We start from the raw sequence: 144,179 nt of genomic DNA on the forward strand, positions 1-144,179 counted from the left end.
CCTTCTAGAAATCCTTTGCATTTGATTTCTCTAAGAGAACGTAGTTACTGTCAAACATGCCGTATCCCCCAGTTATCTGTTGAACACAGTGTACTCAAGCTTTGCAGTCTGTTTTTAAGTGTCCCCAGAAGCATTTTACCAACACATATCTCCTCCTGTCATCCACCTCTTCTCAAAAGACCTATGTTCTGACCAGGTTGTCGATCCATTTTGTCTGTAGTAGCTCTGGTAGACGATTAGGAAAAGTGTATCTTTAAAGCGATTTCGATTGTCAGTGCAAAGGCAATTTCATTTAGACAGCTAGTAAAGGTGATCAACCAGACTTTATTATGGTAGAACAGGAGAGATTCATGGATAAGCACTGCCTTGAATGTCCCATCATTGTATTTAGATGCAATAAGTTTATCTTTGAAAATACAAACCCTCTTTTGCACAATGGCAAATAGTGAACTAAAGTATATGAAGTATTTGTACAATATTTTAAAAAAAATTCTTAAAAATTTTACCTATATGGTAGAATTTTTAAAAACGAAAAAAAAATCAAAATTATCAGCTAAATGGACTATCTGGATAGTTGAAGTGTAAGTGTCTTCAAGTTTGAGTCTAACAATTAAATTTTTTAAAATAAAATGTTTAAAGTGTTTTTAAGGTATATTTTATAAATATGTACAAAATGTAGGTCTATTTGATGCCTTATTCACTCAGGTAAACTTTATACTGCATATCTAATGAGATATGCCATCATCTCTAAAAATGATAACCCACCTAGATTAAAAACAAAAACCCTTAAAAGATTATCCACTGTATGAAAACAAAAAGAGAACCATTACAACTTAATGGAAAAAATTTATTTGTAAAAGTTTGTTTTTGAATCTGATTCTAATGTGTACTGACTCATGTATTTCAGTAATTACACAAAAGACCTAAAGGAAAAATTTAACAGTACTCTAGCAAGGTAAAGAATAAAAACCCCTCCTTTTTTTCTTATCTTCTATTTTGACAAGAAGGAACATATCACAGAATCCTGTCCACAAAAATGGCTATAGTACTGTGCTTTGAAAATAACCTGGCTGCATATAATTCTTAATACATCACGTGATGCTGTTGTCCTTAAGACTTTCAGCAGTACCTATAGGTTCCAATCTGGCACTTCAGGTAATAAAACAATGATGACCAAAAAATGCTTTAAGAGTAAAAAGTAAAAAATGCATCAGATCTTCTGAGATTTTCTGAAACAGATTGTCAGATCAAAGTCTTTAGCTTTTAAAAAAAGAGAAAAAAAATCTGAAAAGAGTGCCATCCTATTAAGAATTACACTCAAATGGTCTATAAAATGGATTTGGCTGACGATTCTTTCACAAACTCATTTAAATACAAAACTTTACATTTTTAGAAAGAATGAGTATTTGCAAGGATCTTTTTTACTCCATTATCCTCTGATCTACTAGTCTATTATGTGTTGCATTCTTGTCTAACTCAGATTTTGAAAAGTTTAATACCATTTTCTCTTTGATTAAATACCAGTTCCTTAGCTGTGTAAGTTTAAAAGATAATCTGCTTTAAATTCTCAAAATTAGTACCAAAAACTGTTTACGGCTTATTCTAATCTCTAACATTTACAAAACTTACACTCCACTCAAAAAAACGAATAAAACTTTTTCAAATGGTGCATACAAGGCACGAGAGCTTCCTAGTATATTTACTGAAGCCGAACATTTTGGCATCAACAAACACGCCACTTTAGTTTGTTTACCTTAAACTCAATTTCCAAACAGCACACCATTTAGTTCATATTGAACTAAATTTCTAAAAGTATATGATTTCTTTTAATGATTTGCATAATTTAATCTTAAGTATTTGAAGAACTATAAAGTTTAGTTGTCATACTTTTGATGAGGGGACACAAATAATATAGATATCAATGGAGGATTAATCTAGTGGCCCATTAAGAATTCTTAAAAATTCAATATTTTTGCAATGTTCAAGAGAACAAATAACCTAAAAAAATTGAGATTTTTTTTTTTTAAAAAGACTGGCAAAAGAACATCATAAACCAATCTCGTAATTGTTTTTATAGATTTTCCCCCAATTTAAGAAGGTCAGACGAGATGAAAAATAAATTTTGGGTGTAATAGTAGTGTATTAGTTGTGACAAAAATTTGGATGTAATAGTAATGTATTAGTTGTGACAAATATTGGCTAGCTAGTTGCTTATTAGTGAGCTCAGGCTTCAATGATCATACTTCTTTTCCAGCAGTGAACAAAGGCTAGAATTAAAGTCTGGCAAAAATGGTGGTAATCTTCAAGGCCACTTAAAATTTGCAATGAATTCATAGTCATTATAGCTCACTCAGTCTGGGGCTGGATTCACAACAGAGGGAAGGAACAAGACTGATATGCTACCTCCACCTCACAGGTAACTAATAAAGCTGTCATTATACTGTAATTTGAAATCTTTTAAATTTCAGTATCTTAATAGGCTCAATTTTCTGAATCAGAAAATCAGATGATTAATGGGCTTTTTATGTGTATACACTGTACTACCCAAATATTTGGTTGAAAATTAGCCCATGAATTTATTCCAAGTTTTTATGATAGAAGATATTTTTGCCCTTGATGCATAAACTTTAATTACTTCTAATATTTAACAAGAATTCGTGTTAGTTGAAACAATCTGTATATTGGATTTAAAAAGGTGTTATGTTTTAAGCAACGGCTTGGAGAGAACTAACCAATTCATATTCTGCATAGCCAGCCAAAGGGAAATGGGAACAACAGGCTAATGGTGCCTTCCTGTGGGAAGCCTCTTCCATCCACCTACAGCATTGATACCTTGAAATGAAACAGAAATCATGAAACTATTGTGTGAACTATAAAAAACAAAAAACTAACCAATTCATTCAATGTTTGTTGAATAGCATTCTTTGTTCAAAATTAAAATGTTTTCTAGGCTAGAAAGATCAGATATGCTCTTGAATACAGACCTCTACACCAGTGCTTCTCAGACTATAATGTGCATATTACAAGACCAGAGGATTTTGTGAAAATGCAGATTCTGATTCAGTAGTTCTAGGGTAAGGTCCAAAATTATACATTTCTATTGAGCTCCCAGCTGATGCCGATGCTGCTGGTTTGGGGCCCCGATTTGAGTGGTAGGGTTCCTTTCTGGATGTGTTTGAGGCCAGTAGGAGTTTAGGAGTGACAGCTGAGTTGGAATAGGGATTTAGGAAAATAATTTTGAAATTTCATGTGCGTACAACCACAGCATTTTTTAGTTGAATAAGAGGGAAGGTTGAAAAGGCTAAATGTAACTTACACATTAGTGCTGCTATGGGTCTAGGTACATAATTATCTGTAAAGTATGATGAATTAATATGTTATAAAAATCCCACAGATAATTTACTAATGTACTTCAAGAAGAAAAGAGAATATGAAAATATCATTTGGTAATATAATTAAATTAAGCATAGCAATATCAGATATTATTCAATATAATATATAATAATATATAACTTGAACAAATTGCAAGTCTGAGATATAAAGCAGGAAAAACTATTTTGAAACTTTTAAAAACTATTTGGAATAGTAGCTACCTTGGGAAAATTCAATTTTTTAAAGAAACATTTAAATGTCACCAGTTAGATCAATAGAATGAAAACATTACATCACAAAATTACTGTTTTTTTTTTTACACCATAGCTGATTCATGCTGCCATTTGGTTATTATGACCACTAATGTCATATATTCGTATGTAATAAAACCAGTTTCTGTGAGATTTTTAATTTTAATGATGTTTTTCTATCATTTATTTACAAAATGCTTATTTAGAACCTACTATGTGTCGGGTATTGTGTAAAGTGTTGAGAATAATGATGATCAAACCACATTGGTCCTGTGTCAAAATAGTGGGAAGTCTACGTGACTTATACACAATATTACTATGTAAACTTGTAAAATATTTAACATATATGATGCCACAAACATTGGTATATTAGAACTAATGATTCAAAATACTGAAAAACAATCCTGTGAAACCTTATATGCTTTATAGAATTATTTCTGTAAAATATTTTATTTGTGGTAATAGTGATTTGGATTTGTGTATTCATAGTAACATTTTAAGAATTACTTCCAGAAAATTAGTATTGTCTCTTTGCTACTTAACCAAATTAAGATTAAATTTTCACTATCCTAACCATAGTTATGATTAATCTGATCAACTACACCATTACTACAGTCATCCAAAACCAAAACATTAGTCAACTGGCAAATTGCCAGATCAGTATTTTGCTATCAAAACAAAGAAACGGATTTAAAAAACAAACAAACAGATTTTCAGGATTAAAATGTGTTAAAAAACAAAGAAAAAAAAGCAGATATTGGTGAAATACTTTGACACAAATTATTTTGTTTTAGATTCCCTTCTCTTGCTTTCTTTAGACTTTAGTATTCTGGATTGCAGTTTTGTAAATAAAGATTTGTCTTGATAACTTTACTGTTCAACTCTACACTAGGTTTATTCTAACAATACATATAGTTTGTTTTGTTTGGGTGTTTATGGCTTTGTTCCAAAGGGGCTCTTTATTGTATTCACTGAAGGTTTATAAATAAATAATCTTTTTTTAAAGATTATTTAATTGATTTGGAGCAACAGGTTTAAAAATATTTATGGTTTAAAGAAAATGACTTGGGAACAGTTGTTATTTTAAGGATAACACCTGATATGGGGTCCTACTGTAACCAAAAATAGGGATGAGGGAGGTTTTCACTAACAAGATATAATTATCTTGTACTTAAACCCACTGAGATTCTACTGATAGATGGTCAAGGTTATAACCACTGTATATCAGAAGGATAGAAAAAAATAAAAATAAAAAATTGCAATATCCTATCATATGGCAAGAAAATCATCATGTAAAGTTCAATATTTTAGAAACAATCCTTGCCATTTAGTGCATTTCTATAAAAATGAATTTTGTTCAACTTATTTCTATTACTTGTCAAGTTAACATTACATACTAGCTAACACCAAAGTTAGGTCCACATTCAGAGGTCTCCAGCATGATTAATCGGATCCTAAGGGTGAACTAAAACATCCTAAAATTTCAATCACTCAAAAACAAATAATAATGTTTACGGTAACTATTTGCCCTAAAAGAACTGAAAAGCTGTTAAAAGTATAAAACATAACAATAAAGGAAAAACAACTTACTTTCATAAAGTATGAATTTATTTTGTTTGAAGAGTTAAGTCTCATTCTCCATGGTTAATGCAGGATTGCTCATACCTTCAAAAAAGAACATAAATTAGCATTTTGTTTGCAAGGGGGTGTTGCTTTTGAACAAATAAGGCAGAGACTTGTTTATTCATCCCTGAATGCCCCCAGTATGATTCCAAAGGTGCCCTGCACATAGCACAGATTTGTAAGATGGTCACACACACACACACACACACACACACACACACACACTACAGTATTGGCAACTACCAGTGTCACAAAATGCACTTTAAAAAGGGATATACAGAGGCGCCTGGATGGCTCAGTCGGTTAAGCATTGGACTCTTGATTTCCACTCAGGTCATGATGTCAGGGTCATGGGATTCAGCCCTGCCTGAGGCTCCGCACCAGGCGCGGAATCTGCTTAGGATTCTCTCTCTCTCTCTGCCCCTCCCCCTGTCTCTCCCTCTCTAAAAAAATAAATACATAAAAAGAGACATACACCTTAGGAAGTGGGACGGGTGAACAAAAACATGAAAGATACACTGGACCTGGCAATTCTCACATCATCTTAGAGTGCTGTTCCTAATTCTACATTTCCCTCCCTCCTTCTGGTGAAACTAATCTTTGAGCCCTTTCTCACCTCTTCCTTCTCACGTTTGTCTTCCTTCTTTTATAGCACCCTTTAAACTTTAAATAAGTTCCCAATTCATCCATGCAAGTAACAGAAAATTAACCTAACATGCCAAATGATTAACAGCACACAGAAACTAAGAAATCGCTTCTATGTTAATGCAGAACTATATGAGGCAACATGAATCCCTTCAGAAAGAAAGGGAGCTCTTTGTCTTTCTACCCCCCGAAAATTGACCCCCAATTATACATCACTTCTTTGCCTCTAAGGAAACTGATGGATTCAAAGGGCTAATAGGTGGCATCAATTTTCATTTAGGCGATGTCTAGTTCTTCCCATAGATTGGATGATGGAATGACAGGCTTGAAGGTGAAGAGAGAGAGACCAAATTATGGATACCCACGCGATGGGCATCTTTGGAGGGCATTTATTTTCCTTAAGAACAAGACTCTTTAAAGAAAGCCTGTATTTTAGGAGAATATGACTGTAGGTTAATTAATGACTTTAGAATTTTTACTTAGGACTATTTTTCACTATCACTAAATCCCAAAGAGATTTCAAATAAAACAACAAACACTTTAAAGTGCAGGGAGCCGGGGCACTGGGTGGCTCAGTCAGTTGAGTGTCTGTCTTCGGCTCAGGTCCTGATCCCGGGGTCCAGGGATTAAGCCCCGCATCAAGTCCCACACTTGGCTCCCTGCTGAGCAGGGAGCCTGCTTCTCCCTCTCCCTCTGCATTTTCCCCTGCTCGAGTTCTCTCTCTCTCTCTCTCTCATGCTGTCTCAAATAAACAAAATCTTAAAAAATAAATAAAGTGCAAGGAGTCAAAGTCAGGCAGCACTAGGAGAGAGTTTGAAGAAAGGACTAGAAATAAAGAGGAGATTTTTCTGGCTAATAGTGCCTTAATCATGGATGTATGGTTTTATACTTATTTATAGGGACACCACACATATATACATACAGCTACATGTATGATCACACATTTTGGTTAATCCTCACCAACCCTGAGAAATAAGTAGCATTTTAAAGAAAGAAAGCTACGTCTAGGGGCATCTGGGTGACTTAGTCAGTTAAGCATCCGCCTTTGGCTCAGGTCATGATCCCAGGGTCTTGGGATCGAGCCCCACGTCGGGCTCCTTGCTCAGTGAGGAGCCTGCTTCTCCCTCTCTCTCTGCCCCTAACTCCACTCATGCTCTCTCTCTCTCAAATAAATAAATAAAATCTTAAAAAAAAAAAAGAAAGAAAGAAAGCTACATCTAAAAGAGGTTAGGTTACTACAAATATCACACACTGATTAGGTGTCCAAACTGGGATTTAAAATCAGGTCTGATTTCAAAGCCTTGCCTTTTCTTTGCCAATAAGCTATATTGACTGAAGCAGTCAAAGATTAAAATCAACAATGATAACAAGGGAAATGTGAGTGGGATCTGAAGAAATAACAGCTAAAGTTATGGTAATTATGCAGTAACTTTACTTTGACATTTTGAAACTGGATGGAAATCTTTGAGTAAAAGAACCATATAATTTAAGATCCGTTTTACTAGATATTTTTCAATCTTTTGTCTGAATTGATTACATTTTCCATTAAATATGTATAATTTGAGTATATTTGTATCATTTTATTAAATAGGCAGTATTTGAAATTATTGGTTTCTTTTTTTAAAAATTTTTTATTGTTATGTTAATCACCATATATTACATCATTAGTTTTTTGGTGCAGTGTTCCATGATTCATTGTTTGTTCATAACACCCAGTGCTCCATGCAGAATGTGCCCTCCTCAATACCCATCACCAGGCTAACCCATCCCCCTACCCCCTCCCCTCTAGAACCCTCAGTTTGTTTTTCAGAGTCCATCATCTGAAATTATTGGTTTCTTAAGCTGGAATAAAAGCAATGCAGATCTTTCACAAAATGATCTTCAGTTAACAGACGTTAATCAAAGTCCTTTACAAACAGAAGTTCCTGAAGATAATTCTAAATTTACAATGGGCGTTCAACTCTGAAGCAAGAAAGATTCTGTCGGTACTATGCTGGCATTTTTGCACCCCTTACACCTTTTATAAATGAAATCTATTAAGAACAGCAGCCAAGTCAGCACACCCTTACCAGCTTTGCCTTTCCCCGGGTTTGTGCCGCTCTCTGTCCAAGATGGAGAATCAGTGAGAAGATGGCTCTGGGACTCTCGCAATGGCTTTGCAGGAAACTGATGGTTTTCAGGACTGAATAATCATAATCATCATCATAATCATATGTTAGTTATTGATAGTATTGAGTGGAGTGTTTCTCAAAGAGCCGAATTCAAACCACTTCCCAAGAGAATTTGGGGCATAGGGAATAAGGCATGTATCACACTGACTCGCAACGAGAAAACCGTTCTTCCTTCCATTCTCTTTTCATTCTTCTGAACACAGTAAGGTGACCATCTTTAACTTTGGCAAGTCTCCGTTTTTAATACAGAGAACAGGCTTCTGCCTCTGGCTTTAGCAGGTAAGGGAATCTAGTTAGAATTTAACAGTATTTTATTATCAATTTTATTTTTTTAAGTTATATTCTATTTATGGCAAATTATACTAGTTTTCATTTATGAGAGTGACATAATGTTTGATTTAAAAATAAGCTTCAGTGCCAATTTAACTAAATATATTAAATAAAAATATTAGTTTTGTAAGTGGTATGTGGATATGGAAAAAAATATATGAAAGTAATGGTAGGAAGACAAGTTTGAGAAAAACTGGCCTAGTGTTTCTAAAGTGGCCTAACTAGTCTTGAACAAAGAATTCTCTATCTTCCTCTACGAAACTGAAACAAATTTGAGCACTATCTTGCAGAAATGTTGAAAACATCTGACATCACCAGGTCTTACAAATGTGACATTTAATTTGGGGAATAAAGAGTCTTAAAAGAAGAATGTAAGTTTTAAAATTTAAGTAGACATGCTATATATTGACATATTGAATGGCATAAAAATATAAATTAAAATAACATTTCACTTAGATAGAAAAAAATACTGGCATAGAAACTCTAAGTGTAATTTTAGAACACCCTGAAATAGTAATCACAATAATGTTCAAAAGAAAAAAATACTTAAAATTCTTCCAAGAATAATTTCACATATGTGAATTGACTATACTATATTTTTGAAAGGATATGCTTTTGTTCCTTAATAATTACCTCATATCTAAAATTTGAAAATAGTTTAATTTTGTGCAACTCTAACATCCCCTTATTGAAATTTTGGAGGTAAATCTTAAAAAAAGAAAAAGCATGTCTCCTATTTATATGAAAAAAAAAATCCTCTTTTACTCTAATTATTCTTCAAGAGAGGGACCATATACCAGGTACAGCATACTAACTAGGTCCTGGTGTAGGGACTCCTTGCATATTGGTTACTACTAATAAGACTCTAACAAATGGCAAAGAAGGATCCATTCATTCAACAGTATTCATTAAGTACCAATTACATCCATGAATATAGTCTTTGATCGCATGGAAATGTCATTGTAACTGAGGAGGAATAATAGTAAATAGCAAATATATAATAACTCAGTAAGGTGACAGTAAGAGCCATGACAATAGAAAAAGAGAGGTATGGAGAAGTTGAGGAGCTATTTTACAAAGGGTTTTCAAAGATGGCCTCTATCGTGAAGTTACATCTGAGCTAGAAGTGAGGAAGAGAAGGTCAAAGAGCATTCAGATACCTGGAGGAAAAATGGTTAGGAAGAGCAACTGGCAAGTACAAAGGCACTAAATAAGGGACAAGCTTGGTATATTTGAGGACCAGCAAGATCTGTGTGTCTGAGGATGGTGAGTGATGGGAAAGTGGCACAGGATGACAACAGAGAGATACTGAGGCCAGATTAGACCAGATAAGGTAAGGACGCGCATTCACTTTTATGCTGATTAAGATGGGAAGCCAACGGAGGGTTCTGCATGAGAGTGACACAATCTGATTCTTAATGGAGAACAGACTGGAGTAGGGCAAACATGGAATCAGAAAGATCAGTAAGGAAGGCATGGAAATAACCTCTGTGAGAAATGATGGCTCGGACCAGAAAGCAGTCTGAAGGTGGTAAGAAAGTACTGGGATTATTGGCATATTTTGAAGGGGCATGTGAAAGGATTTGCAAATGGAGTAAATGCAAGGTAATTGAAAGAGGAATCTAGGATGACTCCACAGCTCCTGGCTGGAACACCTGAGAGACTGAGGGTCACTAATACGACATACGGAAGAATGGAGGAGAATCAGATTTGAGCTGAAGGTGAGGGTGTCTATGTCTGGCAATCAAGAGTTCTGCTTTGCACCTGTTCAGTGGGAGATGACTTTTAGATATTTAAGTGGGAAAGTTGAGTAGACAGCCAGACATAAAACTTTGGAGTACAGAGGAGACATCATCACTTGCCATACCAGTTTTATATGGGCTGATCAGGGGAAATGACAGAATGATATAAAAGATACTTCAGCTGTCAAAATTCAATCCCAAAATTTAAAGGAAAGGGAAGAGAAGCCCATAGTGGTTATGAGAGCACCTAACTGGGCAACAGTGCCAGAACTAGGATTTCTCCCAAAGCCTATGGTACACTTAGCAGAAGGAGAGATATATCTCAGAAACCCAAATCTCCTTGAACTACAAAAACCACTCAAAAGGCAAAAAACATTATTGAGAACTACTAGTAAACTTTATAAAAACCTGAAAACACTCCAAATAATCTATTCAAATGAGATTTTTCTGCATCAAGATATAAGAAAAACCCTCAACCCTTGAATGGTCAAGACAAAACTCAGAGGGCATGTCCCAGTAAGACTCTGGTGCCTTTGAACGTCCCTATAAATCACATCAGAATGGCCTCCTTATTAACTTGTTGAGTCTGTACAAAGGTCACTCTAGCGATGGGTTGGCAAATAGGCTTCATCTCGTGACAATTTAAAATGTTTTGGAATGGCGACCAGGGTCACTGACTCAAGAAGAATTCTGTGGTCATGACAGGCTCCACCAGAGGAAGTATTGTGGATCAATAAGAAATCCACATGAGATGGGAGGAGTGTAGGTACAGCTGTTACGTGCGTGGCATTCCAGCAACAGAACATTTCTAAAATTAAGAAGGATATTATGGTTATGCTCTTGCTATCAGCTTTTATTTAAAAATTAGAGGTATGGCCATATTCAAATAAATCTGTCTTAAACATACAAAAATTAGTGTTACAAACTTACAAATTCATACATAGCGTGTAAAAATTTTAAGTAGTTTTGCCTTTTGCCAGTTAGTACCAAAGTCAAAACCAAATTTTGAGGTCTTCCTCAAATTCTTGGCAGAGTGGAACGAGAACAGACTTCCAGCAAGGGCAAAAGTCTCCAGATACTAAATTCCCAAGACTCCTTCCCTTCTCTTTCCACCAAAATGGCCCAGATAATGTTTACAGGTTTTTAACAAGCATTAAGAATATGGTGCACTATCAAGCAGGTGTTGGGGATTCCATTTGATCTCCAAAAGCTTAATCCAGGGACGTTCTTCTGATCTCGTTATAATGTTACAATTACCACAGACAGAAAGGACCTGGAGGGTCAGAGGGCAAGTTTACTGTCTGCTCACCTGATCACCAAGGGAGCTAATCTGGACTTAAATTCTCTTCTTTTAAGCACTAACTTTTAAAAATCAGTTATACTTGAAGTTCACTACGTCCCCTTCCCCAACTGTACTTTCTTCTCTCCCTCATTCCAAGTGGGAACCATTATAGTAAATTATCTTATGTTCTTAAACGTTTTTCAAAGAAATATATAGCCAAAGGACATAGGAGGATAGGACATATTATTTGAAACTAAAACAGAAAAAAAATATGGAATTACTTTTTCGATGTTGAATTCAATCCTGCAGGAGTAGATGCTTGTTCAGGATCCTGATTAACAAGGCAAGTTGGAAAGGAGCAGCCATCACCTAGACTATAATGAAAATTAAAACTTACAATTGAGCAGTAAACAAGACAACAGCGTGAAACTGCCACAATGTGATGTTTGCGAGCAGAATACAGTTATCTTGTGGATACAGACATTGGCTTCCATATGGCATGTGCAAGGAGATGATGTGTTAACTGACTTTTGCATCCATGTAACAGTGAATCACAAAATAATTCTTTAAAGAACAGGAATTCCTATGCAGGATTATAGTTCTTCTGTTGGATTGCTTTCATTGGTTTAAAACCTGAATATTTTCACCACAAAATACCTTGAAAAAATGGGTAGCAACCAGTACTTCTTTTCATCACCAAAAACTTGTCGCATGTTTTTACTGAAACCCAAGCTGAATCCATTCTTATCTGTTCCATGTCGAAATACAGGACTTCTAAACGCCTCTACAAAAGATGGTAGAGCAACCAGGTGAGTACAGAACATATCTAGGAACCCCCATAGTTAGAAATTATTGGACTAAATGAGGAACTCTAAAAATCGATGGCTAGCCTCTTGTGAGTACTTATGTACTTATAAATAGCTCTGCAACACAGACTGTCTATTCTGTTTTAAAATAATCATAAGATATGATTACATTTATTTTACTTTTTAAAGAATCCTTTAACTATTACAGCAGCACAGTGCATTGCAAAAAAAATTAGAAAACACAAATAAGCAAAAAAATTAAAACTTTATGTTTTCTGGACCTTTTTTAGTTAGATGTGTGGATGGATAGATGAATGAATGGATAGAGATATACACAAACCTACACAGTTTTTTTTTTAACCAATGACACTGTACTTTACATACATTCTACAAATTCCCTTTTTCAGTCAATAAATTCCATTTTCCAATTTCATTTAAATCTTATCTTCTCCAAACATTTTTTTTTCCAGCTAGCCAAAAATTTACTTTAAAGCTGGCTTATCTGAAGCAGGATCCAGTGCAGAAGCCAACACTGTGTCTGGTTATACCTACTCTGCATATGGAAATCGAGATTCAGAGAGGCTGTGGGACGTGTCCAAGATCACACAGCAAATAAATGACAGAGTGGAATGTGAACAATGTGATCAACGTTCCTTCCATTATCCTTTAAATGCTTCTTAAATAATGCCGAGAGACAAAATCTAAACTTTTATTTGGGGAACATGAACAAACGTAGAAGTATGATTTTTTTTTTGTCCATCATTTAAAAAAGAAAATTCTAACAGAGTCATGGTACTATGAAAAATGTGACAATTTGCAAGATCCTTAGCATTTGTCATCCTGGGTTATACAGCTTTTAATAAAATCTTTTTATAATTGTAGGACCATATCGTCCAAAGGAAGGCCTTTCAGTGTTACAAGTTAAATCTAGAAGTTCCTAGAGATTAAACACTTCTAGAAATAATTCATTTTCTTCTGATGAATTATAATTTCATTATCCAACATATAATAAATAAGATGCTTTGTTTAGAAATTACTATGTCAATATGTTCACCTGAACAATATTTGCTGTAGTAAGATCTCACCTGAATGTTAAAAATTAACATTCACTGACTATATACTATAATTAATCTTCACTACTATAATCATGGTGTCTCTTAGCTTGAAGTGTCCTTTGAGATAATAAGGATTTATAAGTCCTGGTTGCATTCCTGAACTCCTAATCTTAGTCTAGAAGATACTACTTAGCTTAGTCCCTACTTACTTCTCAAACCTCATAGTATATTTTCCGTTCTTTAGCTTTCTATGCTCTCACCATGTAGATAGTGTTACAAATACTCCTACCTCGGGTGCCTGGGTGGCTCAGTTGACTGCCTTAGGCTCAGGTCATGATCCTGGAGTCCCAGGATCGAGTCCCGTGTCGGGCTCCCTGCTCAGCAGGGAGTCTGCTTCTCCCTCTGACCTTCCTCCCTCTCATGCTCTCTCTCTCTACCACTCTCTCTCTCTCAATAAATAAAAATCTTAAAAAAAACCCCAAATATTTCTAGCTCTTCTCCTATAGGACTTTTTTTTTAAACTGGACTGAAATTCACAGAATACAAAATTAACTATTTTAAAGTAAACAAATCAATGGCATTTAGTACATTCATAATTCTGTGCAATTATCAAGTTCAAAAATATTTTCATCACCCCAGAAGAAACTCCATATCCATTAAGCAGACTCTCCCTATTCTCCCTTCTTCTCATCCTCTGAAAACTACCAATATGCTTTCTTTTTCTATGGACTTACCTAATCTGGATATTTCATATAAATGAAATTATATAATATGAACCTTCTGAGATCAGCTTCTTACTTAGCAATTTTTTAAGGTTCATGCATGTTGTAGTGTGCATCAGTATCTCATTTCTTCTTATGGCTGAGTAATATTCCATTGCCTAGAAAATATCACATTTTTTCTACCCATTCATCTTTCATGGACATTTGGATTGTTTCCATCTTTGGGCTATTGTGAAGAGTGCTGCTATGAACACTGACGTATAACTATCTGTTGGAGTCGCTGCTTTCAGTTATTTGGGGTAAATATCAAGGAGTGCAATTGCTGGTCCATATGATAATTTCATATTTAACTTTTTAGGAGACAGCCACTGTTGCTTACAGTGGATTCACCATTTTACATTCCTAGCAGCCAAGTCTGAAGGTTCCGACTTCTCCACATCCCCAGCTACGCTTGCTTTATATTTTGTTGATTTGGGTGTGAAGCAGTAACTATGGTTTTGATTACCCTGCCCTAATGATTAATGATGTTGAGCATGTTTTTATGTGCATTTTGGCCAACTGTATATTTTCACTGGAGGAATGTCTATTTAAATGTCTATTCAGTGGCTCAGTCCGACTCTTCAGTGTCCAACTCTTGGTTTTGGCTCAGGTTGTGATCTCAGGGTTCTGAGATCGAGCCCAGGTCAGGCTCCAGCACTCAGTGGAGAGTCTGCTTGACATTCTCTCTCCCTCTCTCAAATAAATAAAATGAATAAATCTTTAAAATAAATAAATAAATTCCTATTCAAATTCTTTGCCAGTTTTTTGAATTGGGCTGTTGGTCTTTTTCTTGTTGAGTTGTATGATTTCTTTTTATATTCTGAATACTGGGTCAGATAAAATATTTGTTTTTTTAATATTTTATTTATTTATTTGACAGAGAGAGACACAGCGAGAGAGGGAACACAAGCAGGGGGAGTGGGAGAGGGAGAAGCAGGCCTCCTGCCAAGGAGGGAGCCCCATGTGGGACTCGATCCCAGGACCCTGGGATCATGACCTGAGCCGAAGGCAGACGCTCAACGACTGAGCCACCCAGGCGCCCCTAGATAAATTATTTGTAAATATTATTCTCATTCTGTAGGTTGTCTTTTTACTATTTTAACAATGTCCTTCGATGCACACATTTTTAAAACTTTGGTGGAGTCCAATGTATCTATTTTTTTCTTTTGTTACTTATGCTTTTGGTATTGTATCTAAGAATTCATTGCCATATTAAGATCCTGAGGGTTTATCCTTATGTTTCCTTCTAAGAGTTTTATAGTTTTAGCACCATTTGTTAAAGACACTATTATCTTCTCCATTGAATGGTCTTGGTACTCTTGTGGAAAATCAATTGGCCAAAGGTGTATGGCTTATTTCTGGATTGCTCATTCTCTCATTCTCTTCCATTGGTCTATATTGCTATCCTTGTGCCAACACCACACTGTTTTGATCACTGTCATTTTGTAGTAAGTTTTAAAATCAGGAAGAACTTGGTTTTATTTTTTGGTGGATACTGTTTTGGCTATTCGGGGCGCCTTGCGACGTCACATGAATTTGAGGATCAGCTTTGCCATTTCTGCAAGAAAGGCCATTGAAATCGTAATCAGGATCACCCTGAATCTGTATATCACTTTGGGTCATATCGCCATCTTAACAATATTAAATCTTCCAATATATGAGCATGGGAAGTCTTACCATTTACCTAGGTCTTTAATTTCATTCAGCCAAGCTTTGTAGTTTGCAGTGTCCTACTGTTGCACCTCCTCAGTTAAATTTATTCCTAAGCATTTTACTATGTTGGATGCTTTTGTAAATAGAATTGTTTCTTTAATTTCCTTTTGGATGGTTCCTTGCTAGTGTATGGAAATACAACTGATTTCTTTCATATTGATCTAATGCAACTTTGCTGATTTTGTTCATTAGCTCTGTTTTTATTATTGTATCTTTAAGGTTCTTTGTATAGAAGATCATGTTATCTGCAAAGAGAGATAGTTTTACTTCTTCCTTTCCAATATGGATGGCTTTATTTTTCTTGACTAATTTTCCAGGCTAGATTTTCTAGTACAGTGTTAAATAGTGCTAGTAAAAGTGGCAGTCCTTGTTTTGTTACTGGTCTTAGGGGTAAGATTTTTGTTTTTCACCATTGAGTATGATACTAGCTATAGATTTCTCATAAATGCACTTTATCATTTAAGGCTTGAGGAAGCCCCTTGTGTTGAGGAAATTCCCTTGTGTCCCTAGTTTGTTATCTTAAAAGGGTGTTGAATTTTGTCAAATACTTTCTCTGTATCAGCTGAACTGATCACGTGGTTTTTTCTTTTCTTCTCTCTATTAATGTGGTGTATTCTATTAATGTGGTTGATTGATTTTTGTATATTGAAACATGTTTGCATTCCTGGGATAAATCCTATTTGGTCACAGTATATAATCCTTTTTATAAGCTGCTAGATTTGGTTTTCCAGTATTTTATTGAGGATTTTTGTATCTATATTCATAAGGGGTATTGGTCTACAGTCGTCTTAGACATCTTTGAGCTTGGTATTAGAGCAATGCTGGCCTCATAGAATGAGTTACAAAGTGTTATCCTCTCTTCTAATTTTTGACAGAGTTTGAGAAAAATTTATGTTAATTTTTTTTGGTGGAATTCACCAGGGAAGCCATTTGGTCCTGGGCTTTTCTTCGTTGGGAGGCTTTTGATTACTGATTCAATCCCCTTCCTTGTTACAGGTCTGTTCAGGTTTTTGTTGTTGTTGTTGTTGTTGTTGTTTAAGATTTATGTATTTATGTAAGAAAGACAGAGAGAGAGAGAGCAGGGAGAGGGGCAGAGTAGTTTGCGTATTTCTTGGAGTCTGTCCATTTCATCTAGGCTACCTAAATTTTGTTGTTCAGGGTATTCACTTATAATCCTTTTATTTCTGTAAATTCAGTAGTAATATTCCCCTCTCATTACTGAGTTTCATTGGCAATGTCTTCTTTATTTTTTCTTTCTAGCTAATGACTTGTAAAATTTGTTGATATTTTTGAAGAACCAATTACTGATTTCACTGAACTTCTATTTTTAATTTTTTTAATTTATTTATTTTTAAAGATTTATTTATATATTTTTTTAGAGAAAGAGAGACTGCAGGGGAAGGGGCAGAGGGAGAGGCAGAGAGAGTCCCAAGTAGACTCCCCACTGAGCATGGAGCCCGACACGGGGCTCGATTCCAGGACCCTAAGATCATGACCTGAGCCGAAACCAAGAGTCTGATGCTTAACCGACTGTGCCACCCAGGCGCCCCATGAACTTTTCTTTTTTTAAATTCTCTATTTCTGTTACCTCCTTTCTAATCTTTGTTATTTTCTACCATTTGCTAGCTTCAGATTTACTTTGCTGTTCTTTTTGTACTTCCTTAAGATATAAAGTAATTGATTTGACACATTTCTGTTTTAATGGAATCATTTATAGCTAGGTATACATTTCCCATTGAGCGCTGTTTTAGCTGCATGCCCCCTCTGTGGGGCTTTTGAACATACTGTTTTCTCTACCTGAAATGTTGTGGTTCTTACCGTGACTGACTTCTTAGGTAAAATACTTGTTTTGGTGAGCTCTTTCCTGACCGTTCTAAGTAGGTTCCCTTCCACAGTCCCCAGCCAGATCCACACCTCAGCATCCTGTTTGTTTCCTAGATAGCACTTTGCATTTTGCAATTACTTTTATGTTTGGTTATTGATTTTTTGTGCCCCTCACTAGACTATTTTGTCCTTGTTCACCACCGTATATACACAATGCTTTACACACAATGGACAGTCAATAAATATACAGAACGAGTGCATTTGTAGGTGCCTAAGTCGCCATCCCACAAAACAGTGTGGGAATAAAAATGATTTTTACATCAGGACGGGTTGGCATTTAATCATATGGCAACTTTTGATGAGTATCTATTTATGTCTTTAAAGTTCTGTTAACTACAATAATGGAATACTCACCTAATGTAGATTTATTTTTGCTGACTAGCCAACAATGATAGCCAAACAGAGAGGACAAGCTGACAGAAAACATAGCTGCAGCAAAGAATAAAAACATAATATGGAACTTGGCTTGAGTATCGGGTAGGCCATTCTATAAAGAAAGGAAGAAAATAAAATGTTTTGTCAAAGGGATAAGTATTTCCCTACTTTTGTAAGTAAGATTTTTTTTTTGCTCTACTTTTTTTTTTAATTTAGATATGGAGAAAGATACATGGTTTTATGTTAAAACTTTGAGGAAAAATATATGTCATAAGCTTAAAAAATGTTTACTATTAATGAATATAGATATAAAAAGATATTAAAATTTGGGATATTTACTTTGTTTTTCATAACTGAATCAAAGAAAAATTATGGTAGTATATGTGTAAACTATAATACTAGGAAGCAAGATAAAAGAACTATAAAATATAGTTTTTTATTTACTTCCTGAAAATGTTTTAACACACTACAGTTTTACAAATATTTAAATAGTTTTATTATAATGCCTGAAAATGAAGGTTAATTGGCACAGTTAATTACTATACTTATTGATGTTTTACAGTACTACAAACAACAGCGTCAACAAGAACACATACAACAACACATCCACAATAATGCTTCAAGCTATTTTAAATAATAGCATCACAGAAAAGATCAACACTAGTGCATAACACTGGTCTAAAACAAACCTTACAATATCCAGGTAACAAAACAGGCCATCTCAAAGCAAAACCAGTTTGTCTCTTCTTGTATGTATTGTCCAAGGAGACCTAAACCCACTCTAGAATGGCAGGCTTGGGCTACGGATACTTAGTAAAGCACCAGAGCTGTTAGCACCTGTCCCCTTCTGATAGACAGTCATAGTATTTCAGTATCCGCTATTGACACAGGTCACCAGCTCTCACTCATAGCTTCTGACAGCAGAGTCCTCACAGTGAAAACTGGTCACTCCTTTACATATATATTTATGGTTTGGAACTAAAACCATCCACAGGAATGAGAAGCAGGGAGGTTATATTCTTTCAGACATTCATTAGGGATCATTCTTCATGCTAGACACTGAAGTATTCTTGAATGCTAGCAGCATGTCCATACACCTGTATATTCCTAGTGCTTGGCAATGTAACTGGCACATAAAGGCATTCAATAAATCTTTAGTATTCAATGTGGTTCAAATCTGACCTAAATTATCTAGGAATTTAGAAAGTTCTTATCATAATAAAGGATAATTTAATGAAAACAATAAAGCAATCCTGGCCTGGGATAACTTATTTTTGTTTTTGTTTTTGTTTTTTGTTTTTTACCATTGTTTGGGGGCCCCAAGGAGTATCTTTGGATATTTATAATACTCAATTTTAATTTTGTTTTGCTTACATTTAAAATATATAGCACAGAAAACAAATGAATTACTTAAAGCCTAATCAAGCAATACCTAATAAAAACTCAGGATATTATAGACATAATAGTTTTAAAAAACAGTCTTTCTACTCATAAAGAAAACACTTCAATTTTTAGATGCTGAAAATAAAACTTCAAATATAGTCAATTCTCATTATTCACAGTGGTCATGTTCTGTAAAGGTGTCATGAATGCTGAATTTGTAAATATGGAATCGCTGCCCCAGGGAAAATACAGGGTTAGGTTCCTATGAGCCTCTGGTCACATTATTCTTGTCAAAGGATCAATGCACAACCTTGTTTATGTGCATTTCTGCTTAAATACACCGTATTGACATGTTATTTAATATACATTATTGATTCATTACTTAGAGCCAACAGCAGCGTGACTCATGCCTGCAGGAAGCTTACCCGACACAAGCATTTTCTCCATAAAGTATGCTATAGTCTTCTTTTGCTCAGAAACACCAGTCAGCACTTCAGCGCTATGTATGAAGACCATTTTAAATAGCAAAATCACCAGCAATAAGTATAAAAAATGCAAAAAATGTGACACTAAACAGACTGAAAAGCATACTTGTTTACAGGAGAAGAGACTAAGAACAAACAAGAAGGCGGTTTGTTGTGGAGCTCAGCTGGGAATGTGCCCATGGGGCAGGTCAAATTTTTCCCACGCTGTGCATGTCTGCAAAGAACCACAAAAGCTCTGTGAGTACTGATTTGGGGATTACAAATAAATTTCAGCAAGTAAGAGAATTCACAAACACAGAATCTGTGAACAGTGAGGATTGACTATATATAAATGAGCTCTAGTCTATAAAATCAGCATCTGAAATAACTCAATTACTGAAAATCTGTTATATATTTTTGTATGCTAGAAAAAAATCACCAAGGTATTGACTTACTGTCCAAAATTTGATAAAATACTGTAAATCCGTAGCAGCAATAAAAAGGCAATACAGCAGAGAATAAGCCAAGAAAAGGAGGAAAAATTTATAATTTGAAAATCCAACACAATTGTTCACCCTGTTAACAAAACAAAAACAACATTTTCAGTGAGTTGTATACTTTCAGCCTACGTCTGCATATGCTCATCTTTAACACAGTATTTGGTTTCCTATCATTTGAAATTTACTGGCATTTCTTTAAGCAAGCCTCATAAAATTTTACACATACAAACATTAAAAAATCCATTTTGCTAAAAAAGGAATTTGTGTTTAGATTTTTTAATTTGGTATGTGATATTACTTTAATCAACTATGAACCATATATTTCATGTCCAATTATGCAAATAAGCACATGCCTAAGAACACAGAGCTGGTGAGAAACCTAATGAAGTAAGGCAGATAAGAGGAACTTACTAAGATCTTGGTTACCTTTGGATATTTCTATGATTAGGTAATTTAAAATCTTTCAGATTTTCCCAAATTAGATGAAATATCTTTGCAAACTACATGCATGCCATCAGCATACCACTGATTATCCTGGGGAGGTTTAAGAAAAGAAATAGGATTGAGAGCCAGACAGCCACGGTCATAAGATGCATCTGACACTCAATAATCATGTGGCCTTGACCAAGTGAAATAGTCTATAGGAATTTCCTTTTCCTTATCTGCAAAACAAACATTCCAGAGAGCTGGCTCTATATCCTTTGGTTCTAAACAGGATTTGTAATTCTCAGTTCTCATTCTAAAGTTACTATATTTCGGAGAGGAGGAATATGAATTCAAACTATTGTATCAAAAAGCATAAACACAAATACAACTAGATTTTAGGGTCACACTTTTCTATCAACATTTTTTTATCTTCCTTTTGACAAAAACAAGGGAATTTCAGGCTGATCTTGTTGTGCACGTGACACAACACCTAAGTGGAAATCACGGGTATCTGGTTGAGGTAACTGTGTTAACTGGTATAATAAACCTACTGCATGGAATGTACACATACTGTTTTCTCTCCTCAAATGTCTTTGTCCTACTCTAATGTTAGCCAGGTAGTCTCAGTCTCTATTGACTTTGCTCATAAGCTGAGACATTTTTCTTTTTATATTTTTAAAGTGAAACAATGTACACATGAAAATGTTTACTCAACTATGCAAGATAAATAAGCTCCAGAAGTCCGCTATACGACACTGTGCCCATGGTTAACAATACTGTACTGTGCACTTAAAAATGTGTGAAGAGATTAGGTGCCACGTAAGTGTACCTACAATAAAAAAAATTAATTAAAAAAACTAAAAAGGTAAACATTATCAGGCTTATGAATAAACTGAATATTTGGGGGGAAAGAAACAGAAAAGTGCTTATATCATCTACCTCAAGAAACATAAGGTAAAGGGACCAGGACTAGATTTAGTAACTTTGGAACATAAGGGTATTTTATATGGCAAATAAGCTCATAAAGAAGGCAAAAATTGTAGGTGCACATGATATGAAAACGTGACGGTTCTAGTGTGAGTGCAAACCAATTACTGAGGCTGCCTTCTCTGACATCTGAATGAAATAATGGCAAGAAATCATACTGCAGAGTTCCAAACAAGCCTAGTCCAATTGCATTCTGTCTCCAAAGGATACAGGATATTCCCCTTGCTTTCTTGTTTAGTTTCCAGAGGAGAGAATGCATAGACAGAAGCTGGGGAGCCATAACACTTTGGAGGGTGAGGGTGAAGACAATGACTTTTGTGCACTGGGGGAAAATAAGAAGGGATAAGAAAGATTGTTTCTCTTCCTATGAGAATGTAAGAAGGCAGCTTTTATATTAAATGATACATAGCATTTTTATAAAAAGTAAAATGATTTTGATTACAGATTTCATAACATCTAATTTACTTTAACTTCTATTTAGGAACATGGTGTAATGTAACTTATCTGTCACTTAGGAAACAGAAGAGAAAGTCAGTAAATAAAAACCAAGTATCTTAGCATTTGATATGTACTTTACACTTGAGGAAATGTAGTAATAAAATGTCTCTTCATAACAGACAGTGAAATGTTTTAACTCCCTACTGCTTTGTAGACTCAATTTGAAAAGGAAGAGATGTATTCTGAGTCTGAATGATTTTATATGGAGAAACAAAACATGCTCAAGGTAATTATCCCTTATATGCTGTTTAAAATTCAGTGCAGGGGCGCCTGGGTGGCTCAGTTGGTTGGGCAACTGCCTTCGGCTCAGGTCATGATCCTGGAGTCCCGGGATCGAGTCCCGCATCGGGCTCCCTGCTCAGCGGAGAGACTGCTTCTCCCTCTGACCCTCCCCCATCTCATGTTCTCTCTCTCTCTCTCTCTCTCATTCTATCAAATAAATAAATAAAATCTTAAAAAAAATAAAATTCAGTGCAAATAAGGGCACCTGGGTGGCTCAGTGGGTTGGGTGTCTGCCTTCGACTTGGGTCATGGTCCCAGGGTCCTGGGGTGGAGCCCTGCATAGGGCTCCCTGCTCGGCGGGGAGCCTGCTTCTCCCTCTCCCTCCACCCCTCCTCCCCTCATGCTCTTTCTCGCTTGCGCTCTCTCTCAAATAAATAGATGAAATCTTAAAAAAAATCTTAAAAAAAATAAAATTTAGTGCAAATAGCAATTGGCCCTGTTTCAGGGCAATTGCTTTCTGATTCTAAATAGGAAAAAGAACATAATATAGAAAAAAACAGACAGAATGTGGCCTTTGGAGTCCAAAAAAACATGCCATGTGACTTTAAGCCCACTCTTTAACTTTTCTGAGCTCCACGTCCCCCTTTTCTTTAAAATGGGACAAATAATTTCTGTAATTTCTGTCACTGTTGTAAGAATTACAGATTTTATATATATACACACACACACACACATATATATATATATAGTCTCTAGCACATTATAGGCACTCAATATGAAGCTAAAATTATTGAATTTAATAAGTGTTACCTAATCTTTGGCAAGCATGTCAAAACGTATCATTAATATAATGAATGAATGAATGAATGAATGAATGAATGAAAATTTTATATTAAAAGAAAAACTCTTTGATGGGAAACCCAATAAGGCAAATACTACAGGATTTCTATTTCAGTTAAAAGACAAGTGCGAGGTGGATCCCCTGCACCCTGATGGGTCATCTTAACTGGCCTTAGCAGATATGCTGGAGCCCCTGACAACAAGGAAGCTTTCTGCTTTTTCAATGCTCAAAGTTGACAGATACTGAACTTCAAAATTGTATACAAGACCTGCATAATAAGGTTGGCCCCACAGTTTGGGAACATCCTGAAGATCTTTTAATCAATGACTGTTATACTGACATAACGGCTATAAAAAGAGATTATTTCTATCTTGATAAGGAAAATGTTCCAGGATATATTAAGTGAAGAGGAAAAAAAAAAAAGAGGCACAGACTCAGTCCACAGTGGAACCACTTGTGTTAAAAAATGTGTAAAATATTTTTGTGTGTGTGTAAAAAACTGTAACACACACACCCATACACATTTATATGTGAAAGGTACTCATGACATTTAGCGATATGCTCCCTGTGAGGAAGAGAAGAAGTGGGGGAGGGGGGCCTAGGACGAACACTTGGCACTTTTTTTATTTTTGCATTTAGAACCATGCGTATGCATTATGCATACCTTTTTTTAATTTAAAATTTTAACTTTAAATTTCAAATACACCAGGTGAACACAAGGCCCTTGGCACCAAACCCTTCCCAAATCCACCCGGCTTACTGCCTTCTGCAAGGGCGAGAGCTGAGACAGTGGCTGACACGGTGGGCAGCAGGGGGCGCCACAGTACAAAGAAGCAATGACACGGAAGTTGAAAGGTACTGCAGTCAGTTCGTTCAACAATTCCCACATTGCCATAGACAGCGAGCATGATAATGGGGAGTCTATGGGTATGCAATCTATACCCGTTTTTAAAACCTCTAGAGCCTTCTATCCGTTCCCTTTCACTTATTCAACAGATTTGTCAAAATTTGAAAGACTGTCAAATTATGCTATAAGTCTCTTATAAAGGCAAATTAATGGCAGGTTTAGAAAGATTGCTATCACAGTAAATTATTATTTCCTATTTTTGTGCTTTAGTGAGGCTAGTAAGGGTGCGTCATGCTTTATAGGTGTGTGAAGCTTGGAACTAATACCGGTTGTTTCCACCTTTCCATTCCTTGTCATCACCATCTCATATTTATCACTCTAAGTCAGAAAAATTGAAGTCAACTCTACGTCCTTGATTTCTTTCTCATTCTGCTAAATTATACTGAGAATACACAGCTACTTAGAAAAGAAGGGTGTCTTTGCATGTGTTCTCCCGAGAGCAGACCCTGAGACAAGAACTTGGATACAGCTTATTTGAAACAAGGAGGGGAGAAAAGCCCATAAAGCATGTGTTGTTGGCCAGGCCCTCGCTGGTTGAGGGGAGCCTCTGGAAACATTCACGCCTGGCACCTCTGGGCTGCCCGGCTTCTCAGCGTACCCAGCCTCCTCAGGTGGAACAGAGAGCCCGCAGGCAGAGAAGGAAAGAAACAGTGGGGTCTGAGGTGAGGAGCCGCCAAGGGCGCAGGAACTGTCCACGGCAGGTGCAGTGAACCCACAGGCGGATGGTGCAGATGTGGGTGAGGCACTGACACGTGAGCTACTGGAGGGATCAACAGAGGAATGTAAGGAGGACTAAGAAAACTTAAAATAGAAGATATTGGGGGGAAAAGCTACTTGAGAGAGAACGGAATGAATGAAAGCACGAGGAAAGCAAAAGAATGGCTACAAATGAATATTAATACCAAGTGAGGCTATTCATTGAGATCTTTCTTTGAGGAGAACATTACTCTCATAGGAGCTAACTGGCCTTAACATCGGAAAGAAGAAAGTCTAGTTGGAGAAAAGTGAGAGGTATCTAGAGAGAGAAAATTCGGTGAAGCCGACATTCCCCTATTATTTCCTACAGCTAAGATAATTATTCCCTATGTTTCCACCTACACCCAGCACACATTTGTGGGCATGTCTACCTTTTTCTAGGGCCACCCCTGAAAGAAGGCAAGGCTGGTAGAGTAATCATGCCTAGTGTCCAAATCCAGCCTGGCCGGCAACCTGAGTGTAGCTAATGTGCACATGGAGAAGAAAAATTATAGGGAGAGGTAGAAAAATCAACCTTCATTAGTTAATTAGAGCTTTCAAATCATTCTCTGTTAAGGTGCCTGATCTAAAATTATTTTTTAAAATATTAATGAGTTCTAAGTGAAAACCCTAAACACATAATGTATTTGTGTATTTGCTATTCAAACTCCTCAATGTCAAGTTTTATTTAAAATAAATTGTTAAAGCTTGAGATGAATTAATTCGTTATTCAAAACTTCCAGTGAGGTATTGTGTATAATTTATGAATTCATTTTGGTGTAATTTCTGGGACATGTTTCAGAATCTCTGTGTTGATGCATGTGCATACAAAGAAAACCATTTGTTCTAAGCAAATATGACAAATTAACTTTCATGTTGTTGGTCTACTTCATTTAAAAATTATTCCATGGAAACTCTCCTGAATAAAACCTTTTTGGTGTTAATTCAACAAACACTAGAAACTAAATCTGAAAGTACCTTCTGGGTCAGCTAAGGCAAGATTTCATTTACAAAAAGATTTGAACAGATAAATGATTCAATTTATTAAGTTCTAAGGGACAGAAACATGTTTAAGTATAGAGCCATACTCACCATGGGCAATGATGATCCATCTTCAAAATACATCTAAAAAAATAATAAACACACACAAAACTTAACACCTTATAAAATTTTAAACCCATTAAGTATGAAAAGGAAATATAAAAGTTATTTAGAAAGAGTTGTGCCAAGTAAAATATTGCAAAATTACTTATCTAAAAATTAAATAAATAATACTAAAAGTCCTCATCTCAAATACTATAGCCAATTTCAGTTATGATATATAATTATAGAATTTTCAAAATCTACATACTTTAAAGTAGAAATCAAAAAACTCATTTCCTGAAAGCAATTCATTATGTTAATATACAATTATCTTATGCTAAAGAAAGGGCAAAATGTCAACAGATTTACAGAAAGTCTGGATAAAACTTGTCTTTAATATCAATCTTTAAGCTAAGTAGCACAGTCCTTGTGATATATTAAGTATCTAAAATATCTGATTATTGTGTAGTCATATGAACTATCTTTATAAAGGTGAAAAAAGAGTCAGAGAAGTATTTGGTAAACAGAACTAGCCAAGTCTGAGCTGCCAAAATTCATGCACTTCTTCACATCAGTGTGAATCTGGGGGGAAAGGGGGGCAATTAGGTGACTGTGGCCCTAAGCCACAATAGTATCAATGCAAGGGACTGTCCAGTTCTACGTCCTAAATAAAGGTCTCAGAAACACAACTAAGGAAAAAAGGAAATAATCTGGAAAACAGTGAGGAAAGAAACAATATTAATTAAAAAGACCACCAGCATGTAGAGATTTAGAAGTAAAAGGTTTTCTTACTTATCACAGACGGAACAGTGATGGCAGCGGTCTGGTTTTATGAGTTGGCATCTGTCACAATATCGGATTGCTAGGGACAAAAATCTCCACTTAGTCTTAGATTTAACACTGAATTGAATATACAATTAAATGGCTTTTATCAGCTATCCAAATTTAACTTCTAAAAAAGCAAAGTGAATTTGAATTTGGTAAAAATGAGATATTCTACTGTTAATACAAAAATAGAATGACTTGCCTACAGCCTCAGTTTTCTTTCTTTTCTTTCTTTCTTTCTTTTTCTTTCTTTCTTTCTCTTTTTCTTCCTTCCTTCCTTCCTTCCTTCCTTTTCTTTCTTTCCCCTTCCTTCCTTCCTTCCCCCTCTCTCTTTCTTTTTTTTTCTCTCTCTTTCTTTTAAGTAATCTCTATACCCAACATGGGGCTTGAACTCATGACCCCAAGACCAAGAGTCGCTCACTCCTCTGATTGAGCCAGCCAGGCGCCCCCAACCTCAGTTTTCTAACGAGGTTTCTCAGAAATAGAGAATCTTTGGACGTAATTTTTCTAAGGTATTCCTAATTGTCAGTAATGATAGTAAGGCTCACAAAGGGTACAAATATGTCCATTTCTATCAAAGTAAACAGAATGTCTCCCTCAAGTAAATTAATTTATTTCCTGTACCCTACCAGGATAAGTACCTGAAGATACAACCATATTTTAAAAGTTTTATGAGGGGCGCCTGGGTGGCTCAGTTGGTTAAGTGTCTACCTTCGGCTCAGGTCAGGATCCCAGGGTCCTGGGATTGAGCCCCACATCGGGCTCCTGGCTCAGTGGGAAGCCTGCTTCTCCCTCTCCCTCTGCCTCTCCCCCTGCTCATGCTCTCTATCTCTGTGTCTCAAATGAATACATAAAATCTTTAAAAAAATAAAATTTTTATGAGAAACACATTTTAGAAATTTGTGAATAAACTCTATTAGTTGTTTAAATTGGGAAAGAGCTCACATGTTCTCTGTAGGGTGAGATAAAAGACTAGAAGTGAGTATCAGAAGTGCTTCCAATACTGAATTTTAATTCTTGTAATGGAAATCCTGATCCTTTCTTTTCTAACATAGATATCAAAGACAATTATGTATGTCTGGTTTGGAGATGCTATTTCAGTACATAGGCATCTTACAAGATGCAAGCAGTCTACCAAAATTACAGGAGAACAGTTATTGGGTGGGCCACGGGATCAGTAAAAACCCAAATAGTGAATTTAAAATTTGGAAAAAGTACTTGCAACAAGTAATTATCACTGTTATATTAACTAATATTATGATCCCTGAAAAAAGCAATAGTTGCTTATCCTAAGATTAGGATGAGCTTTTTTCAGACAACAAGACCTATATGGAATTGTTTTCTATATTAAAATAAGTTCTCAATCATCCCCCTTACAACTCTCCTTTTTTTGGGAACTACAGAGATTAATGGCATGGCTGGCTCATCTCCTGAAGGAAGAAGTCTTGCAGCTACATTCCAGAGAAAGCTCCACAGTACCACTGGCTCACTCAGAGCATTAAAGTGTAAGGCAATATTATCCAGAAGAAATATAATGTGAGCCACATGTGTACTTTTAGATTCTCTAGGAGCTGTATTAAAAGAAATAAAAGGAAACAGGGAAATTAATTTTAAGAAAATATATTTGACCTAATATATCAAAAATATTATTTCAATATATAATTAATACACAAATATTAATCACATATTTTACACTTTTTCACACCAAGTCTTTGAAAACTATTATATATTTTTTACACTTATAGTTGCACTTTAAGTGGTGAGTTTCGTGAGCAATGCTACATTCTCTCCAGATGATTATCTCTACTTTAAAGCACACTGGGAAAAAACAAACAAACAATCAAACAAAACAACAACAAAAAACCTTCTCAAATCAAAGTGGGTAATAACTCACTGGAAATTAAAACAATGTAGAAATAAGCTTTTTGCTTACAGTCTTTCATAAACAGAAATTTAGTCTCTTAGTAAAAAAAAACAAAATGAAAAACAATAAATGCCCCATAATCCCATTTACAATTGCACCAAAAATAGTAAGATACCTAGGAATAAACCTAACCAAAGAAGTGAAAGACTTGTATTCTGAAAACTATAAAAAAATGCTGAAAGAAATTGATGACATGAAGAAATGGAAAGACATTCCATGCTCATGGATTAGAAGAATAAACACTGTTAAAATGTCTATACTGCCGGAAGTGATCTACACATTTGATGCAATCCCTATCAAAATAAAAACATCATGTTTCACAGAACTAGAATAAACAATCCTGAAATTTGTATGGAACTACAAAATATGTGAATAGCCAAACCAATCTTGAAAAAGAAAAGCAAAGCTGGAGGCATACAGTACCACACTTCTAGTTCTATTACAAAGCTGTAGTGATCAAAACAGTACGGTACTGGCACAAAAATAGACATGTAGATCAATGGAGCAGAATAGAAAACCCAGAAATAAACCCACAATTATATCATCAATTAATGTATGACAAAGGAGGCAAGAATATGCAATGGGGAAAAGACAGTCTGTTCAACAAATGGTGTTGGGAAAACTGGATAGTAACATGCAGAAGAAAGAAACTGGACCACTTTCTTACATCATACACAAAAATAAACTCAAAATGGATTAAAAACCTAAATGTAAGGCAGGGAACCATAAAAATCCTAGAAGAGACCACAGGCAGTAATTTCTACGACATGGGCCACAGCAAGTTTTTTCCAGATTGGTCCCCTGAGGCAAGGGAAACAAAAGCAAAAATAAACTATTGGGACTACATTGAAATAAAAGTTTCTGTACATGAAAGAAACAATCAACAAAACTAAAGGGCAACCTACAGAATGGAAGAAGATATTTGCAAATGACATATCCAAAACATATAAAGAACTTACACAAATCAACACCCAAAAACAAATAATCCAATTTAAAAATGGGCAAAAGACACGAACAGACATTTTTCCAAAGAAGACATGCAGATGGCCAACAGACTCATGAAAAGATGCTCATCATCACTTATCATTAGGGAAATGCAAATCAAAACTACAATAAGATATCACCTCACACCTGTCAGAATGGTTAAAATCAACAACACAAGAAACAGCAAGTGTTGGTGAGGATGTGGAGAAAGGGGAATCCTTGTGCACTGTGGGTGGGAATGCAAACTGGTGCAGCCACTGTGGAAAACAGTATGGAGGTTCCACAAAAAGTTGGAACTACTCTACCATCCAGCAATTGCACTACTGGATATATACCCAAAGAATACAAAAACACTAATTCAAAGGGATATATACACCCCTATGTTTACAGCAGGATTATTTACAATAGCCAAGATACAGAAGCAGCCCAAGTGTCCATCAACTGATGAATGGATAAAGAATATATGCCATATATATACATACAATAGGATATTACTCAGCCATAAAAGAGAATGAAATCTTGCCATTTGCAATGGCATGGATGGAGCTAGAGAGCATAATGCTAAGTGGAATAAGCCAGTCAGAGAAAGACAAATACCATATGATTTCACTCATATGTGGAATTTAAGAAACAAAACAAATGGGCAAAGGCAAAAAGAAAAAAAAGAGAGACAGAGAGAGACAAACCAAGAAACAGACTCTTAACTATAGAAAACAAACTGATGGTTACCAGAGGGGAGGCGGGTGGGGGGGATGGGTAAATAGGTGATGGGGATTAGGGAGGGCATTTGTCATGATGAGCACCACGTGATTAAAATAAAAACTAAAAAAAAATTCCATGTGCCATATCATATTCAACTAAAATTATTCCGCTGTAATTTAAAATGAACCATCTGCTTATCATTTAAGAGTTCCTAACAGCCAAGGCGAATTTTAACTGTCTTGCTTTAATTTTTTCAGAGTTTATTCACATATTACTTATGTAATTTAAAAACTTTTTTGGTAATGTTGAAAAGAAAACGTTATCAACTTCTGTGTGCAAAATGATAAGCTCCATCAGCTCTAGTTGTTACCTTCTTAGTCAAAATCTACAAAAAAAAATTGTGGAAAAAGATGAAGGGCAAGAGAGAGCTAAAAAAAAGCAAAAGTTCTCATTAATAAGAATAAAAATCAGGGGCGCCTGGGTGGCTCAGTCGTTAAGCGTCTGCCTTTGGCTCAGGTCATGGTCCCAGGGTCCTGGGATCACGACCTGCGTTGGGCTCCCTGCTCCGCGGGAAGCCTGTTTCTCCCTCTCCCACTCCCCCTGCTGGTGTTCCCTCTCTCGCTGTGTCTCTCACTGTCGGATAAATAAAATCTTAAAAAAAAAAAAGAATAAAAATCAAAAACAATATGATCAAGTTTGGCGATCCCTGTAAGAAAAGCCGAAGATGGCTGGATAAGAAGAAAGTGTACGACAAACAGGCAAGATGAGCAGTCTTGTTAATACCCTGCTTTCCTACCCTCCACGCGCAACTGTGTATGTGGTCGAATTTTTCTCTGCGTAGGGCAATCAGTTTACTCTAGGGAGCTGGCATTTTTCTCTTTGGGGTTTGGAGGAAGTACTATGGATTTAAAATGGATCATAAAATCCTGAATAATATTACCATCCACTTTCTTCAATTCTCTCTATCAAATATAAAGTGCATGCACATCAACTGAACTTTTCAGCTGCTTTCGTCCACAGAATTTCTCAGGGTGAAGAAGGAAGCTTTCCAAAGAACCCATGGGTCTTGGCTGGGGGTGAGGTAAGATCCTCTCTCACAATCCTGCCTTGGCTAAGTAATGTGGCTGATGCACTGAGCATCCATTCTGCCTCGTGTTTATCTTTCCATTCTACATAGTCCACAGGGGGATCAATCAGACCAACACAATCTATTTATTACACTTTGTGTGTGATTTAATTTAGTCAGTGACTCTAGTCAGTTAACATTGATTTTGCAGGCATCCGGAATTTTTGCACTGAAAATATAAACAAAGAGTATGTTAGGAGACCAGACCGTATGCCACACTGTCACAAATCTGAAGAACGCTAAGTTCATCTCAGGAGATAGGGATGCAATACCTGAGAGGAACAAGAGACTGACAGTCTTAACATTATGTAAACTATACGAAGAGATGACTTATAAATCCAAAGTGTAGTTACTATTAATGGAAATTAATACTTTGTTTTTGTGTGACTTATGCTTCCTCCCTTTTTCCAAATCCAGTGTGTCAAGGGATACAGTAGAAGAGCCCTGAACTAGGAATGAATGTGGAGACTCGTTTTTCATACCTGATACTGTCACGGTCATTAACTAGCTTTGGAAACTTGTGCAGGAATTTATTTTTAGGGGGCTTTAATTTCCTCGATATTTGCCTAGGCTTATATAGGGTCAATATACATAAACGCATATAAGCACAGCTCTGTCTCTGTGGGCTAGAACCCATGGCATTAAAATTAAATCAGGGAACTGCCACCTGCCCATTGAGAAACAGAGAAAACAAACAGGAAAAAAACTGCAAGACTTTGACTTAGATTCAATAATGATTCTCAAGTGAGTTAGAAACTAATATAAGTAATATAAAAATATTAACGAGGTATTTTACATTCTCAAGGGAGTTAGAAACAAATATAAATAATATAAAAATATTAATGAGCTATTTTACAGTCTTTTTTCCAAAATCTTTTGAAACCAATTGTGTATTTTACACTTAGGGCACACCTCAATTTGGCCACATTTTAAGTGTTCAACAGCCACATGGGGCTGGTAGCCACCGAAATGGGTGGCACAGGCCTCAAGTTACAAAATTTCTGGGTGAATCTTGGTGGACAAATATCAGTAGTCTGTGTGTGTCCATTTTTAAGACAATTCTTTAATTAGATAGCTGTTAAACTACCTAAAAAAATCTTGACCCAGGTAAAAGAGATTAACTGAATTGCACTTGTAAAAAAAAAAAAAGGAAAGGAATGAAAATTACCATACATTTTTAAAGATAAATTATATCAATACCTTAAGTTTTATACACTTTATACAATTACTGCTTTAAATTTATGTAAAATTGCCAATGTTATGTTCATTATAGAATTGCTCCCTTCAATTAAATAAGAATAGGAAGATCTATAATTAAAACTTTAAAACTTAAAAAACAAATACAACTACAAAGAAGTTCAGCAGTTCTAGCATCTCTACTGAGTCCCAAGTAAGTGACTAGAGAAGCCACAGAAGTAACTTAAGTGCGGATGTGGTTGAGATCTCTGTGCCATGCTGTTATTCACCTGTCTGTTTTATGGAATTGTATAGGAAAGATTCAATAACTACCCAAGACAGAACACAATGATTTTCAATAAGGGTTTGACAGTTTCCAGTATATAAATATGCTGACAGTCACCATAACAATGGTGCCAAAGCACTCATAATTGTGTACCTCCAGACATGGTCCTGGTATAGATGGGAAGATCTTTAGCTGCTCGCCTAAGAACTTCCTGATGGGCTTCTCCTCTTGGCTCTCTCTCCAGCAATTCTTTCTCTGCATAAGAGAGATGGAACTGTGGAAGAAAATTAAATTTCAGTCAGTGTTCTCAAGAAATAGCACATTGGTCTACTGCACCTACAAAAAGGTATATATATTAATAGTATCTATCATACAGATTCAGAGTGGTAACAGAGTTTGAATCTGGGCAAGTCTGTTAATCCGGTGGAACATTAGTTGATGAATCTAGAAAAAGGGAGTAATTAATAATATCTACTTCCTCAGATGTTTGTGAAACTCAAGAGGAATAGAGTATGTAAAATTGTTTTATAAACTGTAGAGTTCTACCCTAATATTAGTTATGTTAATAAATGAAATGGCAAAATAAACAAATTTGGCTCAATGGATAAATTTTTCAACTGGATATTACTAGGAATAAAAATAGAAACAAACCCATCAAACATGTTTTCTCATCTAAGTGAATTTTAACTTAGGGATAATCATTACATGAATTCTCTAGCACTCAAAAGAACTAATCATGCATTTTACTTTGTAAACTGCCAATTTGGCTTCCCCAATTAAAAAATACTTATTTGAGAAAAATCAAATTGGTTTGGGCTACACACACACACACACACACACCACAAAAAACAGTTTTAAAAGTCTGTATAAAAAAGTATAAATGTGTCCCAGGAGACATGGGACACATATCCTTTTAGATAAATAAAAGGATATTCACAGCATCGATGTTTGAAATGTAAAAAATTAAACACAACCCAAATGTCCATCAAAAGGATAACAGATAAATATCCAATAATTGAATCCTATATTACACTGAACAATTAATGAACCACAGCTGTGCGCAACAGAGAATCTCAACATACTGTTGAACAACAGATCATTTTACAGAACATATAGGATTCCATTTATATAAAATTTTAAAACCAGAAAGCTATACACTATAGGGATGGATATATATTTATATATGTATTTATGTATATTTTATTATAATTTATATAAATTTACATATAAATTTACAGATAAAATTATAAATATATTTATATATAAATATATAATAAAATTATTAAATTTAAGTATATAATTATATATAAGTATATATTACTTATTTATATATAAATACATATAATAAAATTATAAGAAAAAACAAGAGAATGATTAACACAAAACTTCAGGAGAGTAGGTACTTCTTGAGGAATGCAGGGAAATGCAACATGAAGGTACACAGGAAATACTGAAAATATAAATAATGTTTTCTATAATACTTGGGTGACTTTAGGTATTTTCATTTTATTATTCTTTAAACTGTGAATTATACATTCTTTTTTGTATGTATATTTCACAATTTAAGTTTTAAAAAAGTGATCTAATTATGTCAATGAAGGAAAGGAAAGCAATTTGTTGAAAATGAGGTCATGATATTTGAGCCCAAATCTTTCTTTTAGATAAATAAAAATTAAAAATATATGTTTAGAGGTTGACAATTCTACTGAGGTTATTTTATTTTTTAAAGATTTTATTTATTTATGAGAGAGAGAGGGAGAGAGACTGAGGGAATGAATAGGGGGAGGGGCAGAGGGAGAAGCAGGCTCCCCACTGAGCAGGGAGCCTGACGCGGAACTCGATCCCAGGACCCTAGGATTCATGACCTGAGCCAAAGGCAGACGCTTAACCAACTGAGCCACCCAGACACCCTACTGAGGTTATTTTAAAAACAAAAACAAATCTCCAGTTTTCAAATGTAGATAATTTCTAAGTTACCATAATATTCCCATATGCATGACACTTAGTTAAATATACTATAAAATTTCAGACCCATTAAGGTAAAGAAAATAAAAAGTTTTCTCTAAGTATAAATTTACATAATACAAATTATTCTAAATTAGTATATCAAATTTACTGGCATTAAACTAGTAGATAGGTTATAGTTAAATCTTTAAGAGTTTCTAAGATAACTGAAAAAAGTATTCTCCACATTAAATATTCCTTCTGTTTAAATCCACAGCATTTGCTTTCCTATCAATTAATTTCATAGTGTTTCAAAATTATACTTCAACCAGTCCTCTCTCAAATGAATACAAATAACAAATAAATGAAGGTCACATTTATGAAGGCATAGTACATTTTTTCTATCAGTTGCTCTTCACTTGCTTGCTACCTTACATCTCAGTTTTTAAAAAGTGAGTAACAGAACTGAAAGACTCCTCAGATGTTTAATGCTTTTATTAATAAATAAACAACACACTGCATCAGGTCCAGAATACCAAATACAGGTTGGTAGCATTATTACTTGTAAAGGATGGATGTCCAAACATCTAATTCTACCTTGGAATGCACCAAATATACAGTCCATTCCACCAGAATACTTTGATGTGCAAAGGTATGTCATAGATTTGAAGAAAGACGACATTTGTAGAGATCTGAAAGGATGGAAGATTTCCTAGGGTGGAAAAGATAATGTCCGTGACCTACCACCAACCTACAGGTTATGGCAGTCCTCTGGCCAATTAATGCATGTTCTTTTGTTTTGTTTAAATAGTTTTATCAACTTTGAAACACTTTAGATTCATAGAAAATTTGAGAAAATATTACATGGTTCCCATATATCTTCTTACCAAATTGCCCACATTATTAAACATCATATATTAGTACATTATGATATATTTACCACAATTAGTAAATAAATACTGATACATTATTATTAACTAAAGTCCATAGTTTATTCAGATTTCTTAAATTTTCTTTAGTTTTTACTGAGTTTCTTTTTCTGTTCCAGGATCCCATCCAGTATGTCACAGTACATTTATTTGTCCTATCTCCTTAAGCTCCTCCTGACTGACAGTTTCTCAGATTTTCCTTGTTTTTATTGACCTTGACAGTTTTGAGTATTCTGGCCAGCTATTTTATAAGATGCTTCTCTATTAAAATTTGATGTTTTTCTCATGATTGGTTTGAGATTAGTTGTCAGGGGGATGAAGACGCCAGAGGTAAGTGCCATTCTTACCACATTCAATCAGGGGATATGCTATCAACATTGCCTATCAGTGCTGACATGAACCTCGGTCACCTGGTTGAGGCAGTGTTTGTCAGCTTTCTCGACTCCAAAGTTCCTCATGATTTTCCCTTTTCTATCCTGTACTCTTTGAAAGAAATTCACCACATGCAGCCTACATTTACGGAGTGGGGTTTTTTATTCTTGTCCCTCTTGAAGGCAGAGTATCTACATTATTTGAAATTCTTCTATGAAAGAGACTTTTCTCCCTGTTTATTCATGCATTTATTCATTTACTTTTATCAGTAGACTCACAGATTATTTATTTTATACTTTGGGTTATAATCCTAGTTTATTTATTTTATTGCTCAAATTGTTCTAGCTTTGGTCATTGGGAGTTTTCAATTGGCTCTGTGTCCCCCTGATATGCCACCATCAACCTACAGATTGTCCCCAACTTACAGCAGTTCAACGATTTTTTGGCCTTTACAATAGTGTGAAAGTGCTACACATTCACTAGGAGCCATACTTCAAATTTTGAATTTGTATCTTCTCCCAGGCTGGTGATATTCAGTATGATCTGCTCTCATGATGTGGGGTGCTGGCAGCAAGCCACAGCTCCTGCCGGTCACGTGATCACAAGGGTAAACACCCGATACATGTAACAACCATTTTGTCCCCATACAGCCACTGTTCTTCACTTTCAGTGCAGTATTCAATAAATTAAGCAATTTATTATAAAATTGGCTTTGTGTTAATGATTTTGCCTAGATGTAGGCTAATGTAAGTGTTGTGAATATGTTTGAGGTCGGCTAGGCTAAGCTCTCACGCTCAATGGGTTAGACGTATTAAATGCATTTTTAACTTACTATATTTTCAACTTACAATGGGTTTATCAGGATGTAAACCAGTCGTAAGTCGAGAATTTTATTTTAGTCTATTCTAGTTAAGTCTATTTTATTTACTTTTGACCACTACTTTACTTTTCATCCCTGTAAGATATTCTGGTTCACCTTTTTTAATTTTAACTTTTACTTTTTATTTAAGCATAATTAACATACAATGTTGTATTAGTTTCAGGTGTACAACATATTGATTCAACAATTCTATATATTACTCCGTGCTCACTATGTTAAGTGTTGTCACCATTTGTCACCATACATTATTACAATACTATTAACTATATTCCTTATGCCGTACTTTTTTCATCTCTGTGACTTATTTATTTTATAACTGGTAGTTTCTACCTCTTAATCCCCTTTATGTATTTCACCCATCCCTCCACCCACATTCTTAGTTCCTGCCCTAATTCTAGAATCAGCCATTTCTCCAAGGATTCCTCCTTCCTTACCTAGAGAATGATATCAGAAACCAAGATCTGAAGTCAAACAGAGTTTTCAGGTTAAAGAAGAGTATAATTTTAAGAGGATATACAAATTAAGAAAAAACCCTGAAATCTAATAACAAGTAGAAAACTCACAGAATGTTATTTTTTGCTAGTGGTTTTTCACATAGGACAAAAAGGAACATATAATTTCATCAGTATCTAAAATGTACAACTTAAAACATAGAACAGTCTTGCCCACTGACTTGGCAACCAACGGCTTTCTTAATGACAACATGCAATGCCAAAGTTCTGATAAAACTGTTGGCACTGTAACTTGTGACCATTTTCTTTTCAAACAATTTGGCAAAGTGACTTAAATTTCCTTGATCTAGTAATTTGACTTTTGAGAATTTATATTAAGGAAATATTCCAAAACATAGGTAAAAAGTGTGTACAAAACATGTACAAACATGTTAACAAAATTATTTGTAATACAAAAAGTTGGGATCAGCCTAAAATTCCAAGTTGGGATGTGACAGAGTAAATTTTTACATATTTCAGTGAGAAAAATATGCCATTATTAAAAATGACCGTAAACCAATGATGGACTACTATGTGGGGGGGAAAAAAAAACCCAGACTATGTGCATGTTGAATACAACTAGGAAAAATAACTCAAAAGAAATTCAGCATGTAAACTGGCTATATAAGCGTGGAGTGATTTTTTCCTTTCTCTTTTTGTTTAGTCTCCATTTTCAAAGCATAATTTAGTATGGTTATCTTACTTTCATGGGAGAAAATCTTATAAATTGAAAAACTATTAGCAATTTAACAATCCTGTTATATAGAAAGGTAAATTTTATTTCCAGATTTCTTAGCATTCTCTCAATAGTAACAAGAAAATATTAAGATTATTTTCTTATACTACCCCTTCTCCTGCTATTTTAGTCCCATTTTTCTAAGATTTTTAGCAGTTGAGAGCACTCCAACGTCAATTTAAGTCAAGGATCCCTCATTTTACAATGGGAGGGTCTCTGGCTGCTGACCAATTAAAAGATTAGGGTGAGATCTTGCATTTTATTAATGGAATAACTCAAGATTCTTAGCCAGCAAGTCAGGACTCTTTCATAATAATGGTCTCCAAATTCTTCTGATCATGGACCCATCAGTAAAAAAATAATTTGAGACTGATATGCATATTTATTTATATATTTATTATTAGCTATTATATATGAAGTGTATATATATATACTTTATATATATTTTTATATATTTCATATATATTTCTATAAATTTCTATGCCTTATATATGTAACTTCATTTTAAAAAAAGAAACACTAAAAACATAATATATAAATGGAAGTGCTGCTATTTTTTCCCCCAACTCCAACTGATATCCTGGCTGCAGCCCCACCCCCAATGTGGTGTCCACTTTCCATACTAGAGCATGGTATGCTGGGAAGAGTGTAGGCTTGATGGTCAGAACAACTTTGCTTTGAATATTAGCTCTGCCACACACTAGCTTTAGATGCCCTGGGATACTGAGCTAACATTCAGAGCCTACTGTTCCATTTGTAAAACAGTAATAAACAGTATCTATCTCACACAGTTGTAGGAATTGAATAAAGGGTATGGATGTTTTTTGTGTAGAAAAATCACCAACAAAGCCTGCTACAGGTATAAATCACTGTCCTCAATCTCAACTGTTCCCTCAATACTGTGTCATTTCTTCTGTGTTTTACATTTTACTTTCCCACTCTCTCCAACCACTATTTTGAACGTCTGCTCTCCTCAACCTCAGTCAACTTACCTCCCTCTCATTTGTAGCCAATGATCTCACATATACTTTTAGGGAGAAACATTTAGCAAATACTTATTGAGTACCTTTTACGAGTCAGATACTGCTCTAGGTACTAGCAATGGGTCAGTGAACAAAACAGATAAAGTTCATGCTGTTGCAGAGCTTACATTCTAGAAATAATATAAAAAATGAATATGGAATGAGTTATAAAATGCTATGCTATGGAGAAAAATATAGCAAGGTTAAGGTTTATAGGGAATTCTGGGCATAGGATTTTACCATTTTATACAGAGTGGTCATGGAAAGCCTTAAAGATAAGGAAGGTATCATTTGAACAGAGACATAGAGATAGGAAGTAAGTAAGGGACCTGGCCACACAGTTACCTATGGGAAGAATGTTCCAGATCAAGGAAAAATACCCGGTTTCGAGACCCCTGAGGGAGAAACATGCATACTGACCTATGGGCAAGGAGACCAATGTGACTAAGGCAGCATTGAAGAGGGTCAGAAAGGTGGTGTGGGGGCAGGGCATGCGCAGCCTTTTAAGCAACAGTAGAGAATTGTTTTTACTCTGAGTGAGCTCGGATATCAAAGGAAAGTTCTGAGCAAAAGAATGATATGATCTGTCTTATGTTTTGAAAGGATCCCTGGATACTACGTTGAAAATACACAGAATAGGGAAACTGGTTGAAAGGGCTCTCGGATGTAGAGTGGGAGGAGTTAAAGTTGATTTTAGACCTCCAGTTTTGGGGTAAAGGATGAAACTTTGCAGGGCTCTGGAAAGGGAATGTAGGCAAGACTGTAAACAGTGCAACCGAATGGGAGACTGTAATGTCTCCAACAAAAGAGATGATTGAGACCCTGAATTAGGGTAATGGTATGAAAAAAAGAAAGGAAAAAAAAAGGGGGGGCGTTGGAACCAAAAAAGAAAAATTAGGAAGTAAATATATCAGCAGGATTTGGATGTTGGGGGAGGGGCAAGGAAGCAGGAGAATTCGGGGCAAGGCTGCCAAGCTTCCAGAAGGCTGGAATGTCAGGAAGGATGAGCCGGATGGCAGCGGCATTAACCAGTATAAGCAACAGATGAGTCACGGTTTGGGAAAGGGGATGGGGGTGACTTCAGCTTTTGATGTGCTGTGTCTGAGGTGTCAGTGGATTAAGGAGCTATGTTTGGCAGGGAAATATATAAGTTTGCAATGGGAGAGGTCAGAGTTGGAAATAGATTTGGGAATTGTCAATACAGAGGTCATAGGTAAAGCACCAGAGAGGATGAGATTACCTACGACAGGAGTCTGCCTTCTTCCTCATACTTACAACTAAGATCAGGTTGGGGGTAAGAGAGATAATAGGAAAGAAGTAAACATGGCAGGAGGAAGGAAAAAAAAAGGTAGGAAAAAAAATTAATGGAGAGTAGAAGAAAAACAGTCTACATGTAAAACATTTTAAGCCAAGCATACCACTAATTCTGTGCAAATATCTGTGGTTTTATTTTTAATATCCTTTCCCAGCTCATACAGCATATTTATTGGCCTTTTTGACCACAGCTGCATTTTTTAAACAGATTACTTCAGGGAACAATTTGCAATGATGCCTAGACCTTTCTTTTTTCTTTCTTTTTCTTTTAACTTGGCTAACTAAAACTCTACTATTATTACTGGAACAAAGTTTATTTCAATTCAACAAATATGTACTGGACTAAGTGCCAACAATACAGAAGTGAGTTAAGACACAGTCCTTTGCTCCAAGAACTTTTAACCAGGGTGAAAGACAGAAACAAACATTTAGAACGATCTTTTCAAAGTATAAATTTGACCATGTCACTCTACTTAAAACCTTCTGTAGCTGAGAATGCTATTCCCCCCTCCCCCAATATTCACAATTTCCTTCTGACATGGTTAATATGGTTAACATGACCACTGAGAATAAAGACTGCATTCCCAACCCCCTGCACAAAGAAATGTGGCCATATAACTAAGTTCTAAAGTAAGTTGCTGGCATCAGCAACTTCCAGAAAGTATCCTTGAAAAGAAGGAAATTTACTTCTACTCCTCTATCCTACTTTCTCTGCCCTGCTGTCTGGAAGGTAGACATGATGGCTGGAACTGAAGCATCCATCTTAGGCCAAGCGGTGATGTTGGAAATGGAGGCTACACATGTCAGAGCAAGAAGCTGTGGACTAGCTACAGACTTTGAATGTAAGAGAAGATTAGTTACATTGTTATTTTGTTGTTGTTGTTTCTGGTGGTTGACAGCCAAAGAATCTACTGTTAGTATGATAATTGATAATTATAATATAGCAATGTCTACCTTCAGCTCTATCTATATATCCATCCATCTGCCCTGATGTCTGACTCTAAAGTAGAAATGGAACACACAACAGATTTAATATCAGATATACAGTACTCACCCAGTGCAAAAATAATATTTGCCAAGTGAAAATTCAAGTATTTACCAACAGACACATTAATAAAAACGAATCAGTACACTCACTCAATAAGTTTGAAACATTAACAAAAAGACATAAAATTCATTCTTCAGACATCAATATTATTGATTTCCAACTTTAGGATAACTCTATTAATATTTTAACTTACTTCTTTTGAAGGATTCATTGGTAATGTAAAGATAGTTTTCCAGTATGACCAGACGAACATTGCAAAAAGTAGATGATAAGCAATCAGGCACACAACTAAAATGAGAAGAACATAATTATCATTATAATATGCAAATACAAATTGAAATCATGTTATTCACAGAAGATCTACTTATTCTAAATTAACCAAATTCTTTAATAATTTAATTATTTAATATCCCATGAAAGGAAAGCTCTCATCTGTAGACAGGCCTATCTATTGGCCAAAAGGCTACCACAACCTTTCCTAAATTATAAAAGTAAGGAAGCTATGCCTGCAACTTTAAATAACAAACACAGAATTAAACAAATGTTAAAACATTCAGGCTTTAAGAACTTCACTTCACTGAGAAATAGCAAAAGCAGTTCCTATCTGAGAAGTTCTTTGCTGATTTTGCTTAGCAGTGGTCAAATCTGTTGGCCCTGATTGTTTAAGGACTACATAATTAAACAGAGACCATCTGGGCGAAAAGAGATTTCTGCCAACAGGAGTTATAGTGTCTTGTTTATCACAGGGGACAATTGTTAAGAAAAGCATACTTTTTTCAGGCAATGTATATAAACACACTTTATATGATGTTTTAGTCTTGAAATGTACTATGCAAATATAAAATATTAATTTTGTATAGAGTGACAATGATCAGTTCTGGATGATACATTAATATATAAATTAATTCTGTAAGACACAGTTGAATAAAACATGCCAATTTAAAATACAGCATATTTGGTATTTTAAAACTGTGTGGCAATTTTTAAAGAATGGTGATACTCTTCATTTATTATTTATCTTCTTTTTAAAAAATGATTATACTCATAGAATCACTTAAAAATTCAATAATCCATTAAGACACTTAAATCAGTGTGAAATGACTAGAGCTAATGACATTTTCCACAAACAATATGGGTGACTCAGGTAGGGGGTAATACTTTCAGTTGAAACAGGAGATTGTTGATATTCCTATATCTAAAAACCACAAGAATCTGTGGCACAATGGCTACCACTTCAAGGGAGAGGTCTTTGCCAAGTGCCTGAAAGAATTCAGTCTGGAGACTGAGAGAAGTCTTTAACCCCACCTTGACTGCACAATCTCAAAGTATAATTTATTAATTCCAACCAAATCTAAATGAATACTATTTTTTAAAATTCTTTTTAAAATTTTATATCTAAAACAATAATAAAACATATCTTACCTTGTTCTCCAACGTTTTCCATGGACACTATAGAAATAAACAGAAAAAAAGAGATAAGTGATAGATTATGACAATTATGGCAAACACAGGGCCTGAAAGAGACATAGGGCTCTCGAGTAGGTTAATAATTTGGCTCCCCTTCAAATCAACATTCTTTAAATATTTGTTCAACTTTATTTAGAGGAGAGGTGAGCACTGTGGGAGAGAGGGGTAAGAAGGAAGACTGGTGTCTGCGTTCAGCCTGGGCTCTGCTGGCATTTCAGCCCTGAATACCACACAGAAAACAAAACCCATCAGGCGCGCTCTTTGTGGGTCTTAATCCTATATCGACGGTTTCTTAGTCTGCCTTCCAACCTGAGGTTCACATAAAAGCAGTATTCTTCAGATCACTACATTTCCAGAGACATTTAATGCACTTTATAAGTTGGCAACTGTCTAGTTAACTCTCTATAAAGAATAAAATGTTGTGTCCATGGCACACACTCTTCTTGCCAAATTTCTCTAAGTATAAATTCTTATGCCCAATGACGGACAGCTCCCTACTGTACGAGAGAGGCAGGTAACGTGCCTGAGAAAGCGCTATCCCTTCAGGGCTGTTGTAAACACCCAAGGTAGATGAGGACACTAGATTAGGGACCACATAGCTGAAACAAGCTGGGACAAGAAACTGTATTGAGTGATGACCCAGACATTTTCCTACCTTCTATACTGTCTACTTGTTCTGTTGCCCATTTGGTCTTCCTCCATTTGTACTAGTCTTTTTTGGAAGTTTTGGCCTATCTCAAAGTTGGAAGTTTTAGTGAGCAAAGATTTGGTATTTCCTGGAATTATGATTCCATTGCCTTAAGAAGCACTGGACTCAGAGGGTAATGTTGTGAGAGATTTTTAAGATTAACTGATCCAACAAACATCCTTCCTAAGAGAGCTACTGAACGTCAGTTTAGGCGTTTCTAGAAGCAACAAGAACCTATAGGTTTGGAGTAGTGTCCATTCCATTATTGGATTGCTCTAAAGAATTATTATAGGATTATAGGTTGCTGAAATTAGCCTCTTTATGGCTTCTTCCTATGATATCTAGGCTTCCAATCTATAGCAACAAACAGAAAATCTAAATGGCAAACCTTTACATAAAGTTATTTGTGTCTCCCTTAAATATTCTTTTATTTATTTATTTATTTTTAAGATTTTATTTATTCATTTGAGACACAGAGATAGAGAGAGAGAGAGACCATGAGCAGCAGGACAGGCAGAGGGAGAGGGAGAAGCAGGCTCCCCGCTGAGCCAGGAGCTTGATGTGGGGCTCAATCCCAGGACCCTGGGATCATGACCTGAGCCGAAGGCAGACGCTTAACCATCTGAGCCAGCCAGGTGCCCCTAAACATTCTCTTTTAGTACAAATAATATATGACTTCCAGATCTCTCACCAACCTTGATGTGGCTCCTTTCAATGTTTCCTAGGCTCAATTTCCTTTAACATTTCTAATACCCGGAATGGGACAGGCAGACACAGATGGTGATAAATATATACCAGATTAACATTATGGGGTCACAATTTTAATTTTCACTTCAAAAGTTTATTTGCCTAATTTTATCTTGGATTAGCCTAACTTCTTTCTGCATTGTGGCCTAGAGTGGTATTATCTTGCTTTAGAGATTTCTAACTTTCCAATATTCCTGAGAACTTAAAACTTCCCCAACTAACTGTGGTACAACTAGGCAACAAAGACTGATTTGTTGAAAGATCCTAAGGCATCACAACACTTTCCTGGCACTTATAGTGGGAAGAGAGAAAGTGGGGATAGTAAACTATTACCCGCCTTATCAAAGATGTTCCTATTGGCCAAGAGCAAAATGATGGCCTTTAAGGATTACATCTTGGAACCTGGAACCATCATAAACACTGCAAAGCTGGTAGACTGGGTTGCCAGTTGTGTCTTCCCACTGCCCTGTCCACCTAGTGATCTCTTTCCTCATTACTCATTCCTCTAAGGAAAAGAATGGGGCATCAGAGAAAAGACTGACTGGTCAGTTATCAGTTCAGAATTGATAAGAGTGAGACTTTCTGTTGCAGTATATAAGAAACTCTTGGGGGAGGGGGCGCCTGGGTGGCTCAGTCAGTTAAGCGTCTGCCTTCGGCTCAGGTCATGATCTGAGGGTCCTGGGATCCAGCCCCTCATCTGGCTCCAGGCTCAGCAGGAATCAGCTTGTCCCTCTGCCCCTCCCCCCTGCTCATACTCTCTCTCTCAAATAGACAAATAGAATCTTTTTTTTTTTTTAAAGAAACTCTTGGGTAAAAATAAAACATGTAAAACCCAAGCTAAAGATTGAGACTATCAGCCAAAGTAATAACCCCTAATATACAAAAGGATGACAAACTGCTTCTTGAAAAAACATCCTCAAAAGTGTGTGTGCGTGTGTGTGTGTGTGTGTGTGTACACACCCTCCCTTACCTCTTTGGCATGGATTATCAGGCAATCATTTAATATGGGGGTGGGTAAACTACAGTCCTGTTCCAGATACAGCCAGCCACCAATTTCTGTAGATTAAGTTTTTACTGGAACACAGACAAACCCATTCATTTACACAACTATTTTTGTGTTAAAATGGCAGAGTTGGGTAGGTGTGACAGGGACAGTATGGCCTGCATTGCGTAAAAGGTTTATTATCTGGTCCTATCTCACCCTCTATAGAAAAAGTTTTCCAACCTCTGTATATTAGCCAAGGTTCTCCAAAGAAACAGAACCAACACATACACACTGGCACGTAGAGATAGAGAGAAAGAGAGAGAAGGGAGGAAGTGACTGACCGATTTTAGGGAATTGGCTTACAGGATTGTAGGGGAGGACAAGTTTGAAATCTGCAAAGCAGGCTGGCAAGCTGAAAACCCAGTGAAGAGTTAACATTCCAATCCTGGGTCCAAGGCAACCTCAAGGCAGAAATTCTTTCTTCAGAAACGCCTGGGTGGCTCAGGCATCCAGTGAGGGTCTGCCTTCCGCTCGGGTCATGATTCCAGGCCATGGGATGGAGTCCCATATAGGGCTCCTTGCTCAGCAGGGAGCCTGCTCCTCCCCCTCTGCCTGCTGCTCCCCCTGATTGTGCTCTCTCTTTCTCTGGAAATAAATAAATAAAATCTTAAAAATAAATAAATAAATACTTCCTTCAGGGGACCTCAGTCTTTTCTCTTAAGGTCTTCAACTGATTGGATGAGGTTGGCCCACATTGTGGAAGGTAATTTGCTTTACTCAATGTCTATTGGCTTAAACGTTAATCACATCTAAAAAATACCTTCACAGCAACCTTCTAGACTGCAGTTGAACTAAACTGTCCATCACAGATTACTCAGATAGACACAAAATTCATCATCAAACCCTGAATTTATAATTGAGTTTTATTCTGGAAATCTACTAAGAAGATACGTGTTGATCTTTTATATCAGTTCTCAAGTGAAAGTTACTCTTTATTATATATTTATTACTTATTATAAGTTAATAAATCAGAACTATAGCTAGCAACTTAAGTACAGTACATCTTTATGCATCTGCTAGAGGGAAACCAGTAATAAAATCCCTTAACTCTTAAAACCTGACTACCAATAATCCCACCCAAATTATTTATACACTCATATGATTGTTTAGGATGCTATGAAACCTATTATCTAAACTAGAGCAGATTTAGTCTTGACTGATTTAAATTCAGTCTTGATTTAAAGCAGGGGATCATCTCAAAGATCATTCTAGTCTTATATCTTTACCGACTGATTTTTAAAAATTTGGCTTTGGTGATTATACATTAAGAGTTGGTTGTCAAAAATTATATCTGTTGATAAGAAACAGCTCAGTAAACTGTTGGTAACTTAAATCTAGTTCAACTTTTAGTCATAAGAACATCCAAATTCCAAAACTTCAGATACTAAAATACGCCCTCATAGTAGGAAAAAAAGAGTACTTCCCCCCTTAAATTAGCAAAGAACAGTTATGTAATTGTTGCTAGAACAATTGGTTTTTAGGTACTTTCATTGCAAATGTGTATTGCTGTGATCTTTCTATTTCTTAGTCTGAATTTTCTTTTTCTTGCCTCCAAATTCAAACTCTCTTTTTTGGAGGAATAACTTACCTACAATGCATATACACAGTAACTTTTCTATATAAATCCACAATGCTATTTCCAAATTCAATTTGACACAGATACATCTTAGCCCCAGATATGCAGTCTGATGATGAAGAATGCCAAGAATAAAAATTTGGTTCTAATGAATGAATTGTAAGGACAACTTTATAGGCAACCTCTATTTTTTTTTTGGCTTATCTTTAGCTCATTTACTGAAAAACATTCACTAACTACACTATGTTTATACTATTGAGGATAAAATGGCAAATATGATTCTATCCCTGTGCTCAAATAGCTTAAAGTTTATGAGATCATCTTAATTCAAAGTTAAAACTAACAAAAAACAAGGACACGTTATTAAGGCATTTTCAATTAAGCAATCAAAGCAGCTCAGATTCAGAAGATTAAAACAAAAACAGTAGTAGCAGAGCAAATATGCTTTAATATCTCCTATCCTAACAAAGTCTCTCCTTTGACCTCATGTCTGGCTGCTATCCCATTTTTCTGGCCTTTTCATGGGAAAACTGATTTTAACAATCTTCCAAATGCACTGTCTCTACCCCCTCCAGCTTCCTCTTACTCCCTCAACCAACTCCAACTGGACTTTCACCCCAGATTCCACTGCTATCACTCCCCTTAAGGTCACCAAAGCCCTCCCTTACCCTCATTCTCCATACTCAAGTTACTCTAACAGAATTAATGATGCTCTTTTTGAAATAGTTTGTCGAATTGGCAGTGAATTCTCTGACTGAAACGGCCAGTGGGACCACCTTGAAGTAGGATCCTTTGTCCTTTCAGCTACTTTCCAAGAAGCTGTGGCTCATTGTTCAGGTATTACAGATCAAAATTAGGAAGGTAGGAGGTACATGACAAATCATTCCCGTGAATACTAGTGACATTGCAGCCAGACCATTTTAATGAAAGACTTAAGAAAATATATTATTCAGATCAATATTTCCATTTGAATTCCAACTGTATTCTTTTCTTCCTAACAAATGTTTTTAATTAATTTTCTTTATAAGAGATCTACTTATATTTTTGAAGTCTTTATCAAGCTGTGTTTTCCTTTATTATCATTTCTCATTGTAATTTTATTGACAACTGCAGTACCTCCCTTCCTTGCTAACCTTATCTCATTACACTCCCCAATCTCATGATACTCCCATCTCATGACACCCTCCAGTCTTGTGCAGGATGCTTCAGCCACTACAGGCTGCCTTGCTTCTTCTTCTTCTTCTCTTCTTCTTCTTCTTTTCTTCTTCTTCTTTTCTTCTTCTTCTTTTCTTCTTCTTCTTCTTCCTCTTCCTCTTCCTCTTCTTCTTCTTCTTCTTCGATTTATTTTAGAGAGAGAGAGAGAGAAAGTGTGTGTGCGCGTGGATGGGGAGGGGGAGGGGAGGGGCAGAGGGAGAGAATCTTCAAGCCGACTCACCGCTGAACTCAGAGCCTGACTTGAGGCTCCATGACCCAGAGATTATGACCTGAGCTGACACCATGAGTCAGACGCTTCACCAACCTAGCCACACAGGCGACCCCAGGCTGTCTTGCTTCTTGAACGTACTAACATTTTCCCTCTCTAGATCCTCTGCACTTGCATTTAACTGGCTGGTAGAAGACCTGGACTCTGGTCTAATCCTCCCAATATGTGTGACCTTGATCATGACATTCAGCTGTTCTGTACTTTGATTTTATTGTTTAAACAAAAAATTTGTACTTTATTTTGGCAGTTCCTCTGGCTCTAAAATTTTCCTCAGTGTTACTCTGATGTATTCTGAAAAATCATTGACTTTTAAAAACCAAGGACAAAAGTCACTCTCCAAATAAATTTATCAGTGGGTTTATAGGAGCAGTTTTGTCAAGGACAGAGTGGTAGCTTCAAAATAGAAACAAAGAGTAAGGATAAGGCTTCATAATGAAGACTTCCCAACACATGGCTTCCAACTGGAATCGAGACTAACATCCCAATAGCCCTAACCACAAACATCATGCCAGGCAATCTACATTCCTCACTGGATCCTCATACAGTTCCTTAAAAACTCATTTTATAATAAGAAAGCCATGATCTCATTTAAAATGTAAACTGATAGCATCATCTCACTAAAAACCCTCCTATGGCCTTGCACTGAATTTATAATAAAGTCTATCCAATCTCCTTACTTAGGTCTCTGGGTCTCTGGGGTCGAACATGATCTGGCTCCTACTTACCTCTCCAAAATCACTTCTCATCACTCATCCTCTTGCTCACTAAGCTGCAAACAGGCTGGCTTTCTGTTTCTAGGACATACTAAACCTCAGTGTCTTTATGCTACCTGAAAAGCTCTTCCCCAGCTCCATTCTTGGCTAGCTCTTTATCATTCTTCAAGCTGCAATTTCAATGTCAGGTTTTTTTTTATTTTAATTTTATTTTTTCATGAGAGACAGAGAGAGAGAGAGAGAGAGAGAGAGAGAGAAAGAAAGAGGGAGGCAGAGGGAGAAGCAGGCTCCCCAGGGGGCAGGGAGCCTGATGCGGGACTTGATCCCAGGACCCTGGGATCATGACCTGAGCTGAAGGCAGACGCTTAACCATCTGAGCCACCCAGGCGCCCTCAATGTCAATTTTGCCCAGAGGCTCTCAGGTCCATTTCAACCCTGCAATCATTATGATACACTGTTTCTTTCTTAGCATTTAGCACAATCTGCAATTATTTTCATTTGTTTCTTTTCCATATCCCTCCCTGAAGTTTGAATCTTGGCTCTGCTGGGATTGAGGTTTTTTTCTTGGCCAAGTTACTTAGCCTCTCTGAGCCTTACATCAATATTTATCCCATTGGGCTGTTTTGTGAATTAAACAAGGTAATGTAAGTAAAAGCACCTAGAATAGAACCTGGCACTAAATATTAGGGGCTCAATAAATGTTAGCGGAATATGGAACATAAATATGACAAAAGAGAGAAGTGTTAGGAGTTCCCCAAAGTTTGGTGTTAACTGTGTTATAAACAGTCTGGAGAGTTTGATAAGTTCTTTATAGATTTTGGATACTAGCCCTTTATCTGAAACGTCATTTGCAAATATCTTCTCCCATTCTGTCAGTTGTCTTTTGGTTTTGCTGACTGTTTCCTTTGCTGGGCAAAAGCTTTTTATCTTGATGAAGCCCTAATAGTTCATTTTTGCCCTTGCTTCCCTTGGCTTTGGTGATGTTTCTAGGAAGAAGTTGCTGCGGCTGAGGTCGAAGACGATGCTGCCTGTGTTCTCCTCAAGGATTTTGATGGACTCCTGTCTCACATTCAGGTCTTTCATCCATTTTGAGTCTATTTTGTGTGTGGTGTAAGGAAATGGTCCAGTTTCATTCTTCTGCATGTAGCTGTCCAATTTTCCCAACACCATTTGTTGAAGAGATTGTCTTTTTTCCATTGGACGTTCTTTCCTGCTTTGTCGAAGATTAGTTGACCATAGAGTTGAGGGTCGATTTCTGGGCTCTCTATTCTGTTCCATTGATCTATGTGTCTGTTTTTGTGCCACTACCATACTGTCTTGATGATGACAGCTTTGTAATAGAGCTTGAAGTCCAGAATTGTGATGCCACCAGCTTTGCTTTTCTTTTTCAACATTCCTCTGGCTATTCGGGGTCTTTTCTGGTTCCATATAAATTTTAGGATTATTTGTTCCATTTCTTTGAAAAAAGGGATGGTATTTTGATAGGGATAGCATTGAATGTGTAGATTGCTCTAGGTAGCATTGACATCATCACAATATTTGTTCTTCCAATCCATGAGCATGGAACGTTTTTCCATTCTTTGTGTCTTCCTCAATTTCTTTCGTATTTTATAGTTTTCTGAGTACAGATTCTTTGCCTCTTTGGTTAGATTTATTCCCAGGTATCTTATCATTTTGGGTGCAGATGGAAATGGGATCGACTCCTTAATTTCTCTTTCTTCTGTCTTGTTGTTGGTGTATAGGAATGCCACTGATTTCTGTGCATTGATTTTATACCCTGCCACTTTACCAAATTCCAGTATGAGTTCTAGTAGTTTTGGGGTGGAGTCTTTTGGGTTTTCCACATAAAGTATCATGTCATCTGCAAAGAGTGAGAGTTTGACTTCTTCTTTGCTGATTCAGATGCCTTTTATTTCTTTTTGTTGTCTGATTGCTGAGGCTAGGACTTCTAGTACTATGTTGAATAGCAGTGATGATAGTGGGCATCCCTGCCGTGTTCCTGACCCTAGGGAGAAAGCTCTCAGTTTTTCTCCATTGAGAATGATACTCACTGTGGGTTTTTCATAAATGGCTTTTATGATATTGAGGTATGTACCCTCTATCCCTACACTCTGAAGAGTTTTAATCAAGAAAGGATGCTGTACTTTGTCAAATGCTTTTTCTGCATCTATTGAGAGGATCATATGGTTCTTGTTCTTTCTTTTATTAATGTATTTTATCACATTGATTGATTTGTGGATATTGAACCAACCTTGCAGCCCAGGGATAAATCCCACCAAGAAATGGGCAGAAGACATGAACAGACATTTCTGCAAAGAAGACATCCAATGGCCAACAGACACATGAAACATCACTCGGCATCAGGGAAATACAAATCAAAACCTCAATGAGATACCACCTCACACCAGTAGGAATGGCTAAAATTAACAAGTCAGGAAACGACAGATGTTGGCAGAGATGTGGAGAAAGAGGAACCCTCCTACACTGTTGGTGGGAATGCAAGCTGGTACAGCCACTCTGGAAAACAGTATGGAGGTTCCTCAAAAAGTTGAAAATAGAGCTACCCTATGACCCCTACTGGGTATTTACCCCAAAGATACAAATGTAGTGATCCGAAGGGGCACCTGCACCCCAATGTTTATAGCAGCAATGTCTACAATAGCCAAACTATGGAAAGAGCCTAGATGTCCATCAACAGATGAATGGATAAAGAAGTTGTGGTATATATATATGATGGAATATTATGCAGCCATCAAAAAATGAAATCTTGCCATTTGCAACAATGTGGATGGAACTAGAGGGTATTATGCTAAGCGAAATAAGTCAATCAGAGAAAGACAATTATCATATGATCTCACTGATATGAGGAATCTGAGAAACAAGACAGAGGATCATATGGGAAGGGAGGGAAAAATGAAACAAGACAAAACCAGAGAGGGAGACAAACAATAAGAGACTCTTAATCTCAGGAAACAAACTGAGGGGTGCTGGAGTGGAGGGGGGTGGGAGGGATGGGCTGGTTGGGTGATGGACACTGGGGAGGGTATGTGCTATGGTGAGCGCTGTGAATTGTGTAAGACTGATGAATCACAGACCTGTACCCCTGAAACAAATATTATAAGTTAATTAAGAAAAAACAATCTGGAGAAAGAAGTACACAGTACATTTTTAGCTTATAGGAATGCTGGAGAGTGCAATGTGAAGTTGGGGGGAATAAACTGCTGGAAGACTTTTTGAGTGTGAATAAGCAAAAAAATGCAGGTGAAATACAATGTGGGTGAATTAATATGAGAAAAACTAAATGAGTGATTTTTTAAACTATATTTTCTTTCCTTACCCCTTCCAGAGCTCCTCTCCTCTCAATTCCTCCCCACCTGCATTCCCCCACCCCCAGCCCTCATGGCCAGTCGAGGTTCTGATAGAGTGTGACATGCACCAGATTCTCAGTATGAAGAGCTGTGTCATTGTGGGGAAAAGTCGGACTTCCCAGGTGGTTTGATACATTCCTCCTGCTTCTAACCCAGAATTTATATCTAACAAACTATACTGAGCTAAACTATGTGCTAGAAATTATCAAACAACCATGCAAGATGGTTGGGAAATTGCTGGAAAACTTTTCCTGAAGAATGGCACAACGCAACCTCAAAGACAAAAATGAACCACAGTAAATCAGACGATTTTAAACAAGATACAGGAAGTCTCTTATGTAAGAATAGGTTATGGTCCAAAAGATTATGCAAGGCATTTGTCATCTGGGTGCTTAGGCCTCCATACTGGCCGCCAAAAGCTTTTCTGATGCATAACCCACCTGAAACAATATTATGAAATTATAAATCAACAATGTTATAAAAATTAGTTATTCTGTGAAGGGAAGGCTTTTGAGTTTGCAACATCCATACTCATCTCCTCTCTACAGTAGGCATTCACACCTGTTTTTGGCCATGACCCCCTGGATTATTCAGCTTGGGAAAGCATCACACTGAGTGGCTTAAACACCCAACAGCTAGTTTCTCAGTTCTGGAGACTAGAAGTCCAAGATCAAGGTGTTGGAAGCATGGTTTTCTTCATAAGACTCTTTTCTTGGTTTGTAGATGACTGTCTTCTCCGTGTATTTCACAGCGTTTTATCTCTTTACACATCTGTCTACATCCAAATGTTATCTCTGTACACGTCTGTCTACATCCAAATTTCCTCTCCCTATAAGGACACCAGTCAATTTAGAGTAGGGCCCACCCTAATAACTTAATTATTTTAGTTAATTATTTCTTTAAAGGCTCTATCTCCAAGTACAATCACATTCTGAAGGCCTGCAGGTGAGAATTTCAAGCTATGGATTTTGGGGAGACACAATATAGCCCATAACAATCTCCAAAATAAGACTGAAGCTTGAGCAGGGTGAAGGCCGGTGGGGGTGAGAGGGCATCTGCCCGGGCTGGGGATGGGCAGGAGTCTGATGGCAGGGGGTGAGGAACAACTAAAGGAAGGGATAGTTCCTTGAATGCTTACTATAAGTCGGGGATTGGGCTAAATTTTTTCAATGTTTCTCTCATTTAAGCCTTACAACAATCTGTGAGGGAGGTATTATTATAATTTTAAAAGTTAGGAAGACAGTCTTACAGAGGTAAAATAACTATTCTAATGTTATTCAAGTCATAACATATGGAGCTAGGATCTAAATATAAGTCTGCCTGACTCCAAAATTCTTTCAAGGATTCCACGTGGCCTCCCGGGCTCTGATTGCACGCCCCCCCACCCCCGGCCCAGCCCCCAGGCTTCTCTGTCCAGGCAGCCATTCCTTCTTTGTTGCTCTCACATACTCCTGGCCTGTCTGTTTAATACCATGCTACCAGCTGTGACCTCAGATTCAGGATGCACTGAGAGCAGGGTTTAAAGTGTCCTCTTGCTCACCTCTCCTCCAGTAATTAAATTAACCGTAACCCAGAAACAGATCATTTTACAAATTTTGGACACAAATTATTAAAATATTTGGTCATACTGGGGCACCTGACTGGCTCAGTCCGTTATGCGTCCAACCCTTGATTTTGGCTCAGGTCAGGATCTCAGGGTCCCGGGATGGAGCCCAATGGGCTCCGTGCTCAGCTGGAAGCCTGCATGAGATTCTCTGGCTACCTCTCCCTCTGCCCCTCCCCTCCCTCACATGCTGGTGCTCTACCTCTCACTCTCTCTCTCTCTCTCTCTCTCTCTCTCTCTCTCTTAAATAAATAAATCTCAAAAAAAAATATTTGGCCATATTTCAGGGCAGTACGTGGAGCTGGGCTTTCCTGAGCTCTCAATGCAGCAACGTGGGAGGGAACAGGGCTTCGGGTTTCTGGGAGAAGAGGGAGGTGGTGATACAGGAAAGAGTAGGAGATGGGCCAGGGGTTTGCTGACCTCCCTCCTCAGCGGTAGAGGGAAAGAAAGATCATTCTCGAGGTCAGCACTGCTCACTGTACACACTCCGAAGGTACATCTCCCACTTGTAGAAACTGGCAATGAAGAGAGATGGAACATTCATTTGTCCTGAAAGGGTACTCTGTGATTCTTACAGTTATAAAAATCTTCCAAGTTAGAAGGATTTTTCTCTCTCAATAACATTTTTTAGCAACTCAACCAAATCATGGTTCCAAATATCTAAGAAGCTCTACTCTATAGAAACAGACAGTGTAAAATCCAACTTCTCCAACTGAAAGCTGGGGAACATACACTTAAATCACTAAGAATGTGCAGGTCTTTCAATATATCAGTTTTGAAAGGAAAATAAAAAAACTGTGTCTCATGAGTATGGCCCTGAAAAACTCACTGCCACTTTTTCCCTTGGCAAAGGGAAGGGCAATTCCTGAATCATTCACTGTGCAAAGCTGTGAAGTTAAATAAGGAAATCTGATTTCAGGGCTGGTGCCTTGATCTTAGGGTCCTCATTTCAAAGCTTACTCAGTGGAATCCTATAATCCCCTGTCTCAAATTAAAATAGAAGAGATTCCCAGTGCCAGCAAGCTGTGCAGGTTTCAGTGCAGATGAGTTTACTCATCCCATTAGATAGAATTTTCTGGGTCCTCCCTCTTCCACACATGGCCATAATCCACTCCAACACCTGCAGTGCCTGAATCTTTCAAGACCAACTGCCCATCTCTCTAATTCCAGATGCCCTTCTTTGGCTTGGGCCTGACAGGCATGACTGATACCTCTGAACCATGGAAGTCTGCAGTGAACCCTACACCCCTAGCAAAGTCCTACCTGGCTCCCACATAATGGTTGTCCACTAGGAGGGGGAAGTTCAAATAGGGATTTTAGATCCTGAAAACATTTCCCTCATTAGTCAGAACCAAAGTTTTAGAATTGAAAGGGCCTTAATGATTATACTACTCTCATCTTTCTTATACTTGTATGTACATATTTATTGGTAGCAAGCAAAAATGCTACTTGGATATTGCTTATTTCAGCACTTAGAAAATATGTATGATAAGATGGAAACAATTTTTGTAGTATATTTTTTAGCGTCATTAGAGCAATCTCATTATCTGGTATACTCAGAATTATCACAGAGGACAATATTGAGAGCGCTTTCTTTTCACTACCAAACACTGGCTATCTGATTAAGTAGAAAAATTAATGCTTCTTATTTGTTTTTCCAAGGAAACAACCTTTGAAAACCTCCCTGGCTAGCAGCTACGTGTCCAGTACTATCTGACCAGGGTACACATGACAAAGGACATATAATACATTTAAAAATTAAACCAATTATTTCTAGGTTTGTGTAAATTATTTGGCACTTATGTAGGACCCCAGAGGAAGGAACTGTATAAAGCTGTAACTTCAACCTTTGTGTCTATGATGTTCATCAGGATAGAATTTATAGCAGCACCCTTGAAGGAATAAATCAGAAGATTTAAAACAATATTAGCACTAGCAATAATTACTGTAGTGTTACACTGGGTCATGATATCTATTAACATCTGCAAGGGTATCAAACTGGGTATCATCCTTCAGTACTGCATCACCGGGAAGCACTATTTTCTTTTGTAACTTTACTGCCACATATTCATGTAGTAAACCCACACACACAATCTTCCTCTGATCTCAGCTTGAATTAGGGTTCCCTTTCAAATGTGCAACCGGTCAACCTTTGCCCTATACTGCATTTCCTACAGCACCAGCAGTCTACCTGACAGTAACTGCAGTAATGTATATTTGGTTGCAGCAAATTTGGTATAATTTGATATAATCATAAACTGGCAGCCCACATACAGATGAAAAACGCACACTGCATCTGCCATATGATGCAGTATATTACAATAGTGCAGTACTATACAAATACCACCTGATTGTGTGGTAGATGTATTCATTAATGTAAGTGGGAAGTTCTAAAATTTGTGTACAGAATTGAGTAAGACAGTCATCAATATTTGGACTGCGGCTTTGGACTCTGCTTGAGCTGCATCTTGTTTCCTGCCTGGCTCTCTCCCCAGGTGTATGAACTGATTTTTGCTTCTGTTTGTAAACCATTTTCATTTACCCTAGCTCTGCAGACAGTACAAATGCCTTGCTATTTATTTGTGAATCGTGTAGTCCCTGTACTGCGGATAAGGATCTAGTTCACGATTAATACCACAGGTTACTGATGCAGCCACAGAAACATATGTTTCTGCCACCTCTCCCCACCAGCTCCTGTTTACCAAGTGTGTGTACCATTTACACTTGTGAACATGTTGCTCTTTAAAAGGATAAAATAAATAAATAAATAAAAGGATACAATTTCTGCCAGTTAGCAGTAGTGCTCTGGTTCCTTAAGAATTGTTTTTGAATTTTAGACTAGGTACAACAGGCTAGCAGCTCTTAACATTTCTGCCTTGGGCATACCTGATGGCCAGCATCTCATGAGAGACACGCTCCCCAGTAACGAAGCCTGCCTCATGGGCAAAACGGGATTATTCACGATTCCCTGACCACCAACTTTCCTGCTGCACCATAAAAGGACAAGGTAGTTAAAAATTGCTACAGTGACATTGGGATAGACCTTGCAGATACCTCTGGAGACCTTCAAATTTGGATATTTACAAGGGGATATACAGGCTTCTCTGGAATCACACTTTCATCAAAAATCTACTATTCCAGGAAAAGTGTGTGGTGATCCTTAAAAAAATTAAACCTAGAATTACCATATAATCCAACATCACATTTCTGGGTACATACCCGTAAGAATTGATCTCAGGGACTTGAACAGGTATTTATTTGCACACCCATGTTTGAAGCAGCATTATTCAGAATAGCTGAAAGATGGAAACAACCTAAATGTTCATCAACAAATGAATGGTTAAACAAAATGTGGCATATACATACAATGAAATATTACTGATCCTTAAAGGGGAGTGAAATTCTGACACATGCTACAACACAGATGAACCTGGAAGACATTATGCTTCGGTGAATTAAACACACACAAAAGGACAAATATATGATTCCACTTACAAGAATCACCTAGAATAGTCAAATTCATAGAGACAAAAAGTAGAATGATGGTTGCCATGGGCTGGCGAGGGGAGAATGGGGTATATTGCTTAATGGGTACAGAGTTTCAGTTGGGGAAGATGAAAAAATGCCGGAGATGGAGGGAGGTGATAGCTGCACAGTAATGTGAATGCACTTAGTGCCACTGAACTGCACACTTAAAATGTACAGATAAAATGGCAGATGGCTAGGGGCTCCTGGCTGGAGCAGGAGGAGCATTAGACTCCTGATCTCAGGGTCGTGAGTTCAAGTGTAGAGACTGGGTGTAGACACTTGGTGTAGAGATTACTTTAATAAATAAAACTAAAAAAAAAAAAAAGTGACAGATGGCCAAAATGGTAAATTTCTATGTTATATATATTTTACCACAATAAAAAAATAAAATAAAAATCACCTGCTCTATGGCCTAGTCTCAAATGACAAATTAAGGTAATATTCAGTTTGACCTAAAGTTTTCTTTCCCACCTTTGCTTATTGCCACAATTGAGGGTTTTTGTGGTTTAATCTTTTCAAAATAGGCATCTCTGAAGTGGCAAATAGAGAAAAATCTCTGTTAAAATGTATATGCCTGGCTAGGCTTTTCCACTGAAGTGCTTCATTCATGAGCCTTCCCAGATTCTCAGTGCCCGAGACTCAAAAGAATGTCCAGGCAAAATGACAAATTCCACTCCTTCTTGACCCTTTCAGTCAACAGGAATTAGAAGAGACTGGGAAGGTAAATCCAAGGGCATCAAGGGTCTTGGATATCCACTTCATACATATATCTGTCTTGGATTGAGAGACTTAACTCAAAGTTAAATTATGTTCAGCATACTCTATTTGAGAAAGGTCGGGGCAAAGAAAGGGAGAATTGAAACATTTTAGAAGGCCTTTCTTTTTTTAATCTAAAAGGGGTAAAAAAAAAAAAGTCAGCACTTCACAGGGAGATTTCAGTTATCTGAAAACTATTAAAACAGAGTTTGAGTACTTTGTGCAAAGGTATTTCACTTATTTTTTAGTGATTATTTTTATATTAGTGATACTATTTAATATAGTCTAAATTATTTTTAATTACTCCTTTAAATTTTCAAATGGATTCTACAATTAATTCCATGTAAATCCTTATTCTAGATGATTAATCTCAATGTCCAGAAAGAAAAAAAAAGGCATCTGATTGTTGTATTTGTGTATTAGTTTGCTAGGGATGCCATAACAAAGTGCTGCTGAGTGCGTGACCAAAACAAGAGAAATTTATTTTCTCACAGGTCTGGAAGCCAGAAATCTGAGGTCAAGATGTTAGCAGGTTTGGTTTCTTCTGAGGTCTCTCTCCTTGGCTTGTGCATGGCCATCTCCCCCCTGTGTCTTCACATGGTCTTTCCTCTCTCCTGTGTCCAAACTTCCTCCAATCATATGGTGTTAGAACTCATCCTAATGACCTAATTGTAAATTAATTGCCTCTTTAAAGGCTCTATCTTCAAACACAGTCACATTCTGAGTTATTGGAGGTTAAGGTTTCAACTGAACTTTTTTTGAGGGGGTGAGAAGATTTAGCCCATAACTTGAAACCATAAAAAGATTACAAGCTTGGGGTGCCTGGGTGGCTCAGTCGTTAAGCGTCTGCCTTTGGCTCAGGTCATGATCCCAGGGTCCTGGGATCGAGCCCCACATCGGGCTCCCTGCTCCGTGGGAAGCCTGCTTCTCCCTCTCCCATTCCCCCTGCTTGTGTTCCCTCTCTTGCTGTCTCTCTCTGTGAAATAAATAAAATCTTTAAAAAAATATTACTTGTTTATGAATTATTTGTTTATAAAAAAAGCTTGTTTATGAACATCTGAGTGATCAAATAATAAAGAGGTAAAATAGATAATGCTCTCATAAAGGATTCATAAAGGGGGAGATGGCCATGCACAAGCCAAGGAGAGAGACCTCAGAAGAAACCAAACCTGCTAACATCTTGACCTCAGATTTCTGGCTTCCAGACCTGTGAGGAAATAAATTTCTCTTGTTTAAGTCACGCACTCAGCAGCACTTTGTTATGGCATGCTTAAACTGTCTAGATGCTTAAACTGTCTACTGGGCCCACAAAAACCTCAATCAAACAAGTTCAGCTGGTATTCTTTCATTTAAGAAAAGTAAGTATTACATGCTATGTGTTGTCCTCTCTGTCAGGGCTACAGTGTTAATCAGATATTGTTACTGCTCTCGTGAAATTTTCTGTAGATTATCTTCGTATAACGAGAAAGTTAAGCTTGCCTAATAGAGTGAAGGCTTTTTTAATTTGGATTGAATGATTTCAGATTTCCCAGCAATCCACACACTGGTATATATGTTTCTTCTTGATAAACCTTTTCAGTTTGGGGTCTTAGTGTATAGTCAGTAATATAATCAAAACAGAAGTTCAATACCCACACTGTTACATTCTCAGGCCTTATTTTACTGGACATACGAGTCTACTTGTTGATTCCTACCCTCCTCCTTGAACCCCCTCCTCTTCAGGCTTCAGGACACTGCATTCTCAGTTTTCCCCCATTTCATGCTGGTACCTCCTCACCTCCTGAACTCTCAATGTTTTGTCTCTGCTCACTTCCCATGTGTTCCTTCGGTGGGACAAATGGATCCAGTGTTAATTCTTTAAATCCATTTTTATGCTGAAGACTCCCAAATGTATTCCTCCAGTCCCAACTCTTTCCTAAATTCCCAACTCTTTCCTAAATGCCAAAGTTATAAATACAACTGCCCACTCAGCATCTCTCTTTCAACGTCAACGTACCCATGATTCATCTAAGGCTACCTCATTCTACCTGCAGCTTTTCCCTCTCAGCTGATCGCCATCCTTCCGGGTGTTTAGCCCAAAAAACCGGAATCATTTTTACTCTTTCCTTTTCTTTACGACTCATGTAAGTCTGTCTGGAAATTCTGTGGTCTCTAAAAATGCATCCAGAATCCAACCACCGCTCATCACTTCCACTACCCCCACCATGGTGTGACATACCATTTTTTCCTCACCTGGACTGATGCAGTAGCCTACATTACTCAGCAGTAAGTACGATCTTTTTAAACATAAGCCATAGCATGTCACCATACTACTCAACATCCTGCAATGGATCCTCCTCTCACTCCAAGTGGAGCAAAAATCTTCACAATGGCCTACGAGGCCCTATATAATCTCCGCCTTTTCCACATCCCTTTGACCTTGTCACCTACCTCCCTTGCCCTGTTCCCTCCACTGCAGACAAAATGACCTCCTTATTCCTCCTCTAACATGCTTGCAGACTCCGGCCTCAGGAGTCTCCCTTTTAGAGGGACTGTTCCATGGACCTGAGATGCATTTCTTCCACACATCAGCACGGTTAAATCCCTCAGCATCATTGCTCAGATTTCATGAGTGCCCATATTTAAAATGCAAGCCTTTCACTGGCATTCCCAATCCTCTTTGCCTTGCTTTTGGTCATGGCACTTACAACAAGCTATAGACGCTACTTACTTATCTTTCTTATCTGTTCTCCCCACCCCTGCAACTAGAATTTAGTAACCTCTAAAAGGAATTAATATTTTTGAATGAATGAGTTAATATTTTTGAATGAATGAATAAATTATGGATGGTTGAAATGCACTCAATTTTGTAAATATTTGTTAAAATGCAAGTTATAGGGGGCCTATAATGATTCCCTACTCTTTCCCCTCCTCCAGTTGATACCCCATTCTCAGTTGTTAGCTTTTGGTATGTCCTGGTCCTGGAATAGGCTGCATTTCATTACAAATAAGCTATGATCAAAACCCTGACTAAGTCAAACTGGTCTCTGTGCTTCAACCCTTCACATTAACTGACCTCCCTGGAGATGCCCTGGGTAATCACCAGTCATATCCAGTCAAGTACATAATTCTCTGACTTCCTTTCTTCCTAAAACATGTCATAAGGAGTTGCCTACTTAGAAATAACTTCGATCACAGATTAGCCCCTGCAGTTCACAGCAGGCTTATGACTTTCAGTTTGGGGCTTATAACTGAAATCTCTTTCCTTCAGGGCGCCTGGGTGGCTCAGTCGTTGAGCGTCCGCCTTCGGCTCAGGTCATGATCCTGGGGTCATGGGACTGAGCCCCGCATCAGGCTCCCTGCTCTGCAGGAGGCCTGCTTCTCCCTCTCCCACTCCCCCTGTTTGTGTTCCCTCTCTCGCTGTGCCTCTCTGTCAAATAAATAAATAAAATCTTAAAAAAAAAAAAAGAAATCTCTTTCCTTCTCTGTAAGTGGTATCAGGTGTCTCTTAAGACAGCTTGACATCAGCTGTTTTGGAGCAGGCTGCTCTTCCCACTTGTAGCCCCAATGTGAATAACATGTATAGTATAGAAACTATATTTTAAATCACACCATTTTTCAGATCCCTACAAATTTGGTGAAAAGCCACACCTCAGATTTAGCTACCTACCACTTTGAGATGACCCTTGGGCCCCCAACAGGATCAGAGACAGACTCCCAACTAAAAGTTTTAAGACACCTCATTCTCAACATACCCTTCAAATATGGTGAAAATCCATTTTTCACAGAATGCAATTAACACAGAGACAGAAACTTGATTTTATCTCCATATAAGAAAATATGTAACCATGACAAAGCATTTTAGTTTTCCAAATTTCACTGAATTATAATCAAATAAATCTATAAAGTTCTTGGAAATACATGAACTGCTTTTTTACAAGGATTATATCTATTATAAGATGATCATGAAGATAACTGCCTTGAAACTACTGTATTCTTGGGATATTGGATTTGAAGGATGTTTTAAAAAAAAGGTTTTTTGTTTAGGGGTGTTTATTTTGCTGATGCACTCCTCTGGATCATTCTGCTCCTCTAGGGTGGCAGTGCTAGCAAATAAATCCAAAGAGGTCAGATTAAGTATAACAGCAATGCTTCACTTACACTTCATGAGAGGAGAAATTTCGGGATGTCATGGGGAAACCCTGACAAAGAAATAAAACTCAATCATCTATAAAAGCACTTCTTCATGTGCATTTTAAAAATGTAATCAACAACCTATCTAAAAGGAACTACTGTCAAGTACGCATTTTAGAGGGCTAAGAGGATCAATGCAGCACATATTTTTGCTCAAGAGTGCCTCCCAAATAAAAATGGATCTTGTAACATTTCTGGCATTAATATTTCTAATTGAATTGAAAAGTCGTAGTCAGATGAAAAGTCAAATCAGGAAAAATGCTACACAAATGTTTCAAAATGTGACAGAATTTTGAAAGGAAAAATTTCAAGCAATCATAGCTTGTTACTTTATTGTTACCATATGCGTCTTAAGAAATCAGGTCACCTACCTCCTCCCTGCTGCCCTCACCCCACCCCCTGCCCTGCAAATTCCACCCTTTTGCACTCTCGGCATTTGACTGAGATAAAAATGAAGACATTACAATAAAATTACCCTTAAGGGAATTAAAAGATATATCAACAATTTTCTAACAGACTATGAAAGAAATTAATTCAATTATGTTCTACTTTTATTATTAGTTCCCTGTGGTACCTCTAAATGGTAATATAAAATCACACAGTTCCACATCATATTAAGACTGTCTTTCTAAATGATATTTCTTTGGAAAACTGTTTTCCCAACCAAGAGCATTAAGGATCCAAGCCATGTTCTAATCTATCATTTTGCAAGTTAGAGACTGTATTTCTACAGTCATGACAAACAGTGCTGGAGTCTCAGGGGACTCATGAACTCACCATTCCTAGAGAAAAGAGGCTGAGGGATATGATACAACCATCAAAATACATGGAATCAGTAGCATAAACTAAAAAAATGTAAGTTTTGGGTCCATTTCTTTTTGAGACGAAAAAGCACAGATTTTCCATCAAGATGAAAAATAAAAACACATAAAAACATTGCTGAGAATCCTCATCCATGTTAATCTCTGGGGTGTGCGTGTGTGTGTGTGTGTGTTTTGTCTTCCTGGCACTTCTTCCTATGATGGAAGCCAAAAAGATCAAACACCTGCTCTTGCTGAACCCTGTTGCCTGGGACATGGGCACAACAATCTCAGCTCAGCCAGCTGATGCTCCTGGAATCATCTTTACAAAGTCACAGGGAGGAGCGCTCTGCGATGGCCAGACACCACTGCAGCGCTCTTGCGAAAGACCATTCCTCTGGTATAATGTCAGCTTCACCTCATCCACCTTTGCTTCGTTTTCGCCTATTTTCTAAGCTAGGTTCTCCAGGCTTTCCATAGATTCAATGAGTTGTTTTCAGGAAGTTCTCTGCTTCCTCAATTTCACCCACCAAATCACAGGCTCTGAGCTAGGAGCAGAGTAGAAGTTGCCCAGGCATCAGGTACAAAAGGAGGGAGCTCAAACAGCCAGCTCGTTCGTAGCAGGAGCAAAAATTGCTGGTTGTAATCTTACTCTGAGATATTAACATGTGGCATGATTTATAATATAATTAGAAATTCATTACTACTGAAGTGCTTCCATCAGCTCTTTTTACCTACTTCTTTGATTATTCTTTTATGCTGGTCCAGCAACCAATTCACAGGCTCCTAGGAGTGGGGTATTTTGTTTTCCATTTCTGCTCTCCTGCCTCTTTGCTGTGGGAGTGGCATTCTGAAAGGGAACACCCCCTCTCCTTATGCCAAAGCTGGACAGAAGGTTTCAGGGTTTTCCCCCACCCCTCCAGAGGTAATTTTTTCCTTAGCTATTAGGAAAAAATCTCCATTAAGTTTTCCTCTAAATCACCTCTGTAGGAGAAAGTGCCTGGCACAAAACAGGATTCAATAAATGCTTTTGAATGAACCTGCCTCAAACCCTTCTGAAGCTGACTTCTTTCTAACCTTGTGGAAATGCACTATCTCTAGAGACAATTAATTATCGTGATTTAAGAAACCATCCGTTTGGCTTCTGTTTAATTACTGGAAACACTGGAGCACATATTTAATTTAATGGCATGGATGACATTCTCAGTAAGCATTTGAAAGCAAAGTTTCTATAACAAGCTTTAGTTTAAATTGAGTTTTTACTACCACATCCTGTTCTTGTACTTATTTACATGATCCAACGCCCATGTTCTTACATTAAAAATGGATCGAATGGACTCATTCAAAATCACAATGAGATCAAGTCATTCAATAATTATGGAGCGCCTCTGCATGCTAAGCACTGTGATGACTGTTATCTCTATTATATAAGATATGTTATGTCTAATAGGATTTTATAGCAAACAGTAATGCTGCATCGTCCAATACATCAAAAGAGAAAGAATTCTCTGACACACTAAACCAAGAAAGCATTAAGCAGCGTCTTCTCTTCTCCTGTTTTCCCAGGGACCATTTACGTTAAAGTCAAATGGCAGGCAGCACAGATCAAGAATTTGGAGCATATCATAACTTATACATTTGAATTTTAGATTTGACGAAATGTTTTGTTTTTATCCCTCTTTCATATAATTTAAAATCTTCAAAATATTTGAGAATGTCCAGAAGTCACAGAACTGATATATTCTGCATCGTTATTGTCAAAAAGAAATGATTTCTAAAGTCATTTAGGCATTAAACATTCACATCAGTTTTCTATGGATGTACCTTCTATGTCACTTAAAACTACTTTAATAATTATGGGTACTAACACTTGCATTCCCAAGATCATCTGTCTGTAGTTTTTTCAAAAGAAGCTTTAATGTCCCGGAAATTTTTTTAAATTAGAATTTACCAATAACAATAACACACTTCTATCTCTGTCTAGTTCAAATTCAATTCATGAAGGAAGGTAATTTAGAGCCCTGTTCAGTCTCCATCCTTGAGCTTGCAATGACCTTGAATTAATGGTGGATCATTGCTTAATGGTATCCAAGTATGAGATTTTATATATTCTATCCTTAAGGATGTTTGTTTAAAAGAAAGAAAACATAACTGTATCTCTCCCAAATTGATCTCAATGTATGTAAACTAGCTCTTTGAATTCTTCAACATCTTCAATAATCACTGTGGAATATAAGAGGTTGTAATCATTTCTGAGGATTGTTTATTAATAAAGATTTGCAAACCTGTAACACCAATATTCTAAGGAGCTCACTTCCTAACATACTCCTGAGTCAGCAACCTATTGCCTAAGGGCCAAGTCAGGCCTGCCGACTATTTTTGTAAATAAATGTCCCCTGGAACCCAGTCACACCCACCTGGTAAGGTACTGTCCACGACTGCCTTTTTGCTACAGCAGCAGAATTGAGTGGCTGTAACTATATGGCCCAAACTATAAATCATTCTAAAACTCTGAAATCATTTTGTAAAGGCTGTTGGCTCACTTTCAGTGCTGTGTTAATTTGTATTCAGCAGCAACAAAGTTTAACAGACTTGCTAAATAATCCCATTGGACTAGAGAGATTTGGGGAGGGGGTTGAAGGGAAAGGGAAACAGACATTTTAACATTCCTACCACAGCAGCTGAAGTCACAGCTGACACCTTCACTGGTTAATTTGGAAAAAGGACACAGAGCTTGAAAGTTTACCTTCATCTACAAATGTGGGAGAGGGTCAGCCTAGATAATCTCTAAGCTTGTCAAGCTTCATGGTTGCTTCAAATGACTTAAGCCATAAGCAAACTCAGAACCATGTGAGTACACGACTGAATAATAACTGTTTGACGGCACCTGCCTAAAGTGAGGGCAGAGAAGTAGCACGTTTTAGAAACACAGAAGCCAAAATGGTAAAATGAGGGTATGTGGAGGTTTCTTGTACTGTTCTTGAAACTTTTCTGTAAATTTGAAATGATAACAAAATAAAAAGGTAGAAAAATAGTTAAAACAACTTTGAATGTTAGCACTTAATAGGGAAAACTCCAGTTACTTTCTTCAACAAGCAAAGTTACCAAGGTAACTGCCATTAATGGGTTTGTAAAACATATAAACCATGTCTAGTATGTCCACTGAACCAAGCATGGCTGAGACTGCAGACTACCCTTATTCCAATTCAGCATCTTGAAGTACCACCTTACAAATTTTCCTCTTTGAATTTATCCAATTCAAATTAACTAAAGGGATCAAAAGGCAGATAAAACACAGAAGAAGCAGGGGTGGAGAGAACAGGAGACAGAGGGAAGGATGAAGGAAGAAATATGAATAAAAACTCCTAGTTAATCAACAAACTATATAAATATGTTCTGACTGTTCACAAGTATTAGCAGACCTCTTTTATCTTTTCTTTGGTAGACTGGAAGGAAACTTAACCAAAACATTTGACTCTCACACAACATATGTATATCCCATATATTTTTATATACACATATTCCAAGAAGAGATATGACTTTATAATTTTATAAAATACAACCACTAAGCAAACATCATGCTAACTGAAAAAGTGACTAGAGAGCCACACACATTCACATTGTTAAATATAGAAACTAACTGTAATGAGAATCATTATCTCCAGTTTCCAAGGATACCAGGATAAGCACTATTCCTAAATTGCAGTTCATTCAGCAAAGGGCACAAAGTAATTTATATTCAGGGTCATCCTCAGCTGACAGCAGATGTAAAAGGAGGACTAGGGCAATCACTCTGTTTATTCTATTCTATTCTATTCTGTTTCCTATTTCAGTTTCCAGTTACCACCACCCTCTAGCCCCAACCCTGGCCAATGTTTTAAAAGTGAAATTTGGAAAATCTGATTGTAAATAGCAACTTCCAACAGAAAAAGAATGCACAAAGGGCAGGGCAGTCTGAGATGTGATTAATGCTGGTGGTGGGGGGGTAGGGGTGGAGGCAGGGAAGGTTGGCATTCCCATTTGCTTTGTTTATGACAAGGAGAGGAGGCTGGTTTTGTGTGTCTGTCATACTAGTCACCATCTTTCCCAGGGCTTCCAAAGGAACTGTACAGTTAATTTCAACTTCCTACTCAACCAAGGCTATCTATCCACGCTATTAGAGCTTACCACTCCTAAACTGCCATACTTTCCAGAATGAAATTTATTTTCAATTTGTTCTGTCTTCTAGGCTCTACAATCTAGACTTTCATATGATTACTATTTGTTTCTATAGTAATAAAAATAGAAAAACTACTTTCTGACAACCTCAGAGATTTTTGCCTCTGCATCATCTATTTGTTTATTCAGGACCATTTATCGATTGCTTTCAACATGACAGGCATCGTACCAGGCCAGATAGGCAGTGACAGGAGGTGATATAAGACTTCATTTTTGATCGCCAGGTAAATAATAACAGGCCATGTCACTTTAAAAAGAGTCAAATCTTCACTTACTAAAATGGTAATATAAATTTCATGCATACTTTCAATTTATCTTAAATTTCCAGAATGTATGTATAAAAATATGATGCCAATATAATTGTGATTTTCTACTTATTCTTCCCCTATGACCCATCTATCCAATACAGTAAGACCTCCCGTGTCGCACTTTAGCCAGGACAGAGGTAGCTGCAAGTAAAGAAAAGCTCTGCCTGCCTTCATATGCTTCCTCCTGTGCTATCCTGATGGACATGAGACAGTGTATCAGGCCAAGCTTCTTAGCTTAATGTGATCACATAGGAAAATAAGCTCCTTCCCTGACTTCTCTCTTTTGTACCAGTTACAATAATTGAAACTGTGCACTGCTTTTAAGAGGGCGAACCAATGCAATGCAATGAAGGTTTCTAGTAGTTATGTAACCTATATAATATATCTCAATGAGACAAGCTGTTTTGATAGTAACAATTAATACAAAAATTAAACGATGTTCCTGAAAACCTTCTTTCTATACATTTTGGATGACATGAATATAACATATTTAGATTTTATGTCTTGACGATTTTAGTGCAACCCAATCCTTTTCTAAAACACATTCACTTCTTTTGTCCTGAAATCATTTCTAAATTCAATATATAATAGTATCACACTTAAAAACTATATGTTAGTCTCAATTCTCTTGAAAGTTATGTCAGTAATGATTTTGAGGTATTATTGTGATACCTGTTTCTTACAAGGAGCAACATTTGGCAGTAAGATGGCTCCAGACAAGATTCTATGTCTGAGTCTTGAAGTTTTGAAATGCTTTGGTTGATAAGGTTCAACTAAACAGGCCACTGTTTGACCTTTCTCCTTGTCCCACCCAAAATTAGTGCTGGGTAAGGCAAAAACATAGACACTTTCTTAGGCGAAACACCAAACACAAAAAGCATTCAGAAGTCACCGGCAGAAAGGTCATCTTCTGTTTTAACACCTTTTCCGATAGCACAGATAAGCTTTCACAAACCTCTGAAGGTAGAAGCCTGCTTACATTAAGGAACATAATTGTATTCCCTAATTGTGCGTACTGAACTTTTTCTTTTTTTCTTTTTTTTCAATCTCCAGCATTGACAGTATCCAACCCACCAATGCGGGAGCCTAAAACTTGGACTTGAGCCACTTGGCTTTCTGGAGCCAAGTCTAAATTACAGTCCTGCGTATTGCATATGTCTTCGAAAATACTTTCTAATAGCTCACCCACCTTCACCTCCTTATAACCAGAAAGTGTGCAACTGGCAATCCCCAAGTCATAAAGGCAGCAAAAACGCCCCAGACAGAGCACTGTCGGAAATTTTCAGAAAGTGGATTAAAGACAACGAGAAAAGGATAGCTCTGACACCGAAGGCCGAGGCCACCATACCCCGCGCGGGTCTGGCGCAGCTGGAATCCTGGGCCCAGCTTGGAGCCCTCCAGCCTCCAGCGCAGCCTCCCCGGGCCTCACTTCTCCGCCGAGGCTGCAGGGAGCGGAAACCGTAGTTCTCCCGGGTGCGGTCCTGCCGAGGTAGGGGGTGTGGCTGGGGTGGCGGTGGATAGCGGAAGGCGCAGGGGGTGGCTCGGCTGCGTACTCGATGGAGTAGAGGTGACACAGTCATCGGAGTTGTAAGGGGGAGGCAAGGGTAGTGTGAGTGGCGGGGAAGCTGCCCGGAGGTTGTTTTCGGCCGCCGTGGCAGGGGACGCGAAGCTGGCGGGCGGCACGGGGGGCGCAAGGTGTCTCGCGGGTGGGGAGAGTGGAAGCGCCGCTGGGTGCGGCGGGCTCTCGGCGTCCCGGGACTGTCGAGGGGGGCAGCGTGGGGGGCGGGGGGCGAGCGGGGAGGCTGCTGACAGGTCCATGCCCTCCCTCCAGGGGCCGGCGGGGTGGGCCCCGAGTGCGGGCGGCCGCGCGGGCGGCGGGGGTCGGCGGCGGGCGCGGCGCGCACTCACCTATGCACAGCTGGATGGCGTAGGCGTAGTAGGACCAGCCAAGCAGAAGGCTGATGAACACCACCGGGATCCAGTACAGCACCCGCCGGCACCGCCGCCTGACGCTGCCCGGGCCCGAGGGCGCCATCTTCCAGCCGCATCCACCTGCCCAGCTCCTCCGTCGCCGCCGCCCGCGGGCCTGGCTCCGGGGCGGGACAGACCCGGGGGCGGCGGCCGGTTGCGCTGCGGCCACTGCCGCCGCCGTGCCGCTAACTCCCCATCCCGCAGCCCCAAGCCAGCGCCGCGGACTCCCCGCTCCTCAGCCCAGTGGAGGCGGTGGCAGCGATAGGAGGGCGCGGAGCAGGAGGAAGAGGGGGAGGAGGGGGAGGATCGAGAGGAGGAGGCGGGAGCCTCCGCCCCGCCCCCGCCCGCCCCCGCCCCTCCCCGCCCCTCCCCGCCCCTCCGGCCGCCCGCCGCCTCCACCCGCGCGGCCCGCGGCGCCCTCGGGCGGCTCTGTGGACACTCCGGGCGCTCTCCCCTGCACCCCCGGCGCCGCTCCTGACCCCGCGCCCCCTCGCCACTGGGCACCTCAGGGGCGCCCGAGGTGGGAGTGAAGCTGCCCACCTTGGCCCTTCCGCCTCCCGTGTGGAACCGGGATTCGGGGGGCGGAGGCGGGCGCCGCGGCTCGGGTCGGTGGCGCTCGCTCCGGGTGTCTGGCGGGGGCCGAGGGCGCTCTACCCCACCGAGCCGCCGCTGTTGCCCGCAACTCGGTGCGGTCCCGGAGCTGCAGCGGCCGCGCTTGGCTCGGAGACGCACGCGGGGGAGGGGAGCGTGACAGAGCCGCCCCGGGAAGCTGGCCGGGGGCGCGCGGGACCCTTCACCTGCCGAGGCACGTAGGGAGCGGGTCGCCCACCCCGATGGATGCGCCGCTACAAAGTGTTCAGGCGCTGAGACAGTGTCCCGGCCTCCACCTTGGAAAATTCTCACTTCAACTTGTGGGTCCTGCTTAACAGGCAGAGGGCAACAAGGGCGGGGCCGATTTCCCAGACCTGCTACGTTGTGTTTGGGCCACGAAGCCTACTTTGCTACACGTTTTTTTTTTTTTTTGGGGGGGGGGGGGCGGGGAGCGGGAATGAACCGCTCAGAAGGGTTGTGAGGCTGTCTTCTGGCGTGGAAGGGGACTGTGGAAGAATGAAGAAGCTCTGTGGTTGTGAATCCAGAGATCTCCGGAGTTAGAATCACAAATGACCTGCTTCCAGAATTTGAACTCTTCTGTCACTCAGTGATTATACATCACCGTTCCCACCGCCCCCTGACCGGAGTCCGGGGCTTCTCCCGTGTGCTTTTCCCAGCCCATTCTTCACCACAAGGTGTTCTTTTGTGGCGGCAATTCTAAATTTAGCGTGTAGCTGGTTCTAAAGTGGTTGCTGAAAATCCTGGGAGGGATTCTAAAGGTAGTTAGACCGAAGCCCTGGCTTTATGATCGAAAAAACGGAAAAAATACAAATGCTTTTGGGATTGTTTCCCTTTTTCCCTTCATTTGATTATGAACGCACCTGCTTCCAAACGGAAACACCTCAATAAATGTACTGTATCTGAATTATATGCATAATTACCATGTATAGTGTGCACAACTTCACTTAACATTAATGAATGTATGTAGTCACACCACACAGCAACCATATTGAATGAAAAAAAAGTACTGAGAGGCATAAATTCTGTCAAGGAAATCTAAACTCTCATGTCTTTGAGATTATCTTTCTGATGACTAGATTAAAAGCAAGCTAATCTCCCCCGAAGTAGCTGCTGTATGACACACCCGCATCAAAACTCTTTGCACTTCTATTAAAAAATGCATAGAAAATGCCAGTCAAACGTCTGTGGGATTTTAAATAATTGAAATGAGAATATTTCTGTCCCAGTGAATCATTTTATTTTGGTGCAGAACTTTGTACTCTTTATTTGATATCCTGTAGGGTAGATTAGTATAAAAACACAACTTCCCTGGAATCCTCAACTTTTCCAAGAATATCAACCTTATGCTCCCAACCAGAAGACTCTAAAAACTAGAAATAAAAGTCCCTGCCGGGACTGAAATACTCCCACAAAGACTAGCAAATCTGTGATGGAAAGTCACTGACGACTACTAAAGTACGAAAACTAAAGCCGCACTTCCCATTCTGGAGCCAGTGGAATAAAGTGCAAAGTGTGCCTGTGTAGGGAGTAGATGCTGCCCCTCTTCTGACAGTCTTACCAAGGTCTTTGGTCTGAAATGGAATAGCATCATACAGTTTGCCACATCTTTGATCATTTTGGAAGAATATGCAGGTGTAACTTCTTCGAAGGAGGCTACATTGTTATTTCTCTAAAATGTTAAATGTTCACATTTATAATAAATATTTGTGGAATAATTGCAACCTATTTTTAGCCATTTTAAGAGTACTACCATGATTGAGTTCTTCAAGGGTATCACTCTTATCTTGAAAAAAAAAGTCTAACTCAGGAATAATCATCTCCAAAGCTGCAAAATGACAAGACTTATCTTTGCATAGGCTCTAATTAGGCAGGCATAAGCAAGCATGCACAAATGTAAGCTCTTTGGTGAGTAGCCAATCTCCAGATATTAGGCTCTGATGAGAGTGGAGGTATAACTTTAATTTTAGAATAGAAAGCCTTTGATTTTTTTTCTTTGCCTTATTTAAGGCTGTGCATCAACAGGAAAACAATTTTGAAGGTCATAGACAATTAAGAAGAAACTTCACTAGAGGCAGTCTTTTTTTTTTTTTTTTTTTTTTTTTAGAGAGAGAGGAGAGAGAGCATGTGCATAAGGAGGGGAGATAAGGGAGGCATGGGGGAGAAGGACAGGGAGAGAGAATCCCAAGCAGGCTTCATGCCCCAGCTCTGAGCCCAAAGTGGGCTCAGGACCCTGAGATCATGACCTGAGCCCAAACCAAGAGTCGGAGCCTTAACCAACTGAGCCACCCAGGTGCCCCAAGACTTACTCTTTAGCTAGGAGTACAGCGGGTTCTCACAAATTTTAGGTACTCGATAATTACATCAAATTGTGCATTTCATGTAATAATTTTGATAAAACTGCTATGGCCGTTTATGAAAAAAAGAGTCGCCCGCAGCTAAAGAGGGAGAGGGCAACCCTAACGGAAAGGGGATGGCCAGGCAGGCGGGAGGCCAAAGGGGGCATACAAGAAGAGGAGAAAGGCCCCCTTACCTGGCTTACGCAGACCCTAGGAACAGTAATTCTGTCATTACCAGGCCTCTGCCTGGAAGCTCCGCCCACTCAGTAGCTTCTCAAAGTCCTTCACCTCCAAACTTTCAAAACCCCTGTTATCAGACCCTCTTCCCACGAAGGAAACTTGATTTTTCTCTTCTCTCTCCAGTCAAGATTTGAACCACTCCCCCAGATTCTTTAGTCCCCAAATCTCAAATCTATTCTGCTATCGTGGTTAATACTCCAAATCTTCTTCCTTCTTCCAGATCCAAATGAAAATTTTTACTTACTTCCGTTCATAGTGTGAGTCAGGGATAACATGGCAACCAAGCCTGGGGAGCCATGGACCCAGCCTGTCTCTAGGACGTCCATTAATTCTGCCTCTACGGTCATCTTTTCAGCCAAACCGCCTACGAGAACTTTTATTAGGTCACTTGCTTGATAGTTTCTCTTTCCTTTTAAAAGTGTTCTTAGAGGGAACCATTGCATCTTTGAAGTGTAAGGTCAATTTTATTACTCTCAGCTATGTGAGAAATTGATTATATTGATTTTGCTATTAGGGTATAGTACGTGACAAATACACAAGGACCAAAAGGAATGAAGTTGAGATCTGGATGTATTCTTTGACTTACGATTCACCTATCCTTCCTAGAGTGGTCTGCAAAAATACTGATAATCCTCTTTTCATGTTTTCTTAAACTTACCACTTTTTGAAAAAAAAATCCTTTTTATAAATCAGCAATCCATGACATCAATGACTCTAGTGTTAATTTGCACTTTTATAATAGTGGCCAAAATATTCTCTGTGGGAGAATAGTGGCATGCCCAAACCACATGTTGTTTCTGGACACACATAAAATAAAAGTCTTAGAATGGGAAACTAGTTTAGGGAATGTGGTTTCAGGTGATGCTAAGATACACTTGGGATCCCAGAGATCTATAGTTTGCAATTAACATGGAATGTTATTAAATGTAATGGAAGATAATTCCAAAGGCTTAAGAAATGTATGGCTGATTGGGTCAACACATTGGCAAAATTGTAAAGTGGGAAAAACTGTCTACGGGGAAGCTGGCCTTTCAAGCCCTGTAGGATCTCCATGATGGCATTAACGTGTCTTGCCACTAGGTGGCAGGCGCACACCAAGCAGTGCGGCTCCAGACTTCATTCACAGAGATTTCAATAGCATCAACCATTAGCTTAACCAAGGCAATTATAAATTATGAATTTAACTTCATGAACAATTATATATAATTACAACTAATTATAATTATACAATTTATGTTATACTTCGGTGGCTAATGATTAATTAATAAAAACCATATTCAGAAAATTGAAAAAAATTAAAACCCTTTTTCTATATAGCAAAGCTAGTCAGTTTGATTCTACTTCCACTTTTTCACAGTTTGCACGAAGGTTAATTTTTTTAGAAATAAAATTGGAACTTTTCACTTAAATGAATGCTTTGGTCTACACCAACCCCCCCCTTCCTCCCTGGCCCCCAAATGGGAAGAAAGCAGTGTCTATGAACCCAAAAGGCAGGCAAATATTTCTACCCCATGTACTGGCAGTATGTTTAAGGAGTGACACAATGAAAAAGTTCAATGAGAAGTTACCTGAAGTGGCCATTGTAGAGTTGAAAGGTCAATGGAGAGCAGACCAAGGGCAACAGAATCCTGCAGCATGGTGTCCAGTGTCCAGTAATGGTGTCCTTCTCAGACTGTTCTTGATGGCAGATCTTGATCATGCATCAGATTCATCTGTGCTAGCTCTAACTTCATTCTTCAGGCTTCCTATTGATTCTGTGGGGTGGTCTATATACCTGCAAAAATATATTAGTGCATATAAGTCAACTAGCATTGACTTGTGTTTGCAACCAGGAATGTTGACTGGATCATAGTTTTAATTTCATTCTGCATCCCATGTCTTAAAGGGTCACTTTCAGCGCATGGAGGCTGAGGCGCTTTGAGAAATTAGGGATATAGGAATTGGGGACAGGGGAACCTACTTGGTGCCTTTCGGGTCATAATGTCTAGACCTGCACTGTCCAATAAGTAGCTGTGAGCCATTGGTAGCTATTCAAATTCAAATTAATTTAAATACAGTAAAATTTAAAAATCCAGTTTTCTTAGTTGCAGTAGCCACATTTCAAGTGCCCATAGCCAAATGTATCTAGCAGCAACTGTATTAGACAGTGAAGATCTAGAACATTTCCATCATCACAGGAAGTTCCACAGGACAGAACTGACTAGACATTTTATCTTGTCTGAATATTCATGAGGCAGGCTTTATATTTATAAATGCAAAAAACAAAAAGGTCCCCTCACGAATTCTATCTCTACTGTTTTAAAGAACCAAAAAATGAGGGGTAGTAGAAAGTTGAAAACATTTTTTGGCTAGTAGTGTTAAGCGCTTTCTTTCTCTGAAAACATTAAGTCTAAAGATAAGGAGCCAGATGGATCATAACAGAGAGGGAAGAGGTAACACTAGATATTCTTCAACCTGAGGCTTGTGTACAAATGATTACTTTTGAAAGATATGCAAGGAGAAACTTACCAGAATACTATACCCAGGGGCGCCTGGGTGGCTCAGTCATTAAGCGTCTGCCTTCGGCTCAGGTCATGATCCCAGGGTCCTGGGATCAAGCCCCGCATCGGACACCCTGCTCAGCGGGGAGCCTACTTCTTCCTCTCCCACTCCCCCAGCTTGTGTTCCCTTTCTCACTGTGTCTCTCTCTGTCAAATTAAAAAAAAAAAAAAAAAAGAATACTATACCCAAATTCCTAAGCTTTCTTCCTGGATAACTCCAGCCTTAAAGCACAGAATCGTCTATCTTCATCCAGTGGGTATCAGGACCCTTTCTCTTTTGTTGTTTGAGCAGATAATCATGGGGGTGCCCCCAAAATAATTGGCTATATGCAGCTCTGTCTCTGTCAGGCTGTAGAGTAGATGATTAGTCATGCTGGATTTTCTGTGTGGCAGATGTTGGGGGAGAGGAATTAATGTGTTCTGCCTAGTGGTCTGTACAAACCCACATTAGCTCTTGTTCAAGACATTCTCTTCTGAAAAGATAGATAGATAATAAATAAATAAATAAATAAATAAATAAATAAATAAATTTAACTTAAAAAACATTTAGGGTTTAATATTGGTGAGTATATTTAGCAGTTGTCAAAGACTTTAAATGTAACTTGAAGATCAAGCTCACATTGCAACTTATCGTTGTGGAAAGAAAAAAAATTTAACTGGGGTTTTCTCAGGCCTATGAAAAGAATGGGAAAAACGAAGAATAAATATTTAATGATGACATGAAAAAAAAAAAGCATGTTAGCTTCGGATTTGTAGTAGCAACATTTTGATTGTCAGGGATTGTTCCAACAGCTAGAATTTACCCAGTGTCAATTATGTCTTACGTGACAGAGTCTTTGAGTCTATAATTTTTTTCAAGGGATTCTTACACCCTCCAGATTCTGAATTTCTTTGGATTATATCACTGGTTGATAACACTTTTCTCCATTGGCTCACATCTCAGTCTCTTTGATAATGGGTCATGCTATGAAATGCTAGGATGGAGACTATCAATGACTTTCCTATCTGGAATATGAGACAACGTAAGTTTTTGTTTTTCAAACACTCAAAATAGTGGTTGAAGGTTCAAAGTCCAAATGACTAGAGATTTTGGATTTTGTGCTTTGAATCAAATAATAGGCTTGGATAATAAATTCTCATTCTTTTAAGCTTTCCTTTGAATTCAGTAAAATAGTAAAAATAACATTTTTTAATTTCCAGAAAGTAGGAAAGATTTGACAACTTGGCATAGTCACTTTGTGAATTGTTGGAAAATATGTTAATTTAATTATAATGTAGAAATTACAGAGTTTTAAAATATTTTTAATGGGTAGAACAGTTAAATTGGACTTTATTTATACATGATGTGCTAATGAAACTTTTCCAGTGGTAAAGATAGTGACCTATAGGAATTTATCATTACTCTTTTATTAGAAACATCTTGGATACAATAAAATACACATATTAGAAGGCAAATTCCAGTGACAAACTAATGTTATAAACATCAACATTCATTATTTTGTTAAATAGATTAAAAACTGACATGACTTATACTGCTTCCAACACTGGAATAAAAATATCTAGTTTGGCTAAAAGTACTAATTAATTTTCTTTATAAAAAGGTCAGTTATAAATAGCTGAAGAAATGTAGAAAACAGCAGAAGTTTCCAATATGTTTACAAAATTTAAACATCATAAACCTATTGAGGCTGCTTTAGTATCAGCCTAGGACCTTTTCAAAATTCTTGCAGTGTACTGTTTAACAAATATTTATTGATCGCCTGCTGTATGCCCAGGTACTGGGGATATTCAAACTAAAGAACACGGTCTCTAGCTTCAAGGAGCTTATGCGTTAGTGAGACCAAGATATAGATACTTTCAGTAATAAGACAAATGTACACTGAATGCTGTACCAAGTACATAGCTGGTAAAGGAGAGTGCCTCAGAGTGCCTGGAACAGTAAAGGAAACTTTCAGAAGAAGAGTGGAATTTGTGCTAAAGCACAAAGGATAAGTTGGAGCTCGCATTGTGGAGAAATGAAGGGGTGGTTCTCTTGCACAGGAATGCCTTCTTTTCTTGAGAGGCCTATTTTGGGAACTAGAAGGGAAGGGAATATATGAGTCAAGATCCAGCCAGGAAAGCAAAACCCACACCAGGGAATTCAGTGGGAGGAATTTAATATGGGCAATTAAATTTAAAAAATGTTGGAAGGTTGAAAGAGCAACGAAGGGGGGGTGATGGGGCTGCAGCCCAAGATGATGGGTCACCTGCTGGACACTGGGGACCACTGAGGTGAGTTAGCCACTGCTGGAGACACAGCTTGAGGAGGGAAGGAGGGAGAGAGAAGAGAGAGAATGAGGAAGAGAGAGAAACAAGAAATTTAGTTGGAACCCCATGGCCAAGGAGCCCGGGGAACTGTGGTTTGCAGGAACAGCTCCCTGAGTGTAAAGCAAAGCAAAAGAAGGATGAGGAATAATCTAAGAGCAAACAGGCAACTGATCAGAACAAGGGAACTTAGAGTAGAGGAACAGTCAAAAGATGAAGTAGGTGTCAGCTCATTACAACAAAAGCAAAAGGGCTTGGGGGCTGTTCCAGAATTTGAATTTTACTGAATAGTCACTAGAGAGCTTTCCAACAATGTTAAGCAGAACAAACTCTGGGTATGAATTCCAGTTCTGCCACTTACCAGCTCTTTGATAGGAGAAAAAAAGATGTTGAATTTATGTTAGAACAATAATTCTGAAAGCACTGTAGTGAATAAAGTGGACAGAAAAGTCTAGAAACTCTTGTTCCTGAAAGGGAATGGAATCCTGAACTGGGACCATGACAAGGGGGAAAGAAGAGAAGGAGACAGATTCTAGAAAAGACCAGGGGGATCTGAAAAACAGGAAAGATCAGATTTCCTAGATTTTGGAGTCTGCAGAAAGGGAATCTGGGGAAAGGCCCGAGGGGTGGACAGGCCCATCACCCCCACTGGGCTCATGGTGCACAATAGCAGGGCCTGAATCCATATTTGAGGTTCTGAGATCTTAATTTTCAGAATCCCCCTGCAATTCCTTGATGACCTCCAGTCTCCACTTGACCACAGTCCACTAAGGAAGAATACATCTCTGGATGCCTCCACTGCCATTAACCATAACTTCCATGAAAATGTCACTTCTAAATAAGATGCATAAAAGATCCCAGAGTTAGAAAAGTGGAAATGGTTATTTCTGCTTTGGAGAGGCCTCCACATACACCTTCCATTTGGATAATGTAGGGCACATGTGAAATTTTCTTTTGGGATTTTATCTTTCAGTTACTCCATGTGTAATCTTTCACTCTCTGCTTTTTGTTTTGTTTTGCTTAAGTTTGCTCCTTACCAAGTGTTAGGGCTATAGATTTGAAAAGTCACTTCCTCGTCCTCCATGTTTGAGGTGAAAAAGTAGAAGCATTAAAGAGATTGGACAACTTGCCCAAGGTCATACCACCCTGCTATCTGGTCAACGAACCAACAACCCAGGCCTCCTGACTCCCAGAGTGCTGTTGTTTGCCCTTAGCTGTGAGTCTAAGGGGATCAGCTTGGGAGGGGCGGAGCACGATGGCGGAGGAGTAGGAGACCTGGATTTCGTCTGGTCCCAGGAACTCAGCTGGATGGGGATCAAACCATTCTGAACACCTACGAACTCAACAGGAGATCGAAGAGGAGAGTAGCAACAACTCTCTGAACAGAGAAGCGACCACTTACTGGAAGGTAGGATGTGCGGAGAAGTGAATCCGAGGCGATATTCGGGAGGATAGATGGTGGGGAAGGGGGCCTCCGTCGGCCGCTTCTGGCAAGTGCTAGAGCCGCGGAGCACAAAATTGGAACTTCTAGAAGTCGGCTCCACTGAGGGACGTCGCTGCAGTGGCTGAGCGGGGGTGGGGTGGGGTGAGGGGGAACCCTCGCGGGACAGTGTGGTCTCAGGACCCTCCTCAGGGTCACAGAAAGACCGGGGGTGCCTGAGTGCGGCACAGCTCCCGGGTATCGGAGTGGGGAAGCCGGGATCTGCAGCACAGTCGGACCACTTCTCCAGCAGGGACCCAACAAGCGGCAGATCCGGGGAGACTCCCCTTCCTCCCCCGGGAGGAGCGGTGCGGGAGCGCACCGCAGGGATCTGCTGGGTTTGGAGACTCCACACGGGGTCGGGTGCCAGAGATAGAAACGCTCGGTCACAGGCCGGGTGAGCACGGAGTGCGGCCGGAGACCGGGAACACGGAAGTGACTGCTTTTCTCTGGGGGCGCACTGAGGAGCGGGGCCCCGAGTTCTTGGCTCCTCCGGGGCGGAGATTGGGAGGCCGCCATTTTCACTGTCGTCCTCCAAAGCCGTTCGGAAAGCTTGCAGGGAACAAAAGCTCCCGAGAGCAAACCAGAGCAGATTGCTTAGCCCGGACCGGCAAGGGTGGGGCAATTCCGCTTCCAGCAAAGATATTTGGGAACCATGGCAACAAGCCCCTCCCCCAGAAGATCAGCACGAACAGCCAGCAAGCCAAGACCAAGTTTACTGATCAAGGAGAACTGGAGAACTCCAGCGCTAGGGGAATACTGCACATAGAATTCATAGCTTTTTTACCATGATTCTTTAGTCTTTCAAAGTTAGTTTTTTAAAATTTTTTCTTTTTTCTTCTTTTTTCTTTTTCCCTTTTTCAACCAACATCTTATCAATCCCTTTTTTAAAAAATCTTTTTTATTTTTCATTTTTAGAGTCACATTCTATCCCTTCATAGTTGTTAACCTTATTTTTGTTATATATATATTATATACATAATATATATATTATATATATATATAAGTTTTTCTCTCTTTAAAATTTTGGGATACAGTTTCTTCTAACAGATCAAAGTATACCCTAAATCTCTAGTGTATGGCTTTGTTCTAGTCTCCTGCCTGTTCACATTCTCTCCCTTTTTTTTTAAATCCTCTTCTTTATTTTTCAATCAACTTATCAATTCCTTTTATAAAATCTTTTATAATTTTCATCTTTACAGTCATATTCCATCCCTTCATTGTATTAAACCTTATTTTTGTACATATATAAGTTTCTCTTTCTTTAAAATTTTGGGAGGCACTTTCTTCTAACAGGCCAGAATATGCCCAAAATCTAGTGTGTGGCACTGATCTATGCACCAGCCTGATCATATCTGATCATATTCTGTTTTTTGTTTTGTATATATTTGTTTTTATCTTTATCTTTTTCTTTTTTCTTTCTTTCCCTTTCTTTTCCCCTGGTTTTAGGTCTTTTCTGAATTGTTTAGTGTATATTTTCTGGGGACATTCTTACTCTGTTAGCATTTTGTTCTCTCATTCATCTATTCTCCTCTGGACAAAATGACAAGACAGAAAAATCACCTCAAAAATTAGAGCAAGAGGCAGTACTGACTGCCAGGGACCTACTCAATATGGACATTAGTATGATGTCGGAACTAGAGTTCGGAATGATGATTTTAAAGATACTAGCTGGGCTTGAAAAAAGCATGGAAGTTAATAGAGAAACCCTTTCTGGAGAAATAAAAGAACTAAAATCTAACCAAGTCAAAATCAAAAAGGCTATTAATGAGGTACAATAAAAGATGGAGGCTCTAACTGCAGGGATAAATGAGGCAGAAAAGAGAATTAATGATATAGAAGGCCAAATGATGGAAAATAAAGAAGCTGAGAAAAAGAGAGATAAATAACTACTGGATCACAAGGGCAGAATTCGAGAGATAAGTGATACCGTAAGATGAAACAACAGTAGAATAATTGGGATCCCAGAAGAAGAAGAAAGAGAGAGAGGGATAGAAGGTATATTGGAGCAAATTACAGCAGAGAACTTCCCTAATGTGGGGAAGAAGACAGGCATCAAAATTCAGGAGGCACAGAGAACCCCTCTCAAAATCAGTAAAAATAGGTCAACACCCCGACATCTAATAGTAAAACTTACGAGTCTCAGAGACAAAGAGAAAATCTTGAAAGCATCTCAGGAGAAGAGATATGGAACCTATAATGGTAGAAACATTAGATTGGCAACAGACCTATCCACAGAGACCTGGCAGGCCAGAATGGACTGGCAAGATCTCTTGAGAGCACTAAACGAGAAAAATATGCAGCCAAGAATACTATATCCAGCTAGGCTGTCATTGAAAATAGAAGGAGAGATAAAAAGCTTCCAGGACAAACCAAAACTAAAGGAATTTGCAAACACGAAACCAGCCCTACAAAAAATATTGAAAGGGGTCCTCTAAGCAAAGAGAGAGCCTAAAAGCAGCATAGACCAGAAAGGAACACAGGCAATATACAGTAACAGTCACCTTACAGGAAATGGCACTAAATTCATATCTTTCAATAGTTACCCTGAATGTAAATGGGCTCAATGCCCCAATCAAAAGACACAGGCTATCAGATTGGATTAAAAAACAAGACCTATTGATATGCTGTCTGCAGGAGACTCATTTTAGACCCAAAGACACCCCCACATTGAAAGTGAGGGGGTGGAAAGCCATTTCCCATGCTAATGGACACCAAAAGAAAGCTGGGGTGGCAATCCTTATATCAGACAAATTAGATTTTAAAACAAAGACTGTAATAAGAGATGAGGAAGGACACTATATCCTACTTAAAGGGTCTATCCAACAAGAAGATCTAACAGTTGTAAATATCTATTCCTCTAACATGGGAGCAGCCAATTATATAAGCCAATTAATAACAAAAGCAAAGAAACACATCGACAACAATACAATAATAGTGGGGGACTTTAACACGCCCCTCAATGAAATGGACAGATCATCTAAGCAAAAGATCAACAAGGAAATAAAGACTTTAAATGACGCCTTGGACCAAATGGACTTCACAGATATATTCAGAACATTCCATCCCAAAGCAACAGAATACACATTCTTCTCTAGTGCCCATGGAACATTCTCCAGAATAGATCACATCCTAGGTCACAAATCAGGTCTCAACCGGTACCAAAAGATTGGGATCATTCCTTGCATATTTTCAGACCACAATGCTTTGAAACTATAACTCAATCACAAGAGGAAAGTCGGAAAGAACTCAAGTACATGGAGGCTAAAGAGCATCCTACTAAAGAATGAATGGGTCAACCAGGAAATTAAAGAAGAATTAAAAAAATTCATGGAAACCAATGAAAATGAAAACACAACTGTTCAAAATCTTTGGGATGCAGCAAAGGCAGTCCTAAGAGGATTGTATATAGCAATACAAGCCTTTCTCAAGAAACAAGAAAGGTCTCAAATACACAACCTAAGCCTACACCTAAAGGAGCTGGAGAAAGAACAGCAAATAAAGTCTAAACCCAGCAGGAGAAGAGAAATAATAAAGATCAGAGCAGAAATCAATGAACTAGAAACCAAAAGAACAGTAGAACAGATCAATGAAACTAGGAACAGGTTCTTTGAAAGAATTAACAAGACTGATAAACCCCTGGCCAGACTGATCAAAAAGAAAAGAGAAATGACCCAAATCAACAAAATCATGAATGAAAGAGGAGAGATCACAACCAACACCAAAGAAATACAAACGATTATAGGAACATATTATGAGCTACGATATGCCAGCAAATTGGGTAATCTGGAAGAAATGGATGCATTCCTAGAGATGTATCAACTACCAAAACTGAACCAGGACGAAATAGAAAACCTGAACAGATCTATAACCACTAAGGAAATTGAAGCAGTCATCAAAAATCTCCCAAAAAACAAAAGCCCAGGGCCAGATGGCTTCCTGGGGGAGTTCTACCCAATATTTAAAGAAGAATTAATACCTATTCTTCTGAAACTGTTCAAAAAATAGAAATGGAAGGAAAACTTCCAAACTCGTTTTATGAGGCCACCATTACCTTCATCCCCAAACCAGACAAAGACCCCATCAAAAAGGAGAATTATAGACCGATATCCTTGATGAACATGGATGCAAAAATTTTCACCAAAATACTAGCCAATAGGATCCAACAGTACATTAAAAGGATTATTCACCATGACCAAGTGGGATTTATCCCTGGGCTGCAAGGTTGGTTCAACATCCACAAATCAATCAACGTGATCCAACACATTAATAAAAGAAAGAACAAGAAACATATGATCCTCTCAACAGATGCAGAAAAAGCATTTGACAAAGTACAGCATCCTTTCTTGATTAAAACTCTTCAGAGTATAGGGATAGGGGATACATACCTCAATATCATAAAAGCCATCTATGAAAAACCCACAGCAAGTATCATTCTCAATGGGGAAAAACTGAGAGCTTTCCCCGAGGTCAGGAACACAGCAGGGATGCCCACTATCACCACTGCTATTCAACATAGTATTAGAATTCCTAGCCACAGCAATCAGACAACAAAAAGAAATCAAAGGCATCCAAAATGGCAAAGAAGAAGTCAAACTCACACTCTTTGCAGATGATATGATACTTTATGTGGAAAACTCCAAAAGACTCCACCCCAAAACTGCTAGAACTCATACAGGAATTCAGTAAAGTGGCAGGATAGAAAATCAATGCACAGAAATCAGTGGCATTCCTATACACCAACAATAAGACAGAAGAAAGAGAAATTAAGGAGTTGATCCCATTTATATTTGCACCTAAAACCATAAGATACCTAGGAATAAATCTAACCAAAGAGGCAAAGGATCTGTACTCAGAAAACTATAAAATACTCATGAAAGAAATTGAGGAAGACACAAAGAAATGGAAAAATGTTCCATGCTAATGGATTGGAAGAACAAATACTGTGATGATGTCAATGCTACCTAGAGCAATCTACACATTCAATGCAATCCCTATCAAAATACCATCCACTTTTTTCAAAGAAATGGAACAAATAATCCTAAAATTTGTATGGAACCAGAAAAGACCCCAATAGCCAGAGGAATGTTGAAAAAGAAAAGCAAAGCTAGTGGCATCACAATTCTGGACTTCAAGCTCTATTACAAAGCTGTCATCATCAAGGCAGTATGGTACTGGCACAAAAACAGACACATAGATCAATGGAACAGAATCGAGAGCCCAGAAATGGACCCTCAACTCTATGGTCAACTAATCTTCGACAAAGCAGGAAAGAATGTCCAATGGAAAAAAGACAGTCTCTTCAACATACGGTGTTAGGAAAATTGGACAGCCACATGCAGAAGAATGAAACTGGACCATTTCCTTACTCCACACACAAAAATAGACTCAAAATGGGTGAAAGACCTAAATGTGAGACAGGAGTCCATCAAAATCCTAAAGGAGAACCCAGGCAGCAAAATCTTTGACCTCCGCTGCAGCAACTTCTTCCTAAACATCGCCAAATGCAAGGGAAGCAAGGGCAAAAATGAACTATTGGGACTTCATCAAGTTAAAAAGCTTTTGCACAGGAAAAGAAACAGTCCACAAAACCAAAAGACAACCGACAGAATGGGAGAAGATATTTGCAAATGGCATGTCAGATAAAGGGCTAGTATCCAAAATCTATAAAGAACTTATCGAACTCAACACCCAAAGAACAAATGATCCAATCAAGAAATGGGCAGAAGACATGAACAGACATTTTTCCAAAGAAGACATCCAAATGGGCAACAGACATATGAACAAGTGCTCAATATCGCTCAGCATCAGGGAAATCCAAATCAAAACCTCAATGAGATACCACCTCACACCAGTCAGAATGGCTAAAGTTAACAAGTCAGGAAACGACAGATGTTGTCAGGGATGCGGAGAAAGGGGAACCCTCCTACACTGTTGGTGGGAATGCAAGCTGGTGCAACCCCTCTGGAAAACAGTATGGAGGTTCTTCAAAAAGTTGAAAATAGAGCTACCCTATGACCCAGGTATTGCACTACTGGGTATTTACCCCAAAGATACAAATGTAGGGATCTGAAGGGGTACGTGCACCCCGATGTTTATAGCAGCAATGTCCACAATAGCCAAACTGTGGAAAGAGCCAAGATGTCCATCGACAGATGAATGGATAAAGAAGATGTGGTATATATACACAATGGAATATTATGCAGCCATCAAAAGGAATGAGATCTTGCCATTTGCAATGATATGGATGGAACTGGAGGGTGTTATGCTGAGCGAAATAAGTCAATCAGAGAAAGACAGGTATGATATATCCTTACTGATATGAGGAATTCTTAATGTCAGGAAACAAACTGAGGGTTGCTGGAGTGGTGGGGGGTGAGAGGGATGGGGTGGCTGGGTGATAGACATCGGAGAGGGTATGTGCTATGGTGAGCGCTGTGAATTGTGTAAGACTGTTGAATCCCAGACCTGTACCTCTGAAACAAATAATACATTATATGTTAAAAAAAAAAGAAGAAGAAGAAGATAGCAGGAGGGAAGAATGAAGGGGGGGAAATCGAAGGGGGAGACGAACCATGAGAGACTATGGACTCTGAGAAACAAACTGGGGGTTCTAGAGGGGAGGGGGGTTGGAGGATGGGTTAGCCTGGTGATGGGTATTAAAGAGGGCACGTTCTGCGTGGAGCACTGGGTGTTATGCACAAGCAATGAATCATGGAACACTACATCAAAAATTGATGATGTAATGTATGGTGATTAACATAACATAATAATAAAAAAAATAAAGGGATCAGCTTGGTTTCTTTTAAACTCCACATGTGGCTTTTCTGATTTTGAAAAAAAATTTATTTATCTATTTTAAAGAGCAAGAGAGCACCCGAGGTGGCGGGGAGCAGAGCGAGCAGTAGAGAGAGAATCTGAAGCAGACGCCCTGCTGAGTGCAGGCCTGTCTCACTGGGCTCGATCTTGGGACCCGAGATCCTGACCTGAGTTGAAATCAAGAGTTGGACGCTTAAGCGACTAAGCCTCCCAGGCTTCTGGTGGCTAGTTTATTTATTTATTTGTTTGTTTATTTATTTTTATATTTTTAAAGATTTTACTTATTTATTTGACAGAGAGGGAGAGAGGGCACAAGCCGGGGGAAGGAGCAAGGGAGAGGGAGAAACGGGTCCAAGGAGGTACTCGATCCCAGGACCCTGGGATCATGACCTGAGCCAAAGGCAGTCGCTTAACCGGCTGAGCCACCCAGGCGCCCCACTCAGTGGCTAGTTTAATTTAAGAAGCTAAGCCTGGGAAGTTCAAGTTCACAGGGGAACCAGTAAAATGCCAGGTAGCAGGGGACAAAGGCCTCCAATGAATAGCGGTAAGAGTGAAACTTCTTGGAATCAGCTATTCTAGCTTCACTCAAGCCCTCAGTGTCTCAGCAGATGTCCAATGTCCAATGTAGTGAAGGTCTTACCTCGAAGACATTTGTAAGTGTGGATTTGGCTGGAGAGAACCTAGGAAGATCCATAGGAGAGCCATAAAGTGTTAGAGAATTATCTTCATTGAAACACTGCCGGAGGCAGAAACAGTAATACATAACGAATAGAGTCCTTTGGACTTGCAAACTTCTTCAAGTTGTAAACTACTGAGGAAATCACACAGCAGCACACACATGCTACATTTCATGAAAAAGGAGGGATGACTAAGGTGGCAGAACCAGGAGCCCAGAGAGCAGAGCTCAGAGCCATAGAGAATATTCCTTGGCAAGGAATAAGACTGAATCTCTATGAAGGACCTTCCAACATTTCAACAAGGCTTTCAGAATTGCTATGAGCCATTGACTCCTTTATTCTTCCCAGTTTCCTCCCCCCCTTTTTTTTTAAGATTTTATTTATTTATTTGACAGAGAGGGAACACAAGCAGGGGGAGTGGGAGAGGGAGAAGCAGGCCTCCCGCGGAGCGGGGAGCCCGATGCGGGGCTCGATCCCAGGACCCTGGGATCATGACCTGAGCTGAAGGCAGACACTTAACGATTGAGCCACCCAGGCGCCCCAGTTTCCTCCCTTTTAAACAAGAATGTCTATAATGGTTATCCTGTCTCTGTTCTACTATTGTATTGGGGGGGGGGCGTGTGGCAGGGGCAGGTAACTTGTCTCTGTTGTTCACACATCTTCAGGTTGAGGGGGGTACACTAAAGGACTATCCCCAAGGAGCCTCATTCATACCAGGAATTGATACCCAAAGATTATACCCAAGGAGCCTCATCCATACCAGGAACTCATAGGATGATGAGATTCTGGAGTTTGAGCTGACCCATTAGATTTCGTGGACCTTGGGAAGGGTGAGTATATTTTGCATGTGGGAAGAATGTAAATAATTTGTGGCCAGAGGATGGACTATGGTGCTTTTAAATGTGTCCATAAATTCTTTGATATTGCTCCCCTCAAGAAGTAGAGTCCAATCCCCCTTCTTGTGAGTGTGGTTGGACTTAGTGACTCCTTCCTCATGAGTAGAATAAAATAGAAGTAAGAGAGGGAAACTTTAGGAACTAGGTTATAAGCCACTGTGCCTCAGTCCTCTCTCTAGGATCATTTATTCTGGGAGAAGTTAGCTGCTACGGCATGAGCAGCTGTATGGGGTAGCCCCTGTGGCAAGAAGCAGTGTCCTCCAGCTGAGAGCCGGGGGAGGGAGCTCTCCTGGAAGTCAATCCTCCAGTTGCAGTCATGCCTTCAGATGACGAGTCCTAGCTCACAGCCCCATTGCAACCCTGTGAGTGACCCGGAGGCTGAGTCACCCAGCTAGGCTGCTTCCAAATTCCCGACTCTCAGGAATTGTGTGAGGTATTAAATGTTTTCTTAGGACACTGCATTTTGGAGGTAATTTGTTATGCAGCAATAGATAACTAATATAGCAAAGGGAGAAATATTCTTCTGTAGCATTTGTCAAATAAGTTCAAATATGAGGCCCTTAGTGAGCTTCCCAATTTCAGATAGTTGTGGCAAATTATTGCCTCTTGAAGCACATGGGAAGAGCCAGTGAGAGACAGAGGGCAAATGAAGAGGGAGGTAAAAGAAGAGAGAGAGAGAAAGAGAGAGAAAAAAAGAAGGAATAAAAGGGAAAAAGTACCAAGAGAGGGACATGGGAAAGGTGACCCTATTTCCTAGTTTAGTTGAGACAGTCCTGCTTTGTAGTGTTGTCCTCATACAGTTATGACTAGAATCCACTTTCACTTTCAAGGGTCCTGGTTTGGATGATAATTCTATGACTCTAGCTGGAGGCCAATATTTCAGCCTTCCTCCACTCTGTTTCCTGTCTTAATATTCCATCTTTTCCCCATGGCTTGTTGCCCATAGAGTCTCTCTAGTCTGCTCTGATATGTTTGCTACTGGCCCAGAGTCCTAACTTTGCCACCAAATCACAACCTGTCACCGGTCCCAGCTCCAGGAGGTAGAGGTCCCCTCTGTCCATTCCCTGTGTCCTTACATGAGTAAACAGTCTGTCATGGCAGCTAAGAGATCAGGGCAGGAGCTCGGCAAACCTGGCTCCGATCTTGGTTGTATAGTTACCGTTATTTGACTTTAGGAGAATTACTTAACTTCCTTAAGCCTCAGATAGAATCTACTATCTTATAGCGATGCTGAGAATGTTCATGAGATTGTGTATATAAAGTGCTTAGCACAGTGCCTGGCATATCTACAGAAGATAGACGGATATGCCAGATGCTGTATCTTTAAGCATTTTATATGCATAATATATTTGGTGAATATATGTTAGCTATAATCTGCACTTATTATCACAGAAGGCAAATTCATCTCATTGAGGTTGAAGTACCTTAGGTGTTGGGACATGTATATTAGTCGGCAGCTCTCAAGTATGTGAGTAATTGTATTTATTAGTTTTAATATTAGAAGGCAGACACATGGTTAGGAAATGTGTTCTGAAGTAAAGTAAAAGGCAAAGACTATATTTGCTCTCCGGGCTTGATATGCCTTTCTTTGTTCATTCATTCATTCATTCATACATTTATCCACTTATTCTTTCAACAAAGATGTATTAGTTATCTACCCGATCCCACATACTACACTAAACACAGGATTGAGCAATGCTTTGCAACAAGAATAAAGCTTTATTCCCACTTCTTCAAGGAAAACATTACATTTAAAAAAAGTGTTGTGTGGGAATATGAGTGACTAGCGATCTGAAGCCAAATTAAAAAAAAATATATATATATACACACACACATACGTTATGTTTTTCAGGATGACCAGATTTTATTTTAAATTAGCTTTGAGCAATAGAAGAAATTTTCTGCTATAAAAAGGGATGCATTTTAGCTTTTGACTTAACTTGATATTTTTTAAACTAAAAGTGGGAAAATGTAAATTATATGAATATATAATTCGGAATCCTGGAGATATGAGCAGAAGGAGCTGACAGGAAGACAGAATTTTTTTTTTTTTTTTTTTTTTGGCCATAAGCAATCCTGTTTTCTGTTTTTAGGAAGAAAGAAAACTAGTAGACAGAAATAGTCCTAGGTACATTGACTCTATATTTTGTATGCATACCATAAAATATTTAATAAAGTTAAGTAGATGCCTGAAAACCAAGAAAATTCAATAGATGAAGAGGGTGACAACAATGAAAATAGGCAATACATACATAGGGTAGGTTTATCATTTAAAAAAAATTTTTTTAATATTTTCTTTTCCCTATTTTTAATTCCCTTTGATAATGAGCACCACTTTATACTTTTCAATAGCCCATGAAATTTTTACTTTTGTTTTCATCTTCAAGGTCAAATTTATGAACAAGTTACAAATAAGCTGATTCTAGATGAATTAGGGATATTATTTTAGGAGTAATAATAACCAACACTTATTAAGTGTTTGCTAAACTCAAAGCCTTACAGGAAGTTTCCCCTCTAGGTCTCACAAAGACCCCAGGACTCAGCCACTCTCACTGTCTCATCTCGCATGTGAAAAAGCCCGGACCTGGAAAGTGAAAGAACCGGGCTTAACTACACAAGTAGGTGGTGACAGAGTCAGGATTTGAACTCAGGAAGTCTGGCTCGAGAGCCATGCTTAATGAACCACACTCTTCTGAATGGATGGGCTAAATGTATTTCACCTCTTTATGTATGTTTCCCAATTTATCTTTTTTTGGAAAAGTTATGTCTTCTTGGATTCTGCTTTAAGTCCTTGCCCAGTTTCTCTGTTCTATCCAAGGATCATTTAACCTGACAATTATGCAAGTCCACACCTGTCTGCATGATACACTGACTCATTCATTTAGTTGAAAGGTGGAAACCAAATTGGTTTTTAAAAATACATAGGAATCTAATTGAAAAATTTCATGAATCACTTTAATGAGAAACTAGTAGCGGGATCTCAAGTACAGAGAGCCTCAGACAATTGTTTTTCAAAAGCGCTGGTCAGCTCTACATATTCATCTTGAATAAAAATGCCTCTCTAGCAAGGCATTGTATGACAATTGTAATCACCGAAATTTAGGATGCAGAGAATCATTTCAGTGACTTTTAAATAGTTGTTCCTTATTCTTCTGTGTTTGAAGATAATGATGTGACTACTTATATATTGAATAGTGAGGTGACCAGTATTTTTCCCAGCTCTGGGTAAATTAAAGACAAACAAAGTTGATATCATTGTCAGCTCTCGAATTTTTTCTTCGCGGCTGTCATTCATCATTTCCTCCCTAATTTGTCTCGAGTCGTAGTTCTCTGTTAGTCTTCTGCCCTCAGCCCTTGGCTCTGCCACACAGTTCAGGGAATGTTCTCTGTGTCCTTCAAACCCCCGTTTTTACCTAAATAGCTTCTGCCTCATGTAAAATTAAAAAAAATGTTATAACGTCTTGCGATTATTTATTCTTTATAAATTACTTGTGATAAGCTTGACTTTGTACCTTTTTTAAGTGAACCCATTTGGAATGTGGTTGTTAAGTAGAGTCCCCACGTCGTATTGATGAGCCATGAGGGATCCGGTCAGACAGTTCACCACGGCTGCTCTCTAGACACCAGCTCTCCCCGACCGGAAGGCTGCTTGTTGCCACACACTGTGAGGGCTATGAGCAGCATGCTTACCATCTTAATATCCTTTCTCCTATTTTTTTTTCCGAATATGAAAGCATCTTCTCCATTATAATTTTGACAAGAATCAATGCCCACTTCCAAACAGCATAAACTATAACTCTGTTCTTCATTTGTTTCTTACCATCCGGTATCTCACCAAACTCACAGACACGCTTGCACACTGGCCCAACTGTCCACAAACCAGGGAAGGAACGGCTGCGTAATTTTTGCAGCCATGTGCAAAATGAAAGCGCAGGGCTCTTTGTTCAAAAAAGCAAGAAAAAAGGGCTGTCTATGGTATTAAAGTCTAAAGTTTTGTTTTTCCTTCCATTCTCTCTCTCCCTCAACTTGTCGTGATGTTATCTATGTGCTACTTAATGTCATGGTCAGTAAATAAAAATTAAAAATGTTACATTATTGGGATGCCTGGGTGGCTCAGTCGGTTAAGTGTCTGCCTTCTGCTTGTGTTGTGATCCCGGGATCCTGGGATCGATTCCCACATCCGGCTCCTTGCTCAGCGGGGAGCCTGCTTCTCCCTCTGCCTGCGGCTCCTCCTGCTCGTTCTCTCTCTCTCTCTCTCTTAAAAAAAAGTTGAATTATTAACACGGCTTTCCCCATTCATCTTTATATTCTCCAATGCCAGTTTTGAATGCAAACAGAGCTTTTAACGCCTATGTGGAATCATCAAAATTACGTCATTCCTACTTCATGGTACAGCTTCCCCTCCGCCAGAAGAGCGTAGACAAGTTAGATGCAGGAAGCTTGTGGAAGAAGCGTCCATCTAGCACAGGCTGAAGTATACTCCTTCAGGCATCAGGCATCGGGATGCTCTCAAGGTGAGGGCACGTCTTCCCGGATGTGCTGGGATCCCATTCCCTGACCCCCTGCGCTTGTCTTTGCAACGGCCTGACACTGCTGGGGCGTCTCACACCAGCTGCCGCGCGGATACACCACCGCTCTGCAGGTGGAGAGCTCCCTGGTGAAGCCCAGTCAGACGTCTCCGCTGTCCACAGGCCTGGTGCTCCAACTCACTTGGAGGGGCAACTCCCAAGGGTATTGCAAGCTCTGAGTTAGAAAGGTCTAAGTACTTGGATTAGGAGTGGGTGAATGCATCATGGCACTGCCCCCTTAGGGCAGGACATCCTCCACCATCCTAAATGCAGTGGGATGTGGGTGCCCTGCCCCATTCCTACCCGTATCTGCACCCAGGTCCCTGCCAGGGGGCTGGATGTTGGGAGCAAACACTTGGGCAGGGCTGGGGAGGGTGCAGCTGGGCAGGCAGAGGATAGCCAAGAACCCAGCCCGGGGACGTGCGGAGGGCGTGGGAAGGAGAACTGCCTGTGAGCAGAGGCCCTAAACCCCCTGCACAATCTCCATTGTCCCAAAGATTTCAGCTGTAAAACAAAAATTCAAAGATAACATTATTAAGAATTTGAAGATGGGGACTAGAGAGTGTTAGACCCCAATCCTGGGGCCCTTCTGTCCTGGGCTTTGTGCAACTGTGTCGATCACGTGACCATGAGGCCAGCACAGCCCAGGAATATTATGAGCGAGTTAGCTGACCTGCAAGGAGGTCGGAATAAACTAACAACATAGTTTTAAAATAAGATAAAGAGAAAATAACTTTTTATTGTTCCTTCCCATGATTCATACATGAAAATTTTAAAATACCTATTTTATTTTCTTTAAGAAAATTTAAGAAACATCTCACTCATGCATATAAAAATTCCCACAGGAAATAGTCTTCCCCACTCTAAACTATATTCAGTCCTCTTGGTTAATAACAATAATAATGGTACTACTAGCTGAACGTACCTGTGAGCCAGACATTGTGCTATTTAATTAATTAAATTTACTTTATATAAATTATCTCATCTGATCCCTATAACATGGGGCAGATACACATTTTAGCCCCAATTTGGAGATGAGGAACTTGATATATGGGAGTCAGCTTGTCTAAGACCATGATGTGAAAAGAATGGTTTACTGTGACCAGACTTTATTACAGTAATGTAGAATAATTTAATATTTGGAAGCCTATAAAGCAGATATAGCGCATCTGGAGGTCAAATTGGAAAAATGTAATCATCAGTGGAAGCTGAAAAGGCATTTGAGATGATTCAACTCTCATTCCTTTTCCAGACTCTTTTAAATCCAGGAAATAAAGGGTACAAGATAAAGTATTTGTCTCTAATCAACAGGAAAATATTATGCTTCATTGAAAATATTAGAGATAACCTTATTAAACAAGAAATCAAAATTTCTGCTATTAGTATTTTACATTGCTCTGGGAACTATAATCAGTGAAATAATATTGGAAATAGGAATAAGAGCAATAATATAGGAATGGGCAAAGACACACTTGCCATCATTTGCATATAATATGATTTACCACCAGAAACCTCAAAAGAATCAGTAGAAAAAAATGTTGGAACTACTAAGAGTTTAATTAAGTAGCTGAATAAATAGAATGTTTTTCTATATACCAACAATAATCAGATAGAAAATCCAATGGGAAAAATTCCCATTCTTAGAAGCAGTGACAAGTACATAGGGTCTAGAAAAGACCTCATCAGAAGTAGTATGACCTAGATAAAGAAAACTATACATTTTGGGATAAATTCCTGAGATAACTGTTCCTGAATGGGCTAAAAATATTATGAAGGTGTTATGATAGTTAATTTTTTTGTCAACTTGTCTGGGCCATGGAGTACTCAGGTGTTTAGTCCGATGTTACTCTGGGTGTTTCTGTGAGGGTGTTTTGGATAAGATTAACATTTAAACCGGTGAACTAAGTAAAGCACATTGTCCTCTCTAATGTGGTGGGGTCTCATCCAATCAGTTGAAGACCTGACTAAAACAAAAGAATGCCTTCCTCAAGTAAGAGAATTCCTCCTGCCTTACTGCCTTTGACCTGAAACAGTGGCTCTCGAGCCTGCCAGCCTTAGAACTGGAACTAAATCATTAGCTCTCTTAGTTCTCAGAACTTCAGACTCGGATTGGAACTAGACCATCAACTTTCCTGGATCTCCAGCTTGCTGACTCACCCTGCAGATTTGGGACTTGTCAGTCTCCATAATCTTGTGAGCCACTTCCTTCTCATAAATCTCTTTCTGTATACAGGTACATCCTATCGGTTCTGTGTCTGTGGAGAACCTGACTAATACAGCATCATTTCTTCCAAAATTAACTTGTAATTTTAAAGTGATTCCAGTAATCACTTGGGAGGAGATATGGTAAGACAATTGTAAAGTTCATCTGAAAGGATAAACAAGTAAGAATAGTTGAGAACATTTTTGAAAAGAAGAGAAATTTAAGTCTGGCTATTGTAGGGGGAGGTAGACTAGTCTTATGGAGTATGAAAATATTATGAAGTTATGTTAATTAAAACAATGTGGTTATAAGGAAAGTCAGACAGTCCAAAGGAAGAGAATAATATCCTAAAACAGATTCAGGTATATAAAAATATTTAAAATACAATTTGCTTTATATTATATGACAAAAGGGAAGAATTACTCTATAAATAGTGCTAGATAAATTGGCTAGATATTTGCAGGGAAATCTAGAGTTAAGTCCTCTTTTTTTTTTTTTTGGCCATTTAACAAAATCCTAGGTGAAGTTTTTTAGTTAAATTCAAAGAAAATACAAACCATAAAAATATATGACAGGGTAGTTATCAAATTGGGAGAGGAATTTCTAAGCTTAAAACAATGGAGGAAGGGTACCTGCGTGGCTCAGTTAAGCGTCTGACTCTTGATTTTGGCTCAGGTCATGATCTCAGGGTCCTGGGATCGAGCCCCAAGTTGGACTCCGTGCCGAGTAGGAGAGTCTTGAGGATTCTCTCTCTCTCCCTCTCCCTTTGCCCCCCAGCCCTGACTCACCTGCGTGCTCTCTCTCTCAAAGAAGTAAATAAATTTGACAGAGAGAGAATGAGGGCACAAGCAGGGGGAGGGACAGAGAGGGAGAAGCAGATTCCTTGCTGAGCAGGGAGCCCGACTCCGGTCTGATCCCAGGACCCTGGGGTTATGACCTGAGCTAAAGGCAAACACTTAACCCACTGAGCCACCCAGGCGCCCCTTCCTTTTGCTTCTTACAGGTATGTGCTTATGGGTATACGTCAACAATATCCATCTTCTCTTTCTTTTCCGTTAAAATATCTTTCTACAGATACTTAGAGGTTAATTTTAGAGTTTAGTCATTAGGCAACAGAATATTCAGTGGATTTTGAGGGGTAATTAACATAGCCACCGCGGTGTATACAGTGATTGTTGGGTTCCTATAGAGTTGTTGCTCTGTTGTCTGGCATTCCGGAGTGTGTAGACATTATATGGAAAGCTGAGTGGTCAAAGGGTGGGTCATGCTCTTGATCCATTAATTTCCTTTTAGCCCCAAATTCACCCTTTTTGCCTTACTCTGTAATAACGAAGATGGATTTTTGTAAATGTTTCTCATCTGCCAGCCAGCCTGGTGTTAAACATTGTCAGAGGAGGGTTCTGGAAGGACACTGGAGGAGGAAGGGATTTTCTCTTCCTGGTTCTGGTATGGCTCACTTTCCTACAGTGCACTTTGCCCCCAACCTGTTCCCTGCGTGGTCTCCCTAGTGCTAAGTTCCTGCAGGGTACAGTTTCCTCTGGGATTTGGTGACTGCCTGCCTTCTCCAGTGCGCAATTCAGGCAACTGTGGTATGTCTGGGATCCCCAGATAGCATGGGACTGTGCCCCAACCCAGATCACTGCTCCCATATCCTGCCTTCCGTCCTGGAATTCCAGAGCCACCTGTAAGTATGCTGGACTCCTGCAGAACGCTGCCGCTGCTCCAGATCCTGGTTCGAGCTGTGCCCGGCCACCAGCAGTTGTTTGGGCACCTGACGAGCTCCAAGGCTCACTGAGGACTCTGTGATGATTGAGGACTCAACTTCTGTGTAGATGGTCTTCCCTGGGACCCTAGAGATTTCCAGCAAGCCGCATGTAGGAAGCACGGCAGCATCTTCACCATCCGGTGAGTCAAAGCTGTGCCCTCTCTGAAGAGTCTTTTCCTTTAAACTCTTTAACGTATTTATAAGCGCTCTTAAAGTTTGTATCTGGTAATTCAAACGTCTGGGTCATCACGGGGTCTGCTTCTATTGTCCATTTTACCTCTGGCTGAGGGTCACATTTTCCTGCTAATGTATATAATACTTGTCTATAGTAGATGTCGTGGATACTACATAATTGAAAATATAGATTTTGTCATCTTCCTTTGAAGAGTACTGAATTTTGTTTTGGTAGGTAGTTACTATACTGGCAGATCAGCTTGTGCCTATTGTAGATTAATTTTAGGTTTTATTGGGAAGGGTCTAGAATCACTCATATGCTAGAGTAGCCTTACTCTTAAGGCATGTCTTTAATTCTTGGGTTGTTTAATGAGGCCTTCACACCCTGGCTGATTTGAACTCTGATGTCTCCCAGGGCTGTGTGACCTCCAGTCCCTGCTTTCTGCCATGTGCCATGGAGTCTTGCCCTGCTTATGTGCTGTTAGTATTCAAAGACTTAAGAGTGTCCCTCTGCAGATTTCTGGGGCACCCCCTCTGCATGGCGCCCTCTTCTCTGGTCCTCTGTCCCACAGATTCCCGCTCCCCGAGCTAGCCTCAACTCTGGTTTCATTTCTTCCATCTCATGCACCTTCTCTATTCTGTTCGGGCTTCCCTTCCCTCTGCTGCAGTTTGGAAAGTGTTCCCAGGGAGAGAAAACAGAGCGAATGTAGAGTCAGCACACTGGTGTCTTTCTCTCAAGGATCAGAGCCCTGAAGTGTTTACTGTACACTGTTGTAATTTATGATAGAAGGATATGTCTGCCACCAGTTTCAGTCATGGCTGGACCCAAAACTCTTAATTGAGGTTTTCATTCCACCAATTAAATATTTTATTTCTAGAAATTTTATCTGGTAAGTGTATCTGTTTAATCCCAATGCTCTTTTTTTTTTTTAATAGTTTTTGTAATTCCATAGTTTGTTTCATACATAGCTCTGATTTGCTGTCTGTCAATTCTCACTCATAGTGGCTGGTTTTATCTAGATTTGGTAGTCGTTAAGAGGTTATGCTTGACTGTAATCCAAGAGAGTCTTGTTGGATGGTTTCTTCTGCTTCAGCTAGTGTGTTTCTCTCTCTGTGTGTGTGTATACACTTGTCTCAGGACCCTTCAGGACCTTCTTGAAGACTTTAGCTCAGAGGAGGGGGTCTTGGATCCAGGTTCTCCTCCTGACTGCTATTTCAAGGTTCAGTCTGCTCAGATACTGTCAGTAGAGAACTCTGTCTGGCCTCAGGGCAATCCTACCCTTTCACAAAACCTGCAGGCCCCCCATTATGCTAGTTTCAAGCCCCTGTGAACTCTGTTGCTCCAGCCTGGGATCCTTACCTATGTTCCTGGTTATTTCTAGCAAGTATAATTCAGGCTGCAAGCTACCTAATCTTCACCTTGGCTCCCTGAGGCTCAGCTCGTGGATTTTAAAAAATTTCTTTTTACCTCTTTTTCTTTTTTTCCTTTTTGAAGGGAGAAACCCCTGGAGACTAGAAATGCTTGTGTGTGTTGGGTATTGGGTGGTCTAGCTATCGTGGAAGAGAAGTTTACCTCTGACCTAAAATCTCAAGTACTGGGGAACAACAACACATGTATTAATTTTATAATCAGGAAAATAACAAAGAGATCAACAAATACCTGTATCTGAATTACTAATGTACATATTTATATGGTAAGTAATCACTGAGAAATTGAATTCTTAGTATAATCTGGTACTTTCATGTTGCCCAATTTTTTTCTCAAGGCCAAATACTAGCTAAAGGATACTTTCCATAGACTGAATCTTTGTAAGTTTTAGAAAAACATATTTAAGTTGACAAACGAAGACTGACATTTGGCTATGCTTTAATAGGCTGAACACCAAGCAAATCTTTTTTCCTTTATTTGTTCATTTTGCAATAAGTCTTGACATCACCTTCTCCTCTTTCTTAAATTTGCTTACTTAGCAGGGCACAATGCAGTTTTGATGTGCAATCTGATTTCAAAAGAATCTTTGAGACAGCTAATCTTCTATACACTCACTGTAATAAAATATTACAGCACAAACGGTACATAAGATACTCACTTTCTTGAGAACCTCTTAGCACCAAAGAGCAATGACATAAAACAGTATAGATTTTCAGTGTTTTTTTTTTTTTGTAGATTTTCCAGCTTGAATCTTTAACTCTTATAACACCTAGAGCTTGCAAAGAGTAAAGCATTATATGCCATAGACTGCAAGTATGTTTATTGTCTTTCATTCCTAAACTAATTTTATCTTCAGTTTAAAATCTACTAGTAGACTAATCTGCTTACCTTCAAGCTGCTTGCTTCATCCTTGAAAATATAGGTTTAAAAGTACCATACTGGGGGCACCTGGGTGGTTCAGTCGTTAAGTGCTTGCCTTCGGCTCAGGTCATGGTCCCAGGGTCCTGGGATCGAGCCTCCCATCGGGCTCCCTGCTCCGCGGGAAGCCTGCTTCTCCCTCTCCCACTCCCCCTGCTTGTGTTCCCTCTCTCGCTGTGTCTCTCACTGTCAGATAAATAAATAAAATCTTAAAAAAAAGAGAAAGAAAGTGCCATACTGAATTAGACTAATAATCAAGTTCAGTTCTTTGTCTCTTATGGTAAACATCGGCAAAATATGTTTTGTGAGAGTATGGATGCTGTCTTCCATTTTTTTTTTTTTTTTTGGTCCCCTTCATTAAATAGGCCTATGGTCCCGTCCCCACAGGTGACCGAATTCAGTTCCGTATGGGTACTTCCAGATATATTCTAAGTATGGAGGTTAAATATGCTGTTTGGGACACAACTTTTTTCCACTCCCTCCTGAAACCATCCAAAATGACAGAAAAGCATCACTTTCTTTCTCAGGGACAAGAGAGTACAGGCACAAAATTTTCAAATCTCAGGAACAGATGGTAATTACCAAAGAGAACTTAAATGCCTGCAACAGAGCGACACCCTCAAAGAGGCCGATTCACCCTGCAGAGTTCCCGAAAGGCTTAAGAATGGATGGATCCAGGGGCGCCTGGGTGGCTCAGATGGTTAAGCGTCTGCCTTCGGCTCAGGTCATGATCCCAGGGTCCTGGGATCGAGTCCCGCATCGGGCTCCCTGCTCCTTGGGAGCCTGCTTCTCCCTCTGCTTCTCTCCCTCTCTCTCTCTCTCTCTCCCTCTATCTCTCATGAATAAATAAAATATTAAAAAAAAGACTCAATCTTTAAAAAAAAAAAAAGAATGGATGGATCCAGATACCTCTGAAGCTGGCACTGTAAATAAGATTGACTGAAATTCTGTTTATAAAGCCTTTAGATCTCAAGCACCTCGTGCACCAACATTCCCTCCCCCTCCCCCCACCTCCCCTCCCCTGCCCAGCAGCTGAAGTTCTGCATCAGGACCAGAAAACAACCATTGTAGATGGAGTGAGATCCCCGGGAAGCATTTCTAAAATTATGATTAAAAACTTACTATTACTTGATGTGTTGGAATGTATTAACAATATATGTTTAGTTCTGGAGATGAGTCGGGGGTTGAATTCGTCATGGGTAGGTACATGAGAATTACACAAAAAATTAAGCAAGCTGAAAGGGTGAAAATTTTAACTCTAGGGAAAGTAAGAAGATGTATAAGAAAAGAAATATAATAACTGATGATGCTATAATAATTGATTTCACTAAAGTTATGTTCTAACTATACGAAAAGGATGGGGAAGGGGAAATGTCCGTCTTGGAGGGGGATTGCATAAAACAGCCAAACCCCCATCTTCCTTTGTAGGAAGTCAACAGTCAGTAATCTAAAAGATTAAATCAATCAGTAAGTATCTGTGTAACATATTATCCTGAAATAGGAAGGCAGATACCAAGATTAGAAAGTGGCATTGCCTCTGAGAGCAGAAGTGAGGGTTGAGGGGAAGAGAGATGCTGGTTTTTTTTTTAACCTTCTAGAGCTCTTTGACTTTCAGAAATATATACTTTCAGATACATATAACTTTAAGATACATTAAAATACAATTCTAGGCAATGAAAGTGTGTTTTGAACATATTGTAGATTCTTCTGTACCTTGCTGTGCTCCTATAAAAATACCTTGCCAATCATCTCAGATCAGCACGATAAGCAGACTTCATTCTTTTTCATAGTTACATGCAGTGTCATTTTGCAGACAGATTTGTTGGCATGCAAATTTATGAATATATGTATTGGGATATTACAATACCAGAAGTAAAATTCTAGGTCAGAACTTTGAGCTATTTCTAGATATTGCCCTCCAAAGATGCTGCGCCCAAACGTATGGCCTCACCAGTAATTGCCACACACGCTTAACCAACACTGTGTATTCCAAACCACTCCATCTCTTCAGTCTGATATGGGAAAGGATATATTGTCATTGATTTAACTTGCATGTCTTTAAATTTATTTTTCTAAAAACTGTCTATTCATTCCCAATTTATTTATTTTTAAAAAGGTTTTTATTTATTTATTTGACAGAGAGAGGAGGGAGGGGGAGAGAGAGAACACAAGCAGGGGGAGAGGCAGAAGGCAGCTCCCTGCTCAGCAGGGAGCCCAAAGCGGGACTCGATCCCAGGACCCTGGGTCCGTGACCTGAGCCGAAGGCAGACACTTAACGACTGAGCCACCCAGGTGCCTCTATTCAATCCAGGTTTAAAAATCTTTCCTCATTCAGATCCCTTTTCCATTCTCTTCTTACTTTCTCTATCCTGTGTCCCATAATTGCTTGTCCTTCTCTTCCTTTACAACACTGGATAAAATTTATCTTTCCCAGAAAACTTCCATAATAATGTTTTCATTTCCTCTCAGCATTGTATATTTATGTGCCTATAGTCACAATTATAGGTATATTCCTCAGTTCTTAAGATGTCTGCCAAAAATACTGATTGTGATCTAATGATAATTATAAAGATATAGAGAATTCCCTTTGCGTTGGCTTTCATCATACAGTATTTCACAGAATGTAAGATGTGACTGATTGCAGGACACAAAGTAAAAGGGCTGCCAATTGAAAGAAAAAACCACAATGCTTTCTTATCACTTAGAATTTTTATTTTAACATTAGTGAATATTATACAATTCATATTTTTACAGCCTATGGAAGTAAAAGCACTATGTAAAATGTTAATATATAGCTATAAAACAGTAGGAGTTGTCTTAATAAAATGATGCCTACCAAGTACTAACATTAGTAAAACAGGGTCTGCTGTAGTGTTGGTTTAATTAAGACATTTAAACAACCAGTACTGTAAAACAAAACCGATATTCCATTCAGTCACATGAAACTTTCTGACTATGACTCTAGAATACAGGAATTCCTATTATACAGTTTGAGAAGCTTATGGCTCTGTGATTTATTTACACCACTAAAATCCCGATGAGATTAATCTCATTGGCATGTATTGCTATACCAGAGGGCCTAAGATCTAAGATCCATGTTGGTTTGGTTATCAACAAAAATTTTCAAAGTTCGGAGGTGACATTTTTCAGAAAGACATTAGTCCACAGATACACATATAAACAAAGTACTAAGTTTCTCTATTCAAGGGCAGGTATATTCATTTTAAGATAATATAAGAATGTACAACAGGTTGCTTTACAATTGTATTTTATAATAAGAACAATAAACTAGGACTTAAGTTAAATGAATTTCTCAACAGGAAATGATTCTGAGAAATAGCATAAACCTTTTAACATGCAGACTTTCTGTAGAGAGTATGATACTAAAATTTACGTATAGCTTCATGTTTCCACAGAATAATTTGTAGAAGGAAACAACTGAGAGTAACAGCATACATATATTTAGTCTGTTACTATTTTCAAAGCATTAAAATTTTTTTAATCAATGTAAACAACAATCCAGTGAGAGATTTTCACCTCCCATTTTATAGATGATGAAGTTCAACAGTGATAATACAGAGGGAATCACTGTAGTTACTCTTTCTCAATTTAATTTATCGGAATATTTTATTTATTCCCATTTTAATATTATGTTGCAGCCTTATAGAAGAATATTCATTTACACTGAAAAGCAAAAAGACTGCATATGTACTATGCCTTTGGAGAGTGAGAGAATTATAAAGAATTTTAATGAGCTAATTCATTTTTAAATCTCTATTTAAAGAACTGTTCTCTTCTTCTATTCCTCCTACATATTATGCAAGTGTTAAAAAATTTGTCCATTTCTAGTACCATGTAATTCACCACATCCCTTGTCTACTTTTTAAGAATCAATATAAAGGAAAACAATACCTTAGGATAAAAAAAAAAAATAAAGAACTGTTCTCAATAGCAATTTCTTCATGTAGGCAAGACAATATAACTTAAATATAAAAGTAAATTGCATTTTTTCAGTTATCCTGGATAGCAAATAATTAATATTGAGAACATCCAGTGTAAGGTAAAATAGACTTTGTGCATGTTAAATGAGTGGGCTGGCACTTTCATTTAGTCAATCAATTGAATCAACCTTCAAAGCAGGTGAAATTAAATTATTATACTATATGGAATCTTCAAATCTACGAATCATATATTTCTATAGCAATGTAAGAAATAATACCAGATAAAGAATGCAAAAAGTTTAACAAATACATAGTCAATGATAATAGTAACATCTTCTTGGGAATAACATTACTTTTATAAATAGGCTGATGCAGAACTATCAATTTCACATTAATAACTCACAAAAACAAAGTCAGTATTTCCTATTTTCATATGCAAAAGCAAGGTAATAGCTGGAGTATGTACAATTTACATTAAATACATCTTAGGAAAGAAGATAAATGAACTTATCTTCCACATATAATATATAAATATATTAACTTAAATTCATTCTTTATTTTTGCACAGTATCCTTTTATAAACTACACTTTTTAACTGAAGAGACTTCCATTAGGTACTATCAAATTATTTTCTCCATGTGAAAGTCTAATTCTGTTTCTCACTAGAAAGTTTTTCTTTTCTCTTTAAGTCATATTGTTTTGAAATAATGAATTACACTTAAATTATTCATTATTACTGGCTGTCTGGCATGTGGTCCTTTCACAAGAAACAAAATATTAACTTCTACCAAATATATACATCGCTCTTCTAAACCATTTCATATTTGCGTTTTATAGCACTCGCAGACTAATGATATGCAGTAAGTCACAAAGCTTCAGGAGACTATTCTGACTAGTGGTACGAATGTACGCCGTCTGTGGTTAGGGGCAGAAGCGTGTCCAGGACCAGAATGGCAAGGATGGCGACGGCTGCCAATAATGACACTCTTTCCACCAGCGAGATGGGACTTTTTTTGAGGAAAAAAAAAATCTACATTTTACATTTCTTTACTGTATACATAAAAGAATAACAGACATTCTGATGACTTTGGTAAATGAGCAAAAACTTTTTAAAAACTTTATATGATTCACACAATATATGTTAAGTACTTTTAAACGTTAAAAGTACAATGTAAACCATCACAGTATATTATACAGTAACTTAATTTCTATTTGTTTTTCAAAATTATTTTAATGTAATTAAAAACCTGGTAATAATGGGGGTTTATCAACAATTTTAAAGGCCCTAAAATAAATCTCAAGGAATATTCATTTTCTGAAAATAAGTTCACAGTCCAAAACCAAAGAAAATATGTTGTTGCTGTTAATTTTTAAGGGATCTAGATTCCAGGAGTCATACATTATTTTGAAATGAGGCAATTTCTAATAAATAAATAAAAAATTTAAATACATTCTTATATAGTCATTGGAAGTATCTATATACTTCTGAAGGGAATGAAAAAGTACAGAGTTCAGTAAATCAAGGCAAAAGCTCAACTTGATAACACATAACATGTATAGTTAGTGAGAAGATGCATTTTAAGTGTCTTATGTTCAAGAATTCTGACAAATTATAATTAGCATTTCATCTTTTCCTTCATTTCTACATGTTCTGATCTCAGACCTGCTTCCATTCTCTGAAATTTGTGCTTCTTGCATCGTCGTGTAGATAATAATCCTTACAACTTTGCTTTGGAAGTACCTAATTAAAAAAAAATATATATATATATATAAAAGCAATATTTACTTAGGATGAAACCAAGAGTGATGGCATTAATCAACTATTATTATGGTATTAATGTGAAACAGTAAGGCACATAATGAAAACACTCGATGGAAAATATAAGATTCAAAGACTTCACTAAAACTTTTCCTTTAACTTAAAAGTTGAGTATTTTGTTTAGTAACTTGTCTAACCTTTGGTACTGTAAGGTCTAAAAGAGATGTTTTTGTCTCTTGGTCTATGTACTACTACATGGTTGGGAATACTACCTAAATGAACAAATGATAGGGTCTTACTTTTTTTAATGTTAGTTTAAATTCTTATAGGGAGTATAAAGCTCCTTCAAATAGAGACAAAGACCTGACTTCTTTTGTTCACTCAACAGTTACCACCTTAGATAGATAAATAAGCCTACTTGCCTCTAAACATTTTAGATCCAACATGAGTTTCCCAAATGAGTTCCATAAAAACATTAGATATGAAAGCTTTGCAAAATAGTGGGTACCTGGTTTTCTCTTAGAGAGACAAATAAATAGTGGCATATTAAGATCTGATAAGTTCTAAGGGGGAAGAAACCTACTGAACCATGCTTATTATAGTATTTCTCAAGCTTATTGGACTAAGCAGCTTTTTTTGTTTTTTAGAATAATACACATTGATATCCTATGGAACCACTTTGGGAAATACTGCTATAGACAAATACAAACGTTTCAAGCTCAAGAGAGATAGCAAGAAATATACATATTTGCAAGCATTCACTGTCCAGACCTAACTAATCAGAACCCACAATCAACCAACATTTTATAGCTACAATAGGCTCTTACAAGAAAAAAGGAAAAGCAAACCTCTCATTCTGGAGATTAGCAGCAAATATGAGTTACTTCTTTGGGTTGACACAAACTGAATGAATCTCCTGTATCTTCCTCAATTACTGTATTCTATGGTGATAGTTTAGTAACTAATACATAAGATGGCTTTGCCATCAGACAGAATGAGGCTCAAATCCTAGTGGGCCACTGACTAGCAAGTTATCTTCGGTAAATTACTCACTACGTCTTTATTTTCCCTGGTGTTAAATGGGACATCTGTCTCTGACTCTACATGTGGAACACCTCGTACAGGGCCAGGCACCTAAAATAACTAAAAAGTTACCTGCTATTATTGCAGCCGATGTTTGGACATGATCCTATAAAACAGTAACTAATATTCCTTAGATGCTAATGGTCCTAGATGATGAAAATCCTGCTTGGAGTTGTTATACTGTATCTGCTCAGATACAAAACTGTAGGTTTAAGAGAAAATTTTTCTTTCAAGACATTCCAAGAGAATTCCAGTCAGATGAGTATTTATTCTAGTTCATTTTTGGATCACAGCTTAATAGTAGCAAACCAATGCTTTGTTGTAATGGCTAATTCTTAAATTAAATTACTGGTCTAAAATCATTAGAAGAATAATTTGTAAATTGAATTAGTGGCCTAAAAATAAAAAAAAATAAGTTATAAGTCTATTTCTTTCAGCGATTTCCTAAATGTCATCATAGAAAAATAGATTATGACCCTTCCTTTGTTACTGAACAAATTTAGACAGAGACGCTAACATACTTATCTGCTATGAAGTTCCTTCTTTAGACAGGATTTGAAAGTGGGATACTTCTGCACTGTTTTATAACCCTGTAGAACAGAGGATTAAAAAGTAAGCAAATGTAAATAAAATGTTATGGGGACACAGGTATGCAATAAATACATAAAGCAAAAATAAAAACACATAAAATTTGAGAGAGAAATAGTGTCAGAGGCTTCTAGCATAGTTTATATTTTAATTCGATCTTGCTACTCTAAAATTTTTGAGGAAAAATAAGTGATTTTCAACGTATATCCATCCTTTCAGGTTATTCGTGCCATCAGTCACCAATGTTAACAAGTGACCGCTAGGTGGCAGTTAAGTACACAGTATCTGTACCAACACGCTTTGGATTTTTAAAAAGTCATTAAAAATCCCTAAAAACGTTTCAGATGAATTTTGATTTTTTTGGGGGGGTATATATAACTTTTTATCTTTTTAGATGTATAATACTTAGGGGTATTCTTACCAAAGAGAGAAGACTGAACATTCTAGCTGTTACAAGAAAAATTTTTTCTTTTTCCATTTGTGGCACATCCACAAATATGTTAAATGTGTAAACATTTGTTGACTTACACTATAGTTCATAATTTAAAACATATTTCTGAGAAAAAATCATTAGTAATTTTCAGTATAAGGCAGTATAAGAAACAGTTCAACAGACAAAATTTTTTTTACCTTGTTTTCCATTTAAAGTACTGAAGATGCAGTGACTTAAGAGCCTCGAATTGCTTACTGGAAATCTGCATCGTGCAAAATGAGAATCATGCTATTTCTTTGTATAGTACCAAGTCTGAACTGCCTGTGTGCTGACTGAATTAATCAAAAAATATTTGGCAACAGTTCTCCCCACAAACCGAGATGGAGACATTAAATTAATTGAATATGAAAATAAGTCACTGAAATTCAAACTGATTTATATTTTTAAAAAGCATTAACTTTTATCACCTTAAAGTGTTTTGGAAAATAAGTATGACCTTATGTTTTTTCTTCTCAAATATAACATTTCACATTTATATCCTTAAAAATTTATATAAATTGTTTTTGAAACTTAGACGGGGTTTTTTCCTTCTTCAATTTTTAAAAAGGGTATCAATAGGCTTCAAGTTTATTGGTTTACCTGGAATCCTCTATGGAGTCTGTCTTTCATAATTCCAATAAATTCTTTATAACTTAATTGATCATCTTTGTCAACGTCAAAAATCTTGAAGACTGTGTTCACTAAATGTGGTGAAAGTTTGAGGCCAGTAGCTACATAAACGGCACGCTTGAACTCATCTAGATAAATGTTACAGAAAAGAAGTAAACGGTTAACATTATTTTTATAATCTGTTAATTGCTAGAAAGGTTATAAAAGAAGTTTTTCTAAACATGGGTCATGACCTTAGGTAACACATGACTCTTCTTTAATCATGCTATCTTTCAGGGAACAGAAAATGTTTGTGGTTTGAATTAAAAGGACCAAGAAGTAGCTGTATCTTAGGTTAATAATGTATTCATATTCAGTGGATGTTTAATGAGCACCTACTACCAGTGACAGACACTTTAGAAATTAAGATGAATAAGTTACCAAGAAACTTACGGTTCAGATGGGCGATGAGACACCTGCCCAAATAACCTAACACAGGACCACACAAAATTCAAAGTGTATGAGAACTTGGACATGAGTGATTACTTCTGTCTGTAGTGTGGAGTCGTAGGGAAAGGAGAGAGAAGAGCAGTGATTAAGAAAGGCTGTGATTTGTATGTGAGCTGAGCCCTGAGAGATGGATGGGGTCAGCTTGTGGAACTGAAGAGTTTCCATAGCAGGCATGTTGCAGAAGAGGTCTATGTCTTAGAAAGATCATTCTGTGAGTTGTCTAGGAAACATCAGAGAGGAAAAGAGAGATGTATTTATTCCTAGCACCTGCAAGAACACACTTTTGATTTCCTTCATTCCTAGTTACATAAAGTAAAAGAGTAACTTTCCATTCTGAACCAGGTAAGCAGATACTGACTTGTTTTTCTTCTCAAGGTTGACTAGTGGGTTTATCATGGCAGTAAATGCTAGTTTGTGAAGGCAGGGTTCCCAAAGTTTTTGTTTGAAAACACTTAAGGTAGGTTGAGTTGAGAGGATGCCTTATTTGAACATCTGCACCAGACAAAGGGTGAAATATGAATAATTTTCAGGTTTCTCTAACTCAGTGAATACATGAATGCAGCTAAGTGAGGGATTCAATATCTATGTTTTTGGGAGAGAGAGAATTTATTAGCACTTAAGGCCCATAGTTTGGCTTCTCCCCAGAACTTGGGAATAACAAGACTGTCCTCTGAGATTTAAACCTGGGAATTAGCACTTACTAGGTTATGGCAGACACAGGTAAAATTACTTCAAAGACATAAATAGAAAGTCCTCATGTGGCAAGAATATTAAAAAAGGATATGACCCATGAGGAAGGGAAAGTGGTCACAGCCGCAGAATCCTAGGAAAACGACTGGACTTGTTTGTCTACAGGGCAAGAATGAGCTGGTCCTGAGGATGACAGCATTCTGAATTCTGTGACAGCTGTATTTCTTTGTAAATTAATGCAAAATCAACATTCGATTTTATATATTATTCATAAAACTCCATTAATGTAAGTCCACAGCAGAGGGGGTTCTGGCGGCAACATTCAGGTTTCTGAGTCAGCAGAGATTGAGAGTAAAATCGGAAATATAAATATCATCCTGTGACAACGTTTGGGCATGGCCAGTTGGCTCTTCTACAGGTAGACAGGTATCCCTCCATGTTACCAGCGGCCATGACGTTTCTTCCCCTTTGGATCTTTACAAGCATTGTTAGCTCTTCCCCATAATATGAAATGAAGCCAGTAATAAGTTTAATGGAAAAATTTAGCAAATTTCCCTAACTGCTTAGGGAAAACAGATTTCCCATTGAAGCATACACCACACTTTCAAGCAACTTGATGGCCAATATGAAATGTCTCATTAATTTGTTGTCAAAGTTCCTAGAAGCAACATATGATTAGTTTTTCCTTTTAAGTTTTGAAAGACGATTACTTACCTTGCCCTATAGAACGACTTGCAAAATTATACATATTCAAGGCTATTGCAAAGTCTTCCAAGTTGTTCAAAAACTGGAAAAATGACCTGAATTCGTCAAATGTGATGCCCTATATTAAGAGAATATATGTAAATATATTTAGTTTTGCCAAATTTATTACAATAAATATCCATACTTACTAGAAATAAATAGATTAAGCATCTGCAATGTACCTTGTAAGTAAACATTTCCAGGGCACATTCTGAAGCCTCCTTTCTCCAAATTAAATGTAAAATTCACTCAATTTCCACTGCATGCGGTTGCTACCATTAGCAATGCTAGGTGAAAATATTTTTAGAACACTGTCATATCAGCACAGTGTTTCAAAAAATAATTCAACAAAAATGAATAAAAAAGTTACAATTGTGGTAACTCTGTATTTCAGGCCTAAATTTTTTAAACCCTGAAAGTAACTATGATTAAGAAAAAGAAAAAAAAGTAAGAGGAAGACAACCCCTAAAACACCAGTTTCTCCCGTACATGTATTCCTTAAATGTAACTTAGCATTAGGTAGGTCATCAACATCTGTAATAATGACAATGCAAAAATCAACATGCTGAGTAAGCCAAAAGCAGTGTACTTTTACTTATTTCTGTCGTGATAATACTGCCAGGATAGCAGGAGGAAGTACAATGAGTGTACACTTATAGTTCTGGGCCCAACACCGGGCCTTGGTGAGGGACCATGGAAAGGCTTCTAGAATGTCATTTACATAAATTGCAATTATTGCTACTGCTACTAGTTCAATTAAACAGGAACATTATTTAAAATAAGCACAATGTATCTTAGATAATACCAATTTGGACATGAAGAGCTACATTTAATTATTGTGTTCTCAGCAAAACTGACATAATTGAGAAAGTAAACAGAAAAAGAGCAGAGGGCTAAGAGCTGGGGCTTAACAATTTCGCACTTTAAGGTAGAAGTAAAAGGAAAGGGAAACTAACAAGGCAGCATTGGAAAGCCAGGGAAAGAACCAGAAGAGTCTAATATAAGCCAACTACGGATTAAATGATTATCAAAATAATATTCATTACCAGTTTATTATCATAATAATAATACTAATTTTTGGTATACATTATTTCCACTTCACTTGCAATGCCTTTTTACTTACAAGGAGAATTCTCACTGTCTTTTTTCTTCACAATTTTCTCTCTTTTCTAATATTCATTTATGGACACTCCAACCCTGGATTCTGCTTTGTGACCCAATCCCACCTGCCATGTTTTCCAGGGAGGGCTGTTTGAATCAATTAGGGGGACTGAGCCAAAAGGGGTTTGTCTTGATGTGGAGAGCTTGTTGCTAGGGAAACTGGTCACTGTTCTGGTTCTGTATCAGTTTATGCTGCAACCAGCTGCCACAGCAATTTTTAAGCAAAGTATAAACAAAAATGTCAATACTTTTACGGAAGATAAGATTAAAAAGCAAATCAAGGAATGACAGAATAGAATGTTCACCACCGGAATCTTTAGATTTTTCAAAACAGTGTTCTGTTTGGAAAAGACAAGTCAAATTCAAAACCATACAGTAATTCTTCTATGTAGATTAAACTCTTTATGTTTGGAAATATGGAACTGTAAATTGAAAAATAGGGCATTCATCTTGATGGAGATAATTTAAAGCAATCCATTCTTAACAGCAGTGAGGGAAAGACAGTGTCAGGGAGAGGGAGGATGGTCATTTCTTCCTCCTCCCCACCCTCACCACCAGAATCACTTTTGTTAATGGAACATTTGGATTTGGATGAAATGTGTCCTAATTGTTAGAAGGGGAGTGAAAAGAAGTAACTTACATTTTATCAAAAACAAAATGATGATAACAACTGAAAAATTTAAAGCATCAAAAAGACATGAAACTGAGAGTTCAGAAATAAACCCAAATACCTATGATAGACTGATTTTCAGTAAGAGTCCCAAGGTCATTTACTGGAGAAAGAACATCTTTCTTTTTAACAAATGGTGCTGGACAACTGTATATCCACATGTAAACGAAAGGTATTGAACTTTTATTTCACTCCATATAAAAAAATTAACCCAAAATGGATCAAATACCTAAACTTAATAGGTAAAATTGTAAAAATCTTACAAAAACCAGAAATGAAAACTTCATGACCTTGGAATTGGACAATGGTTTCTTCCCTTTTTTTTTTTTTTAACATTGATATATTGTTTATTTTCAAAGTGGAAGGGATGTTGTTATCTCCTACTTGGTAATGGTTTCTTAAATATGACACCCAAAGTATGAGCAACAAAATTAAAAATAGATAAATGAGACTTTGTCAAAAGTAAACATTTTTGTGTATTAAAGGATACTATCAAGGAAAGTAAAAAGACAGCACACAGAATGGGAGAAAATATTTGCAAACCATATATCTAATGAGCTTCTAGTATCCAGAACATATAAAGAACTTTTTAAAAATCAATAACATAAAGACAACATGTTGAAAACATGGGCAAAAGACTTGAGTAGACATTTCTCCAAAGAAAATATACAAATGGCCAACAGGTACAGGAGCAGATGCTCAACATCATTATTCACCGGGGAAGTGCAAGTCTCAACCACAATGATCCCACTTCACATCCACTAGGAGGACTAAAAATAAAATGGCAGGCAATAACAGTGTTATTGTGGAGAAAAGGTAGAGAAAATAGAAACTTCATTCATTATTAATGGATTAATATAGTTACTTTGGAAAGCAGCTTGGTAGTTCTTTAAAATGTTAAAAATTAAGGATGCTTTGTGACCCAGCTATTTACTCTGAAGTATATATCTAATTCTCTGATAATTCAGAACATATGTCCACATGAAAAAATGCAGACAAATGCTCATAACAGCATTATTTAAATAGTCCAACTGGAAACAACTCACCAACTGACAAACAGAGGAAGTGTGGTATATCCATATGATAAAGTATTATGTGGCAATAAAAGGGAATGAAGTGCTGATATTTGCTAAAATATTGATAAACTCTGAAAAAGTTATGCTAAGTTAAAGAAGCCAGACACAAAGGCTCACACATTGTATGATTCCACTTACATGAAATATCCATAATAGACAAATCCACAGAAACAGAAAGAGGATCAGTAGTTGCTGTGGGCTGAGGGGAAGCGGAATGGGTTATGGGATTTCTGTGTAAGATGATGAAAAAGTTCTGGGACCAGCACTAGTGATGGTTGTGTAACATTGTGAACATAATTAATACCACCACATTTTACTCTTTAAGATGGTTAAAATGGTAGATTTTATGTTATGTGTATTTTACAATAAAAATGTACATATACTACTGAAATATGTCATTCAGGATGTGAACAAGCACTTGGATTGAACTGTGCGGCAAGGCATAAGTGAACACAACTGAGACAGTTGATAAGACATAATTCAGTACAAAGACAAACTAGAAAATGCGGAAGATCTCAAACTGCTACCGTAATTACACTGGTGGTACGGGCTGCTACCACGCCCCGCCTGCAGCCATGAGGGTGCTCCCAATGTGTGCACTTGTTTTTCTTCGGTGGAGGTGCATAAGCCTGAAATAATTCTTAGAAGACCAGGGTAGGGGGCCTAAAGAATCAATCCCTCCACTGAAACAACCATCAGCTGAGAAAGACTGACAGAATCAACTTTTTTGAAACTCCGGAATCGAATCTGAAGTTTACAGCAAGGAGGGGACTGAGCAATAAAGAGAAGGGTCGCTGAAATTCAGTGTGAGCCTTGTGGTGTTTCTGTTCACTGAACTACCATTTTCAGCTTTTAGTGCTATGGCAGCAGTTTTGGGACTAGCGGCTGATGTTCCTGGTGTGGCTTCCTAGTGCCAGAGGGCTAATACGGGCCTTGTTATTAACATGGTGTGGTATGGGATTTGGTTTGTCTGGTGGTTCCTTGAGGGACTAGTGCAGAGGCTGACTTTTGATTTGCCCCCTTGGTCTTGGACTGGTTTGGCTTTCATGGTGACAGTGACAACTATCGAAAGATATAAGGACATGCACACTCTGTGCCTGTTTGAGGCAAGGGATGACGGATGGGACAAGTGGCAGACAGAATCCAAAAACCTGGCAAAGAGAAGGCTGAGGAGAATGGTTATTGGAACAGGGGCTCAAAGGGCCATTGTAAATACATGGGAAATTAAACAGGCCCAGGAACTGACACATGCTTTGAAAAGACCTGAGTGGATGTTAGGTAACTACCTCTGGCAGATCTGTGGGCTTTGTGGAAATAGGAGATCAAGGCAAAGGAAGAGGCTTAGGTAGCCTGGCTTAGTGTTGAAGGAATGCTCCAGCTCAGAGCTGAACTGCAAAGACAGTACTATATGTATTTTTTTCTTCCTGGCATTAGGCATTTAAGGAAATCTCTGTCAGTTCTCTGGCTAATCACAAAGATAACAGAACAGAGTCTTCAGTGATTGCACATGACAAGAAATACAGTCTTTTCCATTTGTTTAGTGACTTTCCAAGCTACCTTGCAAATGGACAACCACAGGGGAGAGTCTGGTTTTTCAGAGTTAACAAAGCATAATATTCAAAATGCTTAGGTTTTAGCAAAAATTACAATGCATACAAAGAATTAGGAAGATATGGCCATTGACAGGAAAAAAAAGATCAACAAACCATCCTTGAGAAGTTTAATCATTGGACCAAATAGACAAAGACTTTGAATCAACTGTCATATACACTCAAAGGGCTAAAGGAAAACCATGGATAAAGAACTAAAGAAAATCAGGAAAACTACCTGTGAACAAAATGAGAGTATCAATAGATAGAAATTATAAAAAGGAACCAAATAAAAATTCTGGAGCTGAAAAGTACTATAACTGAAATGTAAAGTTGAGTAGATGCTCAGCAATAGATTTGAGCAATCAGAATAAAGAATCAGTTAAAAGTATTCAGTTTGAGGAGCAGAAAAAAAAAATAAAGAAAAGTAACAGAACCTAAGGAACCTGCAGACACCATGGAGCATACCAAAATACACATTATGGGATGTCCAGAAGGAATAAGAAAGAGAAAAGAGCAGAAAGAATTTTTTAAAAATAAGATTGAAAACTTCTGAAATTTGATGAAAGATAAGTCTATGCATTTAAGAAGCTTTACTGACTTTAAGCAGAATAAATTGAAAGAGACTCATACCAAGACATATACTTAAACTGTCAAAAGATAAAGACAATCATGCAAACAGCAGGCGAGAAGTGATTCTTCACATATAAGGAATCCTCAGTAAGATTAACAGCTGATTTTTCATCAGAAACCAGGAGGCCGGGGCGCGTGGGTGGCTCAGTCGTTAAGTGTCTGCCTTCGGCTCAGGTCATGATCTCAGGGTCCTGGGATCGAGCCCTACATCGGGCTCCCTGCTCCACGGGAACCCTGCTTCTCCCTCTCCCCCTCCCCCTGCTTGTGTTTCCTCTCTCACTGTCTCTCTGTCAAATAAGTAAATAAAACTAAAAAAAAAAAAAAAAAAGAAAGAAACCATGAGGCCAAAAGTGAGCAGGATAGTTCAAGTGCTAAAAGAAAATCTGACAACCAAGAATTCTATAGGTGGCAAAGCCATCCTTCAAAAATGATTAAGGCATTCTCAGATAATATGTAGTAAAACTATCCTTCAAAAATGAAGAAAGTCAGACATTCTCAGATAAACAGCAGCCAATGGAGCTCATTACTAGCAGATCTGTCCTACAAGAAATACTAAAGGGAATCATTAAAGCTGAAAAGAAAGAAAACCAGGCTCTAACTCAAAGCTATATGAAGAAATAAAGAATTTCATTTAAGGTAAAGCTAATGGTAATTATACAGATACCATTTCACACCCACTAGGATGGTTATTACTTACTTGAATATATATATATATATATATATATATATATATATATATATATTCATCCATGGACAGATGAATGGATAAACAGTATATGTACAATAGAATATTATTCAGCCATAACAAGGAATGAAGTACTGATACAAGTTACAACATACAGGAACCTCAAAAATATAATGATGGAAGCCAAACATATAAGGTCACATATTGCGTGATTTTATTGATATAAAAAAGAATAAGTAAATCCATTGAAACAGAAATCAGACAATAGTTCCTAGAGGCTGGGGAGAAATACTTAAGAACAGGGTTTCTTTTTGGTGTTACGAAATGTTTTGGAAATAAAGATAGTGTTTCTATTGTGTCCATACTAAATGCCACGTGAATTGCTCAGTGTAAGACAGTTTATGTTACATGATGTTTACCTCAATAAAATAAACAGAAACAAAAGACTAGAATGAGAAAAAGATGAACTTGAAAAATCCATCTTAGTCATTAGAAGACATTATCAGTCAAATAAAAATAACCCTTCAGAAAATACGGTCTTACAAGAGCCTCAAGAGTAAATTACAGGGGCGCCTGGGTGGCTCAGTTGGTTAAGCGACTGCCTTCGGCTCGGGTCATGATCCTGGAGTCCCGGGATCGAGTCCCGCATCGGGCTCCCTGCTCAGCGGGGAGTCTGCTTCTCCCTCTGACCCTCTTCTCTCTCGTGCTCTCTATCTCTCATTCTCTCTCAAATAAATAAATAAAATCTTTAAAAAAAAAAAGAGTAAATTACATTTGTTCTCAATGCAAAATGCATGCTCATCTCATAAAGTGAGTATGCTACTAGTTATATTGTTCAAATTATATAGGTAACTGATCTAAATGACAACTAGATAACTTTTAAAATATAAACAACTTTAAAAGGCTAAGGGAAATGGGGCATTTTGGAATAAGCAGAAAATTCAAACTTGGAAGTTTACTGGCTGAATGAATGACCTGAAGTCACTTAAATCTTGCTGAATAACAGTTTCCTCAAAGCTTAATAATGAATTTTACTACTTTCTTGTTACTATTTACATTACATAGTTATTAGCAGAAGCCCTCTTCCCTTCTACAGTCTCTACCTACATTCTCTCCTAGGTAAGTTCAGTTGGTCCCATGGCATTTACAATTTTTAAAAACTATTTTATATGGCACTGTATTCATCTGTTCAAAATTTGAAAGGGACAAAAGCATGTACAACGCAAAATCTCCCTCCCTCTCACCCTTGTTCCTTAGCCATGCAGTTCCTTTCCTTGGAGGAACCACTGTCTCTAATTACGTGGGTCCTTCCAGAATTAGCATAGGCTATCTTTTTAAACAAATGATAGTATACTGTACACGTTGTTTGAAATTGTGCTCTTTTTCACTTGTGTCTTGGAGATCATTCTACTGTAGTATATAAAGAATCTTCTTTGTCTTTTTTTGGGAATACCTTTTCCATTCTATTGATACATCATAATTTATTTACTGATTTACTGAAAGACATTTAGACAGTTTCCAATCTTTTGCTGTTACAAACAACACTCTAATAAATAACCTTGTATATCTGCCGTTTCACATGAGTGAATATATCTGCAGGTGAAATTCACAAAAACAGAAAAGCTTTAAGTTCTACTTCTTTAAATGCTATCAATTCATTCAATAGGGGTTCAAGGTACTGGGATATAGGAGTGAATAAAAAAAGATAAACTACCACCGTTACATTCTACTAGGGGACACAGACAACAAATAATTAAAAAACAAGTTCTATTGTTTATCCAGATAAATAATGAAAAATAAAAACTAAACCTATATTATATTATACTCTAATATAGTATGTTAGAAGATGATAATGCTATGGAATAAAAACAGATAAGGGAAGAGGACTAGGGAACGCCAAGGGAGAGGGTTATAGTTTTTGTAATAGATTATTACTTACGTAATAGCTTATCTGCTGGTATAAATAGGTGATTATTTATCCATTAGATTGGGGGGCAGGCCCCCCTGAGAAACGACGTAGTACGCCACGCAGACAGCCAGGACAAGAACATTCTGGGCAGAGCAAAGAACCCACACAGAAGCCCCGAGACAGAAGACTGCCTGGTGCTGAGAAGCAGGAAAGCTGTCAGTGTGACTGGAGCACGGGGGGGCCAGGGGGCGGATGGGAGATGAGGGAAAAGCTTGTTGGGCCTTGTAGGCCACCGTAAGGATTTAAGCTCTTTCTCTGAGTACAATGGGAAGTTTGTAAGATCTGAATCATGGTAACAATCATTTCCTTAATTGCCACACGGAGACCAAATTGTAGGGGGGCAAAGTTGGAAGCAGAGAGATGATTTAGGAGGCAACTGCAAGAATTCAGGCAAGAGAGAAGGTGACAAGGGTAGTAGCAGTGGTGGTGGCAAGAGTGGTCTTGCTGATGGAGGCAGCGTCAAGAGGATCTGTTGATGGATTGTATGTGGAATGTCAAAGGAAGGAGTCCAAAATTTTGGCTAGAACAATTAGGGAAAACAGAGTTTCCATTAACTGCAACAGGAAAGACAGTGTATGGAAATTTGGGGGATGATCAGGAGTTTTAATTTTGCAACTATTAAGCCTGAGGTGTCTACTGGATACCCAAGTGGAGATTCTGAGTAGGTGGTACAATGTAAAAGTGTGAAATTCAGGGGAGACGTTTAAGCTGGAGACATAATTTGGAAGTTTATACACTAATGATTACCAAAAGTAGTCCTGATGGCACCCCTATATTCCAGAGGCACATCCAACTGCCCATGTAATTTCTTCATTTAGATACCTCATAGGAATCTCAAACTCAAGTTGTCCGAAATGAAACTATCAATTTTTTCCTAACCCCAAACTTGTAGTCTTTCTTGGCTCAGTGAATGGCACCACTGTTTCACTATGTGGTTCAGGCCTAGGAATTCTTGATTCCTCTTCTTCCTTCACATTGAAATCTAATCCAGCAGCCAGCTCGATCAACTCTACTCTTTAAATGACCCAATATCTGACCACCTTTCTCTACGTTCCCCCTGGTGCAAACCATGCTCATCTCTTCCCTGAACTCCTGTGACAACATTCTAACTTGTCTCTTTCTTTCAGAGGTGGGCCAACTAAAGTCTCTTCTCAATATACAGGCCATGATGATCTTTTGAAACATGAATCCGATACCTGGCACATGAGTCGGATCACATTTGGGTGTCACAGTAGACAGTGAATACTTGTTGCATAAATACTTGATGGATGAATGTACATTCACCTATGTTCTAAAGCAAGGTTAGCACACTTTTTCTATAAAAGGTCAGAGGGTACATATTTTCATTTGCGTAGGCAATATGGTCTGTGTTGCACCTACTCCACTAAGGCACAGAAGTATTCACAGACAGTGCTTTCAAAGAATGAGTGTGACTATGTTCCAATAAAACATTCTTTACAAAAAGGAGGTAGGTAGTTTGCTGACCCCTGCTTCAAAGTTTAAATACTACAGTAGCTTCCCGTCACCCTTTGAACCACCATGAGAATAAAACGTAAATCCCTTATCTTGGTCTACAGGGTCCTGGAAGATCTAGCCTGTATCTGTCTTTCCTCCATCTCCTACTATTTTCCTATTGACTTATTTTACCTTTTTTTTTGCAATTTCTCAAATAGTCTCAGCTTTTTCTGTCTCCAAGCCCTTGGTATTTGCTGTTTCCTCCACCTGGAAAGTTCTTCATCCAGATCTTTGCATAGGTCATGCCTCACCGTCCTTCCTCAAAAGCTACCTGATCAGAGAATGTTTCCCTGACAGTCCAGATTATTTTCCAGTCCCCATGATTTTTGTTTCTCTTCATAATATTTATCATTATCTGAAAATATATCACTTATTAATTTTTTGTTTACTTGTTTATTGTCTCCACTAAGAGGTATTTCTACGAGACAAGGATTTTGCTTATCTTGTCGCTTTATCTACAGTAACTAGAATAAGGTCTTATAAATAGCAGATGCCTAATATCTCCTAGATTCATGAGTGGAAATAAAAGTATTTTAGAATATGTAAAGTGCCATCCAAGTAGCTGTACTTGTTATTCTTTTTGGAGAGAGGGGATGAGAAGTGAAAGGAAGGGAAAGATATAAATAGGGTGTTGGAGGAATATCACTGGCTTACAGTCGTGGGTTTGATTCCTCGGGCCAGTGTCTAAGTATCTGAGAGACTCAGCTTCCTTTTTTCTAAAAGAAAGACGTCAATGTCTGGAAGTCGGTTCTAAGGATTGATGAGGTAATACCAAAACAAACAAAAATCATGAGAATCGATGTTGGTTCATTTGCCAAATTTTCCTTTGTTTTAGCTGTAATGATGTGTAGTGCTTAAGATACTTCTATCAATTAGACGTTTTCAGAAACTGAATTTAACCTAAAAGAAAACTTTATTTTCAAATAATTTTAGGTATAAAAAAAGTTGCAAAAATAGTACAAAGAGTTCCCATACACTCTTCACCCTGGAATTGAACTTTTTGAGTTATAGATTTCTGTGTTTCCATTGGATAAAAGAAAAAGAGAAGCAGACTCATTTAGGCCCTAAATAATATCCTAGCAGCTTGACAAAGTAGTACAATTTCTAATATTTATTTTTAGGGAAGTGTCTCTGAATTGAAAAAATTCAGTTTAATCATGTAAAACAGATAAAAGTCCCCTAAGAGATTATGTAAACTAATGGCCAAATGCATCAGGTCTTTTCTTCTCATTCCTTAGGGGACCTGGCGAATTGTTAGCACTGTCACAGTGTATCCATTTTAAACAAAGTCAAACTATTTGCAAGTTTCTCTTGGAGAGATTAACTTGATCCTTCTATAAACACAAATAGAAGGCAATATATCCAAAACATCTCATGCTTGAAGGGGTACTTCTAACACCAGTTCTATTTAGTTGCAATGATGCATTCAAATACCACTAGGTAATGCAACTGCTCAGAATTGCTGACAACACATTTGCTGCTAAACAAACAGACAATCAGTTGTCCAGGGTTCTTAACCATTCATGCCATCCAAACTCTTTGAAAAACCTCACTTCACTTGCTGATAAGATCACTCACTCATCAATGGCTGTCTTCAAATGACCTTTTATTAAGGATATTAGAGAACAAAGTGTGACTGAAATGATGTCACTATAAACTGTTTCATAGGAGGGGATGTTTATGTAGTAGTCAAAGCATGTATTCAGCAGAATTCTCTTCAAAAACGATATTCATAATTTGAATAAAACAACTGCTAATAAACTTAATGGTTTTCAGCATATCTAAGAAAAATGTGGATCTCTATCCAGAATTTTACATTAATTGATCTTTAAAAAAAAATAATAAAAAAAAATAAAAATTTAGCCAGAGCACCTAGGACACTGAGGAAAAAAGAATGAAATATATCCAAAATATCTATTAATCCACAGAGGAGAAAAAGAACTAAGAAACAATATATTCTATAGACCTATATAATTATAAAATAATATCATATGTAATAAAATAGATATGGGAGATTAGATACCTTTTCTTCAGGTATACTGTAACGCACATTTTCCAAAAACACTGATGTGTTTTCCACATTTGTATATCGTAAAAGAATATGAGCAAAATCTTCTTCACTGATAGTGTTCATCCCATTAGAGTAGGAAAGGAATTCTATTTCTAGAACTTCTGTCTGTAGGTTATCCATGAATCTATGACAAAAATATAGAAAGAATGAATAAGATAAATGAAGAGTGATGGCAACAGATGATACTTAGCCTCTCAGGGCTCTGGCTTCCTCATCTTTAAAGTGGGGACAACAAAAAGACCTTGCAGGGTAGTGATGAGACTTAAAAGAGTTATTGTGAAGTGCCTGGTGTTTACTACAGAGGACAGTACATCCATGCTTATCACTATGGCTTATACTTTCTTAGGAATATACAGGAAATAATCCAGATATCCAGGCGTTTCTTATCATTCAGTAACTTCCCATTATACTTATCAATATAATGACTAGTATTACAGGTATTGATGGAAGCGCTCGTTTGTTAGACAGTATCTTCAGCTCTGACGAAATCAGCAAAGAGGTGAGTATTTCTGCACCAGATGATTCCTAAAGACCTTTCTGACTTTAGCATGTTAACATTTTTCAAAACAAATATAAAATTAAGCTCACCTATAAAAATCTTCAAAGTTGAGCTCAGCTTTTCCTTTCTTTCCAAAAAAGTGTACAAGAAGTGTAGTATCTGTTACTAAACTTGTAATGTCATCAGCACGCTTAAAAAATTACAATTTAAAGGTTAGCTGCAGTAAACAAACAATAGGGATGCCCAATGTCCCTCAAATAATTTTATCAACATATAAATACCAAGAACATGAATATGTTAACATTAGAATGAAAAGCATAAGACTGTATTAATAAATGCCATTACAGTTAAAATGAAGTTCAATATTTGAAAATAGAAATATGACTGAAATTGATCTTTATCCTACAAAATTTTAAAGATGACTATATTTTAGGAAGTTTTCAACCTCAAATTATGCATATAGAATACCCATGTTTTAAATTATCTAAAATAGTTGAAATCTTTTAGTAATCACCTAAATGTTTTATCTTTAAGTCATTTAGTTTGGATTTTCCTAATCAACCTAAAAAAATCAGTTTTTTTAAAGGATGTTCAAAAGAGGTAAATTCTTCAGATATATGAAATATATGGGGCTGACAAAAGAATGGTCTTACGCTTCACAAAATAGTTTCCTTTGAACATGATACTTTCCTATTGTATTCCATATTTATGATACTTTAAATAGAAGATACCATATTTTGAAAGAGAAACTATACTACTATTATTTTGGAATTTACATAATCTATAATTTTTTTAAAGAAAAGTTTACATTATTTTTGAATGGATAAGAGAATAATTCCAGAGGACTTTGTCCTTCAAGTTCCAACAAGTGTATTCTTAGAATCACTTGTCTAGTCCTTATAAAGTTTAATGACCTATGAAAATAGTCCTTCTTTTCTTTAATGTGGTGACACAGATTTCCCTTTTTTTTTCCTCCCTCCCCTTCCATCCCTTCTCTTCTTCCTCTTCTTTACTTCCATTAACTCATATCTATCCTATAACTCAGGTACAAAAATCATAAAATTCAAATGATTCTAACTCTCCTATATATTATCCTGGGAAATGTAAGAAAAATAAGAGATTAAATAATAACTAACATTTTCTGTATTAAAAAAAATAGCTGTAAATGTCCATCCAAAGGTACATCATGTCTGAAATGTTACTTCTTGGCCAGAATTCTGCTTCAGAGAAAACCTAAGAAATGAAAAGTATATACTTCTCTACGAAGGATAAGTTGTGTCCTATGATCCCTGACGAAAAGTCTCATCTTACTCATAGTCCACACACTTTTGGTAATCTTTTGATTCTTTAGAGCTCTCTTCCCAATTTTTCATCAAGACAGCTGTTCTATCCTTCATACCATTTGTTGGGTCTTTATTTCCCTTCTCCCTAGACCAAATATTATTAACTTCTAATGACTAGTTTGGCGTTATAAAGAGTCCATCTTGTGATTGGTCTTTTTCCCTCCTATGTGCCTTTTAATCCCTCTTTTTAAGTGGTCTCTTTGCTACTTTGACTACTCAGGTCTCTCTTGAAACCTCCAACATGTAGGGTATCTTCTACTTTAAATTATCTAAAATTGTTGAAATTCTTTTAGTAAATTGTGTAGTCTTACTTAGGTTTGTTTAGCTTGTTTTCCTAAGTAATCTTAGGATTACATATATATATTATCTAGCATATAACCTCCTTAAAATTGTTTTGAAAGATCTCTACTTAGTTTAAGTTTGCTGACAACTCCCAAGTATTTTCAGGAGTTGGAATAACTTAGAAGTTTCCTATGTATCTCCAACTTCTTCGAAGATCTGATTGCCAGGGAGGAAATAACAGCCTGGAAGCCAAGTGCCACATACTATCTTATGCCTTCCTGAACAAGCTTATAATGGATGCTGAGGAATGTGAGTGGTGCCAGCCTTTCAGGGCTCCACCTGTGACAACAGACTAGGATAATTCTGAGTAGTGCTCAAAAGGCACTATTACTTTCACCAGTAGCTTTATGTTGCAGAGGCTGACTGCTGTAAGGAGAGGATTTAAAAGCAGACCTGAATTCACAGAGTTTTTTGACCTTTAGCTTCCTTATCTGTAAAATAGGCATAAACCTATCTACAATAATGATTTTGAAGATAAAATTAGACTCTGAGTGTAAATGAAGCGTACAAATGTTATTATTGGCAGTCACAAGATGCTTTGGCATATAGCATTAAGACCTTTGGGGAAAAAAGGAAATATCTCGTGTTAATTGTAAACATTCCGTTGTGATTGTGTATGATCAAGTCTAACCCATTATTACCCATGGAATAGCCTCAGTAAATTGGGGGAGAAAATATTTGAGAAGGCAGGCCTAAATGGAGCACAGCAGTGGAGGCTCTATCGAATCGGCAGGCAACATTAGGAACTGGGGTATCCATCTAGAAGCTAGAGGACTGGAACGTGGTGGGGAGATAAAGTTGATCAGAAGAGGGGCCATGGTGTCTTAGACAAGTCACTGACTTCACAAATAAGCAGTGGGGTGGTGAGCACGTAAGATGACGAGCCCAAGACTCAGATTTCTGGCTTTGAATTCTGACTTTTTTCCTTATTAGTTAAGTGACCTCAGTGACGTTAATCTCTCTGAGGATATTACTACCCTCAGTAATAACAACAGTACCTACCTTAAAGTGTTGTTGTGAGGATCAGGTAACACATGTAAATCATTTAGCACTATAACTGGCATATTGTAAATGCTCAACAAATATTATTTATTTTTGCCAAATCAATATATTTCAAGAAGTTGAAAAAGGACAAGACAGAAAAGATAATAATGTTGAAGCTTAATGCAAAAAAAATGTTTTACATGGCACACTCTTACTTTTTTGTTAACTGAAACTACACATATGTTATATAGATCTGAAAAAAAAATGCCTTCAAAGGAGAGGTCACAGGAACACCCAAAGTTAGTGAACTCAGCTAACATAATTATGAAATGTTTTCCTTTAGTGCTGTGATGTCCTTTACCTCAAAACCTAAAACAGTGAAATGAGGTGGCTTTGTTTCATACAGGTTTTCAATAATGACCTCATTCTTCCAGCTTTTCTCATGCCCACTGAGCAGAGCAGATCTTCGTTTACAGTCTTTCATCATCAAAATCTTATTAGACTTAGGTTGCACTTATCCAGATAATCCAGACCCACAGAGGCATAAGTAACAGTTTGACATTAGAGAAAAAAAATTAGAAAATGGAAATGGTGAAAACTTTTCTCCCCCCATTCAATGAAACAGAGCACTGTTGGGAGTCATTGAAAACCATACCAGTGTCCTTAGTATCTTAACAGTGTTATATAACTTAAATCACAGGGGAGTTGGGACAAAAATAGAGACTTTATCCCTTTGATTCTTGTGCCCATTGTTAAAATAAAATGAATTCAGGTGTTTTCATAACAAAGCAAGAAAAAGCCACAAAAGAATCCGCATGGGCCATTTACATGAAAGGCCCTTACTTTGTTGTGATTAAAAATTACTTTAAATGATTTCATCAAAAATAAAATAGATAAATGAATTTGCATGGGATTAAAAATATGTAAAAATATTACAGATTTTTAAGATACCTTTAACTTATTTTTATTGATTATAATGGGATAATAATCATATCAAACTCTATCCAAAGGGTGGGGGGAGGGAAATCAAGTAGATTTCTAAGCTTTCTTTCTGAACCAATTTGAATCCTGAAATACTTATAAACAATTCAATGTTACCATGGCATCAGTAGTAACCTATAAAGAATTTCAATGAGTTGTAACTTAAAGTTAATTCTCAATTATCCTCTCTCATGTGGGAGGGTAGTAAGAGATAATCCCCAAATAATTATTTTATTTTAGAACACAATGTAAGTTTTGTTTTCTTCTTTCTTCTATCAGATTTACTTTCATAATGTTTGAATCAGTTTATTAATTAATTTAGTAGCTTATGATTATAATGTGGATTGATTACAGCCAATGGTATGCTAGTAAATTAGCTCTTTAGGGAAAAAAAAAAGCCTGATTTGTAGTGTTTGCCTATTTCTATGGTATTAATACTTCTATCATGGCCACTTTCAAGTACCAACAGGATGTCACGGATGTTGAGTTGGGAGGAGATGTACAGAATTAACTCTAGGAAGCCATAAAAGCCAGCTCCAAGCACACCTCTGACAGTTTACATCTCGAAAAGGTCTTATGCATACCATGTAATCTCTGAGTGTATGTAAGAGCTAACTGGTCTTCTGATATTAAACCTCCCAAGATCTGAATTAAATTCAACATCAAATCAGTGGATTGTGTCTAATTGTGAGAACCTCTAGCAGAGTTAAATTAGATTAAAGATAGGCTGGAGGCTGAGGTGGACAGTTTAGGATGGAGAGAGAGCAGTGACATGACTGTTAGTTTGAAGCTAGGTCCCAGATGGCTTGAAGGACTCTTGGGCCAATGTCCCCATTTGCTCTTGTTTTTAGGCACTGACTACTATGTGCCTGCATAAATGATTACAGAATTAAGAACTTCTAAAATACCTTACATGAAACACCTATTACCACTTTATGACTAAAATATGGTTCAAATTTAAAAGGTAATTTTAAAAGGTTATTTACTGGTCATAGTTACATCATATTTACATATCAGAAGTAAATTAGAGAAAGGGCAAAATGCTTTATTTGTTTTGGGATTTTAAAATTGAACACGAGTGACAAAATTAACATTTCCAAGTATCTGTCCCAGTCTAGAGGTGCCAACTGAGTAACACTACGTACGGATAACAGAAGTCACACCTGATTTCAGTTTACTTCTCTAGATATTTTTAAATGTAATTTTTAAAAGTCAAATTTTAGAAAAAAGAAATGAGAAGCCAGCTTTAAAGAGAAAAATAATGAAAAATATCTCAGTATTAAGACTGATAGTAAAGTTTTAAAAAATTCTTAATAGGATATATGAAACAGTGTTTAACGTAGAAGACATAGCCCATCTTTTAAAATGGCAAATCCCTAAAAACAAAACAAAACAAAAACCCAAAACAAAATGACAAATCCCTAGTAACACTGGCATGCTGAGTGGGCGGGGGGGGGGGTGGGGGGAAGAGCAGCTCACCCGAGTGCTGCAATAAGGTGCATGTCTCTATGCAATTCAAAAACAATAATGAATAACAGTTGGTCTGTTTTTAGTTTTCTATGCAGTGGCAATCCAAAATAATGTCAAGTTAAAATATTCCTTCCTTCCTTGATTGGCTGCTCCTACCATACCTCCCTTACTCACCATTGGTAAACTACACACACAACTAGTATTCGGAAATTTAATGTTTAAATCTACCATAACTCTAAAGCACTAGCTGTCTTTTTCCAAGTTGAAAGTTTCAGCACTTCATGTAACATGGCAAAATTATAAGGTTAAAAGATTCAGTGAAACTATAAAATAGTATTCTCAAATTTCTGAAAGTGATCCTTAAATTAAAAAGAGCGATATTTCTTAGTTAAGTCATGTTTTTTACAACAGGCAAGCTGACTTAACACAGACTGTTATAGGTAACCTTGCAGCCCCTGCCAGTGTAGCAGACATATTTGAATCTATCATTTATATATAGAAATTACTGCTTTACTGAAGAAAACGGAAAATATAAAATTATTTTTGGTTTCATCATTGTAACACTAAAATGAAACGAAGACTAGTTTAACAAAATGGCAAATAGTACAAGGTCCTGATTGAGGTTTAATTATACCTCTGCGAGGTCTGAAAAGAGTGCTTGGCTTGTATTACGTCTCAGTGTATCCCAATAGCTTCTGGAGACAAGTTCCTCAGCATCTGTTTTAAGTACCTGTAGAAGTTTTAAGAAGTACATCTGAAATCTAAAGAATAGTCACAAAGAATGATAATTTATACACTTTTAAGTCTCTTCTAGCCAACCTTGAAAAGAAAACACATTAGCTTACCTGTTTTGTTTTCTGCTGCGCACAACAGTATTATATTACATTGCTGGTAAACCCAGGGTATTTTCGAAGGTGTAATGGTATATAACCACTATTTCCACATACAATGTGGCTCTGTCAAAAAGGATCACATTCCTCAGTCCTCCCCCATGTTGTCTACTGAAACATGCATAACTTCTAAGAAAGTGTGAAATAAAAATTTTATTCACACCTTATGTGAAGTAAATTCATTTGGGCAGTATTTTGGTAATTTTGTAGCAACCTATAAACATCATGCTTAATTTAAAAATCAATTATTATTGGCTAGTGTACATCGCATCAGTGCATCAAAGAAAATGACCACATTCATAAGTAGAGACACAAAATTTAAATCAATCTAAAACTTGTCAAAAAGAAATATGCCAGTTTAGGTTAAACCAAACTAGTCAGGGATTTGGTAGGTATGTCTACTGTGAATAAATAAGGTACTTTCTAACCTTTTGCAAAGATAGAACACTAGCTTCTGTCTCAGTATTGGCTAATCTGAAGAAGGCGAGATCACAATTAAGGGCAGTCTAATCTTCATATGAAAACATAGAACTACAAGCTTAATTTGGGTCTCTGTAAACAAACATAATTAAATGCAGTTTCTGTCAGGATTTATCAGGGAAGATTTCACATGTTCGCAGGCTTGGTATTCTGGTTATTATGAGAAGAAAATGCATGATGTACGCAGGAGTGAGTGTCTAATGATGAGAAGAACTTTTATTTTTGTGTGTGTTAATTTTTAAATCTGGTGCCACTAACAAAATTACAATATGTTTGGGAGTTATTTCAAAAAACTAAGCTTTAGTTCATTATTATTAATTAGAAAAAACACTGCCTATTGCCCATATTTTAATAAAATCTTAATAATAAAGTATTATTTAGCAGGAATCACTTATATAAACATAAACATACTTATTACCATCAGTGTAAATGCAGCAATATGTTAGAGAATCCACTCACCACACCCTCTAGTAATAAAACAAGCTTTAATAACTAAGCAGTTATAGGTCAAATAAAATTAGCTGAATTTAGAGCAAAGTTCATTTTTTTTTATATAAGTATGGTAGAACCTCAAATGTTAACTAGATTAAATACTCTGCAAATATTATCTCAATATTTTTAATTTGGATACATTTTTTATTGTAACTGAAAAGGTCAGTATATGATAAAGAAAGGAATTATTAAACCTATCAAACTAGAAAATCAGGCTGACTACACTGTTATTTGAAGGGTAACAGGAATGACTGATTCACTTTGTGAAGCAATGCCTCCTTCCTTCTTCCAACACTGGTCACCATCACCACTCACACACTCACATATGTACACAGACCAACACTGATGACATCAGAAGGATGTTCACAATGTATTAAGGGATAAAAGTAGTTTGACAAACTATATTGATATGGATCTCTATAGAAAAAAATACATTTTCTGAGCTTAGAAAAGAAGTAAATATATTTGAATATACCAATTATCTCTGGTGAGATTAGGATATGTTTTATTTTCTTCTTTTTGCTTTCCTATATTTTAAAATATTTTAACAATATATATTTATCTATCAGGATCATATACTACTTTTTTCAATAAAAAAATCTTATTTCGAACATAACAGCTTATTGGTCCCTCCTGCAGAAAGCTTTCACACTCAACATTTAGCTTCAAAGATTAAATTATGATAGAATATATAACTGAATTGCTATAACTGCTTATATATGTTGTTTTGTACAGGCAGTCTTTTAGATTAGAGTTTCTGAAAAAAGGAACAATAGTCTCACAGCAACTATTTTCATTCTTTGTATTAAGGGAAAAAAAGCTCACGTATCAGTGATTTTCTCAGCACAGTCATAGATTCCTAGATGTGTGTTTGTTCAGGAGCCAGTATTTAATTTTTTAATGGCTTGGGTGACGAGATTGAGAGTAAATTTTCAGAACATGCAAAACGAGTAGAAAACTTTAACGTCAGAAAAGTGTAACACAATATTTAAAATAAGCTTAAAGTAGCAATGAAAATCACAATAGATTTTACAGCAAGAAATGCAAAGCAAATACAAAACCAGAATATATGCCTACAGACTAAGGAAAGACTGAGAAGAGAAGTGCCCAAATATCACTAACTGATGGCTATGAAATAGATATTATAATGCTCTGATGTAAATATAGGAAAATTTGCAAAGACTTCCTGAAGTCTTCTCAGGGTCTTTGATTACTATACAAACTTTAGGTCTCTTTACTAGAATGTTAAGGTAGGTGAAGACTTTTATTAAAAAAGGTAAAACAAGACATAGATAGTTCATAAGAACTTCAAAAATGGATGGCACAGGAAAAATGATGTCCCAAAAGTACTGTATTCTGTAAGCCTGACACATTTTTTGCCTAAGTTTAGAGTCTGTTATTAGTAGAACTTCCTTTAAGTTTGAAGTTTGGTCAAGAATTCCCTCTGAAAAATTCTTAGGTTGAAATCCTAACCTCCAAGGCGATGGTATTCGGAGGAGGTGGGGCCTCTGTGAGGGGAGTAGGTCATGGGGGCAGAGCCTTCATGAATGGGACTAGCACCCTTATAAAAGGAACTGAGAGAGTTCCTTTGTCTCCTTCCCACCACGTAAGGACACACTGAGAAAGTGCTATTTATGAACTAGGAAGTAGGCCCTCATCACCCACCACACTGCATCTGCCAGCTACATGATCCTGGACTTCCCAGCCTCCAGAACAATGACAAATATTTGTTCTTCATAAGCCACCCAGTTTATGATATTTTTATTATAGCAATATGAATTGACTAAGACGGAAGGAAGGAAATAAAAGAAGGGAGAAAGGAAAGACAGGAGGAAAGAAGAGAAAAGGAAGTTAGGAAAAAAGAAGACTGATTTCAAGAAGGGAATATATCACTGTGGTAAGCAGAATAATGGTTCCCTAAAGTTGTCTGCCTGCAGACAAGTAAATAACCTAGTTACAGTTAGAATCTGAGAAAGATTATACTCTGAGATTAGGCAAACTGGGAAAACAAAAACAAAATAGCAACCCATAGAATCAGACACTAAACTGTCTTTATTATTAGTGATACTCAAAACACAGAAAAAATAAAAACAATAAAAAAGCCTATATAATCTGTGCCATTATGACAACTGTGGCCTGAAAAACTATAATGTGAGACTTGTAATTTAAAGTTACATAGGACTGCCGTTTTCCACAGAAACACACACACATAAACACACACCCACATACACCCACGCACACCCCTTCCCGGAAAAAACACACGTTTAGCCCAGTCCCTAATGAATCTCCACAGACACATTCCAACAAATATATGCTCAAAATACAAAATTACTAAACACATAAGAACATAAACCACCATAAGTGAGAACCAACAGAAACAACAAACAATAGAACAAGACCTGCAGACTTCAAATATTGAAAATAGTAGGTATGGAATACAAAATAAGTTTAATAAGCTTAAAGAATATGAAGCTGTATTTTTCAGTAAGAACAGACTACCAAAAATTAGGTGGTTGATCAGAAAAAGAACCAAATAAAACCTCTGGACATTAAAGATGGAACTACTGAAATTTAATATCATATTATATATAGGTAGGGATAAAATTAGTGAACAGGAATATAACATGTATAACTTATACAGAAATGCAATGTGAAAAGATAAAAATATGGCAAATTATTAAAGAGAAATTAAGAGACATAGAAGAGAACATGAATATCTATGAAAGTTCCAGAAAGCAATTAACAAAGAAAATGGGAAAGAGACTATAATATCCAAAGAAATATTGGCAGTGAATATTCAAGAATTAATGAAAGAAAACAATCCCCATATTTGAGAAGCCTGGTAAACTTCATGATAGATAAAGGCAAAAAGAGAGATACACTGTAGTAAAATTGTAGAATACTAAAGGCAAACAGAATCTTAAAAGTAGGTAGAAAGAAAAACAAGATTAACTACAAAATAATAATTAGACTCAGAGCTGACCTTTCAATTTCAATAATAGGAACCAGAAAACTGGAATGATATAATTTGCTGAGAATAAATGTCAACCTACAATTATATATCTAATAAAATTATCTTCCCAAATAAGAGCACAAGTAAATAAAGATAAAAAATGAATTTATAGAATCAGAATAGATTGGGAGTTGCTAGAGGCAGTTGGTGGTGGTGCGGGGTGGATGAAGATGGTTAAAAGGTACAAACTTCTAGTTATAAGACAAATAAGTCCTGGGGATGTAAGGTACAGCATGGTGACTATGATTAATGATATTGTATATTGGAAGTTGCTAAGAGAGTAGATCTTGAAAGTGCTCATCACAAAACAATTTGTAACTATCTGAGGTGACAGAGGTCAACTAAACTTATTATGGTAATCATTCTGTGATATGTACCTATATTAAATTATGTTGTACACCTTAAACTGACATAGTGTTATATGTCAATTATATCTCAATACAACTGGGAAAAAATAAGGGCAAAATCAAGATAATTCCAGAAAGATCCTCACTTGAGGATGTACTTTCTGAGATTAAGATTGTAAGAATTAGAATGAGATTAAAACGGAGATTAAGAAATGGCAAATATGTAAGTAATTCTAAACTAATACTGACCGTATATATTTAAGACATCTAATTTGTGGGATTAAAAAAAAAAGAAAGACAAGAAAAACAAACACTGTATAACCTCAAGTATCCATGCCAGGAGGGAAATGAAAGCCATCGAAGCACCCTTAAGACTATTTTTAAGGAAGGGGTGAAGATACGGCCTATCTAATAAGACTTCATTATTTTAAGTATACTTATTATTAAAATTTCAAGAGTAACTATACAAGACATAGAAATATGGTGTCTTCTAAACTAATAGAGAAGAAAATAAAACGAGTAAAAATAAATCTTAGTTAATTCAAAAGAAAGGTAAGAAAGGAAAAGGTATATAGAATGGCTAAATAAATCCAAATAAATTAATAATCACAGTAATGTAAACTGATGGAATCTGTCAAATTAAAAAGTAGAAATTATCAACCCATATTAAAAAAACCAATAACATACACAAATTATATGCTTTTAAAAAAGACCTATCAAGATATAAGGACAGAGACCGAAAAAGATATGCCAGGTTTCTATTAATGACAGGCTAGTAAGCAGCAGCAAGCTTCTCATTGAAAATAACTGAAAAAGCTGGACAAAATATAAAATAGTTATATCTTCTTAAAAGTCTACTGTATAGATGTTGTTTGCCTCAGGTACTGTGTTGAGTGATGGTGTAACAGCAATGGTGGGTAAAACTGCTGGTGTCTTAGTACAAGACAGCAGTGGCAACAAAGACCAAGTCATTACATTCTTCAGCTCCATACACTCATATTAAAAAAAAAAATTCACTTAAGAATGTACTTGCTGAAGAATAAAACACATTTTTTTAAATTAATCTTTGAGCACACACTTTTTTAATTTTCAATGTGATGAAACTAGAAGCATTCATAAAACACTTCTGAAGTACAATGGTTGTCTTGAGAAAAAGCCTCTGTGCAAAGGTTTGTGTTGCAAGGCGAACTGGTCACTTCTTTCATGAGCTGCCATTTTTACTTGAAAGAACAATGGCTAGAGAAAGTATAGTTATTCAGACTTTGGTATTTGGTGGGCAGTCTTCTGAAAATGAACCAAGTGAGCCTGTCACTTCAAGGGAAACAATTAGTAGTATTTGTTGCCAAAATAACATACTGCAACAGGTTGAATGCATAAGCATCCATGAGAAACCAGCTGTCTTCTATTAAACCAGACATTATAGAGATTCCCAAAGAATGTGAAATACCACCCTCCTCACTACATTTTTAAAGTTATTTTTCATAAAATATGTTTAACTTGTGAGTTTATTATTTTTAAGTGGATTATTAGTAAATACTTTTAAATTTCTCGGTTTTAATTTCTAATATGGTAAATACAGATACAACCAACATAAATAAAAGCTTTTTTGGGTCCTCTCTAACTTTTCAATAAAGGGACCCTGAAAACAGAATGTTTGAGAACTGCTTACAGCAATAAAAGTGAGTAAACTAGGATTGGATACAACAGTGCAGATGGAACAGGCCGGCATGATGGTTGTGTCAAAGAAGCAAGAACAGAAAAACTCATTTAATATGATCCCATTCATACGAAGCACAAACACGGGTAAAACTAAACTATATTGTTGGGGCGCCTGGGTGGCTCAGTTGGTTAAGCGTCTGCCTTCGGCTCAGGTCATGATCCCGGGGTCCTGGGACGGAGCCCTGCATCGGGCTCCCTGCTCAGTGGGGAGTCTGCTTCTCCCTCTCCCTCTGCCTCTCCCCCCTGGCTTGTGCTCTCTCTCTCACTCACTCTCTCTCTCTCTCAAATAAATAAAATCTTAAAAAAAATATATTGTTGAGGATGCATTAAGTAGGTGGTAAAACCACAAAGCAAAGCAAAGAAGTGATTTACATAAACGTCATGATTGTGGCTATCTTTTGGAGGAGAGGGAGGGATTATGATTAGAAAGACCTAGGAAGGGGCATTTGGGGGTATGGCAATGTTTTATTTATTGATCTATACAAGATCTATACTTTCATTATTAATTGTATATTTACATTTTATTTGCAGTAAATTTCGAACTAAAAAGTGTATTTTAAAAATAAGGGAAAGTTTCATTACTAAAGAACAGAAAATGAAACTAAATAGAAAATAATACAAAATATTAATAAAAATAAAGTTGGTATATTTATTTTGACAACTATATTGATTTTTAGGCAAAAAACATTTCTAGAGATCTAAGGATAGTATATAAGAGAAGATTCAATTCACTAAAAAGATTTAAGAAATCTATATTCTTATAGCAGGGAATAACAATGCTTCAAAATATATAAAATTTAAAAATAACAGAATTACAAGTAGAAATTAACAAGTCTATCACTGTAAGTATAATTTAACATACTAATTAACAGATCAAGCTGACAAAAATATTGATAAAGATAGAGGTTTAAAACACATATTAACATGTTTGGTCTTATATATAATAAAACTCTGTACCCTAGTTGGAGAATACACATTCTTTTCAAACACAGACATTGTTTTAGTCCATAAAACAAGTTTCAACACATGTCAAAAACTGTATAAAAATTGGCATTTTTCTGACTACAGTGGAATTAGGGTAATTAAAATAATCTTTAAAAAACTTAAAAAAACCATATAGGACATTTCAAAGTAAAATATACTTGATTTGCACTATTTATTCTTTTGAATTTTTAATACTTGTTTTCATTCCTGTGGCAAGATAATCAAGAGTTGAATATATGAGAAATATGGAAAAAATCATGGTTATTCAGAACAGAAAAGGCTATAAGGTAACTATCTTCATGGATATGAAGGAGAATGCTCAACCTTACACTGTAGGAGGAAATAATTTGACATAATACAGGCACAATCTACTGGAAGAGTGATTAAATTTTCTAACAGGCTATTACAGAGGCCACAGAATCTCTCTATAGTCAAAGTGAGGAGGGTCCCTGCCTTTCCTGAAGGAACTTCTAAAGTTAGACTCTTAGGTTATATTCAGCTCCATGAACTGCACTCCCATTAGATACTATGGCACTCCAGTGGATCTACAATTTTGGAAACTAGCACATAACTGCCAGTTAATTCATAATATTGTACTAATATATTCGTGCAATATGTACATCATGGTATTATATAAATTTTCCGGCCAACTGAACTTTTTTCTAATTTTCAACAAATTTCTCGTTTGTTTGCATGTTTTTGAAAATGATCATTCCTTTCTGGGCAAAAATTTTTTTCTATTAGAGGAAAAAAATGTCAGTTTATATAACCAACCAAACCCTAAGGGAGTTGAAAAGTCATGCAAAATCCATTTAATAAGACTGTGGATAAAAATGACATCAAGTTACACGACTTTAAAATATGTATTTTAGGGGCGCCTGGGTGGCTCAGTTGTTAAGTGTCTGCCTTCAGCTCAGGTCATGATCCCAGGGTCCTGGGATCGAGCCCCACATTGGGCTCCCTGCTCAGCAGGAAGCCTGCTTCTCCCTCTCCCACTCCCCCTGCTTGTGTTCCCTTTCTCGCTGTGTCTCTGGTCAAATAAATAAATAAAATCTTAAAAAAAAAATGTATTTTATATTCTTAGATGGAAAAAATGTCTTCAATTAAATAACAAAAATAAAAAATACTATCACAATAAAATGTAAAATCATATATTTACTTTACTATTAAATAAGCAAGCATAATATAAGCAAAATAGGCAATTTAAATCGGCTTCTTAATATCATTCTCTTACTCTCTGAGTGACTGCAATTTCTATATGTAACTTAAACTAGAGCTATGTTAGTACCTGTTTCCTTTTAATGATAGTATTCTGGAATGTATATTTTTAAAAATCACATAATCATCTATATGAAAATTATTTGAGTTTAAAGGAAAAATGTAAAATGCCACAGTTGGAAAAATGGCTCATGCAATGACACATGAGATTAGAAGAATAAGTTAAAGTCACGAATATTATTAACATTTATTAAGTTTCAGACGGCATATGGCATTATAATCTATGAGATTTTCATTTTATACATTCTTACTAATTTTTGAAATGATTAATAGAGGAACATTAAAATTTTTAAGAAAATGGCAGACTATTTACTGGAAACAGTAGTGAATTTTGTAGTAAAAATTTAAAGTACTTGTGAGTTACCAAAACAATTAGTCATAAGGGTCCCATGGACTTGGCTTATTCTCCAGCCTGTTGTAGGTCCATTCCTTGTGACTGAAGCAAGATACCTTGGATTTATTTTATGCTGAATCATCCTCCAATGTATGTTTAAATCTAGAACAGAGTTAATTTTTATAGTATGGAATTTTGATCAACTCTCCAACACAGGAGACAGCACACCTGCTTTAGAGTTGCACACTTAGGACTGTAACAATTTCAAGCAGGATACTGAGTCAGTAAACCTGAATTCAAGGGCTCCTCTTGGGGAGTCTGTATAATTTGAAAGATCCTTCCAAGTGACTTAAGGATCCTTGGGGAAATTCAATGAACTGTGCATGTTTACATTCAAAAGGGGCCATGGCCTTTTGTCAGTTGTTTAGGAGCTGGGCTAACCAACAAGCTCTGACTTTCTAGGAGGAAGGAAAGAAGAAAAGCTTAGCATAAGAATATCTGGAAGGTATTTGCAGGAACTCTCAACTTTTTCAAGAAAAGAAGAGTCTGAAAATCATAATCCTCTTTGAGAAATAACATGATACAGTGATATAGTAAATATATCAGGTATCATACCAGGCTTTTGTATAGACCACAGGCAGTAGGCAGGCATCAAAAGTTTTAGAAAAATTTTGCAGAAATACTAATGACTAAGAAAAGTCTATCTGTTAATATTCTCTTTATTAGAGTTGAGAAAAGACTGTATCAGATGGAGAGATCTAGTTTTTAAAATACCTGTGTTCTGCAGGAGCATAGCCTGAGAATCTGCTCCATAATTTGTATTTACTCTTCAAATACTGCTGAAAAATATAAAATTTTCATTATTTTACCAGAGCTTTCGGTGGTTGTTCACTCAGCTTTTCAATCTAAGTTTAAAGATATACAATGGCTCTGTAAATTTTAGTCTTCTCATAAATCTAGGAAGGAAATAGAAAATTTTGGCTTGGCTGCACCTTATTATATTCAATAAATTCCTAAACATTCTCAATAGCAGATATAGCTGTATATAAAGAAATAACATTATCAAATATAACAGGTGAGGGCTATTTACATAAAGAACATTTAAAGTATTGTACATACACTATTAGTAGGAGAATGGTATCCATAAAGTTGAAGACGCTGACATAGAGCACAAAGGGCCAAATGAAGTGTCACATTTCAGAATGAACCCAAGTATAGCAAAAGAAAAAAAGAAAAAGACGACAAAATAATCAATTAGGAAGGGCAAATCATTATGCTACATTCTATATAGAGCACACAATACAAGTGGGATAAATGTTAAAGATGAGTAGCAAAGTTTTTCAAATCTCATATAATTAAATATTAAATGAATCTGTGCTCATTTCAACCATTTTCATTTTAACTCTCTGATCAACTACTGCTTCGAGTAAAACATTCCTCTGAAGTACACGGTTTTATTTAGACATGCTTCAGCAATTCTATATGGGTTAGGGGAAAAATCTAGATATAGCAGCATGGCAGTGGAAATGGTATGAGAGATCTGCAGTGGAATCTTGTTCTGTTCTTTTTAGTGCTGTGATCTTAGGCAAGTTAATGAACCTCTCTAAGATGGCTTTCTCATCTGTGAATGGTATGATACTTACCTGGCAGAAATGTAATGATGACTAAATGGGCGTAACATTTATAATGGATATGGCACAGAGTGTCCCAAGAAATATTATGTTCCCTTCTTTCCTTCTGAAGCATATACTATTAAGTGGCTATATGTTTTAGCTCATTTAATCTCCATAACAATCACATGTGGTCATTAGTACTATTATCCCCGTTGTACAAATGAAGAAACTGAGGCACAGGCAGGTTAAGGACCTGTTCAAGGTCACCCAGATAATAAATGACTCCTAAGCCTGTGTTATACTGTCTCCCTAATGTAATCGATATATTTTCACTACACACTAAATTTCAATGGCTTAAAAACTGAAAAATCTCATCAGTTCAGATTTGCATTATTTAACATGTGGCAACAATTAACAGTAAGTTACCACTAATCATCATTATTGTTAAACATAGTAACAAATATTTGTAGAGAGCTATACTGTCTTAGAATACTATTTATTTAGTTCAGAGGCTGTACTAAAGTTTATTTCTGAATTGTCTTAAGGAATAGTTTTGATAGCTAAATTATGTAAATAAATTTCAGGAGCACTAATTAAACTCTGTAAGATAAATACCTATGAGGTACCTGTGTAGATCAATGACTCTAGTAAGCATTTCTTTACATATAAGCAAGTTATACAGTATATTACTTAAAAATTCTTTTTATCTGTTCTTTAAAACAAGTCTCCTTCTCCATATATTTGCTAGAGAATGCTTCACTGATCTGTACGCATATAAAATTATACAATTTAGGGTATGCTGATATAATTTAAGTTTCATAATTCAGATAGACTGTCCCTAATTAATCCAAGTTAATGAGGTTTTACTATATCATTATTATGAGCTATTTGCATTAAATCAGCATTAACTTTACTTTACTTGGGTTGCAATAAAGCTCAGAGCCAAGCTTTGTGCTGACACTAACTTTTCCCATTGTGGGTTGTCTGCTATCATTTCTCCCTTTCCTCTCTCCCTTTGTTATTTGACTTACATATTTTAGTAAATGTTAATGATTAAAATAGTATGGTGTTTTTCTTGGAAGATCCACAAGTCCTTTCTGGAAGTAGTATAAACAAATAAATAGAACAGTTAAATTTCTGAAAGTAATGTAAATACCGCGTGTTTCAATTATGCTCAAATAAAAAAAACAAATTTATATCCATTGAAATATGATCTTTTCTATCACTGAGGTATCTCAAAAGGTTAATTAACATAGTTCAACCTCCTAAATGATATTTTATTAACAACTTGGCTATCCAGTTAAGTATAATCCATCAAAATTAAACAATTGCTTACTCTTTCAATATGTTATCTACAGAAAATAAAATTTATGAAGGTATTTAATTCTCTAGTGTTATTTGCTAATATTCTAAAAAATGGCATTTATGGGGCTAATTCCTATGGGATTTATAGATTATAATTTAAAAACCATGAGACCTGAATTAGAGAATTCGTAATGCCCCTTTTAATTCCTGGCTAACATTATATCAGCTCTTTGATTTTTTAAGAGTGTCTTCCATAAGCTTTGTCAATTAGAATACTGAGGGTGGTTCAACAAATATTGATAATTATAGTCAAATATACTATGAAATAATAAGTATTTCATATCCTGGTAATCTGATTTTATTAATATAAGTATAAATATACACTTAATCTATTGGGATTGAATGTGGCACCATCTGCTATAGATAATCCATGTTTTTAAAAAACATAATACATATCCTTATAATAATGAAAATCATAAAAAAAAGTTGCAACTCCCTGAGGTTAGTTATTTGAATTCCAGGTAGACCAACTAAACTACTGCACAGGGTCACTAATTTGCAAAGGAAAGAGTTATCATTTACATCTCAACAAAACTGTGTTTCTGCTAAGTACCAGATGAAAAAATATGCTATAGTGGGTAAAAGTACAGTTTGGGAGCTGCCCAGCCATGGACTCCAATCTTGGCTTTGACATAATTACAGATAATAAGAGAACTATTAGCAGATTAAATGAGAAAATGCATGCAAAGCATCTACTACAGTCCCTGATAGTAAGAACTCAGAACATGTTTGTTATTTTTATTATATGAACCTGGGATACTGTCAGACTGAAATATGTGGGATAAACAAAAAGGAAAAAGGTAGGAAAATGGAGGGAAATGTTCCTTAACTCTACCTTCAGAATAAGTTGAAAACATTAGTCATCCGAGAAGAGCCTATATTTCTAAGAATTCAAAAAAACATATTATTCCTTGTTTTTGTTTCGACATTCATATGGCTATAGTGCCACTAAATTCACTTACATGTATAATTAAATCTTTGCAATTCACCTTTAAATTTTTTCATGCATAATGATCTGTATTCATCTATTATATGATATACCCTTCAAATCTCATGGATAACAACAATATGGATGAAAATGACATAATGAATGGGATTATGGACACACATGTTTAATATCAATATTTGATATAATATTGATAGAGATGCATATAAATCTGAAGCAAATTTTCTACGTAAGAGCTTTAGAAAGTTTTCCCAAAAGGGACAGCTCCACAGTTACAGACTTTATTGTTTTTCAACATGAATAAAATAATTCTTAGCTAGAAAACCCACCTTAAACTACTATAAATTATTCTTACCAGCATTGCACGCTTTTCTTCATCTCCTTTTGTTTCTCTCTTTTCATTTTTTTTCCTGAATATCTCTTGAAGCTAAAAGAGAAAGTGATCAAGAATCAAATCTCCAGTGAGTTTCTGGGTACCTAGTTACCACTCTGTGCTAGGTATATTCTAAAAACAAAGAATTAGCTTCATCTACCAAGAACATTAAAACTACTTTAGATACATTTTCTGACACCAATTTTTTTTTCCTGAGAAAAAGAAAACACACCCTTTGCTATCGGCAGCCTGTGATTCAGTTAAATGTACAAAATTATAGCTTTACCTTATCTCTAAGACATAAAGACAGGGAGTTTGTGACACATAAATAAAAGAGATGAAGCCTACTGGGGTAGAAATAACACTGGAAAAGAATTCAGGGACTCTGGGTGTGAGCCCATCTTCTGTCACATACTAATTTTGTGATGGTGGACAGGTCACGTATCCCTCACGAGGCTCCACTTGACTCATATATGAAATGAGGACGCCCCCTTAAGTCCCTTTCAGGTATCTGTACATTGTGGGAGAAGCATGGGCTCTGTGTACAACCCCTTGGGCAAGTTACTCTAATTATTCGAGGGATTGTTTTCCATTTCCAGAACATGTAGATAATTCCTTACTTTAGAGGAATATTTTTTTTTCCTCCAGCTACACTGAGGTACAATCACCAGGTCTTGTAAGAATGCTGTGCAAAGGAAATATTACAGATAGTTACTCAGCACATTGCCTGTCACATAGTAACCTCTCAAGAGATGTCAGCTCTATTATCAATAGTATCATTACCTCTTTAAAAGCCTATTTTACAAATGGAAGCCTAGTCCTACCTCTATCACAGCTTTCTGGGGAGGTCACTGTTCGTGGCTTTGTAACTGGAACAGCTATCTTAACTCTTCATTTCATTTTGTATGGCAATAGTTGAAAGTCAAATAAAACATATCACCTCCCAAGATATGTGATAACACAAATACAGTATAGAATCTGAATGATTTTTTAACAAATACATTTATTTTCACACTTTTTCTTAGTGAAAAGAGTTTTTTTTAGCAAGGGTTATTAATAATCATTTTTTAAGTAGGCGGGAGAATCATAGGTTTTAGACCTCTACAAGGAAGTCAGCTTAATTCTACCTCCTGCTTTCAGGAATTCTTTGCTGTTTACAAATAAAAACAACAAACAGAAAACATCACTTATGAGGCAGCAGGACAGCCACTGCAAAGAGTAAACCACAGCAAAGAGTAGAGAGGGGAAACAAGTTGTACGTGAACGTTTTTACCTCCCATCCCCACCAACAGACAATATTCCAAAGGACATCTATAGAGATACCTTTCAATGCACTGAGTTCCTAAAGGTACTATTTTAGTCAATGGGGTAGAACTTGGCAGTGTTGCCACAGAAAATTTATTAAAAATTATTTAGAATACTAGGCCCATTCTGAAAGTCCTAAAATACAGTTTTATGCTATCATAACAAAACTATATTAAACTAAATCTGTTTATTTTAGGGTGTTAGGAACATGTCTATCTTTGCAGTGAAACTGAAAACTCTCACCTCCCCACCATCCTGAAAAGCACTTGAATGAGGGGTCCTTCACGGTTCCAGGTCCCAATGGTGTGGCTTAGGGACTGTCCCCAGGCAAGGGCTACATGGGTGTTAGAGTAAGTCATCTGATAGATCCCAGTAATTAGTCTGCTTGCTTCCTTTTGAATGGCTACTGATTATGACAAGGATTTTTATCTCTTCCTTTTTCTACCACAGAAAAGAATGATTTCATAGTTTCTCTTCCATGTTCCAGCCTCTGAGGAAAATATTAAGCTGTTTAAGAGGTTTTTTGAGGGATTTTTAATGGCTTGTTACAAAAGAAAATAGAAAATAAAATGGCTATTTATATGCCATCTCTTCCTTTTCTTTTAGCTAGGAAATATAGGTAAATACAGAATTGAACATAAATGTTAAGGGTAGAACTTGTTACTGTAAGCATCTCTACTTTGGAGAAAAAAAATAGAATAGGCATTTTGCCACCGAAGCAGATGCAGGATCCATGGGTAAAAAGAAATAGGAAAATTCTGGAAGGGGAAGTGGCAAGATGAGTGAGCAGCTGATGATGTTGCCAAACCAGCACCAAGCTGCATCAGTCAGGTGAGAAAGACTGACGGCAGATACCTAAGAACAATCTTATTCTCCCCATTTTAGATCAGCCCTTGTTCAAAGACAAGAAAAAGGAATAGCAAAATGGGAACAAGACTGGAATATAAGGCAGTCATGAGTGGAAGAGAAAAGCAGAAAGAAAAATCACAGGTCCTATCATGAGAAGGAAGGGAAGTTCCGGTGGCAAAGAGCTGTGGGTGGGGGGCTGATACGATGGGGTCTGAGCATAACTGAGCATATACCACACCTCTGAACTGCCTGTCATCCACCCCGTGGAAAATATCTGACTCATTTCAAATGTTCAGAAAACATGTAAACAACTATAATCATCTTCATATAATGAATACAATTTATATATATATATATATTTTTTAAAGATTTTATTTATTTATTTGACAGAGAAAGATACAGCGAGAGAGGGAACACAAGCAGGGGGAGTGGGAGAGGGAGAAGCAGGCTCCCCGCTGAGCAGGGAGCCCGATGCGGGGATCGATCCCAGGACCCTGGGATCATGACCTGAGCCGAAGGCAGACGCTTAACGACTGAGCCACCCAGGCGCCCCTACAATTTATATTTTTATAATATAAAAATTATTTAAAGTACACGATGCTATACTTCTTTATTAAATTAAGGTGAAAGCATAAATTTTTCACTCTTCCTTCTACGTTATTCCAAATAATGCAAAAACATAAGGATGTAAGTAAGCAATATTTATTAATAAAATGCAGCATATAATATACATACCACCAAAAACTCCTTTTTATCCACCATCTCATTGCCATCAGTGTCAAACATGTTGAAAGCTATTCTAAAACCTGCATGTGGCTCTGCCAGAAAGAACAGAAAAGTACTTGTGAAATGGAAAAATGTTTTTAAAGTGCAGTTGTAAATAGTTAAGTATACTCTGTACAAAAATACTTTCTTTCACCAAGAAATTAAAAGCAGCAGTTTACTATTAATGAAATATAATAAAAGCTATATATGTATACATCTTTCTATTTCATGTGTTAGCACTCTTAGCAACAAAACTGGTAATACACTTTAAAAGTATTTGTCTGATACCTGCTGTGCAGCACAGGCAGTATAATTTAACTACCTTAACTTCCAAAAATAAATACTTCTTTTTGTTATCCCAAGTTTGTCAGTTTAAAAGGGAAATAGCAAATCATCACATATGTTCAATATTTAGAACAAAAGAAAAAAATATGACACAATGGACCAATCCTGATTCTTAGGAAAATCAGAATGGAAATGACCTATAAAAATAAATGTCAAGCACAAGAGATTACATATTGGGTTTAAACTTTCAGAAGCTTCAAAAGCAGAAATATAAAATAAAAGAGGCTTGAATAATTCTCAATTCCCCAAAATACAAGGAACAATTATTTTTCAGAGAAAGACACACTTTTAAACACTAAGAACTATTTAATTTTATGAACCTTATAATGAGGTTCAATCCCTTTATCCCTTCTAAGGCATAAAGAAAACCTCAACAGAAGAAAACTTACATATCCTTCAAAGAGAAGCTCAGTGCACATGCCTTTGTGAAACATCTGACCCTTTCTTTTTTTAAGATTTCATCCATTCATTTATTTT

General features: G+C 37.3%; 2 protein-coding genes across 5 annotated transcripts in view; both read right to left on the bottom strand.

Annotated features, from left to right (window-relative positions):
- Positions 1-304: 304 nt before the first annotated feature.
- ZDHHC2 (zDHHC palmitoyltransferase 2) lies at positions 305-70,544 on the bottom strand. The gene is made up of 13 exons (XM_025886031.2): positions 70,197-70,544; positions 43,238-43,264; positions 42,009-42,103; positions 33,233-33,353; positions 26,849-26,918; positions 26,066-26,098; positions 20,313-20,433; positions 17,990-18,122; positions 12,074-12,200; positions 11,698-11,790; positions 7,961-8,073; positions 5,214-5,288; positions 305-2,832 (listed from the first exon to the last, which is right to left on the bottom strand). Exons 1-12 carry the CDS (start codon positions 70,321-70,323, stop codon positions 5,248-5,250), a joined length of 1,101 nt encoding a protein of 366 aa, XP_025741816.1. The 5' UTR covers positions 70,324-70,544; the 3' UTR covers positions 305-2,832; positions 5,214-5,247.
- Positions 70,545-101,910: 31,366 nt separating this feature from the next.
- The window catches only part of MICU3 (mitochondrial calcium uptake family member 3), a 104,830-nt gene continuing 62,561 nt past the window's right edge, over positions 101,911-144,179 (bottom strand). For 2 of the 4 annotated variants that reach the window (XM_073902369.1, XM_073902371.1), the window contains exons 6-15: positions 143,328-143,410; positions 140,421-140,492; positions 137,261-137,299; positions 127,239-127,334; positions 121,574-121,674; positions 120,938-121,109; positions 109,587-109,695; positions 107,664-107,821; positions 106,525-106,593; positions 101,911-104,902 (exon numbers count right to left, since the gene is read on the bottom strand). In XM_073902369.1, coding sequence (XP_073758470.1) covers positions 106,525-106,593; positions 107,664-107,821; positions 109,587-109,695; positions 120,938-121,109; positions 121,574-121,674; positions 127,239-127,334; positions 137,261-137,299; positions 140,421-140,492; positions 143,328-143,410 — 899 coding nt within the window. In that variant the 3' untranslated portion in view covers positions 101,911-104,902. The remainder of the gene's footprint in view (positions 104,903-106,524; positions 106,594-107,663; positions 107,822-109,586; positions 109,696-120,937; positions 121,110-121,573; positions 121,675-127,238; positions 127,335-137,260; positions 137,300-140,420; positions 140,493-143,327; positions 143,411-144,179) is intronic. The other 2 variants (XM_025886310.2, XM_073902370.1) reach the window with 2 other exon arrangements.

This window comes from Callorhinus ursinus, unplaced genomic scaffold, assembly GCF_003265705.2.
Source record: "Callorhinus ursinus isolate GAN/ISIS: 27379988/994484 unplaced genomic scaffold, GSC_fseal_2.0 scaffold17, whole genome shotgun sequence".
Taxonomy (NCBI): Eukaryota; Metazoa; Chordata; class Mammalia; order Carnivora; family Otariidae; genus Callorhinus; species Callorhinus ursinus.

Coding starts and splice junctions, on each gene's coding strand:
- ZDHHC2 (XM_025886031.2), bottom strand. CDS start 70,323: ATGGCGCCCTCGGGCCCGGGCAGCGTCAGGCGGCGGTGCCGGCGGGTG. Junction 33,354..42,008: donor CAATGAATCCTTCAAAAGAA/GTAAGTTAAAAT, acceptor TTTCTTCCACAG/TTCCATCTCTCTTATGCAGA. Junction 12,201..17,989: donor CAAAAATAAATCTACATTAG/GTGAGTATTCCA, acceptor CATCTTTTGTAG/AGGCGTTTAGAAGTCCTGTA.